This window comes from Magnolia sinica, chromosome 15 (assembly GCF_029962835.1).
Source record: "Magnolia sinica isolate HGM2019 chromosome 15, MsV1, whole genome shotgun sequence".
In the NCBI taxonomy this organism is placed as follows: domain Eukaryota; kingdom Viridiplantae; phylum Streptophyta; class Magnoliopsida; order Magnoliales; family Magnoliaceae; genus Magnolia; species Magnolia sinica.
Genome location: NC_080587.1, coordinates 40,494,647 through 40,638,825, shown reverse-complemented (window position 1 = coordinate 40,638,825; position 144,179 = coordinate 40,494,647). Strand labels below are relative to the sequence as shown.

General features: G+C 39.6%; 1 protein-coding gene and 2 long non-coding RNA genes across 11 annotated transcripts in view; 2 read left to right on the top strand and 1 right to left on the bottom strand.

Annotated features, from left to right (window-relative positions):
• The window catches only part of LOC131227550 (uncharacterized), a 7,494-nt gene extending 16 nt beyond the window's left edge, over positions 1-7,478 (bottom strand). The window contains exons 1-9 of one of the 9 annotated variants that reach the window (XR_009162358.1): positions 7,111-7,478; positions 5,461-5,556; positions 5,287-5,343; positions 3,809-5,060; positions 1,334-1,518; positions 1,108-1,175; positions 931-1,015; positions 686-839; positions 141-279 (exon numbers count right to left, since the gene is read on the bottom strand). This is a non-coding gene — a long non-coding RNA (uncharacterized LOC131227550). Of the gene's footprint in view, positions 121-140; positions 280-685; positions 840-930; positions 1,519-3,808; positions 5,061-5,286; positions 5,344-5,460; positions 5,557-7,110 lie in introns of those variants that run through there. The other 8 variants (XR_009162351.1, XR_009162353.1, XR_009162354.1 and 5 more) reach the window with 8 other exon arrangements.
• Positions 7,479-32,549: 25,071 nt separating this feature from the next.
• On the top strand, positions 32,550-106,004 carry LOC131227496 (ultraviolet-B receptor UVR8). The gene is made up of 11 exons (XM_058223282.1): positions 32,550-32,685; positions 32,827-32,971; positions 33,072-33,182; positions 33,883-33,943; positions 34,018-34,136; positions 47,510-47,595; positions 47,696-47,897; positions 85,139-85,192; positions 98,311-98,421; positions 98,852-98,908; positions 105,637-106,004. The coding sequence occupies exons 1-11, from the start codon at positions 32,642-32,644 to the stop codon at positions 105,841-105,843; spliced, it is 1,197 nt and encodes a 398-aa protein (XP_058079265.1). The 5' UTR covers positions 32,550-32,641; the 3' UTR covers positions 105,844-106,004.
• LOC131227497 (uncharacterized) lies at positions 85,203-85,846 on the top strand. The gene is made up of 2 exons (XR_009162318.1): positions 85,203-85,614; positions 85,699-85,846. It is a non-coding gene; the product is annotated as an uncharacterized LOC131227497 (long non-coding RNA).
• Positions 106,005-144,179: the final 38,175 nt, after the last annotated feature.

Sequence of the window (144,179 nt, the reverse complement as noted above, 5' to 3'; positions counted from 1 at the left end):
CAACATTTCAAAATGAAGTAACAGACACCATATCCAGTATGCACCCCATCCTTTACATGACCAGAAGGCGTTGTTGTAGTTCCACAACTATATTGCACTTGAAGACCATCTCCCAAACAACTACCCAAGAAAAAGAGTGAATTGCCAATGGTTGTGATGCCCTTATCAGAAATGGAATTCTAGATTAACAATTGAAATGGCTAGTGGGTTTCGGCACTGCAGCTAACCGATGTCAAAACTGAAGCTTTAGACTTTGAAAGTTCATATCTCTAGACAACCCTGTCGAATAAAAATGCATATTACCACCAGAACAATTATTACAAATTATATTTGCCTATATTGCTTTCTACTGAACATGTCATTATAATGCTTTCTTATGCCTAAGATTGAAATTTTTTTAGACTGAAAGTGATTTCAAATTTCAATGCTCAAGTAACATTCAAAAATTATTTTTTAATTGAATAGGTGAAAACATTCAAGTTGCTGTTAGAAATAAGTCACTAGTTGGTGAACTCAAAGAAATTCATGGACTGTTACTACATGCTTAATTGAAGGCATTAAGTAATAGAGGAATATCTTCTCAATATGTGAAAAAAACCAATCATGGACTGTTACTACATGCTTACATGTTTCTGAGTAAACAATTAGGAAGCAAAAAAAAAAGCCTTCCAAAAGAAATTCAAACCTGAAGCCATGGTGATGGGATCTCGTAGTAGGTGATTCTTGTGGAACATCCAATTTCTTTATGGTTTTTTGAAACTAAAGCAACTAGAAGGCTCATAACATATGTCAAAACCACCAGATCACGCTCATCTAGAAGTCGTGTCATGCGATATGACCTGAAAAGAAACATAGCCAAAACAGAAAGTCAGATGAGCATAAATAATCAACAGGGCCCCATTAGAGGTAGAATACAAAATCCCTACTTACCAGCCATCTGCATTAACATCCATGAGAACCAACTATTTGGAGTCAGCTCTCATCTTGTTCCAGTTACATTAGGGTATGGCATCATCTGATCCGTAGTCAATAAAAATAAAAACTCAAATTCAAAAAAAAGGGAACAGAAATAAAAGATGAGTAAATACAGTAGAACAGATGCCTCACAAACATTAATAAAAGTTGTGGTATTGTTGTGAATTATTGTTTAAACTGATGGAGTGTTTGTGGCAGTGCTAAAACAAGACCGTAAGCAATTTGATTAGCCAAAAAACAACATAAAGATTCAAAAACTAAACACGTAAAAGAGTGACTATTCAACAACTAAAACTAGTCATATGTTGGAAGTAAATGCTTAAAGTTGTGATGGGTACGGAGCTTTTGATATCATTACCTCAACCATGGGCTTTTTACCATGGAGCAACATATCAACATTCCTTTCAGTCTGCATGGAATAAAAGAATAATATAAGATGCATAAAATTATTGATGTGCATGTTTCTGGACTCCCAACAAATCCAAACTGCACAACACCATCCCTCCCAACAGGATAATTTTCCAAAATATAATTGTGTTGCAACTGCCATGGGAAAAACAAAAATTAAAACTAAGTACTGAATTTGAAACAAAGAAGATGAATCTGCTTTTACCATAGAATCTCTTCCTGTCACAAACATGACAGGAGATGAAGTATTTTTTGGTTCAACATATAAGCATGGAGAGGTTGAAGTTGTTGTGATTGTCACTGGTGTTCACTCTTTCTTTGGTAAAGCATCACATTTAGTAGACTCCATTGAAGTGGTCAGACATTTCCAGAAGGTGAATACATGAATAGATGAAGCAATTATGATTACTTCAAATATCATGTGCTTTTCAGGAAAAAAAAAAAAAAAAAAGACAAGAAAAAGTACCATTGATGTTTCATAAAATTATAATAAAATAAATAAGGAAAAAGAATTTCATTAACTGATAATGAAAATAACAAAGTACCCTTGATATTTTTCCACAAACAAGCATTGACAAATCATATGTTAGGATTTGTTCGATCTTGGGAATGAGACTTGGTAACAGTGGGCTGCACAATCTATTCAATTTTATTTGAGTTATATATTCCGCATATGCAATTTCTGAGTGCCCATGTATCAAGCATCATATGCAGCATGAGTATCATCATATAAATCAACTGGGATGCATCTGTACTGAAGACGCAAAGGTGGAGGCATATATAGTACATGTATGAGATTTTAAATTTTATGTATAGAAAGACTGCTAAGGGCCTGTTCATTTTATAATTTGTAGTGTAAATAAGCAGTAAATGAAAGCCTTTGAATCTGGATTCCAAATATCCAAACAATTTACATGATAGGTCTCACTTTGTATGGTGGTAAGACATCAAATAGAATCACTCAAATTGGATTATTTCAACCCTTTGATAATTTTGATCTTTTTCTTTAAGCATGAAAGTTCACCGTAATCTTCAGTAATAGGAAAGGGCAGTGATTAAGTATAAAGATCAAAGTTGGGACTAATTTCTAAATGTAGTGACAAATATTCATACAATTAAAATAATAGGAAGCAGAAAATAATTGGAAAACCATAAGATAATCTTAATCGCATAATGTGGAGGTTTTAGTTATTTATCCTGCGCAGCTACGAGGCGCACAGATCCATGTTAGGGGTAATTACTGATCTCCAGTATACAGAAAATTGTGAGAAAACATTAAAGAAGAAAATATTGCACTATTCTCATCATTCTCATTACAAGGTGCATCCAAACAGGCCTCAAACAAGAGAAAATAAAATTGCAGTTGATTACTATAAAGCCTTGAAATTCCATCCAAATAAATCAAATGAAAAATAGAATTCAAAAATAAAAACACCACAGCCCCACCAAATGAACAATTGATTGAATGGAGACATCATATAGAAGAAACATTCTCTATTGATTTAAACATTATATCATGAGATAGGGATAGAGGAAGAGGGGGGGAACAAAGATTTCGCACGGTATTTTTGATTAAAAAAATAAATTAAAATCTAGTTTATTTCATACCCTTTGGGTCAGATTCTACAGGATCAAATTTCCTGACTATAACAAATGCCGATACGGGTCATTGCTATTAATCATCTAGAACCGGTTAAGGACACTGCTATCTGGGGCATGACCTGGGTTGAGTCTCTGTCCAAGAGCTTGCGATGAGGTGAGGCTTTAAGGTGATGTTTGTGAATCTGCATGCTTAAGGTAATGTTTGGCCTGAAACAAGCACTGGGAGACCCTTAATGTCTCAATCCCATGTAAAAGGCAAGACCCACCATGATGAGCCTGTTGCAAAAATCAGGCTAATCCGCTCATTGGGTGGGCCCCAAAAGTAAAAATCTATAAACAGCTCTGATGGAATGAAGCATACTGGTGTTACCTACCTAAAGAGTGGAGAGGGCCACCTCTTGTTGTAAACATGATGTGGCCAAAAATGTTACACGTTGCACAGAAACAGAAATTGATGTATCAATGCGGATGCTCCATCAATCATCTTTCTAATTATCTTTCCCATTTCTGTACATTGATGCTCGATCTTCCATCAATGGATAGAGAGAGAATACAATCAAACTGAAAGTATACTATTCTCCACAAAATCACATCTATTTGTAGACAAACCAAACCAGAAAATACTTTGATAAATCAAATTTAAGTTTGTGCATGCAACAATACTGTTTTAAATCAAATTTAAGGTTGTGATTGTGTGTGCACATTTGCACGATAGCCATAATAGCCTTAAGTGAAAAACATAAACTATGTCAATATATTTTAATAAAGAAATATTAGAATATATAAAAATGAGGAAGAAAATAAAAAGGGTCAAGGGAAGAACTTGTTTTCACTAGGAACAGAAAAATTGTTCAGGTCAAGAGCACAAGATACTAACTGCCAAAGCAAGAGGAAGAAAAATATCCTAAGGTCAGTGAGACATCACGCATGTATACAAGCACTTTAACCTCAAACATAAAATAACCAAATAAACTAAGAATAGTATTTGCACAGATTATAAGAATACCACCAATTGGAGAAGGCACAGCAAGAAGCTTGTAAGCATCATAAACAATAGGGGATTCCACCTGCTGCAGTTCTGGGGCTGCACCTGCTGCAGTTCAGCTGAATATATGCTTGAACTTGCACCATAAACACAAGTCAAGCCTAAACTAAGAGAACCACAAGATGAACCACAAGAAAAACAAGAGCCCAGAAACTAAGAAATCTCTTTAACTACAGAGAAAGTGACTGATCATTACTGGAAATCACTGGAAATCAGTACAAATCATTACATCATTGAAAGAATCGATCAGAAACTTTGACGTCCCAGTCAACACACACACATAAAGGAAACATCAGGACCCTAGAAATTACAGTAACAAAAACTAAATGGATGTACACGATCTTTGTGGTTACCATGTAAGATCCATCTACTAGATGACAAGTCAAGGGTTCCATTGTTGAATCCTACTATTTTGACACTGGTTAGTCCTGCTCCTACCCATTCATAAAATGGTCCTGCATTCTAGTGGAGAAAATGACACAACAACTCATCCTGAAACATACATATTTCAAAGGGACATATTTGTTGTGAATAAAAGGACATAACTCACCTTGACGCCCTTCTCCCTCCTCCTTTACCCGGGCTTGGGACCGGCAATGCAAGAAGTTGCATTGGCGGAGTTAAAAAAGGGCTTAAGCTCCTTTTGGTTTGAGAAAAAAATTATGTTCATAAAGATTGATGTGATGACCAAATGAAGCCTAAGACTTATAACACTAGCAGTAAATGGAAACTGAAGAATCCAATGCAAATGGAGACTTCTAATATTCAACAATCCGCAGGTAAGAACCCCAGTATCAGAAAATAATTTCCTTTTTCAGATTTAGTGTGCAATGCACCCTATGAAGATTGGTTGAGTCACTGGTCAGACAATACACACTCAATACTGATATTCAGAACCTATGGTGGTACCACATTGGGTACCACCGATTAGGGACAATTCCACATTGTAGCACTCCTTTTCTCGGTAATACTGGTCACAACCACTCTCCTTTCTCTGCCGTTCACCTTCCTCTCTCGCCCTTCGAGATTCCTATACATATAGTAGCTCAAAACATTAAAAAAGATTCTTTAGTTGGATGGCTTTCCACACCCTTACCAACAGATTTAGTACTGAGGGAGGGAATGCAAACATACTACATAAATACACATACAGAAGGTAAGAGAGAAAGAGCATGGTTTTAAATCTACTTTAAAAAAAAAAAAAAAAATAGAAGTCCAAACATAAAGAAAAGGCAATGGAAGTTTCTATTAGTTACCTCTTCTTCTTGAGCTCGTCTCACTTTCTCTGCTTCCTCAAAGTCCTCTTTCTCAGCCTGAAATTCCAAACACAAATGAAGAAGGCATAAAGAAGAGAGATCATAATTTAGAATTTAGCACTTGGCAGTTGGCTGAACTTTATAAGCAATAGATATTGAAGGCTTTGGTCTCACCTCCTTATTTTTGGCCCATGTCTCCTCCACAACCTGTTTTGCATACTCTGGATCATCACAAATCAGAATATTGTTGTAAACAGAACCAGCCTTCACCTGCACATTTCATTGAATTATGAGATTAGGCCATTCCAAGCACTGGTAAGTACATTTTATGGAACAGGAGCAATCATCATACAAATATATTGCACGACCTTGATCTAATCACTTGACATCTACTAATGTGATTCTCGATGAACCAACATATGTTCATGGGGATGAACCTATACGAGGAAATAAATGGGAAACTTCAACAATAAATTTGCTAGAAAATATGTTGCACTAGGTAAACAAAGAAGAATTTCCATTTGATTAGATTACTATAAGTAGTTTTTTTTTTAAATATATTCTTATCCTATTCGGTTGTGAAAGTAAATATTATTATCTTAGTTTAGAGCCTGGCCATCCACATGCAAGCACATGTGCCAATTTCACATGTGCAAGAGATCCTATTTGGATCACTAATTATAACAACATGCTTTACTTCAACCTTGATGTTAGCAGAATTTGACCATGGAGTTACATGGAATTACGTTGTTTACATTCAGATTATAGAAGAGGGAATTGCAACCTTTTTATCCTTCACACATTTGCAACCATTTTGATCTTTCACGCATTTGGTCAAATGGTCTCCAAGTGATATTACGCCACCTGCATTTACCTCAAACAGAACGACTAGCATTTGACTAATTCAGAGGGATTTTGACTGATACCAGTCAAATGGTCTAGATGTCTGAACCCCATCTCAGGGCCTACATACTATTAGAAAAGTTTCAATGGGCAGGCATCTACTATCAATGGATTGGCCAACCTTTTAGGCCCATGGCCCACCATTGGATGGTGCATCTGATTAACCGAGTTGATGTCTGACACACATCATGGTGGGCCCACAGAGCTCCACCTGGTGGGAACTGCCCACGAGGTTAACCTCATAGTACCTTTTCCCAATTAATTTCGAAAGTTTAAAATGCAAGCGTTTGAAAATGTCAGGCAACTCACATCACACCAACATCTGAACAATTCAGTTGGTGTGGCCCACCATAGATCGCCCACAGTGCAAAAGTCCCACTGATCAAACAATCTGGTGGGCTCCACTTCTAATTGGGTTCAGGTTTTACGAGGGTTATTCCATTTAGGGAAATGATCACATACCTTCAAGCTGTTAGGGCCCACCATGGTGTGTGAGTTACATCCTACTTGTCCATTAGATGCATTCCCATTTGGTAGGTCTCGAGCCCGAAAATCATTATGATCCACTACTCATGTGGACCACACCGAGGTTTGGATTCCACATCAGCGGTGGGCCCCACAAAGCTCTAACTACCATAGTCCAAACGAACGACATCATCACCCTTCATCAGGGGTGGGCCCCCCAAAAAGTCAAACCAACGACTAAGAAAATATCCCACACATTACCTACAACCCTAAAAACCCTACTAGTACTAACCCAAATTACAAGTCGAATGGCCGTTTTTGCTGAAACAGACAGTCAATCATTCTGCTATGATTAGTGCAGATTTTGAGAACCACAACAATTTTAAGTAATTGATATGGGCCAGAGAAAGGTCAGCAAAATGAAAAGCATCTGGCCGTAGCACCATCAATACTCACCTTCTTCCAGGCTCAGACGCCCCTGATCAGCTCTCAAGAACAGTGGTAGCTAGAAGATCACCGACAGCAAGATGGCGACACCGAGGATGAGCGCGGCCACACCCCGGAACCCGATGAATCTCCAGATCCGGCACCGTGGCTGCCCAGCATTTCCTTCGGAGAGTGGGAGGGAGATCGAGGGAGAGGGAGAGGGAGAGGGAGAGGGAGAGGGAGAGAGAGAGAGAGCGGGTCGAGATCGGAAGAGGGAGAGGGAAATCGAGGGAGAAGGAGATCGAGGGAGAGGGAGAGTGAGATGGAGATCGAGGGAGGGTTGAGATCGGGGGAGGGAGATTGAGAGAGGGAGATGGAGACGCGGTCTGTGAAACGAAGCTTTTATGGCTCTAGCATAAGAAAATAGGTTAAATGAATCAGTAGTCTGTGGTACATATAGAGCAGTGTACCTCTTGGGCCTTGTGGGGTCCACTGAGAGGTACCTAACTGAATCCATTCTGTCCATCTGTTTTAAAATAAAAAATAAAACAACATAATAAAACTAAGAAGATCCAACACTCAATTGGGACATACCGATAAAACAATGGAAATAATAAAGTAGCAATGAATTGCAGTACGGCGGAGAACCGTTTTAAAGCCGTTTCTGAGCCAAAGTTTCCACTGTTCCAGAATAGTGATTTTGTGCAGTGTGTTGATGATTGGTTTAACATAATTATCTTCCAATTGGATGTGATAGGACTTCGATTCCAATTGAGTTATATATTGAATCATGAGTAAGATATTGTGATTTTTATGAGTGAATTATTGGATCCATAGTCTTTTATTTTTATTAGTTTAAAACCCTTTAACATATTCGTTGGATTAAAAACCCACACAACCATTACATTTAGATCAGTTATAGGTTGTGTTCCCCATTCCTTGAGGATTCGACCTCAGTCTTACTGAATTATTATTGCATCGTAACCTTGCACTTGAGGTTGTCAACTCTTGGGTTCGATCAAGTTTTTGGTGTTGTTACCAGGGAGTGGCATTGAATATAATTTAGTTTAGGTTTTCTAGGTTTAATCTTTATTTTAAGTTAGGTTTTTTTTCTAATCTAGGTTTTCATATTTCTCGAATTTCTCAATTTTTGTTATCAAGGTTTCTTTTGTTTCAAATTTTCTATCATTACTAACATCGTATGTTATTCAACAACCCCAAGTATAGGGCTGCGATGTAGTAATAACTTGGTGAGACCAAGGTCGTACCCACGAGGACTTGCAATTTGTGCGGTTTCTGAAATACATTAAAACTAGAACTAGAATCTAAAATAATTACTAAATTCTGGTTTAAGAAGTAATTGCGGAAGAAACTATCACAAATAAAACACTAGAGTGCCAAGGATCCACTAATAGCTTTCTTTATATAATTTACTTAATTCAATTAGATCATACAACTTGAATCAAAGTCCTATTCTATCTAGTTAGATAATAAAGTAGTTAAATCATCATTCATCAATCAAAAACAGATTTGAACTTTCATTGAATTCGTTGTTTCATAAAACATCAATGATATGATCGTAGTATATTCAAAGCATCTATCGTGCCCAAAGTCAACGATAAATCAATGAAATCTATATATTAATCCCTTACAAGAAAATGTAAGAAACTATTCTTAGTTTTTCCAAGCATCTAATATGGCCGAGGTCGACAATGAATCAAAATAAACTAGAAAATACTTCTTCATACAAACCAATTATATATGAGTTGTTTAAAATATAATCAAATAACTTAAATTAAAGTAAACTAAACATTAAGAAGAACTACAAGCTTCACCTCTTAGCTCTAGCTAATAGATTATCCAACCATAAATATGATTGAACTAAAACTCAAATAGAAAAATATAAAAACTAATTAGAACCGAAGGTTTGGAGAAGAGAGAGGATTCCTTGAGCTCCACAACTCTTTGATATACTCCTACCCTAATTTATGTTTAAATGATCCTAAAACATCCCTTTATATAGCCTTGTTCCGACTTCAAACTAACCTTAAATTTATATACTTGATTGCACCTTCGAAGTCACTTTGATGGCACCGAACTCCCATTGAAGGTATCAAGTAAAAATAGAAAACTGTCTAGCAATAAACTTTCAAATTCTAGGCTTTTCTCGATGTTGTCTAATACTCCTTCGATGGCATTAAATGATGCATGAATATGTCCACCAACAAAATAAGAAATTCATGATTTTTGCGATGGGATCAAGGGTGGCTTTAATGGCATCGACACTTACTTTGAAATGTGTCAACGATGACATTGAAGTGTCGATTTCTGTTGCACTAATTTTCTGCACTCTGAATCTTCAATTTTTGTCCTTCCTCACTTATTTTTCTTGGACTTTTGGCTCTTGGATTCTTCAATCTTGACCTCCATAAATTAATCCTTCATTTGGTAATTCTTTGATCATTAAATCCTTACTTTAAGCATCCTTTTCATCTTAACTCTCCAAATCATCTCAAAAGAGAAAACATGTATAATTGGATTAATTAAGCACATCTATGTTCATAAAATCAATGCATAACAATGGAAAAACATATAATATTTCACACTCAACAAACTCTATTATTAACATTTTGATAGTCTCGAGAAAAACATGCGGAAACTAATATTTCAAAATCCCAATTTCAAACATTTCTTAGAAAACAATATTCTGTGTAATCCTATACATATGAGTTATTCAACAATATAGAACCTAATATCATTAATAAACATCTAAACCAACTTCTCCTTCATCAATCCATACATAGAATGTATTCAAACATCAAGTTCCTAGTATGCTTAGTGGATTCTAACTTATAATCCATAAGATTTAACATTCTTTCCATAATATTAACCATAATTATTATATTAAAGGATTGTTAAAAAAATACCTTAATACACACTTTTAAATCATAACATCTTCAAAAAGAAGTGCACATAATAGGTTTCCTTTGTATAGGGTCCTAAGTTATGCACTATCTTACTGAATTAATGCAACTATATTCAAATTGAATGCATAATATTTTGAGTGTATGTGATGATCATTTCATCAAAGTCCTAAATACTTCAAAATTAGTCATAATTAACAGTTGGTTGAAGGAAAATTTTAAATATATATATTTTTAATACTTATATATATATATATATATATATATATATATATATATATATTATTTTAAAAAATTTGACAAGGACTCAACAAATGAGTAGATTAGCTCTCATATATTCTTGATTTCATTTTTGGAGTGCAACATTACAAGGGAGAAATTAGGAAAATTTTGAATTTTCTCTAAATTAGACCACCTATACTCGAAGTTTGAAATTAGAGTGTATGTGATGATCATTTTATCAAATACTTCGAAATTAGTCTCAATTGATAGCTGGTTGAAGGAAAAATTTTGAAAAAACCATGGAGAACATGAAGAACCAATGGATATCGAAATTAAAGCTCTAACTCCATGATTTTTTTCATGCAAAACATGAAGAATCAATGGATTTATAACCATTTAACACTGATTTAACATAATTTCAACAATGAAAAGGATTAGAAATTGAAAATGTTGATTGGATCGAGCATGTGTGATATATCGACATTACCCATGCATTTCATATCGCACAGGTGGAATACGAGATATATCGTGGGATATATCGTCTGATATCATCAAAATTAAAACATTGGTTGTAATCCAAGTCTACATTCATATGCTGAATTTGTTCCTTATCCAACATCAAGCAGTTCTTACAAGAGACGCATTCTTATAGCTTCTCCTATTAATCAATTGTTAGTTTTTCCATTTGTTTGATTTGCACTGATATTTTGAAAGTAATTTTTTATGGAAGGCACAAAGTAACCCATCTTCGTAGGAAGAACCCCACCATTTGATTATCACTTGATCATTATAAACTTCTGCAAATGCCTGAGTAAGTGACTGATTTTCATAAAATCTAGTCACATGCATTCATATTGAACGTCTCTGCTTATATTGGGGCTTGGGGGTCAAAGTTGATCAATTTGAATTGAGCTGTTGTATCAATTTTGGCACGCCTGCATAATTAAAAGCAAATCGAGTAGCCAATAGAAACAACACCTTTAACAAATTTGAAGGGATTTTTTTCCTCGAAGAAAGGGAGAGATTTGGGGGAAAATGTAATGCCCCGAAAATCAGGGGTCGAGCAAAGCTCAACTCCCGAGTTCCGACGCATCACTTATGCAACATAGATAATGATGTTTATATGTTGTCCATATTAGTGCATTAAACATGAGTGGGATTACACTAAAACGGCGTATTATACTCTAGAGATAATTAAATTAAGCGAGCGAAAGACTGAGATAGGTATATAAAGTATGTAAGTGTTTCTCAACCCCCAGAGTATGAGTATAATATCAGGCTAAATATATACATGTATTGTTCTAAAATTTACAAAATCTCAGAGTGTAAATATTCAACTAATCCAAAACCCTGTAATCCCGGTGACACAGCTCTAAGTCTACATAGACCCGCCTGAGAGCTGAACATAAGAGAACTCCTCTTCATTTAAGAAGTTCGGCTCCGTCGCGTATGCCTCATCGAAACCTGCATCTAAATCAGAGTCTGATTGGTGTTTTAAAACACCGTCCCAGAGTGAGAGTGAGTGATCAACTTAGTGGTACTATAAAGCAAATGTTAATATGTTATTAATTCAATCAAGTAGTAATGATAAAACAATACAGCAATCACTTCTTAATTACTCTTGTTAATACAGTAATGATGCATGCCCCCGCCTGCACTCCCTTAGCAAATTCTCTAAACGTGTGCTTCCTCGCCAAAGCACATATAATGCGGTGCATAGTCGTGTTAGCCAAGTATTTGATTAGGCTTATTCATAAGCAGATTTGGGAAGCTAAGGTACCTCCCTTTATATCATTAACCCAAACGAAAGATTCATCTAGGGTCGTCAATCCTAGTCAATCACATACGATAGGCAAGTTGTAGGGCATCACCCCTGATGAAAGCAATGGATAGGTAAGTTCATAAGTTTACACTCGAGGTCACTATGGAGAGGCTCGTCACCTCAGCGTAGGCCTAGTTCATACTCGAGGTCACTACGGAAAGGCTCGTCACCTTAGTGTAGGCCGACAGCTCGAATACAGTGTCCTATACCACCGTATTCGACTCACGAGTTTGGGTTACTCATTGGTCACTATGGAGAGGCTTGTCACCCTAGCGTAGGCCGACAGCTCGACCATGGTGTCCCATACCACCATGCCCAGCTCATGAGTCTTAGCGGATCGTGGTACCATTCTTGAGACGGGTTTTACATTGGTAAGCGGTACCTTAGATTCAAGCAGTAGCGTCCACACATGGTAAACACACAATAGGCCAATCGGGTTATTTAACAAGTTCGATTGGTGTGAGCGCACGCTGAGTTAATCGACATGGAGCGCATAAGCACTCCACATGGCTTAACCACTGTCGACAATCACCATATGGCTCGAATTCATCAAACGCATCCAATGTGGCGAAACTAGTTCGGCCACTCAAATGGAAACCGTTACTGATTGCCTGGACTACGTAGTAGTCCCAATCATACTCAAATGCACTAAGTAGTCATATATGTTATTCAAAACAACATTTAACAAACAATGTAAACAAAATTTTCATCTGAATATTTTATTAAACACATAGAACATGTTACTATACATACGCATTTCATCCATGAATCACATAGTAGTAATTTATATTACATGAAGGAATTTATAGATATGGATAACATAGTTGAGAATCCTATCTCAACACCGTCATTAGAAGTGATTCAACAAACACTTTCTCATTCAGACATTTTATCAAACACTTAGATTTCACATTACTACATACATGAATTAATTTAGTTATAGCATATATTATGGCAAATCCTTTCATAAAGGAGTTGTCATTCATACAACAAACATATATTCTAAATTAATATTCATAGTAAGCACAGATCATAATTTCAATTTCATTCAAACATTTCAACAAACATATGGAATGCATTATATATTCACATAGTTCACACACATGTATAATTATTAAATACATCGTAACTAAGATCATATGGCAGCAATCAAGTCAGACATAAATCATTGTTGACATTGAAAGCCTTGAAAACCATAACCTAAACGTTTATAGTCTGCACCCTTCATCGATTAACTCGTTTCGAACTCGGTTCGAATCCTACGCACCCGAGTACAGAATAGCGGTACCTAAACATCGGGATAGGTTAGCTATTTCGTTAATTCCTCCATTTGGATTCCTAAAACAAGTTAGGGTTAGGATTCCTTACCCAAATCGTAGCTAGAATCGATGGTGTAGCGATGGTAGGGAGGCGAAACGGCATGTGGAGTTGTAAGAAAGGATCCCAGCAACGAACTCCCTATCTCTCCCTCCTCTCCTCACTCTTTCCTCCTCTTTTCCCTCTTCTCTCTCCTAAGGTTAGAAAAATTAGAATGGAACAAGAGAGGGTTGGTCTTTAAGGTCTTTAAATAGGCTCAGAAGTGATGTAAATGGCCCCATGGCCATGTTATACTTAGGTTATAGCCAAAGGGTGTCCGTTTTTTACAAACAGGGCTCTTAGGAAGGTCCATTTCTCATCTAAGTCATGGAGCAAGTTCCCTGACAACGGATCTATGCCAAGACTATGTTTATGGTGCGATTTGACAAACGAATTGGCTGTGAAGGACCTGTATCAGATCAACAGTCGTCGTTCCTTGATCAATGCCACAAGTATACCAATTGGTGCAGGGAAATTTCCCTGACCCATGGGTGAAGTTTGGTCAGAATCTGACAGTTCGAAGTCTTCACTTTCACCCGCAAGCAAATGGCCCAAATCACTTAAGTTGCAAGTTAGTTTCTAAAGATATTCGTGTTCCTCACACACTTCGCTCAAGGTTCAAGTTGTGCGTTCCTGGATACTATTTGGGCTCGATTCCCGTGATGGTTGTCAAGCTCAGTAAGACGGTCATAACTTTATAGTTTTACAATCATCGGACTTCCGATGTGCGTTCCAGGTCCGATACGGAGTTTCCATGTGCTCCCGAGAGTAACTGGGTTTTGAGATTTCCCTGAGGTTTTCAAGTAATGTTGAGTTAGCGATTTTAATGGTTTTGGGTCTTGCAGTTCGCATAGATCATCGATTAATTTAGTTGAGTACTTAATTAATTTTCGTCTAATTTCCACAGTATACGGTCTTTAGGGTTTTCTGCCTGAGGTGGTACTCGGATCTTAGTACCGATTTTTTCGAGACGTTATAATCTAACCCCCTTAAAGAAAAATTTCAACCCCAAAATTAGTACCTTTTCGTACTCCTTTAGAATCTGAGGGTAGTTCTTATGGACTTCGGCTTCTTTTTTCCAAGTAGCCTTTTTCTCAGTGTGGTGAGTCCACAATACCTTCACAAGCAGGATAACCTTGCTGCTAGCACCTGAACCAAATCTGGGCCAATCAGGCTCTTCTCACTAACTTCTGCCTAACAATGTGGCGCTCACATGGGCACCCATACAATGCTTCATAGGGAGTCATGCCAATGCTCGCTTGGAAGTGTTGTTATAAGCAAACTCAGCATAGGGAAGACAATCATCCCAACTATCCTTAAAATCAAGCACACAAGCTCATAACATATCTTCTAATATCTGATTTACCCGTTCCCTCTGCCCATCGGTCTGTGGGTGGAACGCGGTACTGAACTTCAATTTCACCCCCATTACTTCTTGGATTCGAGTCCAAAAAATGGACGTGAATCGCGTGTCTCGATCCGACACAATCTGCATAGGCACTCCATTCAGTCGTACAATCTCCTTGATGTACAACCTGACTAAATCATCTTCTGAGTTTGAAACTTTAATCGGGAGGAAATGAGCCGATTTCGTCAATCAATCCACAATCACCCAAATGGAGTCATGTCCCTTCCTTGTCTTCAGTAACCCGAAAATGAAATCCATAGATATGAAATCTCACTTCCATTCAGCTATGGGCATGAATTGAAGTAAACCAGGAGGTCGGCGATGCTCTTCCTTGACCTGCTGGCATGTGAGACAACGAGATACATAGTCTGCTATGTGGGTCTTCATGTTGTCCCACTAGTACGAACGCTTCATGTCTCTGTACATCTTCGTACTGCCCAGATGCATTGCCATCCTTGAATTGTGAGCGTCGTCCAAGACTTCCTTCCTCAAGCCATGGAGATTTGAGATGCATAAGCGGCCACGGTATCTCAAACCTCCATCTAAACCAATTCTCCATTCGGACTCTTCACTGTCACTTGCTCGTTCTCTCATTTTCACCAATAGTTCGTCTTCTTTCTGAGCCACAGTGATTCGATCATCAATAAGTGGCTATAAGCATATGTGTGCGACGCTCTCGAACGGCTCCTCTACTATAAGCTTTTGTTCAAAGTCTCGCACAAACTCTACCATATTCCATTCTTCTATCATCAGCGGAGCCGCAAATTCTATTATCTTATTACGGTTAAATGCATCTGCCACAAGGTTTACCTTGCCAGGATGGTAGGAGACCTCAAACTTGAAGTCTTTTAAGGTTTCCATTTAACGTCATTGCCTCATATTCAGGTCTCTCTGTGTGAATATGTACTTGAGGCTCTTGTAGTCACAAAAGAGCTCGAACTCCTCTCCGTAGAGGTAATGTCTCCAGAGCTTTAATGCGAAGATAACTGCTGCCAATTCCAGCTCATACATGGGGTAGTTTTCTTCGTGCTTCCTCAACTGTCACGAGGCATAGGCGATCACCCTATCCTTCTACATAAGAACACATCCCAAACCAACACGAGACGCGTCGGTGTATATAGTATATTTGACCCCTTGCTTTGACAATACTAGTATGGGTGAGTACGTCAGCTTGTCCTTCAACTCCTGAAAGGCTGCTTCTACTTTCTCGTTCCAGGCAAACTTAAGATCCTTTCGAGTGAGTTGCGATAACGGTCTGGCTATCTTGAAAAAACCTTTGATGAAACGACGATAGTAGCCAGCAAGTCCAAGAAAACTCCTCACTTCTGTAACTGAACCGGGCTGTTTCCAATCTTGTAGTGCGGTCACCTTAGTGAGGTCCATGGCAATACCTTCCTTGGATACTACGTGCCCCAGAAACTTGACTTCTTTTTTCCAGAAGTCGCATTTCCAGTACTGAGTAAATAACGGATTCTCCCTGAGAGTATCGAAGACTGCTCGCAGGTACTCTTCATGATCCTTTCGGCTCTTGGAGTATATCAAAATGTCATCTATAAATACGATGACGAACCGATACAGATACGGCCAAAAACACCCAGTTCATGAGGTCCATGAACACGGCCGATGCATTTGTAAGTCCGAACGACATTACGAGAAATTCATAGTGCCCAAAACAGGTTCTGAATGTTGTTTTCTGCATGTCTTCGTTCCTAACGTGCAACTGATGATAACCTGACTGTAAGTCGATCTTAGAGAAATACTGTGCCCCTTTCAACTGGTCGAACAGATCACCTATCCTAGGCAAAGGATACTTGTTCTTCACTGTCACTTAGTTCAACATGCGATAATCAATACACAATCGCCGCGATCCATCTTTCTTCTTTACAAACAATACGGGTGCTCCCCAAAGAGATATGATAGGCCATATAAAACCTAAATCCAACAGATCATCTATCTGTCTCCTCAATTCCTCCATTTCACATGGGGGCATGCGATACGTCGGTAAGGAAATGGGTGTCGCACGAGGCATAAGGTCGATAGTAAAGTCGATCTCGCGCCGAGGAGGTAGTCCAGGTGTCGTCCTGAATATGTCTGTGAAATCTTGGACTACAGGGGTGTCCCCAATTGTTGGACCATCAAGATTCTCCAACAAGAAAGCGTAACAACTAATGCAATAGGGCCAACTGACCTACACTGGGAAAGTAAAGGCCGTGCCCTCAGGTCCATGGGCTGTCACTAATCTGATATCATAGTCGATCTCTGCCTTCATCTCAGTGAGCCAGTCCATACCGAGGATAACATCATAATGACATAGTGGGGTAATAATTAGGTCAACGAGCACTGTTCTGCTTCATAAGTCTATCGAGCAATCCTTACAAATCTTGGTAGCGTCTGAGAAGGTCCCTGTGGCAATAAGGAGTCTCACCACAATCATAAGAGTAGTTTCCAACACTAGTCGCTTGACTGCTGTGTATGATATTATTGAAATGGTGGACCTGATATCCACCAACAGAAATATAGGTGTACCTTGAATATGGGCAATGACTTCAAAGGCTAAGGGCACTGCAATTACTGTCTCAGATGCACCAGCTGCTAGTGCATGTACACGTGCCTGTTGAAGACGATTAGGTTGCGCTGCCATAGGCCGTTGAGGCGGCCTACTTCGAGGTGCAGGTGGTCGAAAAAATGGTTGTACTGGTGGTGCAGATCGCAGAGATGGAGCTGATATAACTTGGGGCGACTGGCGATTGATCTTTTGTGGCGGCGTGAAGCCATTGTCCCTCATCTTAGTAAAGCAATAGGTGTCTGTATGGCCCATCCTCTTACAGTAGGTGCACCACAGATCTGATCGCCTCAGTTAGGTCAACGGAGCCGTAAACTTGGGAGGCAAATCGGCATGTAGCCTCTTGCCGAGGAATGGTCGGTTCGGTAAATCAGGTAGAGGCTTCGAGCCCATGGGCATACTTGTATGGGACAATCTATCTCCATCCTGTTTAGCTCGCAGGGACATGTTCACTAACTCAGCATAGTTGGGGATGTTAGTGCAACAAATCTTTGTGCGAATATCAAGCCGCGGACCTTTAGAAAATCACCGCATCTTCATCAGCTCGTCTGCTAGGATCAAAGAAGCGTATCTGGATAGCTCCGCAAACCTATTTTCATACTTCGACATGGTCATTCCTCCCTATTGGAGGTGAAGAAACTCACCCTCCTTTTCATTACGGTAAGCGAGGGGAAAATACTTTCCATGAAAGCGTGTCTCAAATACATCACACGTCCACACGTGTCTTGTGGGAACTGTTTGTAGGATGCTATCCTACCATAAACTAGCCTCCTTCTCAAACATATAGGTGACTACCTCAACTTACTCTGCCTCAGTGCAGTGCAACGGCTTCAACATCTTAGAGATGCAATCTAGCCAGTATTCGGCTTCCTCAAGCCTTTGGGTGCCCGCAAAGGTGGGAGGTCGGAAGCACTGGAAGCGTTCAAATAGACTGCTGGTATTCATATTTCCAGTGGGCTGTACAGGTGGTACAGGCGGGGCCATACTCATGTTATGGGCAATGCCCCCTGCAATAGTGGCCCAAACTTGCTGTTGTTGCTGCATAAGGAGCATCATCTGCTCCAACCTATCAGGAGGAGGAGCCGACTGAGGTGTGTGTGGCGTCGATGTGGACGCACGGTTCTGTTCGGGAACCGGTGGTGCATAAGGTGTTGGCCCATTGGTGAGGCCAGTGGCCGGCTGTGAATCCGGTATTGTCTCAAAGTACGGGCCTAAGCTAGGGTCCGTATGGCTATCGCTTGGGGGAGGTGCCCCGTCAATCGATCCGCCAAGTGCGAGACGTGCAGTGCTTTGAGTGTTCTTAGGGGGCATTCCCTATATACAACATAGGGTGTAATGTGTGTGAGATTCAGAACAAGGTTACTCAATTTGCCAAAAATTTCACACATTCTATAACAAAAGAAGCTTCATGCATTTCATTTAGCCAAAATTGTCACAATACATGAGATGTAGTCTTACATGGATTATGACGGAAGATGCATGTAAGCTAATATAACAAAAGCTTTAAACACTAAGCAAACCAACACATAACTAAGCCTACCAAGGCTATTACAAAGGAAAACAAGAAACAAGGAAAACCCAAAGACGACTACAACATATGACTAGTCGTCCGACTCTGGCGAAGGCGGAGGCGCACCCTTATGCTACATACAGCATAGGAAGGTTTTCAAAGTGTGAGACATTCTCTTAAATTTCTATTTCATATAGGCCTGATTCTCTTCAAGCTTTTGCTTCAATTCGACCTGGGCCTCCTTGACCTCTTGTCTCAAGGCGACCTGGTTCTCTTCAATCTGAGCCATGCAGGCTTCTAAGGCGGCCCGATCATGGCGATCGTCATGTGTAACAGAAGGAGGCTCCCTATCTGAGTCTTGGGACCCCTCCTCTTCTTCCTTACTTCCTTCCTCTATTTCATTTTCTTCCTCTTCTTCACTACTTTCTTCCTTTTCACTTTCTATCTCGTCCCCATACTCATCGAGTTGGGCTTGACATTGTCGAGGGCCAATTTCCATATTGTTAAGCGTAGTGTCATTAATGAAGTGGATCGGCGTAAGCTCATCCATGTTAAGTCTAAAGCCAAAATTACAAGCAATCTTGCATATAAGTCGGCCGAATGGGAGTGAAGTATCTCCCCTAATAGAACGTACAGTCTGGAACATCTGTAGAGGGCGAACGTAGGCAGACACAGCTTGTCTCCCTGCCCAGCTCTATATAGGAAGTCCACCATCAGACGAGTGCATTCGGTACGGTTGCTCCACTTAGGATGCACATTGTACGTGAATATGTGGTGGAGTAGGCGGAAGTCTGCCGTCATCTTAATCGATGGGAGGCAATTGCCTTGCTTCCAGTGAACTAGTCGGCCACAAAAAAACTGCATGCGATGATCTCTTTCTCGCACACTAGTGAGACAAGATTCACTAGTATGTACCTCATCACATTCAATTCTCATAATATGGGCCATCACACCTACATCGACTATGGCTTCCAGCCTTCCTATGGGAATAGTGAACTGTAGAGGCTCCGGTAGTGGATCCCACATGTGGGCATAGAAGGCTCAGACAGTGCTTTCACATGTATGAGACTTGCTTTCAAATATGAGACCCCACCCAGATTCTAACAGGAGGTCCATCACCGGATATAGCCCAAATAGCCTTTTGTCAACATGTGCTTCAAATACAACTTTATGGCCACGAAACTTACCAAGTCCGATGCCCAGCGGTAGAGATCTTTCGAGGGAAATTTGGGGATCGAGATCTCACTTCGTCCTTCGCTCTCGCTCGACGCTAGCGCTAGCCTCGGGGCTTGTCTACTTCCTTGAACGGGTAAGGCAGCTAGGCCCGGCTTCATCCGCGGACGTCCTCTTCTTTCCCATGAGGGAAAGGAGTTCGGAGATGGAGAAAATAGTGGTAACTAGCTCAAAAAGAGCCATGGGAGTGAAGACACTTGAAGGGTGTGATGGGTTTGTAGGTTTTGGAGATTATGAGACACAAAAGAGAGCTTTTGTGCCCAAATAGGTGGGAAAAAGGAAGATGGGTTTAAGGAAAATGGTGGAGGTGGGAGTGAAATGTAGAAGAAGAAGAGGCTTGGTGTGTATGGGAGGAAGATTTAAGAGAGAAATCAGATTTTTGGAGGAGTTTGGAGGGTTTAGAAGCTTGAAGTAGGGGAAAGGAAGCAAGAGGGAGTGAAATAGGGTGGCCTCACACATGTGGGTGAGGACGACGGGCCGCCGGAACCGTGAACCCGCCGCGGCCCGCTGGAGACCCTGGACTGTGGGTCAGGGTGGTGCCGCCGTGGTCCCCTAGACTGTGGGCGGTATCGCCGCCCTGGGGCGGTGAAACACGTGGGGGACCCCCTGGGTCCCACTGTATTTTGTGATTTGGGCTCTTACGCCCGTGAGATATGTTTTCTCATCCCATTTCACACATATTCACGCCTCTTGGCATGTTTCGAGTTTGGGATTCACTAACTAATAGCTTAAACCCATCGTTTGACAGTCTAGGAAGGAATTAAGATCATTTTACATGGTCTCGGTGGCGTACGGGTTATATTTAACGGTCACTCTTGCCCGTTGGTGAAACTTGAGATCCTACGACCGTTTCTACATTTTATTGCTCCCTCTTAAGTCGAAGTATGTCAGTGTGTGTCATGTTACCATAACTCAGGTCTAGTTTAATCTAAAACATGCTTTGATACCAGCTTGTAACGCCCCAAAAATCAGGGTTAAAGCGAAGCTTAACTCCCGAGTTCCAACGCATCTATGTAACATAGATAATAATATTTAAATGTTGTCCATATTAGTACAATAAACATGAGTGGAATTATAGTAAAACAGCATATCATACTCTAGAGATAATTAAATTAAGCACGCAGAAGACTGAGATAGGTATATAAAGTATGTAAGTGTTTTTAAAACCCCCAGAGTATGAGTATGATACTAGGCTGAATATATACATGTATTGTTCCAAAATTTACAAAATCTCAAAGTGTAAATATTCAACTAATCCATAACCCTGTAATCCCGGCGACACAGCTCTAGGTCTACACAGACCCGCCTAAGAGCCAAATGTAGGAGAACTCCTCCTCATCTAAGAAGTCCGGCTCCGTCGCGTAAGCCTCGTTGAAACCTGCATCTGAATTAGAGTTTGGTTTGTATTTTAAAACACCGTCCCAGAGTGGGAGTGAGTGATCAACTCAGTGGTACTATAAGGCAAAGGTTAACATGTTATCAATTTAATCAAGTAGTAATGATAAAACAATACAGCAATCACTTCCTAATTACTCTTGTTAATGCAGAAATGATATGCAATAATGATGCATGCCCTCGCTTGCACTCCCTCAGCGACTTCATCTCACAATCGCGCATGACAAACTCCCTAAACGTACGCTTCCTTGCCAAAGCACATACAATGCGGTGCATGGCCGTGTTAGCCAAGTATTTGATTAGGCTTATTCACACAGTAGATTCAGGAAGCTAAGGTACCTCCCTTTATATCATTAATCCAAACGAAAGACCCATCTAGGGTCGTCAATCCTAGTCAATCACATACGATAGGCAAGTTGTAGGGCATCACCCCTAATGAAAGTAGTGGATAGGTAAGTTCATGAGTTTACACTCGAGGTAACTAAGGAGAGGCTTGTCAACTCAACGTAGGCCTAGTTTATACTCGAGGTCACTACGGGAAGGCTCGTCACCTTAGTGTAGGTCGATAGCTCAAATACAGTGTCTCATACCACCGTATTCTGTTCACGAGTTTGGGTTGCTCATTGGTCACTACGGAGAGGCTTGTCACCCCAACGTAGGTCGATAGCTCGACCACAGTGTCCCATACCACCTTGCTCGGCTCATGAGTCTTAGCAGATCGTGGTACCATGGTTAAAATGAGTTTTACATTGGTAAGCGGTACCTTAGATTCAAGCAGTAGCGTCCACACATGGTAAACACACAATAGGCCAATCGAGTTATTTGACAAGTTCGATTGGTATGAGTGCACGCTGAGGTAATCGACATGGAGCGCATAAGCACTCCACGTGACCTAACCACTGTCGACAATCACCGTACGACTCGGATTCGTCGAACATATCCAATGTGGCGAAACTAGTTCAACCACTCAAACGGGAACTGTTAACGATTGCCTGGACTACATATTAGTCCCAATTATACTCAAATGCACTAAGTAGTCACATATGTTCATAACAATATTTAACAAACAATTTAAATAAAATTTTCATCTGAGCATTTTTTCAAACACATAGAACATGTTACTATACATACGCATTTCATCCATGAATCGCATAGTAGCAATTTATATTATATGAAGGAAATTATAGATATGGATAAGGTAGTTGAGAATCCTATCTCAATAGCTTCATTAGAAGTGATTCAACAAACACTTTCTCATTTAAACATTTTATCAAACACTTAGATTTCACATTACTACATACATTATCTAATTTAGTTATATCATATATTATGGCAAATCCTTTCATAAAGGAGTTGTCATTCATACAACAAACATATATTCTAGATTAATATTCATAGCAGGCACAAATCATAATTTCAATTTCATTCAAACATTTCAACAAACACGTGAAATGCATTATATATTCACATAGTTCACACACATGTATAATTTATTGAATACATCGTAACTAAGATCATATGACAGCAATCAAGATAAACATAAATCATTGCAGACATTGAAAGCCTTGAAAACCATAACCTAAACGTTTATAGTCCGCACCTTTCGTCAGTTAACTCGTTTCGAACTCGGTTCGAATCCTACGCACCCGAATACAGAACAACGGTACCTAAACATCGGGATAGGTTAGCTATTTCGCTGATTCCTCTATTTGGATTCCTAAAACAAGATTAGGGTTAGGATTCCTTACCTAAATCATAGCTAGAATTGATGGTGTAGCGATGGTGGGGAGGCAAAACGGCGTGTGGAGTCGTGGGAAAGGATCCCAGCAACGATCTCCCTATCTCTCCCTCTTCTCCTCACTCTTTCCTCCTCTTTTCTCTTCTCTCTCCTAGGGTTTAACGCCCTGAAAATCGGGGGTCGAGTAGAAGCTTAACTCCCAAGTTCCAACGCATCACTTATACAATATAAATAATGATGATTAAATGTTGTCTGTATTAGTACATTAAACATGAGTGGGATTATACCAAATCAGCATATCATACTCCAGAGACAGTTAAATTATATAAGAAAGACTGATAAATATATAGAGCATATAAGTGATTGTAAGTCCCCAAAGTATGAATGTCACCAGGTTAGATAATTACATGTATAACTCATAAATTTACAAAATGATATAGTGTGATGTTCAACTAGTCTGTATTCCCGTAACCCCGGCGACGCAACTTTAGGTCTATATGGACCCGCCAAAGAGTTGCATGTAGGAGTACTCCTCGTCGTCATAAAGGGCCGGTTCCAATTCGTAAGCCTCGCCACCATCTGAAACTAAAACAGGGTCTGGTTGGTGATTTAAAACACCATCCCAAAGTGGGAGTGAGTGATCAACTCAGTAGAGCTATAAGGCAAAGGTTAACGTGTTATCAATTCAATTAAGCAGTAATGATAAAGTAATACAACAATCATATCCTAAGCACTCTTGTTAATGCAAGAATGGTATGTATTAATGATGTATGCCCTCGCCTGCACTCCCTCTGCTACATCATCTCATGGTCGCGCACGCTAAACTCTTACTGTGCTCAAAACCCACGCCAAAGGCACATGCAATGCGGTGCATGGTCGTGTTAGCCAAGTTCTTAATTAAACTTATTCATAAAAAAGATTCAAAAAGCTAAGGTACCTCCCTTTATATCATTTACCCAAACAATGATCCATCTAGGGTCGTCAATCCTAGTTAATCACATATAATAGGCAAGTTCGCGAGTTTACACTATAGGTTGCTACGGGAGGCTCCTCACCTCATCATAGGCTTAATTTACACTCGAGGTCACTGCGAGGGGCTCGTCACCCGATCATAGGCCTATTTTATACTCGAGGTCACTACAGGAAAGGCTTGTCACCTTAGCGTAGGCCAACAACTCGAATACAATGTCTCATACCACTGTATTCAGCTCACGAGTTTGGTTTGCTCACTAGACACTACGGGGAGGCTCGTCACCCCAGCGTAGGTTGACAGCTCGACCACGGTGTCCCATACCACCATGCCCGGCTCATGAGTCCTAGCGGATCGTGGTACCAAGGTTAAATGGTTTTTCAATAGTAAGTGATGCCTTAGATTCAAACAGTAGCGTCCATACATGGTGAACATACATTAGGTCAATCGGGTAACTTGACAAGCTCGACTAGTACAAGCGCACTTGAATTAATTGACATGAAGCGTATATGCACTCCTTGTGGCCTAACCACTATCGATAACCACCGTGCGACTCGGATTTATCGAATGTATCCGTTGTGGCGAAAGCAGTTCAACCACTGATAGTAAATCGTTACCGATTGCCCGAATTATGTATTAGTCTCAATCATACTTAAATACAACAGTTATTCATGTGTGATAGTCAAGACAGCATGTGACAACCAATTTAAATAGAAATCTCATTCGAGCATTTTAACAAACACATAGTGCACATGTTTAACATACATAGGCATTTCATACATGAATCACGTAGCTAAATGTAACTTACATGAAGGAGTCTATTCGTATAGATAAGGTAATTGAGAATCTCATCTCAACACCTTTAATAAATGTATTTCATCAACCAATTACTCATTCAAACATTTTATCAAACACTTAGGCTACACATTCAATATACATGTAAGAAATTAGTTATAACATATAATATGGCAAATCCTTTCACTAAGGAGTTGTCACATATACAACAATCATGAATCCTCAATTAGTAATCATGGCAAGCACAAAATATCATTTCCATATTCATTCAAACATTTCAACAAACACATGAAATGCATCATATTCAACATAATTCATATGTATATATGTAATAAGCGGAAAACATCGCATCTAAGCATATGATAGCAATCAAGTCAGTCATAAATCATTAAATGACATTGAAAGCCTTGAAAACCATAACCTAAACGTTTATAATTTGCACATTTCGTCAGTATGCCGATTACGAACTCGATTCATATACTATGCCTTTGTTTACGGCATAACGACTACCTAAACATTGAAATAGCTTAGGTATTTCACCATTTTACCTATTTGGATACCTAAAACCGATTAGGGTTAGGATTCCTTACCCAGGAATGGAGTTAAAATCATTGGTATAGCGACATAGAAGAGGAGATTCAGCACATGGAGTGGCGGGATTGAATCCCAACAACAAACCACAACTCACTCTCACTTCTCCTCACTCTCTCCTTCTCTTATCTTTCTTTTCTCTCCTAGGATTTAGGAAATTCGTATGGAATGAGAGAGGGGTGGGTTTAGGGTCTTATATAGGCCCATAAGTGAAGTCAATGGGCCCATGGCCATGGTATACTTAGGTTATTTCCAAAAGTCGCCCGTTTCGGGCCAACGGAGCTCATCTGGAGGCCTATTACCTGCATACAGTCTGAAGAAAGTTCCCTGACGATGGATATACGTCAGGCTAAGATTTCGGTCCGATTAGATTTATGGATTGACTGCGGTGGACCTGTTTCAGTTCAACAGTCGACGCCTCTCGATCAGGGCCACAAGTACATTGACATGTGTAGGGAAATTTTCCTAATTCGAGGGTGTAGTTGGGTCAGAATCTGACGGTCTGAAACCTTAAATTTGTTTCGCAAGCGAACGGCCCAAATCACTTAAGTTTGAGTTCATTTTCTAAAGATATTCGCGTTTCTCACACACTTCACTCCAGGCTCAAGTTGTGCATTTCTGGATATTATTTGGACTTGATTCCCTAGATGGTTGTCAAGCCCAGTAAGGCGGTCATAACCGTATAGTTTCGCGGTAATCGGACTTTCAACGCACGGTCCAGGTCCGATACGGAGTTTCAATGTGCTCCCATGAGCAATTGGGTTTTGAAATTGATCATAGGTTTCTAGGTAATGTAGATTTAGTGATTCTACTGGTTTTGGGTCTTACAGTTCATATAGAAAGTAGTTCAAACTAATCTATCGATTAATTCAGTTTAGTACTTAATTAATTTTCGTCTAATTTCTAAAGGATTCGGTCCTTAGTGATTTCTGCCTGAGGTGGTACTCGGATATTTGTACGGATTTTTCCAAGACGTTACATAAGGTTAGAGAAATTCGTATGGAATGAGAGGGGTGGTTTAAGGTCTTTAAATAGGCTCAGAAGTGATGTAAATGGCCCCAGGGCCATGATATACTTAGGTAAAGCCAAAGGGTGCCCGTTTTTGACAAACAGGGCCCTTATGAAGGTCCATTTCTCACCTAAGGCATGAAACAAGTTCCTTAACAATGGATCTATGCTAGGACTGTGTTTATGGTGCGATCTAACAAACAGATCGGCTGTGAAGGACCTGTATCAGATCAACGGTTGTCGTTCCTCGATCAGTGCCACAAGTATACCGATTGGTGCAGGGAAATTTCCCTGACCCATGGGTAAAGTTTGGTCAGAATCTGACGGTCCGAAGTATTCACTTTCGCCCGTAAGCGAATGGCCCAAATCACTTAAGTTTCAAGTCAATTTCTAAAGATATTCACGTTTCTCACACACTTCACTCAAGGCTCAAGTTGTGCATTCCTGGATACTATTTAGGCTCGATTCCCACGATGGTTGTCAAGCCCAGAAAAACGGTCATAACCCTATAGTTTTGCGATCATCGGACTTTCGATGTGCAGTTCAGGTCTTATACGGAGTTTCTATGTGCTCCCGAGAGCAACTGGGTTTTGAGATTTCCCCGAGGTTTTCAAGTAATGTTGAGTTAGTGATTTTAATGGTTTTGGGTCTTACAGTTCGTATAGATAGTGGTTCAAGCTAATCCACCGATTAATTTAGTTTAGTACTTAATTAATTTTCATCTAATTTCCACAGTATACGCTCTTTAGGGTTTTCTGCCTTAGGTGGTACTCGGGTCTTAGTACGGATTTTTCCGAGACGTTAGAGAAAGAGTTTTGAGTTGAAAGAGGGTGGAGAGAATACGTGAGTTTTTTTTCAACTGAGTACACACATGGCCAAATGCCATTTCTTTCCCTAATGAAGGGGTTGCATCAATGAAAAATGAGTTTGTTTAATCAACCTCATTGTTGGGCTCATGCCAAAAAATGATTGGGAAAAATAGATGGACAACATGGATAAAACACATGCATCATGGTGGACCCCACAACACCATCCAATGACAACTAGCAACTGCAAGTGTGAGGATGCAATCCGCTCACACAAATTGACACGATGTGTGACATCAGGAATGCATACGTGATTACAGGCAACATGAGCACATTACAATCAATGGATGCTCGTATGTTGAATATGTTCTTTATCCAATGTTAAGCAGTTCTTCCAAAAGACACATTCTCGCAGTTACTCCTATATATTGATTGTGAGCTTTTCATTTTGTTTAATTTGTAATGGTATTTTGAAAGTTCTTCCTTATATAAGGATGAAAGCAACCAATCTCTTGATTGTTATAAACTTCTACAAGTGGCTATGTGAGTAACCAATCTTCTTAAAATTTAGCCATATACATTCACATTGAATATATGTAACGCCCCAAAAATCGAGGGTCGAGCAAAGGCTCAACTCCCAAGATCCGTCGCATTACTTATGCAACATAAATAATGATGATTAAATGTTGTCCGTATTAGTGCATTAAACATGAATGAGATTATACTAAATCAGCATATTATACTCCAGAGAGAGAATATTAGGCAGGCGGAAGACTGTGATAGATATGTAAAGTATATATACGTGTTTCACAACCTCCAAAGCATGAGTGTGTTACTAGGCTGAATAAATACATGTTTTGTTTCAAAATATACAAAATGACAAAATATGAAAGTCTGACTAAATAATATAATCCCTGTAATCCCGTCAATCAGTACATGGTCTACATAGACCCGCCTGATAGCTTAACGTAGGAGAATTCTTCCTCATCGTCTATGAAATCCCAATCAGCAGACATCATCGCCACCTGTATCTACAACAGAGTCTAGTTGGTGTTTTAAAACACCATCCCAGAGTGAGAGTGAGTGATCAACTCAGCGGAGCTATAAGGCAAAGGTTAACATATTATCAATTCAATCAAGCAGTAATGATAAAGCAATATAACAATCATGTCCTAAGTACTCTTATTAATGCATGAATGGTATGCTGTAATGATGCATGCCCTCTCCTACACTCCCTCAGTGACACCATCTCACGGTCGCGCATGGCAACTCCCACTGTGCACTTCCTCGCCAAAGCACATGCAGTGCGATGCATGACAGTGTTAGCCAAGTACTTAGTTAGGCTTATTCATACAGCAGATTTGGAATGCTAAGGTACCTCCCTTTATATCATTTACCCAAGCGATGATCCATCTAGGGTCGTCAATCCTAGTTAATTACATATGATAGGCAAGTTATAGGGCAACATTACCCCTGATTTGAAAAGCAATGAATAGACAAGTTCATTTGATTATACTCGAGGTCACTCCACCAACGCCTTACCAACTGGAGCGCTATTTTCGAAGGGGGTCCGGATCAGACGGTACACCCTAACCCACGCTGGGACCACAACCAAGCTGTGCCGTGTAGGCCGATAGCTCGAATACAGTGTCTCATACTACCGTATTCGGTTCACGAGTTTGGGTTGCTCACAGGTTACTACGGGGAGACTCATCACCCCAGCGTAGGCCGACAGCTCGACCACGGTGTCCCATACTACCATGTCCGGCTTATGAGTCTTAGCGGATCGTGGTACCATGGTTGAACGGGCTTTATATTGGTAAGTGGTACCTTAGATTTAAGCAGCAGCGTCCATATATGGTAAACACACAATAGGCCAATTGGTTTATTAGACAAGTTCGACTGTACAAGTGTACGCTGAATTAATCGACATGGAGCGCATAAGCACTCCACGTGGCTTAACCACTGTCGACAATCATCGTACGACTCGGATTCACCGATGTGGTGAGACTAATTCGGCCACTCCAAAAGGAATTATTACCAATTGCTTAGACTACGTAGTAGTCCCAATTATACTCAAATGCAGCATGTGGTGACATGTGATAATCATATAGGCATTTAACAAACAATCTAAGTACAACACTCATTTGAGCATTTTATCAACATATTGAACATGTTATCGAACATTTCAATTCATCCATAAATTGCTTAGTTGAAATTAAAATTATATGAAGGAAATTATACATATAGATAAGGTAATTGTGAATTCTATCTCAACACCCTTTTTAAATACAATTCATCAAACAATATCTCATTCAGACATTTTATCAAACACATATAGCATGTTATTATACATATGCAGTTTATACATAAATCACGTAATTGAAATTAAGACGGCATGAAGAAAATTATACATCTAGATAAGGTAGTTAAGAATCCTATCTCAACGCCCTTAATAAATACAATTTATCGAACAATTTCTCATTCCGACATTTTATCAAACACTTAGACTACACATTATCACATATATGAACTAAATTAGTTATAAAATATATTATGGCAAATCCTTTCACAAAGGAGTTGTCATACATACAACAATCATATATTCTAGTTTAATAGTCATGGCAAGCACAAATCATGATAGCGATTTCATTCAAACATTTCAACAAACACATGAAATGCATTATATATTCACATAGTTCACACACATATATTATTTATCGAATACATCGTAACTAAGATCATTTGGTGGCAAACAAGTCAGACATAAATCATTAGTTGACATTGAAAATCTTGAAAACCATAACCTAAATGTTTATAGTCCGCACCTTTCGTCGGTTTACTCGTTACGAACTCGGTTCGTACACTACACTTCCGTCTACAGCACGACGGCTACCTAAATCACGAAATAGGTTAGCTATTTCGTCGTTTCCTCTATTTGAATTTCTAAAACGAGATTAGGGTTAAGATTTCTTACCCAAATCGAAGACAGAATCGATGGTGTAGCGACGGTGGGGTGGCGATTCAGCGTGTGGAGTCGTGGGAAAGGATCCCAACAACGATCTCCCTGTCTCACTCTCTTCTCCTCACTCTTTCCTCCTCTTTTCTCTCTCCTAGGGTTAGAGAAAATCGTATGGAATGAGAGATGGGTGGGTTAAGGGCATTATATAGACCCAGAACTGATGTTAATGGCCCCAGGGCCATGGTATACTTAGGTTATAGCCAAAAGGAGGGTATTTCGGGCCAACGGAGCTCATCTGGAGGTTCATTGCTCGCATATGGTCTAGAGAAAGCTCATTGACAATGGATCTATGCTAGGTTAAGATTTCGGTCCGATCGGATTTATGGATCGATCGTGGAGGACATGTTTCAGTTCAACGATCATCGTCACTCGATCAGGGCCACAAGTGTGCTGATATGTGTAGGAAAATTTTCCTGATCCAAGGGTGTAGTTGTGTCAAAATCTGACGGTTTGAAACTTTAAATTTGGTCTGCAAGCGAACGACCCAATTCACTTAAGTTTGAATTCATTTTTCAAGGATATCCGCGTTTCTCACACACTTCGCTCCAGGCTCAAGTTTTGTGTTTCTGGATACTATTTGGATTCGATTCCCGTGATTCTTGTCAAGCCCAGTATAGCGGTCATAACCTTATAGTTCCATGATAATCGGACTTTTGACGCGTGATGTAGACCCGATACGGAGTTTCAATGTGCTCCCGAGAGCAATTGTGTTTTGAGATTGATCCTAAGTTTCTAGGTAATGTTGGGTTAGCGATTATAATGGTTTTGGGTCTTGCAGTTCGTATAGAAAGCGGTTCGAGCTAATTCTCCGATTTATTTAGTTTAATATTTAATTAATTTTCGCCTAATTTCTACAGAATTCAATCCTTAGTGATTTCTGCCTAAGATAAGACTCGGGTCTTTGTACGGATTTTTCCGAGACGTTACAATATATCTACTTATTTTAATGCTTACGGTTAAAATCGATTATTTTAAGTTAGGCCACTGTATCAATTTTGGGACGCCCGTGTAGTTCAAATTTTTTTTTTAAAGAAACGAAGATATTATATGGGCATGTTTGATTTTCCATGATATAGGTAAATCATGATAAATAAGTAATTATTACTTTTTCACCTTGTTTGAAAATGCGAGAGTAATTCTACCTCGAAAATCAGTACAAAAGTGTTGACTTAAATCTGTGGACCCCACCGTAATGTATATGATATATCCTCACCATCCATCTATTTTATTAGAACATTTTGGGGTATGAGCCAAAAAATGAGGCAGATCCAATATTCAAATGGCCCACACGAAAGGAAATAATGTCCTTAATTCATCCACCATTGAAAGTTGTTTCCTTCACTGAGCCCACGTTGAGGTTTTTTCATCATCTAACCCGTTCATAGGGTCACACAAACATGGATAAGGGGAAAATAGGATAAGGGGAAAACAGAAATATCAGCTTGATTTTAAACTTTTAAGGGCCCCAAAAGGTTTTTAATGGTAGGTATTCGATTCCCGTTGTTTACTGTGGTATGGTCCACTTGAGTTTTGGATCTGCCTCATTTTTTTGATTATACCCTATATTCAACTGACATAACAAATGAGCGGTGTGGATAAGCCACATACATCACGATGGGCCCCACATTGATTTTGTAAATTTTTCGATTTAAGTATCCAAAAAATAAGTAGTCATATCTACATTGGGAAAGATGTGGTAGTTACCTAGGTAAATAATTATTACCCATTTACATGGTAACTACAGTTGAGACGAAATATTGACCTGTGGGTTGACAGAGAGTGCAGAGAGAATCCGTGTGATCACTCCATTTCTTTCCCTCATGGAGGGGCTGCATCAATGAAAAATGAGCTTTTGGATCAACCTCATTCTTGGGCTCATGCCTTAAAATGATTGGAAAAAATTGGATGGACAGCAGGGATAAAACACATATGTCATGGTAGACCCTACGACACCGTCGAGTGGACTACCAACTGCAAGTGTGAGAATGCAATCCGGTTACACACACGTGACACTGTGGGTGACATGCGGAATGGGTACGTCATTACGGGCAACATGAGCACAACACGATCGGGTGGTTTGATTGGATGGGAGAACCAGGAAAAGAATTCTTACTTCCATTCAGCGTCCTCCCTCGCTATATATAGCCACTCTGTCTCTCTCCTCTCTTAGCACGCAGTTAGGAAAGCAGCAGCTTCTAATGGCCGCCACTACAGACTCCACAAAACCCATCATCTTGGCATGGTTCGATCTCTCTCTGGATTTTATTTTTTATTTATTTTTTAAAGCTCTCTCTCTCTCTCTCTCTCTCTCTCTCTCTCCCTTCAATAAAAAAAAATGGAGAAAGTTTATTTACACTTCTCTTCCTTGCCTTATCTCTCACAGGGGTTCAGGCGAAGACGGGCAGTTGGGCATTGGAAACTCCGAAGAGAAAGATTGTGTCTGTAGCATCAAATCTCTCGAAAACGAGAATGTCTCTGCCGTCGTTGCTGGTAGCAGAAACTCTCTCGCCATCTGTGATGACGGAAAGGTCTTATTCTCTTTCTCGTTCTCTGTTTTTTCCTTGTGTCTTGTCTTGTCTTCTCCCTGTATCTGATAACGAAACATTTTCTGCTGCTTTGTATTACTAGCTCTTTACATGGGGATGGAACCAGAGAGGTACCTTAGGCCACCCCCCAGAGTCCAAAACCGAGAGCATCCCCAGCCAAGTTAAAGCTCTTGCCAATGTCAAGATTGTTCAGGTCTGACTCTCCCCACGAGAATTATCTTGAATTTGAATTCGATGGGGGTTTCCATGCCTACTTCTTTCTATACTTTCTGTTGCTTTTCTCTGGGCCGTTTGTAGTGAGGTGTCCTATGATTTTCTTGTAATAGTTTCGTTTATTTCATTTTTTTAGCCATTACAAACAAAATGAGGATGCTATTGTACTTTGTGCTTGATTGATTTCTATCAAGTAAAACATCTTCACCGTACATATGGTATTTGTGAGCGGTGTAATCGGGATTTTGTGAGTTGACTGGGTCTTCATGTGGATGGTCCGTGGGCATAGCATCAAGACGTTGGATGCAGTATCCATTCACTCACTGGCTGAAAACAGGCAGTTAGCTTAAAGATGAGCACTAGATGAGCAACTGTTCAAATTCAATAGGCTAACCCTCTCTTGGTACAGTGGTTAGGATTGTCCATTCACCACAAATTTTAAGCTGTTTCCTGCCCATTCAGTGGCCCACCAGATAAAGGATCCTGATCACCACAGACATTTGCCACATGTATTGGTGGGGAGTACACTAAATAAAAAGTTTTATGAGGTTCAGTTCATTATAGTGTCCTTCTTCTCATGTATATTGTTTTAATAGAAATTCTCAGCATTCATACGAAGAAGTAAATGAAAAAAAGTGGATATTTGATGTGAATTTTGATGGTTCCTTTTCCAATTTCAGGCAGCTATTGGCGGGTGGCATTGTCTGGCAGTTGACGATCAAGGCCGAGCTTATGCATGGGGTGCCCTTATATATTGTAGGCTAATGACTTCCCCTTGTGCTTCTGTTGAATGACATAGACTTGGTAATGTGCAGGTGGGAATGAGTATGGCCAATGTGGGGAGGAACCCGAGCGGAAAGATGATAATGGCAGGGCTCTGAGAAGGGATATTGTTATTCCTCAGCGTTGTGCGCCAAAGCTTTCTGTTCGCCAGGTGATTGATGAATTACTCATTTTGGCAATAGTTTTGATTCAGATAGACTTGCATGCTGCTCCTGTAGACTCGAAAGAGGAAAACTAGTATGCTCCTGAAGTGCTCAGCGATCATCTCTATTGCATGTGTGGCAATTGTTCGGTGACAAAGACATTTGATTTGGTGGCCACCCTATGGATGGGCCATAGCCCAGCCCAAAATTCAATGCGATCTCATGTGGTAGCCATCTGGTCAGTGGCCTGAAAATGGAACCATTAACTCCATGAATTAGCAATGATAGACATTCAATGGGAAAACTACAACCAGATGGCAAGAGTTTTCGAGTCACTATGATTTTTAAACAATTGTCAATCCACGAGTTTGCCCACTAGATCAATATATCCATAAATGTTTTCCATGTGTAGAATTTCTATTAAGCACACACCATAATAGCTTCTTCTACTGGAAACATAGATGTGGTTGAATTTAAGTTGTTTGCTGATAAATTACTCACCATCAGAAATGATTTAAGACGAATTGCATGAGTTATAACCTTTGCAACATCTTGAAGACCTTGTATAGCTATATTGCTTGGAAAATGATCTTGTGCAATTTTTGGACATGACAATTCATCTTTCATGCTGTACCATACCTGTTTTGTTCCTACCAACTCTATTTTCGCTGTTTCTGATTTTGTTAGTAGCTGTCCATACTCATCATGTCTGGTGCTCATTCATTTTCCTGTTGTCACTTCTATCCAGTTATTATTTCCCTCTGGTACATTTCAAAGCAAGAAAATGTTAACCTCCTCTTTGTCGAAACAGCGCTAAAAGCACATATGACTGACTTGATGATGGCTCAAGTTTGAGTTGATTCTGGAGTCAGTTGAGTTTACCTTGTCACTGTACTATTCTGTAAATTTCAAAATTTGTAAAATGAGAGCCAGGCTGAACTATGGAAGGAACTTAAATAGAGTGGAATCATGATGGATAACCTAGATATAGAAGATTCATGTAAAACCAAGTACAAAATACTTTAAAATAATTTAGAGCCTTAAACCTCTTATTTGCATAGATGGAGAATAGAAAAAGTAGTAATAAAGGTTCACAATATATGCTTCATGGATCTAGAATATGAAAAAGTATGTTTTTGTTACATTTTAAGGCTATCAAATAGTGGACTATAGCGTCTATAGAGTGATGTAAAGGAATAGATTAGAAGCATCCTATTCACAGTTAGAAACGTCATACAAACATAAATGTAAAAAATCACAGTAAATGAGGATTATCCTCGTAATAATAGCTGCTCTGCAGCTGTTGTCGAGGCCACTGAAATTGCCTAAGCTAGTCCAGCTTTTCATAATTTCATTAGCTAATTTCCCATTGTTCAGTAGTGTCTTTTTTTTTTTTCTCTTGTTGCTATAACTCTCATTAAAAGGGTATGCATACTCAAATCCTCTCAGCTTCACAAACTTTCGAGGATTTATCCTAGTTTGTTCCTTTGATGAAAAGGCTCTCGTGGACCATCCTTAGTTGCATGAGCCTTCTACTATATGATTCCTGCTTCTGCATTGAATTTCTGCCTAGAAACTGCACTTCCTAGGCTTTTAAGCTTGCTAACATTTTGAAACAGATGCTTCCAGACTCATCCGCTTCCCCTCGCGCTTTGTGCCACTATCCTCTCCTCAAGGGGAGTACTGATATCTTCCAAAGGAGAATATCTTTCCTACTTGTTAAGATGGCATATGAAGATGAACTTTGACAAATATCACAAGATGACATTTTCATCAAACGTATTGGTCAGCTGTGTTCTCGCATGTGCTTCGCTGGGTATCATATGTCTGTATGCATATGTAAACATGAATTCTGCAAACAACGAAGTTTCTAAAAAAATTTTGCATTTCTATCCAAATAAAGCAATATTATGGAATAAGTAATAGTTACGACAAATGAAGGTTGCATTTGGTAGTGCATTCAGAATATTCCAGCAGGAACATGTTGATGCCCCATGTCTTGAAAAGTTGCGGCATTTGGGAAAGCATGGAAAGCCCATTCTGCATTAAATGGAATGGGTTTATTCTTTTCAATTGCCAAAAATGCCATTCTGCTTGGTCAAATAGATTAAACAAGGAGAATTTGTTTCTTGAAGAAGTCAATTCTTCCCAACTAACATTTCAAGAATACCCAAATGCATGGGCTAACTCCACATGCTTTACTCAACAAGTTCAAAATTCGGGCCAAGCTTGGCCTGTTGACAACCCTACAAATGTTCCCTAGAGAGCTTACTTTCTGGAAATGCCTGGTGCATTGTGTTTCTTTAACTTGCACTAATTACTTCAAGTGGTACTACAAATACTTAATATTAGAGCTTTAATATTTGCAGGACCAATGATGCTGCAAGATTGAAAGAATCTTAATTAGAAATTGCTATATACCAAGTGTAAGTTTCAATTTTTGCTTTGGAAAGAAAACGCCCTTCCTAGGATGATTGCTTTCTCCTGGTCAGTGGGATGGGGTCTGGTCCTAACCTGAGACCATCTTCGTATTATAAAGAAAATAATTGTCAATGGGGGCTACATTCATTTAAGGGAAGGAGAATCTTTGGGCCATTTGTTCATTTGTTGCTCGGCTCACTGCTCCTTTGTATTGATGACATGGGGCTTTTAAAAAATTGCTCAAGACCAATGTTCCAAATATTGGCGATATTGTTGATATTATGGCCGATATTATTGGCATCGCCAAGTTGGTGATACGAAAATTGCTGGCAATTTAAAAATTTCCAAATATTGTCAATATTTTCGCGATATTATTGAAATCTTTATACATTTTCTTTCAATGTATTTATGTTTTAATGGTTGAATATGATGTGTTAATCATCTTAGAACATATTAATGTGCATTTAATAGATTATGCTAGTGATTTTATATTATTATTATTATTTTATTTTTGGATCATTTTCGGCCAATTTTTTAAAATTACGAAAAATCATTTTTTTAATGTATTTCAGTTTTAGTGGTTGAATATGATGTGTTAATCATATTAGAACATATTAATGTGCATTTAACAGATTATGGTAGTGATTTTATATATTTTTTATTTTTATTTTTATTTTCGGACTATTTTTGACCAATTTTTTAAAATTGCGAAAAATCATTTTTTTTCAATGTATTTCTGTTTTAATGGTTGAATATGATGTGTTAATCATATTAGAATATATTAATGTGCATTTAACAAATTATGCTAGTGATTTTATATATATATATATATATATATATATCAAAGCGGATTTACAAAACAGGGGGAAAGAAACTTTCGTATACACCAAGGTGAGCTTTCTTAGACAGGTGGACTGGGGTGGGCCCATTGTGATGTATTTGTGAAATCCACCCCGACCATTAGGTCTGTGAGAGAAATTAAGCTGTGAGACTCCAACATCAAGTGGATACTTGATTCATGTGGGCTACACGAAGGGAAACAGTGGGAGAGGGGGACGGCTACTGTTGACATTTTATAGGGTCCACTGCATTGTTTGTGCATGTGGTCCAGCATAAATTATGAATGTCTTATATTTGATCCCAATGGCTATGTTTTCCTCATGCACCATATGATTGGAGTTGATTTCACATACACATCACGATTGGGCCATCTCCGGGCCTCCCACCTTGGTTTTCTCACCCGTCTCATGCATGTTGACGTGATTCTTGCAAGTGGCAACCTATACTGGTTGGTGTTGAAACTGCAATGTGGGCCCACCATGATACATGCATGATCTAGATTGTCCATCCATTTTTCCATATCATTTAAGGGTATCAGACCAAACTTGAGTAAGATCCAATTCTCAGGTAGGCCTTATAAAAATCCAATGATATGCATCCTCTCTCACTTTTCCTCGGTATGGCACACTTAAATCATGAACCTGCATAGTTTATCAACTTTTTGGCTAAATTTTCATTACAGACTTAATCATCATAATGGATTTTATGAACGCATCACAATGGGACCTGACCCCAGCCCAGCGTGTAAGCAAGCCTGCCTTGGTGCGTACGAAAGTCTTCTGCGGGACGGTGCGCAGGAGACCGCCACTATACATATATATATATATATTCTATTTTCGGACTATTTTTAAAAATTACGAAAAATCATTTTTTTCCCAATGTATTTCTATTTTAATGGCTGAATATGATGTGTTAATCATATTAGAACATATTAATATGCATTTAACAGATTATGCTAGTGATTATATATATATATATATATATATATATATATATATATATATATATATATATATATATATATAGGGAAAAGGTACAATGCGCTCAACCTCAGGATAAGCTCCCGTGAGGTCGAGCTGTGTCGGCCCCACCGTGATGCGTGTCGACCATCAACACCTGCATTTGATGGGTCCCCTTTAAATTATGGGATATCCCAAAAATCAGCCGTATACGAAACTCAGGTGGGCCATACCATCTAAAATCATGTGAAGACACCGTTAAAACATATAAAAGCACTTGGTGGGGCCCACCTGAGTTTTGAATGCTGCTGAAACTTGGTCTGAACCCTCATCCAAGTGGGACACACATAATGGATGGGCTGGATTTGCAAACCACATCTCGGTGTGCCCAAAAAATGATTATGAATGTTTTAATGGTGCACGGCCCCTCCCCACTTCTGTATGTGGTGTGGCCCACACAAGTCACAGATTAACTTGATTTTTGAGACCTAGGCCCACGATGGAATGGTGCATCTGATTGATGGGGTAGATGTTTGAAACGCATCACGGTGGGGCCCACACAGCTCGACCTCATGGGACGGACTCGTGAGGTCGAGCGCATAGTACCTTTTCCCATATATATATATATTTTCTATTTTCTATTTTCGGACTATTTTCGGCTAATTTTTAAAAATTACGAAAAATCATTTTTTTTCAATGTATTTCTATTTTTATGGTTGAATATGATGTGTTAATCATATTAGAACATATTAATGTGCATTTAACATATTATGCTAGTGATTTTATATATATATATATATATATATATATATATATATATATATATATATATATATATATATATATATATATATTTCTATTTCGAACTATTTTCGGCCAATTTTTTAAAATTACGAAAAATCCTTTTTTCATTGTATTTTTATTTTAATGGTTAAATATGATGTGTTAATCATATTAGAACATATTAATGTGCATTTAACAGATTATGCTAGTGATTTTGTTTTATTTTTAATTTTTTTCTATTTTTGGACTATTTTCGGCCAATTTTTTAAAATTATGAAAAATTATTTTTTTAATGTATTTCTGTTTTAATGGTTGAAAATGATGTGTTAATCATATTAGAACATATTAATGTGCATTTAATAGATTATGCTAGTGATTAATATATATATATATATATATATATATATATATAGACTATTTTCATCCAATTTATAAAAATTACGAAAAATCAATTTGTTTTCTAATGTATTTCTGTTTTAATTGTTGAATATGATGTGTTAATCACATTAGAACATATTAATGTACATTTAACAGATTATGCTAGTGATTATATATATATTTTTATTTTTTTCTATTTTCAGAGTATTTTTGGCCAATTTATAAAAATTACGAAAAATAATCTTTTCAATGTATTTCTGTTTTAATGGTTGAATATGATGTGTTAATTATATTAGAACATATTAATGTGCATTTAATAGATTATGCTAGTGATATATATATATATATATATATATATATATATATATATATATATATATATATATATATATATATTTCTATTTTCGGCCAATTTTTAAAAATTATGAAAAATTATTTTTTTGTCAATGTATTTCTGTTTTATTTAATGGTTGAATATGATGTATTAATATTATTAGAACACATTAATGTGCATTTAATAGATTATGCTAGTGATATATATATATATATATATATATATATATAAAATTTTTGGATTAGTGACTTTAAGTTTATATTTTCTTATTTTGGACAAGTTTTGAAGCTTCTTAGGGTTTAGAACGTAAATTCATCTTTATTGATTAGATTTAGAAGTTCGAACTTTATGTTATTAATTTATTTACATTAGGTTTCGATATTTAAATTAATTAATTCATTCTCCTATAAAAAGTAAAAATTGTATATAAACATAGAGAATCGAGTGGACTCTCACATAGGTCACATCTACCTAAGGAAATGTCTGGGTCTGGCTAACAAGGAAGTGAGGATATTGGATGACAACATTGTTAGAGGGTAGGTGGTACTAGGCATCAAATGGAGTGCAACTATTGTGAAAGACTAATAACCGGTGGAATTACGTATCTCAAACAACATTTGGCATATCGCAATGGTCAAGTTGCGGGATGTACTAGAGTACCAACCAAGATAATGATCTCAATGCAAGTCAGTTTGGATGAGTCGAATGGTAAATGTGCTGCTGGACAGAAGAAGAAAAATGAGATTTTGAAGGCGGCTTGACAGGAGGTGTTTGGTCCTGAATATATGGGCGTTCGTGATGAAGATATTATTGATTTTGACGAAGATTCAAATCGGGAAATAACTATAGTTAGGAGAGAGAGCTCGCGTCTTGCTCGTGAAGAGGAAGATCGTCGGCGCTTATGTGCGCGAGGGGGTAAATACATGATTTTTTTTTTTTTTTTGGGGTTCGAGAGGCATCTTCACGTGATGCCCCTATACATTTGGACGAATAAGTAAATGAGCCCAGGAGACCCTCTATTGTTCCAATTTTGTTTAGGAAAGAATCAACTAAACAAAAGAAGATAAAACAAATGTGGACTAGAACTTTCATTGAGAAGCTAGGTAGGGCAGCAACAAAGTTATTTATATATGCCAACATACCTCCTAACGTGACCAATTCTCCATATTGGCAGGTGGTAATTTATGCAACAATAGAAGCAAGTGAAGAAATTAAAGCTTCCACGACTAGGGAGATTAGGGGGAAATGGACAAATGCAAAGTATGTGGATGTGATAGCATACGTGGCTACCTTTAAACTCATATGGTAGGCCAGAGGATGCACGATTATGTGCGATGGTTGTATTGGCCCAACTAGACGCAACATGATCAACTTCATGGTGTACTGCCACTTGGGAACTATGTACTATAAGTCAATTGATGCCTCAGCCGAAAGAAAAAATTCTAATTATATTTTTGGACTAATGGATAAAGTAGTGGATGAGATTGGAGACGAGAATGTGGTGCAAATTGTGACAGATAACGAAGCATCGTATAAGTCTGCAGGACATAAGTTGGTGATAAAGAGACCACATATATTCTGGTCACCATGTGCTGCCTATTGTATTGATCTTATATTGGAAGATATTGGGAAGAAGAAGTGTTAAGGAAATGGTTGAAAAGGCAAGACAAGTGATGACATTTATTTACAACCATAATCAAGTAGTGACAATAATGAGGAAGTTCACGAAGGGACGAGAGTTGCTGAGGCCTGCGGCGACTAGATTTGCAACAAACTTTATAGCTTTGGAGAGTTTATACCAGCATAGGGGAGAGAGTTGAGTGAGACGTTCACTTCCCAAGATTGGCTCAACACAAAACATGGGAAGAAGACTTCAGGGACACCGATTGAAGTTGTGAAAGCCATACGCGACAATAAATATTGGAAGAAGGTCAAGAGGAACCTAACGGTGATGAAGCCACTAATGAGGGTACTCTGTCTTGTTGAAACTGATGAAACACTTACCATGGGCTTCCTCTACAATGCCATGGATAAGGCGAAGTTAGCAATTCAACATGATTGTACAAGCTGGGAGTCTTATTGGAGGATGATTGACAATAGATGGACAACACAATTCCATCATGATCTTCATGCAACATGTTACTACCTAAATCCTAGGTGCGGATATTCCCAATCATTTGTTGCGGATAATGAAGTTCGTATTGGGCTAAAGATTGTGATAAAGAGATTAGAGTTTGACTTAGATATATAAATAAAGTCGTTGAATGAATTAGATACATTTGGAAATCGCGAGGGCAGCTTTGGAGATACTCTTGCACATCATGCCATATCTAGGTTACAACCGGCTGAATCGTGGATGAATTTCGGAGAGAGTATGAAGGCTCTCCAAAAAATTACAGTAAAAGTTTTAAGCCAGACAACATCTTCTTCTAGCTGCGAAAGGAATTGGAGTTATTTTGCACATATTCAAAGAATAAGAATAGATTGCAGACTACGACGTTGGATAGACTTGTCTTTATGCACTACAATATGAGGCTAAGAATGCGACGACATCATAGGAGCATTACAGGTGCCGGTAACATGGACTACTGTCCAATAAACTTGGACAATATTTTTGATGAGGACGACTTGCTTCTACCTTGGTTGGAAGCAAGGGAAAAACAGATTGAAGAGGATAGTGAAGAAGTTGATGACCCAATAATACGCACGGCGCAGCAAGAGAGTCGTGCAACTGTGTTGGACCCAGAAAGAGGGGTAACTTTCATGCAAAGTCTGGCTCAAGTTCAATGGAAGAGTACGAGTAATAGTAGCAACAAGACCGAGTCGGATGATCATGTTGGTGATGTTGATGACGCTCCTGATGCTGGTACTTCTGGTGTCACTCAACACACCATACAACCGTCTACAGATCGCGAGGCCAATAAACATCGATAAGGAGGTACACAAGGTCGGACTTATGAGTGTATTGAGTCACGATACAACCAGCAGGAGGAGGCTGAGTCTAGTGGTGCATCGGGAGGTCCGGAACATCAGCAGACCCATATTCCTGGGCATTATGATGGATATTCTTATGGCCAATGGGATTATGGTTATAATGAGCTTGTTTTGTCACATTCATGTTGGAGTAGTCCTCTTGATCCATATCTATATGATTATAGATATCCAGATCCTTCTCAATCTCAGGATTCTTAACAGCCTGAGTACGAGCACCAGTACGACTATTTGACGGGCATTGGTGGATATCCTTACTCGGGGTTCGAGTCGTTGCCTAGTTAGGATCAGTCATCCTCTGGTTTCGTCAACCTGGTCTTTCCCTCTGGCATTGGATATTATGGATATGCAGCACTTATTCCATAGCCACAGCCTGACGATGACGATGATGTAGAGGTGGAGGTCGAGCAATCACAACGAAGTAGATTTTCATTTTGGTGGTGAGTCACGGTGCGAGTGACTGAGTGATGACTCGTGATTTTTATTAAGGTAAGTATTTTTATATACCCATTAGTTCATTACCCACACATTCACTAAGCAAGCTAATGCAGGGGCATTTTCATACCGGGCTTGAGTGGGGTAGCCCGTGGGATGCGGGGACACACTCGGGGTGGGTGACCCATGTGATTTGGGGCCCACGGGGGAGGTCTTGTGTTTGAGACTCCTCACCGGGGGTGATTAATGCGCATTTCACACCGGGCTCGAGTGGGGTAGCCTGTGGGATGCGGGGACACACTTGGGGTGGGTGGCCCATGTAATTTGGGGCTCATGAAGGGGGTTTGGCCAAGGTCCTAACCCATGAGATGTGGGGCCTGGGTTATGAGATAAAATGATTAATTCGCCGTACTCTAATAGTTCGAGCTTTTAGAGCAAGTGATTGTCCTGCATCACAAGCAGAAGCAAGCACATACTTGACACTGCCAAACTTGTACTTAAAATAACTCACCTGACAACCAATCAAGTAATCCTAAATAAAGTTGCAGGGGAGTATATCAGATACTACTAATATATATATATATTCTTGACTTGAGGATGACAGGACATGAATCATATGATAAGAGGAGAAGTCTTTAATATGTTGAAGACTTTAAAATAGAATGAACGTTGTAATTTATGCAAGTCTGGACTCTGGAGACCTCACTCCTCAGGTATGTTAATAACTTAATAATAATATAGAATAAATTATGAAAAATAATTGCAAAAACCTACACGTGTAAGATATTTTGATATTAAATTCATTCTAATATATCTATCATTGATGTTAGATAGTTAGAAAATTAAATACATGAGTTTTGTAGTCAATTCCAGGTTGTCAGGTTCATAAATTCATCAGACAGCCCGATACAACTTCTCGCCAAAGAGTGGACCGTTACACTCTCAAACTTGCCCCTATACTTTATGTCTCTCTTCAAATGCCCAACTTCGGTCTTGCCCAAGCTTGAAAAACTAAGACGAGATTTTCTTTGGAATGGGAGGGAAGAGAAAAGGAAATTCCATCTTGTTCGGTGGCCATAGGTTTGCAAGCAATTTCATAAAGGTGGAGCAGGGATTAAGGATCTCAAGACCATGAACATGGCGCTTCTTGGGAAGTGGATATGGAGGCTTGGGACGGAAGACAATTATCTTTGGAACAAAATCATCAAAGGAAAATACGGCACTTCTCTTGGAGGATGGTGGTCCAAAGACTCATCTCTTTATCGGGCCTCTGCTATTTGGAAGGGAATCATTTCATTGAAAAAGGAAGTTCTCAATGGCATTGGTTTTGTCCTAGGCAATGGTGCCAAAATCCGGTTTTGGGAGGATGTTTGGGTGGGCGACGTCCCTTTGAAAGATGCTTTCCCAACTATTTTTCAGCCTCGTCCCTGACCCTTCTATTTATGTTGCAAGTTGTCTCAAGCCCTCGGCTAGCAATTTAGAGTGGAACGTTGCCTGTAGAAGAAACCTTCAAGATTGGGAAATTGAAGAGTACGTGAGGCTTCTCCAACACATCTATAGTAGCGTGCCTGACCTCCTTGCTCAAGATAAAGTTTTATGGAAGCTTGACAAGTCTAGCAAATTCACAGTTAAATCCTTTTATTCTCTCCTCGACCGTGACTCATCTTCAAATGATGCCTCCCCTCCCTTTCATTTTTGGAAGTATTCTGTCCCTCCAAAATTCTCCTCTTTTGGTTGGTTGGTTGCTAGTAAGAAAACCTTACGGTTGATAATCTGCGGAAAAGGGGAATGCCTTTAGTCAATGTGTGCCTCTGTTGTATGGAAAATGAAGAATCCATTGATCACCTCCTTCTTTTGTTGCCCTTCATTTCTCGAATTTGGGCTGAATTTCTACTCTGTTTCAATATTCAATGGTGCTTTTCAAATTCGGTGTCTCTCCTCATCAAGGCTTGGCATGGGGTGAATCTGGGCAAGCACAAGACGCGCTTGTGGAGAATGGCTTTAATCGCCATTTGGTGGGCTGTGTGGGAAGAAAGAAATGGTAGATGCTTCAGGGATTCCTCTAATTCTGTTTTGGTCATTGCTAGTAGGGCCAAGGCTTTTGCTAATAGAATGGGCGGTGTATGTTGTGGGCCTAAAAGATTGTGATTTTCTATTTCTTGGTGTCTAGCTGAGATTGCTTTCTCGGCGTTCTCTTCTAGCTCCCTCTTTGTATCTCTTTTCCTTTATATATATATATATATATTTTGTGACTTTTCAAAAAAAAGAATTTACTCTCCTTTGATTCTTGTTTGGTCTATAATTTTGATTGATCCGGCCCTAGCATGTGTAGGCCTGGATCCGCATAAGATTCCCCTTGATTGAGTGTTTGAACTTTTGTGTGGGATGTGGAATTTTGTGTAATTATTTCTGAACTAGTGTGATCTAAAGCCTGATAATCTTGTACATCATACTTGAATTTCATGTCCTGCATCACATGAGCTAATCTAGCACATGCTAGTGACAACCTAAAATCTTTTCAAGAAAAGTTTGTCTTGCCAAACAACAAACTTGAAAATAGATTCTAAATTTCTATGAAAATCTTGTTAAAAAATAAAGAAGGAAAACAATATGTCCTTTCCCACAGTTTATTGGAAGTAAGGTTTCCCAAGAAACACTATTTCCTTTTCATGAATTCAAATAGGCCCTTAAGGAATTTGCACAGCATTCTCATGTAGAAATATAGGGTAAGTTGGAAAGGAGCTCATTGTAAAGGTTTTTTTTTTTTTTTTTGTCTTCCTGCAGCGTGGTTTGCTAAATAAAGTCTTTCTTTCTGATAACAGAAGAAGAGGAAATGAAAAGCTTCAAATGCCTACAAAAAATGCTATGCTTTTGAGAGATAAACCGACAACAGGAGTTGTCTCTATGCACAAACAGCCTGCTAGCCGAAACTAGTAACTATGCACACATCCATGCTCATATCATGGAGAAGCAAGCCACACATGCTCACGGGATCAACACATGCTAAAGGCAACTAATGCTATAGAAACTCAAAATAATCATTTGAATAATTCATCAAGCCATCTTCCATTGTTCATATGTATGTCTTTCCTTCACTATCTTTACATAAAATCCCTAAATAAATGCAAACAAAACCTAGTAGTACGGTGGAGATATGGGGAGCAAGATGCATATGGGGGGGGGGGGGGGGGTGGGGGGGGGTCAATGATTTAATACTAGCATATTTTTATGGTGGATTCTAGTTTGTCGCTGGTCATGGTGACAAAATTCACTTTTGGAAGGATTGGGTGGCTCGAGGATGTTTCATTGGCTGCTTCATTCCCATCCCTTTGCCTTGTCTATTCATCCAGATGAGTTGGTTGGGGATTGTCATGAGTTCATTGGGGGACTTTAGTATGGAAGACGACTTTTTGAACAAATCTCAATGATGAAGAATCGATCTCTTTTCACTCTCTTTTGGGCAAACTTCACAAGGCTAGCATCGATTCCACAGTCAGGAATAGGAAGATTTTGTAGTCGATGGCTGATGGGATTTTCACCTCCAAATTCTTGTTAAAGGCAATTTTCCAAATGTCAATCATCCTTTTCATTGTGCCAAGATTTGGAGGACTCCAATGCTGCCCAGGGTTCAAGGATACGCATGGTTGCTCTGCCAAAGAAATTCTCTAGATTGACGACTTCAAGGAGAGGAAATTTATGATTCTGAATATGCACCTGGTAATGCAGGAATAGGTCCATCTCCCAAGTGATTTCTGGTTGGAATGCAGGACCCTTTCAGCCCATGGGTCAATTACATGTAATGTACTTCCACACGTGATCATGTGAGGGCTTTGGAGAGAGGAATTCTATCCTTCTCTCTCTCTCACTCTCTCTCTCTCTCTCTCTCTCTCTCTCTCTCTCTCTCCCTATAGGAAGCCTTTCGTTGGTACCTTGAAGCGTTTGATATCTTCATTGATTTTTGGGTGGGCTTTTCAACTGCCAGAATTCCAAGGGATTTTGTTGGTTTTTGGATGTTTCTGTATAGCTATCAAGGTCCCTCATTTCTTGGTGATTGGGACACACATGCACGCACTCACTCACGTGTATATATTGTATTTCTGATGGTGCTCTCGGGTTGTGGGCCTTTTGGTTTGCTTGCTGCTTGGGGTCTTTGCATCTCTGTCATCTTTCCCAGCTTTTGGCCTTTTAATAATATTTGTCATATTCCAAAGATTTTTTTTTTTTTGGTTAATTATTTCAGGTGGCTGCTGGAGGTACACACTCTGTGGTGCTCACACGTGATGGGCACGTATGGACTTGGGGCCAACCATGGCCTCCTGGGGATATGTATGTATACTGCCTCACTTACTAAGCCTTCCTTCCATTTTCCTGTCATGTTGAGCTGTGCTGGGTCTATACTTATATTTATAACATTCATTTGCCATAGCAAACAGATATCCACTCCTGTACGGGTTCAGGGTCTTGAAAAGGTGAGGCTTATTGCAGTTGGCGCTTTTCATAATTTGGCACTCCTAGAGGAAGGAATGTTATGGTCATGGGGCAATAATGAATATGGACAACTGGGGACTGGGGATACTCAACCGAGATCACTACCTATTCCTGTTCAAGGACTGTCAGGTCTTACCTTGGTTTGTATTCTTACCTGTTCTCTGTTTAAATTTCTACTGGCAAGTACTGATTAATGTTGAAGCTAACTTGTTTCTAGGTGGGAACTTCATTCACATTTTTTAACTGCCAAACTGCTACTGGATTAGTCAGATGCACTCTTTCTAGTTCCGAGTCATTTGTGTGATAATTGAATTATTCTCTAATTAGCAACATGAAAGTAAACTAAAAGACGATCAGTTGAAAAGAAAAACAAAACTAGAAGACTGTTTGATAAATGGGGGCAAAGGAAACAGTTGTTATCAGTCCCCTGGGAGATTGAAAACTACCTGACAACATGGGTAGGCCTTGTGAAACACTCAAAACCACTAGAGTCATTCCAGTGGTTCCATAATCTTTCTTATTAAGTAAATTTGCCACTCTATAGAATATAGGCAGAGCCAGAAGCTGCAAAATTTTGATGAAAACTGCATTCTTACTGGGAGCCTTCTCATTCAGCCTGGTATGGTGAAATGTATCCGTGTGTGAGATAATGTCACCATTTACTTCTGAGTAATTTTTTGGAATTTCATAGGACTGAATGTTTAAATATGATGTTGATGCATGATATAAAACTTGACATACATACAAAAGGATGATATACATCCTGATATTCCTTGGGCGTTAGAAATAAAATTCTGTACTTCCTACACTAGATGCTAATTATGAGAAATGGATGTGAAATATTGAAATGTAACAGATGCCTGTACCTTCAGCTTTTCTTTTTACCTCTTTTCTGGGTTCAAAAAGACAATGGAGTGTGAACGGGCATGTAGGGACGAATACCGACATGCGTATATCCATGAGTTTGAGGAAAGAAATGAGTTAAGAGATGGCATTCTTGAGCTTGCAACAGCATTTGACTCAGCAATTGTGAATGCGTATTTTATAAACAGAGAAGTGTGTGTGGTGACTTTAAGAGTGGGCCATTCTTATACTATTGATTGCTTTTCTATTTGGAAGGAAGGAACGTTCACCAAAGACTGTAAAAGTCATACAAGGGAAGCCTCTAACTACACAACATCAACTAGTAGTCTTCAATGTGTGTATTAAGGGCTAGAAATGAGGTGGAAAGTGGAATATTGAAGCAAAGGCTGAGGGAATGTGGATAGAGATGATTGACTGTATGAAAGAGTGATGCAAGATGTGCTTAGGGAATCTAATAGCAAAAAAAAAAAAACTTGGGAGTTCGGGGATGGGTGCAAAAGGTAATCAACCAAAAAGTGATCCAATTAAAAAGAGTGGCAAAGATGAGAAATTTGGAATCTTGAAATATATAAAAATGATAAAAAGGAAGCAAAAAAAGCAACAAGGGCCAAGTATAAAGAAGATGATGAATTGTACAATTGGTTAAATGCTTAATGCGAGAGAGATACTTACAAGCTAACAAAATCAAGGTCGAGGAGAAGTCGAGGCATAAACTACATTAGAGGCATTAAGCACGTGGATCAAAGGTTCTTGTTGAATGATAATTAGAACCGTGTGTAAACACCCCACCCCAGGTTGATAAGCTGATTGAGTTTGAACTGATGCATGGACAACTGAACCCCAATCTTAGACCCTAACCTACGAAGCCTAACTGTAGGAACCCTATGTTTCGATAAGAACGAATGTATTGCGATTGGAATATTTATGTTCAATAATAACAAAGGAAAGATAGAAGAACATTCATCATCATTAATTTTATTAATTCTGAATTCGTATTACATCCCCGTGTTTCCCCTGATTCCAGAACAAAGTACATTGAATTAATATAATGAAAGAAAGGAAAGTAGTTTTGTAGTGATTCCAGCAGCATTTCGGTGCTTAGAACGTCCGTCGCAATGACAGAGGAGTTGTGTGGGTTCGAGCCCCCCTTGTTCAGTGCCAATGTTCGAAAGATATGTGCATAAGAGAACAAGTTGCGGACGAATCTGAAGAATCACACAACAAATAGGTTTTCAGAACCCTATTGTGCGACCACCATGGCATTATTGCGTGGTCGCGCAAATGGAGCCTGTTGCGCGGGCACACAACAGGCTAGAATCCCCTGTAGCTTGCGTCTTCCACCTTCCTATCTCCCAAGCTACTCTTCGCGGGATACCTGGTAGCTGCCACTCTTGATTCCAAGAGCTCTCGAACGCTTTCTCGAACTTCTCCAATGATGCAAATGAGGGAGGGGGTATTTATAGACCTTTGCACGTGTGACCCCCCGAATCTGCATAACAGAACACCATTGCGCAGACACGCAATGCACCCCTGTTGTGCGGGAGCGCAACAAGCCTTCTGGTGCGCAACAGGCCTTCTGGCTGATCTGGAACATTTGCCCCCAAAACCAGCATCCTGACAGCTTTTTTCGTGTTGCACGGGCGCGCAATAAGGCAATTTCTTGTCATTTATCTCAATTTTTGTGCTCCAACAGATGCCCCCTCGATCCTCCTTTTTTTTTTTTTTTGAAAAGTGACAATATATTATATATAAAACGATGGGGATACAAAGCAAAGAAACAAAAGAGAGGGGGGGGGGGGGACACAGGCCGCTGAGCTAGCGAGCCATGCCACCTAAGAACACGGGGAAAACAATCAAATACAGCAGCTGCTAGGCAGCACTACGAAGGCGCATTCAACGACAAGGAAATGAACCCTCTTGATCAGATGGCCCACTACATGGGATTCCCCTTTGAAGCACCTCCCATTCCTTTCTTCCCAAACCGTCCACCACACAGCCACTAAAGCCATTCTCCAAAGGATGTTACCTTGCTTTCCAAAATCTGTTCCTTGCCAAGAAGAAAGCAGAGTTTCCGTAGAGAAAGGATGGACCCATGATGCATTGAACCAAGAGAAGACAGCAGGCCAAATCTGCTGGGTGAGCGGACAGTGAATGAAGAGGTGATTGATTGATTCCGCGTCTTCCATACAGCATAGACATATGTTGGGCATGCACATACCTCTTTTCCTCAGATTATCAACTGTCAACACTTTTCTGATGCTAACCAGCTAGCTGAACACCACGAACTTGAGGGGAAATCTGACCTTCCATAGATGATCCAACCTAGAGACTGAAGGAAGGACTGAATTTCTATATAAGAGGCTGTAAAGAGACTTAACTGTGAACATACCCTTCTTGTCAAGAGACCAAATAGGACTGTCATGGGCCTGCTGATCAATAGGAGGGCTGCTAATAAGGAAAAGGAGCCTCGCTAGCTGATCTATCCCACAATCGTGGAGATTTCTGCAGTAGCGAATATTCCACACTACGTTAGAGCCGGAGACCGAAGTACAATCTGCCACCGAGATGTTCCAATCAGGAGCGAGCCTAAAGATGGACTGGAAAGAATCTTTAAGGGGGGGTAATTCCGATCCAAACATGATTCCAGAACGAGATGTTCTCTCCATTGCCAACTGAGAACCGAATCCCATTTAACACCTTCATTTCAAGCACGCGCTTCCAGATTGTTGAAGCTCTATAGGCGGAAGATTTTCTAGTCCACCAACCTCCAATTGACTTACCATATTTGCATTTGACCAAATGGTTCCACAGGGAGGCAGATTCTGTCCCAAGTCTCCATGTCCATTTTCCGAGGGCCCGGTTCATTAACTTCAAATTTCTGACGCCAGTGCCGCCGTCTCTAGTATGCAAGCACATCATTCTCTAGTCCACCAAATGGAAGTTCTACTTGTCGCCCTTGCCAAACCACAGAAAGTCCCTTCTAATTCTTTCGAGCCCGTCGAGGAGTTGCGGGCATTTGAATAACGACATATTGTAGAGAGTCAAACTGGACAAAATTGCTTTAATCATTGTGAGACGGCCCCCTCGATCCTCCTTTGAGTTGCCTATGGAATCAAATGGGGGATCGATCTTTTGTTCGCATAAAAAATTCTTCTCGAACAAGGAATCAGCCGCATAGAGGAGATGGATCATGCTTGAACAGGGGACTCGACTGCACAGAGGAGAAGGATCACGCATGCCACCTGTTAAGAGTGTCTGAAGTTTTCTTCTAGAGGAACATATCGCAAAAGCAACACCAAAGCCAAATTGCGCATGTTGTCTTTTTAAATGAATTAAGGAGACCAGAAGAGCTATCTGCCAAGCGCACTTTTTCCTCTTCCCTTGATAGATGTCGAGAGAAACAAAGTTTTCTATGCCGATGGCAACAACGTCGCTTTCTCTGGACAGGACTCTATCACCATGATAGCTCTGACGAGTCTGGCTTTAAGCACCGTGATCAGGGAGTCATCTTTTAATCCAGCTCCCGCCGTGGTGATCCGGCAATCCCCGTGACAGTTCAAACAATTCCTGCTTTGAGTATTGTAGTTAGGAAATTGTCTTTTAATCCAGCTCCTATCGTGATGATCTCTACGCTGCCAAATGTCCTTTAATCAAGAACGCCCTTTCAGACATGACCCGTATATTCTAGAGCCTCAAGTAATAATGTTTCCTGCTAAGTTAACCAAGATTAGCATTTCAGGACCTCATAATTCTTTGATCCAATTCTATAAAGTATCAATGATTTTGAAATCATCGCAATGTATTGATAATTCTGAATAATCGTAATATATTGACAATTCTAAAATAATCGTAGCGTTTTGACATAATTGTAATGCATACATTGAAATAATCGTAATGCATTTTGCAATTCTCAACCAATTTCAAACATATAGGCCATGAGCAGTTTCGCTTATATTTCAGCATATAATCATAAATGATTTTCAATCTATATCAACCCATATTTCAATTGCACGATTTCCTCTAACTTGCAGTATATGATATGACAAAAATTTTAGTCATTATGATCTCGGATTGTCAACATGCTTTGCGTTGCATTCTCTACCTTGGAGTTTGGTTAGTATGATTAGCATGTTAGTATAATTAGCATGCCAGTTAATAGTTAGAGGGAACACAGTTTAGGCTCAGAAGTAATTGGAGCAAGTGGGACTTGTTGTCCAGGCTCGTAAGAGCAAACACAGTTTAAGCTCGTAAGGTGTTGGAGTGAATGGGACTTGTAGTCTAGGCTTGTAAGAGCAAACACAGTTTAAGCTCGTAAGGTATTGCAGCAAATGGGACTTGTAGTCCGGGCTCATAAGAGCAAACATGGTTTAAGCTAGTAAGGTATTGGAGCATCACAATTTATACTCATAAGTTAGAGTATCGCAGTTTATACTCATAAGTTATTGGAGTATCACAATTTATACTTGTAAGTTATTGGAGTATCACAGTTTATACTCGTAAGTTATTGAAGTATCACAATTTACACTCCTAAGTTGTTGGAGTATCTGGAGCAGGTAAGGCTTATGCAAATAGCCATTGTAACCCTCATGAGTTCGCTGAACCACTGCGGCCTGGGGAATCCACACAACGTGGTATAAGATAGGTCTTATGCGTGGTTGGCCTTCGCGGGCTTTTAGTCATTGGCTCTCATTATTGTCGTGCATGATATAAGGTGACTTCATAATACAATCAATTCAGATAACCTATGATAATATCAATATGGCGATAACTGACGATAATATCAATATGGTGATAACTGGTGATGATATCAATATGACGATAACCAACGATAATATCAATATGGCGATAACCGGCGATAATATCTGAGACTATAATGACAATAAAATTTCTCGACAACTTGTAAGAATGATTCTGCCAGCTGGCTGTTGGCCATATTAATATTCTGCCATGACAATATCTTGGTTTCGCTTCAGGTCTTGCGGTCTTGCTTTAATCGCGATTATTATCTCGTCATATTATCATTATTGCTGCTTATCTGACTATCACCTTATTGCCGATTATTGTCCCAGAAAGCCGAAGATGACCTCTCTTAGAAATGATATACTTGTATATTTGTTTCTTTATAATCATCGCCTGTTCAAGACAATATATGGAAGCTATATGACTTGTGACTTTATAGGGCTTTTTGGCGATAGTATGCTTATTGCGGTCATTCTATCATATAACTGTGCCCGTTCTGCCCACTTTTGATTGAGTGAGATTTCCCTTAATAATCTTCTCAATCAAAGCTTTTTACCTTTCGAGAGCAATATTTTTTATAAGATTACAAGCATTCCAATATCTTGCCAATTCTGATTCACGACCCGATAAGCCCTACTGGCGTAAGTCTCAATTATAATATACAAATCGTCTCATTTAGGATTGAACTTGTCCACGGTCCTGTAAGTAACCCCCAAATGGTCTTTTCAACATTGGCATTATATCACTTTTCTTGAAGGAGCTTGAAGGAGAGATTTGTTCTTCTTGCGTCATAATGGGCCTGACCGCATAGATAAATAGAGTATCACGTTTATACTCGCAAGTTATTGAAGTATATATTGTCCAAAAATCTAGAAATAATCAGCGATACTCTCATATATGCTTGGCAACAGTCCAGAAGTATAGGAGTCCGGTTATCTCACAGATAATCAATAATAGTCTGGATATAATTGGCACTCGATAATCTTACAGATAATCGGCAAGTGTCTGGAAATAATTGGAGATAATCCAGAAATATTTTGCGATAGCCTTTTCAGGGTATATGTAGTTTTGAAGGCCCTTTTTGAAGGTCACAACAATAATCCAACCACGATAATAATTCCCGCCCAAGCGTCATCATATATAATAATTCGGCCGCGACAATGATTCCGGCCCAAGCGTCGACCTAGAAAATTATTATTGACAATTATTAATTAAGAAAATCAACAATTACCTCTTCCGGGCTCAAAGGATCAAGAGTTCCATACAACTGCTTGGAGGGATATGTTTAAAGGAATATTTGGAAATCGTGTATTTCTTTGACTTCTCTATTCATATTATTGATCCTTATTAATCCTTGCTTCATCAGAGAGGGAAAGTTCATAAAGAGACATGATTGGAGATCACGTTGTTACCGGACCATCGTCTCATTATGCTATCACATAGTGATACTACCCCCATTATTGATCCTTCTTCATCCTTGCTTCATCAGAGAGGGAAAGTTCATAAAGAGACATGACTGGAGATCACGGTGCTACCAGACCATTGTCTCATTATGCTATCACATAGTGATACTGCCCCCATTATTGATCCTTCTTCATCCTTGCTTCATCAGAGAGGGAAAGTTCATAAAGAGACATGACTGTAGATCACGGTGTTACTAGACCATCATCTCATTATGCTATCACAGTGATACTACCCCCATTCTTGTGCGTAAGCATGGTGGACTGTGCCAACGCTAGAATTCTACTTCTTTTCTTGAAAGTTCTTGAGTACTTTTAACTGAAGTTGCATTAACTGCCACTTTCTTCCTTCTATTATACTTTTCCATAACGATTTCACCTTTATCGATCATCTTTTGGAGTATACCGCTAATGGCATTACAATTTTCGGTCTGATGTCCGAACGTGCGATGATAATGACAAAACCTTTCTCTTTTGTCTTCCCTGTTTCTCTAAAGCGTTTTGGCTGAGGCAACTCGATACTCCCCATAGTTAACATTTGATTCATTATACGAAGTATGTCTTCCTTTGCGAATGCATATTTCATATAGTCTTTATGTTGTCTGGACCTTCTATATGTCATCTTGATCATATAATTGTTCCTATTTTGTCCAACGCCGTATCTTCCTTTATTCTGACAATATTTCATTTTCTCTTTTCTACCAGCGGCGTTGGCTGATGTTCCATTAAAGTTTCGGTGTAGCGACTTTGTACCAGAATCGAACAACTTCTTAGCAGTTTGCTCGAGAGAATAGGCCTTTGTGATGAGGTCACGAAAAGTATGTATATCTGCACTAATCAAGCCAAACCCTACTTCTGGTTTCATAACACCCGAGCATAGTTGGACTTGCTCCGATTCTCCCGGAAGTTGCTGACACGATGCCTCTAGAGTTCTCCACCGATTGATAAATTCTTCTACTAGTTCATCTTCCCCTTAGCAGATAGAAGCCATTTCAATCAAACTGACTTCTCTATCAGTAGAGAAAAAGTTCGTCATAAAAGCATCTTGCATCAGTTCCCAAGTATGAATAGATTCCGGAGCCAAAGCTGAATACCATCTAAAGGCTTTTCCCGTCAGTGATGACCTGAATAATCGCAAGCAATATTGAGGAACTGCTGAGAAATTTCTCATCATTGTTATGAAATGCATCAGATGTTCTTTTGGCGACCTGTTTCTATCAAACTTTTGAAAATCCGGGTATTTAAAATTGATGGGGAATGGCTTCTCCTTTATTTCGCGGGGATATGGTGTTTGATATCGGAACCTTTTCTTCTGATCTCGTTCCCTTTCCAGATGAATAGTTTCAGCGACTATCTGTCGGATTTCTTCTAGTGTTATGGTTTGAGCAATAACAAGCATAGACCCTTGAAATATAACCCTTTGTGGTTGTGACCCTTGTTGTTTAGTATTGTCGACGTCAGTTACCGTCGGAAGATTAGGGGCTTCTTCAACCAAGTGCTTTTTGACAAAAATTGATCAGACTGCTTAGCGCATGCCATAAAGACTTTTACTTCTTTGTTCTTCAATTGCTCTAACCTTGAAGGATGAAGTGAATGCCTCATCATTGATGAGTTTGAAGAAGATGAACTGCTGCTCGATTCGAAGTTAGCGTGTTGTTGTCTTGAAGAACTAGTTGATTAAATCGCATCATTCTTGATGTAGGAGTTCACATTGAACTCATCGCAGGGAATGCCGTGGGCGAACGTTTGCTTGCCGCGATAGTGATGTAGGATACATATATGGATGTCATGTTTCACAGGAGATTAGTCAAAGGACAATTCAAAGCATACAGATCCTAGGACCCGTGGGTTATGGGCCAAGCCCACTAAACAATAATTTCAGCAGAATAGTTCACCAAATAGTAATTTCAGTAAGCAAAAATTCATGTCATTTCATTAGAAATCATCCCCACATGCACACAATCATATACATATTAAATCGCAGGATGTCAAGGTTGTTAGAACAACCCCTTGGCACAGAATATCAACAAAATACTCATGGGCAGATTCATACACACACAGAATTTACCATACTCATTCACCACATAAACCATGTTTAGAGGAGATGAAGATCATGTGGGATATGGGGAGGGATAAATCTGTAATTTGGGAATTGAGGGTTGTGGGAGGAAATTGGGAGAGGATCTAGGGTAGGTTTTATGTGGGAGGCAGGGACATAGGGTGTTGAGGTTTCGGGCACAATGGATTGAAGGATTTAGGCTAGATAGGATCAAAGATGTGTTTTTAAAGGAGTAGAAGGAGAAGGAAAGACCGTACCTTGCAGAAGATAAACACGTGAGTGAGTGGCACGCCCACAAAAAGATGGAATCTCACCACCTTGCTCCAAGTCTCATGGAGGGTTCTTCCAAGTCGCATGGAAGAAAGAAAGCATGGTGGGAACCGTTATGCGTTTCGGGGTCGTATCGGCCGTTACCCGATTTTGTACCCGTATCGGCCGATACGGGCCCGTTATGGGGTGTAACAGCCGTTACGGGCCCGTATCGGCCTAATAACGGTAACTTTTTTTTTTTTTTCATTTTAAGCTCTGTTTTTGCTATTTTTTTGAAACCTCTTGCTTCCAAACTGTTTCTCACTCCTTCTACTATTAATTTCGACCAACCTTGGTTAGGTATTTGAGATAAAAACACATTATATTACGGATTTTCTTGAATCAAAGCTCGGTGGGCCATTTTTCAGAAATTCGTCAAAAATAGGTATTTATATTTTTTTAATAGTTGTTTTGCTGTTTTAATCATGCCATATGATGTGTTAATCATAGTAGAACATGTTAATGTGCATTTTACAGATTTGGGGTGCCATTTAATAAATTTTTTATATTTTTTCTATTTACCCATGAATTTTGGTCCCTTTTTTTAAAATTCGAAAAATCAATTTTTAATAGTTGTTTTGCTGTTTTAATCATGCCATTTGATGTGTTAATCATAGTAGAACATGTTAATGTGCATTTTACAGATTTGGGGTGCCATTTTATATATTTTTATATTTTTTTCTATTTACGCATTTATTTTGGCCCTTTTTTTTTGAAAATTCGAAAAATCATTTTTTAATGATTCTTTTGCTGTTTTAATGATGCCATATGATGTGTTAATCATAGTAGAACATGTTAATGTGCATTTTACAGATTTGGGGTGCCATTTTATATTTTTTTCTATTTACGCATTTATTTCGGCCCTTTTTTTGAAATTCGAAAAATCATTTTTTAATGATTCTTTTGCTGTTTTAATGATGGCATATGATGTGTTAATCATAGCAGAACATGTTAATGTGCATTTTACATATTTGGGTTGCCATTTTATATTTTTTTCTATTTACGCATTTATTTCGGCCCTTTTTTTGAAAATTCGAAAAATCATTTTTTAATGATTCTTTTGTTGTTTTAATGATGCCATATGATGTGTTAATCATAGTAGAACATGTTAATGTGCATTTTACATATTTGGGGTGCCATTTTATATTTTTTTCTATTTACACATGAATTTTGGCCCTCAAAAATAATTGCAAACACCTAAATGTAAGATATTTTCATATTACATTCATTCTAATATATCTATCATTGATAGTAGATAGTTAGAAAATTAAATATATGAATTTTGGAGTCAAATTCAGGTTATCTGGTTCATAAATTCATTAGACAGTTCGATACAACTTCTCACCAAAGAGTGGACTGTTACACCACCATAAACATGTTCCAATTTATAAATGAATGCATATTTGGAATGCTTAGAATATTCTGGATTTAATCCATATTTTTTCATATTTTTTTGGGAAAAAAAATTTTGCGCCGTTATGGGCCGTTCCGCCCCCGTATCACCGTTACGCCCTCGTATCCGTATCAGTTTCGGAGGGCACCGTTACACCAACCGATACCGATACGGGACACCTTGAAAGAAGGCTTCTCTCTAGAAAACAAACATGTACTCTTCATTCACCTAGGGTTGGATGTTTTCCCCCCTTAAATAGAGTTTTTACATTTAAAAGTAAAATGACCAACATGCCCCTTTTTAAAATCTAGCAAAGTAGGGGCCCACTAAGAAATCCAAACCAACCAAAATGTGTAGAAAAGTAACAAAACATAAATGGACACTAAAAACTGAAAAAGGACTTGATCACATGGTGGGCCACCATGTGATCAGACGCGATCCAACGATTGGATCTCAACAAAAACTCTCAAAAACTATCTTGGCACTGCAAATAATGCAGCCCATATGCATCCTCCCAGTCTGGGGCCTTCACGATGCACATCCTATGCACATGGGGTCTTCAAAGTGGCCCACGGGCCAAGCCCAAGTAGTGATCACCCAAATAAAGTGTGGGTTGGGTTGGCGAGGGCCTGGGGCTCTCCTACGGCGATGCTGGTACACTCTGATGTTCGCATCAACTCTCCCCGGCTGAGAAAGTCTCGCCATTGGTGAGACAAAACTCCTGTAACGCTTTAGTAGATCGGGGTCAAGCCACTGTAGCTCTGCCTCTGTAATCCACGTGCAGTCTAATGTAGTTCGATCCTTCCACTTGACGAGAAACTTCTGGAATCCACCGTGGCGGGTAGACACTATTTGCTCATCCAGAATGTCCTCGATCTACTCTCTCATGTGTACAGATGGTATGGGGTGTGCAGGCTAAGAAGAAGGCTCAGGTATAGGCCATGGGTCAGGGGACTGATCAGTGGAAGGCTCAAGGTGTGGATCATGAGGTGGGCCTCTAAATGGCACGATATCTTCCACGTTGAATGTAGAGCTGATATTCAATGTAGGTGGAAGCTCGAGAACATACGCATTGGGACCCATACAGTTTAAAATTTTATATGGTCCTGCGCTGCGGGCATGTAATTTCTTAGTGGCACCAGGTGGTATCCGCTCTGGCCTAATATGGACCATGACCTCATCACCCACTTGAAATTCCCTGAATCGACGGTGCATGTCTGCTTGAAGTTTATAATTTATATTACTTGAATTAATCCTTTGTCTAATCTCCTTATGTAAATCATGCATGTAATGAGCAAAGTCTTCAGCAGACTCAGAAGGACGACGTGACACAGACATGGGAATCAAATCTATAGGTCTCCTAGGCTTATAACCAAGAACAATCTCAAACGGACTCTTACCCGTAGACCTATTTACTGAACTATTATATGTGAACTCTGCAGTTGGCAAGACTGCATCCCAAGTCCTAATATGATCACCAACCAGACATCTCAACAAGTCGCCTAGGCTCCTATTCACTACCTCAGTCTGGCCATCAGTCTGAGGATGGTATGCCGAAGAAAACTGCAGACGAGTTCCCATAATATGTCACAGTGTCTTCCAAAAATAGCTCACAAACTTGACATCCCGGTCAAACACTATGGTTTTTGGCAAACCATGCAATCGAACAACCTCATCAAAGAAGATCCAAGCAATGTGTTAGGCATTCGACGTCTTGGAGCACACAATGAAGTGGGCCATTTCGGAAAAACGGTCCACCACAACAAATACGGAATCGTGGTTCTTGATAGTCTTGGGAAGCCCCAACATGAAATCCATACTAAGATCGTCCCAAGGGGCATATGGCATAAACAAAGAAGTATACAATCCCGTGTTCTGTTTCTTTGGCTTTGCCAGCTGACATGTACGACATTGCCCTACAATTCTAGCCACATCTCGCTTGAGACTTGGCCAGTAAAATCGGTCCTCAACAAGGGTTATCGTTTTATCCCTTTCAAAATGACCAGCTACACCACCTGCATGTAGTTCTCATATCAGGAAATCCCGTAGGGACGTGCGAGGAATGTAGAGCCGATCTCCACAAAACAAGTAATAATCATGAATGACAAACTCACTGTCTGTCCTCGTGGGATCCTCTAGAAGTGACACATATCTCTCTCCAAAGTCCGGGCACTCAGGATATTCGTCTTTTAACTGCTCAAAACCCGTAACCTCTACTCTCAGAGAATGGAGAGTCACAACCCTACGATTAAGGGCATCCGCGGGTTTATTCTCAACTCTGGCTTTGTGCTTGAGAACAAACGAGTACTCTTAAAGAAATTCAACCCATTTGGCATGCCTAGGGTTCAACTTCTTCTGAGAGCCTAAATATCGTAAGGCCTCGTGGTCAGAGAACAAGACGAACTCATGCGGGAGTAAATAGTGGCACCAATGCATCAATGACTGCACCACCGCATAAAATTCCTTGTCATAAGTGGAGTATTTCTGTTTTGCCTCATTCAGTTTCTCACTAAAATAGGCAACTGGGTGTCCCTCCTGAATTAGTACTCCCCCTATTTCCACACCTGAGGCGTCACATGCCACTTCAAAGACTTTAGAAAAATTTGGAAGTCGCATGACAGGGGCCTCAACCATCTTGCCCTTTATGTCTTTTAAGGCCTTAGAGGCTACACTGATCCACTGGAACTCCCCTTTTTTGATACAATCGGTAATGGGAGCCATAATGAAACTAAATCCTTTAATGAACCGACGATAAAAGGTAGCTACGCCGTGGAAGCTATGCACCTCATGAATGTTCCGTGGTTCTGGTCAACTCATTAAGGCCTGAGACCTTTTCAGGATCCACACGCATACCCTCGGACAACACTATGAACCCTAAGAAGATAACTCGATCTGACATAAAAGTGCACTTCTTCAGGTTCACAAATAATTGCTCCATCCTAAGGATCTCACAGACCTGCCTCAAATGGTGGAGATGTTGTTCCTTAGTGGTACTATAAATGAGAATATCGTCAAAATAAACCACCAGGAACTTGCCCATGAAGGGCCTCAATACCTGGGTCATCACTTGCATAAAAGTACTTGGGGCATTAGTCAACCCAAAGGGCATGACTAGCCATTCGTACAACCCATCCTTCGTTTTGAAGGCTGTCTTCCATTCATCACCTGGGCGAATGCGAATTTGGTGATACCCACTCCTGAGGTCAATCTTCGAGAAAATCGTGGCATCGGCCATCATGTCGAGCATATCATCAAGCCTCGGTATAGGATACCGATACTTGACTGTGATCTTGTTAATTGTTCGGGTGTCCACGCACATGCGCCACGTGCCATCCTTCTTGTGTGTGAGGAGTGCAGGCACAACACATGGACTCAAACTCTCTCGAATGAACCCTTTTCTTAACAACGCATCGACTTACCTCTTCAACTCGGCATGCTCGGTCGGGTTCATGCGGTAGTGAGGAAGGTTCGGGAGAGTAGACCCTGGGACTAAGTCAATGACATGCTGGATGTCCCTCCTGGTGGAAGTTCATTTGGTAAGTCCTTAGGAAATACATCATTAAACTCCTCTAGAACGGGACTCACCCTAGACGGGATCTCTACCCTAACCTCTGGTGTAACCTCTCTTGCCACTAGGTCATACACCTCAAAACTCTCTGTAGCCTCTTTCTCAAATTCTTTCGCATTTATAATATGAAGAGACTTAGTTTGGTATTCCCTCACTTCTTTTCCATCACCCTTCTTGACGTCTCTCCTTTTTGCCTGGGTGTTCTTGGGAGGCAGAGGCTTTAGAATAACCTTTCTGCCTTCGTGTAAGAATGTACACGCATTTGAACTACCATATATCGTGACATCCTTATCAAAGAGCCAAGGCCGACCCAAGATTATGTGTCCCACATCAATGGGCAAAACATCATAACACAGTGTGTCTTTATAGGATCTAAACTCTAAAGGCACCAGACAACACTGGGACACTGGCATGGAAGAGTCATTAACCCAAGAGACTTTATAGGGCTGAGGGTGGGGAGTGGCCTTCAGGCCTAAATGATCCAAGGTGTTAGCGGAGACCACATTTGCACAACTTCCACTGTCGACAATGACTTTGCAACTCTTTTCCTGTAATGCCTCGTGTTTTCAGGACCCGAGTATATGACCCGTTTCCCGAAAACCCGAGTGTTAACCTTAAAGGATGGTCAAATTCGAGTACACATTTTTTTTTTCCCATTCATTCAGAGTAAGCAGATGAGTGTAGAATGGACAAATCAGCATAAAGGAAAATTTCATTTACATTTGGAATACATAAGAAGCTGCCCATAATGATTTATACAAACCAATGCCCCCATTCTTACAATTACAAATAAAATAATATTACATGTGAAATAAAGTAAATTACAACAATCTTAGGATGTGAAATCCTGTAGCAACCCTGCAAACAGCATCGACTTGCTCTACACTTGCATCAACTGTTACGGTTTGATAGCGTCAATGGCTATTGCAGTGAGGAGTACCCTTTAAGATTACGCACTCATCATTCATAATCCAATATAGATTACAAGTCATGAAATTAGATAAACTAAATAGGGCATTTCATAGTCATACTCATGTTAAGAAAGTCAAACCAATCAGCAGAATTTCATTCTAAGCAAAATCAATAGCAATCGCAATGCGAGGGAATATGTCCAGGAAATCAAATAATCAACCTTACAAGCTCCATAAAATGGTTAGAAAATCAAGCTTTAAACTTCTACTTCACCCGGAAATCAAATCGTACGTGAATACCACAAGATGGCTAGGAAATCGCTAAGTGAACACCCGCTCCACTCGGAAATCATGGTATGACTGAACACCTTAAGATGAAGAGAGCATAACATACTAACGTCTACTTCACCCGAAAATCATATCGTACGTGAACACCGCAAGATGGCTAAGAAATCGCTAAGCGAACACCCGCTCCACCCGAAAATCATGGTACGACTGAACACCGCATGATGAAGAGACAAGCCACATACAAACTCTAAACCACCCGGAAATCAAATCGTATGTGAACACCACAAGATGGCTAGGAAATCGTTAAGCGAACACCCGCTCCACCCGGAAATCATGGTACGATTGAACACCGCAAGTGAAGAGAGCACAACACACCGACGTCTACTACACCCGGAAATCATATCGTACGTGAACACCGCAAGATGGCTAGGAAATTGCTAAGCAAACACCCGCTCCACCTGGAAATCATGGTACGACTGAACACCGCAAGATGAAGAGACAAACAACACAAACTCTAGACCACCCGGAAATCATATCGTACGTGAACACCGCAAGATGGCTAGGATATCGCTAAGCGAACACCCGCTCCACCAGGAAATCATGGTACGACTGAACACCGCAAGATACTTAGTTCATGACAGGTCCCATTCTTTATATCACTCGATCACAAACGACAGACATACAGTTAATTAACAATGTAAGACTAAAGATAGCATGCTATCAAAAAATCATTTATGCATGTTATAATTAAAGAGAGATGTCTACCATCTAACACAACAAATTAGCTTATCCAGTAGTATGGTAAGTAATTCAATTAGAGGAATCATGCCATTCTCTATATCTAGATTGATGAAATTAAGTGGGAAGCTCAAAGGGTTAGTCCTTACCTTATGTTTGAACCGCCTGCACCATTGTTAAAAAGTGCGTGCTTTCTTGGAATCAATTCCTACCATCAATTGTAAAGTTGTACAAGAGATCAATGTTCTACTAAGTGTCTATGGTCAAGATTTATACGACCTAGGGTTTGGATTACTTTTAGGGTTTTAGTATAGGATTAGGACTTCATCCTAGAGTTTAGTTATAGGCTTTAGATTATAGGATTTGAATTGTTTATGTCAGGGATTAGTCTTAAATTTAGTTTCTAGGGTTTGAACTCTAGTTGGTGTATTAGTTACCATTTAACGTTAATGATATAGCTATTATTTGTGACCATGGTATTAATTAGTATTACACTTGAAATAAAATAGTACAACCTATTATTGAAGATAATATTTTCAAGTGATGGATACCATGCTAATATCACTAAAGGTAGTTTCATTCATAATAACTAATATTAGCGTAACATGTTAATCGTAATCATTATGATGATAGTTAATATTATGATCTGCTATTATGATAATGTTTAAGAGTAATGGATATAAATTTCTAATAATTGTAACTTTGTTTAATATGACTAATATTCGTGTAAGTAGTCCATTAATGACTTATCATAGTTAAGGTCTTAACCTAGGGTTCGGATTACCTAGGTTTAGGGTTTTATCCATTAATCTAAACTTAGACTTTGATTTAGAGTTTGAAATCTAACAAATATAATTAATTTATAATATCAGAATGAAGTAAAAGTAAATAATAGTTGCCTGCTAATACTAACGACACTAATCTTATAATCGATAACCTACTAATGATAGGATAAGGGTATTAGGATAAATGTTAACATCTAATATCTGTAATAACTAATACTAGCAAAATTAACCTACCAATGGTTGACCGCCTTTAATAATTGCAATAATTATAGTAACACTAATGATGAAATAAATATTAAGATCTACTATTAAGGATGATATATAAGAGAGTGAAACAAAATACTATTATTTGATAATTAAAATCTTTGTTTATAACAGCTAGTTATAGCATAAGTAGTCTACCAAGGTTCTAATTAGAATACCAATGCAATGTTTGAGAGAAAGCGCACCTATGGTTTATTCGACTTGAATCAACTCGGCTCGGCATCCGAGCTGACTTGGCTCAACTCCTCCCATCAACATTCTTCTTCTTCCAATTTCTTTTCCTTTCAAAATGAGTCATCTAGCCAGTTTGCTGGACTTAGCAAGGTCCCAAAATGGTTGGGGGTTCGGGCTAGCCCTCGACTCAGTGAGTTAACTCGGTTGGAACCAAGTTGACTCCATCTCCTCTCTTTCTTTCTTCTTTCCCTCTCATCCTCTCATACTTCCTTTTCTTCTTTCTTTTTCCTTTCTTCTCTGGTCAGCAAGAACACCAACCCAAACCGACCTCGGTCGGGTCAGTGCAGTGCGGCAGCCAGCAACTGGGTGCGGTGCAACAGCCAGCACCTACTCTCCTTCTTCTTCCTTCTCTTCATCATCTATCTCCTCTTCTCCCTCTTCGTTTTCCTTCCCTCGCTCTATTTCTTTCTTCCTTTCTTCACCTAGTCTGAACATTCCTCCTCCTACTCCTCGCTATCAGACAGTCCACAACTCCTGGACTTGGTTTGGCGCAGGTCTGTGGCTCGGGCGAGCTGCTGCTGCACATGGCAGACTCTCTCATCCATCCTCCCCTCTATTAAATAGGTCGGAAGGCATCTCGTACCTCTTCTCTTACTGATGAAAACAGATCGATGAACAGAGGTCAATAGGGGGCGCACGTTTGCTGCATTTTGATGGGGAAGACAATGGTGCTCTAATGGCGGATTACCGACCGATGGGTCTTTCTCGGCTCCACTGCTTTTGGACGGTTTGTATACGCCTATAAGAGCTCATGGAAGCTCGAGATCGAAGCTCTAGAGGTGTTTGGGTGGTGGGTTTGGAGGTTTGAGGGAAACAGCCGGATTCTCATTCCGAGCTTACTGTTAGGAATGGGGAGCCCTAGCTCGAAAACACCTCCCCTTTATGGCTTCCCTACTGCTGCTAAACCGTTGGATGGTGTTGAATGACCTGGATAAGGTTTGGTAGAAACCACGTCCTAGTATGACCGGTTTTTGCAAAACTGGCTGTGGTTTTGTTTTGCTAACGTGGAAACCCGATTTGGACGGCTGAGATCCCAACAAATAGACATATGAAATAAGAGGAGTTCTCACTCAGATCGCCGAGCTGGCAAACCGCAAGAGAGACGGAAGCTTTCTGTTTTTGGCAAGATAGCCGCACGTACGTGCCTGCCACACTAGGGATCGTGCACATGCACAGACACCTGGATGTGTACGGATGGCGTGGATAAGTTCGGGCCCACCACCCGGATCAGATGAATGGTTTGGATCTCCCATTTGGAACGACATGGTGGGCCACCCATCGATCCAACACGAGAAAGGAAACACAAATGTGTTTCCCTTTCAAGCGGCTAGAGGCGGGAAGACGTCCCTTTTTGGAAAACGTCGGGTCGGCCCGATTTGACTGGGTTCTCCAGTCCAGTGTGCGGCGAGTGCACGCACTCGACATGCACACGCGTTAAAGTTGGGACCCACAGGGATGATCCTGATTAATACACTCCATCCATGGTGCTCTGTGGGTCCAACTAGGTCGATTGGTCGGAGAAGAGACAGATCCAAAGCTTAGGTGGCCCATGCTAATGAAACTAGGGTCCTTTAGTGCCGATTGCGTTGATCCGATGGTCGGATGATTCCGAAGTTGGATGTCAACGGTTAAAAGGTCCTAAAGGGCCATTTGTAAGGCTTTCATCATTTATTACTAACCAATACTAATATTAATATAGATTTCATTATTTTTGTATATTATTTGTAGTTAAAATACTTAAAATCCCATACATATATATAAATATATATATATATATTTTTAATATATTAACATACTATTATATACATGCTATTTATCACCTATTTATTAATATAAAATTCATAATATACAACATCCCATCATATATGAATTGAAAATGGTACAATATCATATTTGAAATCACATTGTTAAATAATATACAATTTCATTAGAATATCTAATAATTTTTGTTCATATATTTATAAAAGATATTTAATACTGCACTAATATTTATAATTCAATTGTATATTGTAGAATTATCATTCATTATGTTTAGTTAACATAATATTATTTTCATAATATTTTATATACATTAGATATATACGTATCACTCCATTACAATACATTTTCATACATTCTTTATGATAGATAAATTATCGAAATACATTTATATTTTCTTTCTATCTATGTTTGTGTAAAATTTTATAGTATAATAATTAATAAAAGATAAAAAATAATATACTTATTAAATATTACTGGAGGGTTTGATTCATCTATCGAGGTGACCAAAGTCCTAACAACGGGATGATGAATGGCGAACCTCGTGATTCAGAGTTCTTAAGTCTAAGGTGGTTGGTTAGATTTGTCTATCAATTAAATTGAGAATTTTGAAAATAGATTCCTTAAGTGATATGATAGTCCATCTTGGGTAACAATGGATGGATAGCATGATCTATGGATGGGAATTGTTCGCAGCGGTTGGATTGGCTAGAATGAACGTGAATGTTCACCTAAGCCAGGCTTGTATGTATGCTAAGTTTGGTTATACGGTAACACCCGAGTACTGGAAAGTATGGGGTGTTATAATCTACCCCCTTAAAGAGAATTTTGCCCCCGAAATTCGGCACTTCCCCTATGAAGGTGGATGATGATCTATCTCACGACGCCTGTATGCATCCGCTAGTTCTCCGCACTGAGTTCATTTGTATGTGCAAATGCTCATGACTTACTACTAGGGCAAGGGTCGTTACAATCTACTCCCCTTAAAGAAGTTTTGACAATCGGGGTTCGATAATGCTCATCCTGGTTATTAGTGTAGGAGAATCGCCTTAGTGGTGTATCGTATTCTAGATTTGTCTTAGTGTGAAATCCCAACAAGTTATATACAGACCTGCCACAACCTTTAAGTCTCTAATGCGAAGTTGTGACAATCTTGTCGAACTCTTTAAGCCTAAGGTGTAGATATGGACTTTCAGAATCAAGTCCATGGAACTTGGGAAGAACTTGGATCACCCTCAGTTGTAGGTAATCACACAAAGTTCTGACCAGGGGGAACATAGTGTGCCTCGTTCTCATCACGCATTGTCCTAGCCAGCGACGTATAATGTTCAACATTCTCATCAAAGTGCGGCTCTTGCTTTGCCATGTTTGGCGCATTTGTGGCCATGGTTTCAGATGGTTCATGAGTAATTGGTATTTTCTAACTCGTTGATGGATGGAGAGCCTGTTAACTAAACCTCATTCACGTAAAACCTGCTGTGTTTGATCCCTTACCCACTTAGGCATAAGCCATGCACACAAACTAATTCTAAACCTAAACCTAACAATATTGAAATCTTGCAGAAAAAATACTTCAACTAGAAGACAATTTAAGAACTAGGAACAACTAGAAGAAGAGAGGAACGAAGTTACCAGATTAGAAGAATTAGGGTTGGAGAAATTCTATAAACCAGAAATCAAAATTCAATGTTAGTAAAAATGGAAAACCTAGAATTGGAACTTCTAGAATTAAAAACCCTAATGCTAAAAAAAGCTCAGGTTGGAACTAAAATTCAGCAAACTAAACCCTAATCTAAACCTAAAGTATTCTCAGTGCGACAATTCCCTAGCAACGACACCACAAACTTGATCGAGCCCAAGGGTTGACAACCCCAAGTGCAGGGATGCGATGTAGTCTTAACTCAGTGAGACCGAGATTGTTCCACAGGGAATTAGGTTGAGATCGCAATTAGAATTAAACGGGATTTCTGGTTTTTAATCCAGCATGGTAAAAAATGGGTTTAAACAATTAATTAAAAACATCTAAGTATTCAGGAATCCTCAATTAATAGAATATGAACTTAATTCGTCTTCTCAAGTTGATAACTCAAGTAGAATAGGATTCCAATTCATTCTAATTGGAAGGTAATTCAATATAATCAATTAACAATCATCCAACCAGATGTGAATTGAAAATGACTAATCTATCATGAGGATCTAGGTAATCAATCACAGGGAATCAAAAACATATTGTACCCGAAGTTTACAATAGATCAATCGATTTTACAGACTGATTACTTCTCTAATCTAGGAATTCAATCACACAATCACAATTCAAAATAAAAAACCAATAACTTGAATTAATAACGAATTAAATATCAAAATCCATCAAGAGGTTCATCCCTTAGCCTTAGCTAAGAGATTAGCCTAGCACGGCTAACATCTCAAACATAAAACAAAAGAAGTAAGCAGAAAATCAAACTGGAACTGAAGATTGGATGGAAGAACGATGTTGAAAATGCTTCGTCTCCACAATCTCTCTGATGAGGACATCACATCACGTACGCCTTTGTGTACATACTAGAGGAGGAGGTGGGCCCCAGTTTCTCTATGGCTAGGCGAGTATCCGTGTTGAAGACCCCAAAGCGCATGTACGAGCATATAGAAGACCCCACACTGGGAAGATGCACATGGGTTGTTTTAAGGAGTGATTTTGACTCTTGGATTTGAGGGACGCGATAATCGGATCGTTGGATCGCATGGATTACATGATCGAGCCATTGATTGTGAACCATTCTTGTCATCGTAAGATATGTATATGTTTTAGGATCTAGTTTATATTTGATTTATGCTTTGGGCATTTTATGAGTGGTTTTATATGTTTTTTTTTCTTCTTAAACTAGGGGGTTATTTTAGTTAAAAGACATAAGACAAGGACTAGTTTGTAGTTTTCTAAAGTTCTTGAGACTATATCAAGGGGGGAACCTCTCTTATATGTTTTTGCTAATTAAAAAAGAATCTTATGTGTTTTTGCTAATTAAAAAAGAAGAAGAAAATTATTTCTTTTCTCTAATTTTCATGAGATGTGAAGAAGTCTTCCATGTGATTTAGAAGAAAGATTGGTGCAAGGCCAATCTTCCATCAATGAGAGCGCAAGGTTATCATCTATTTGTTTTGAGTTTCTTATTTTCAAGGTATTTGTTACAAGTTTCGATTTATCCCATCCAGATTCCTCATAACCCCTTCCAAACTCTTCGTATTTTTCTCCTTCATAGTTCCCACATCAAACCCAACCTTGGGACCCAAAACCCTACCCTACCAAACCCACACGTGCAACCGTACGACCACAAGTGTGAGCCAGTAGGGCTGGCCGTACGGTCCCTCTTCATCCCTTTTGTTCTCCATTCCCCAATCCAAACCCAAACCCTAATACCCGATTCTAAAAATCCCCAATTTCAACAATTTTACCAAACCTTAATTTCCAAATTCCAAACTCTAATTCCCCTCTAGTTAGAACCTAAATAACCAATCCATTTACCCATTTTACCCAATTAAACCCTAATTTCAAGTTTTCCCCAATTCCCTAAACCCTAGCCTTACCCACACCCAAATCTAGATAGCCCTAGGTAGTTTTAGATTTGCCCTTTTAAGTTAGGATAATCCCTATGCTATTTGGATGTTCCTACATCCATTAGATCCTAGTTTCATGTATTTGATGTCATGCGAGACGTATGCTTGTTAATTTATGTTTGAATTTTTCATAACTTTTTCTTAGAATCATGGAATGTGAGATGGTATTTAGCATGCTTGTGATTTTTTAATTATTTAAATTAAATTGTTGATTGATCTCTCACATTACTTGAGTTCATGCATTAGTCCTGCATCACTCTCCCTTCACAACCCTAGGATGATGCTTAGGGACGTCCTAGAGACCCCTATTTATAAGATTAGCAATCCTACTTAATTTACGTAGTCACCACCTCTATCAATAGGAGCTTCGATAGGATCGAGACCTATCGAGGACCTGTTGATGAGTCAAAGGATCACTCGATTAATCGAATAACAAACAGAATTTTGTTCAGCAACGGACTCTCAAAATTCATGAGTTTCTCGATGGGATCGAAGGGTCTTTGATGGGATTGAAGAAACTGCCCAGCAAGCTTTCTAGAAAATCTAGAATTTCTCGATATGTGGCTCGATCCCATCGAGTCCCATCGATGGCTTGTCGATTGGATCGACACTCCTATCGATGGAATCTATTAGTGCTGATTTCCTTCACTTCTCTGCAACACACTTTATCTCTAATCATCCACTTTAGTACTTAGTTTCCTTGGTTCTTTGACACTTCAAATCTTCATCTTTACATTCCAAATTTTCAATTCTTCAATTGGATTCCTTTTGAGTTTTAATCCCTCCATTTTGTCACGTATTCAGCTTTGGTTTCAAAATTACCTCACACGTAGAAAACATATCTAATTTGATTGATTAAACACTTAAAGGCACGGGAAACTAATGCATATGAGAGGATAAATATGCAATATTTGAGTCTTAACACACCCCCCCCAACCAACATTTTGCTAGTCCCAAGCAAAACATGTGAAAGAGTTTCAAAATCCAAGATAAAATTTTCAGAAGAGTAAGTTCTGTAAACTCAAACAAACCTTAAAAGATAAATCTAAATCATAGAGTTCCAAGGCACACAACTTTTAAAAACTATTATCATCCTAGATCTTTAGTACTTGGTAAATGTCCACACTAGGTTCAATTCATTAATCATTCATTCGAAATTATTCTAAACATTGAATTCCATGGTGTACGGTGAAATCTAGACTTATCACAGCTAGAAGTTTAACTCACTACTTTCATGTCAACATTGATAATCAAATAGAATGGTCAGATGAACCGAAGCCTAAACCAAAACTTGCCTTATAGTTCAACAATTTACTTCCAGCTTTTGGATTTGTTTCCCATTAACAACTTTCACATTATTATCTTCTTATTTATTTATTTATTTTTTAATACCAAAATAGTCCTTTCATATATTCTAATGTTTATTTTTATTTTTATTTTTTTAAATTTATTATTATTATTATTATTATTATTATTTTTTAAAGCTTGAACATGATGGACAAATTGCCTAGGCTTGGTTCCTAGCATTCTCAATAATCATTAAGTTAATACTACAATATCAAACTCAACCTAGAAGTGTAAGCTAGATGTGAATTATGAAAATTCATTATTCAATCAATGTTTATAAAATTCCAAGTGAAGATTAACAATTTGAACTTTAATTATAAATTTTACCAAGCAATTAAACTTAAGTTTCAACAATTCTCAAAACTAGTGCCTTTCATTCTAATCATTAGACTACTTCAAAAAATCACCCAAATCCACATAATTAAACTTCCTAAAAATTTCAAAAATCTCAAGTCTAAAAAATTGTAGCAAAAAATTATTTCAAAATTATGCACTGTTGAAGAATTTTCCAAAGGAAACCCCACCCCCAACCTAAATCCGACATTGTCGTCAATGTTAAAAAGATATGTAATCAAACAACACAAGATCAACGAAATTAAAGAGGAGTGGGTGAGAAAGTACCTGAGAGGTGACAAATACGCAAATACGAGCTTCTTCAATCAATGCTTTAGCAATATAAAAACTAAAAACTAAAAACCAAACTAAGCAACCTATTCCACTAAGAAAAAGTTCCTAAGAAAGCAAGGAAAACGGATCTCCATCAGACTAGGAGATCAATCCTTATACACAAGATCGTCCAGAGGTATGGACTCATTCTCTGGAGAGAATTTCTCAACAAACGGCTTTAATCTTTGTCCATTTACTTTGAATGTGTTGTCATTTGTTGGATTTTCAATTTCCACGGCTCCATGAGGATAAACGGTTTTCACAATGAAAGGGTCGATCCATCTGGGTCTCAACTTACCCGAAAAGAGATGTAATGTGAATTGTACAAGAAAACTTTCTGGTTTGGTTCAAATTTTTTCTGAAGGATACTCCTGTCATGGATTACCTTCATCTGTTCCTTATATATTCGAGAATTCTCATATGCTTCATTCTGGATCTCCTCTAACTCATTCAGTTGGAGTTTGCGCAGTGAGCCAACTTTATCTAGATTGAAGTTTAACGTCTTGATAACCCAATACGCTTTTTGTCATATTCATTTCCTTCTGACCTAGTTGTGTGATGGGTTGTGTTTATTGTTCGAAGTATCCTTGATATTATTGAAATATCCCTGATATCATCCGTATCTCCTACTCGGTGATATTGATAACACTAGTAGCTATACTAATAACATTGGTAGTATCAGAAATTCTAGGTATTGGTGATATATTGCCAAGTATCGCCAATATTTACTATTGTGTAAATTTCAGGTTCTCTTGTATCACCATTGTATCAATATCACCAATGTATCACCATTATTTTCAACTGTGTAAATTCCAAGCGTCACTTGCATCGCTAGTGTATTGGCGATACTTTGATAATATCGCCAATGTATTGATATCGCCAAAGTATGTTCAATAAAAAAATTTTCATTTCGTTTTTTTGAATGGGCGCAAGGTTTTATGGTGAAATGCATGTTCGTATGTGTGTATATGTATGCATGCAAGGATGGATGGATGTACGTACGTATGTATGTATGGATGGATGGATGGATGGTTGGATGCTTGGATGGATTGTTGGATGGATGTGTGTGTGTGTGGATGGATGGATAGGTGGATCATGCATTTGTGTTTGTATGTATGTATGCACATGCATGGCTGGATTGATTGATCCACCATTTTCCCCATGTTTCCCCAATGTTTCCTTGAGTCAGCAATACATGCTTTTAGGCCCCATTAAGGGGAAACTTGTTATTTGATTCCTAAATATGCAAATATGCATCTTTTTTCCTATTATTTGATTTTAAATATGCAAATGTGTATTTTAGCATCTCTTGAAGTATCATTGAAAAATCCCACCATTTTCCCCATGTTTCTCTAATGTTTCCCTAAGGCAACGTTACATGCTTTTATACCCCATTAAAGAGAAACTTATTATGTGGCTTTTTTACAATTTTGATTCCTAACTATGCATGTATCTATATTTTAACACATCTTGAAGTTTCATTGAGAAATTCCATCATTTCCTCGTTTTTCCCCAATGTTTCGATTAGTCAGCGATACATTTCCTTGTGCTAAGCTAGTTCCAATGCTCCTAATAGATCATAATGGATCATTAATTCTAGTGTTCAATCATCTGACAGCTATGCATTCTCATTTTTTGTCATATTCATTTCCTTCTAACCTAGTTGCGTAAAAATTGTTGATGGGTCATGCACTCATGTTGAGATAACGTGTACCCACAATATGCCTCCTTCATTGTTTGTCTTTTGTTCTTCATGTTCCTGAATTGCCTACTAATCTATTGTTAGTTTGCAAACTTACCTGGTCACTTAATTGTAGTGTTGCTTTCTTTCAATTTGTGTATTTGAGGACTTGAAGATTGAATAAAAGATTGGGGGTGGTCATGAACGCGATGGAGCCTTCTTGTTTGATTCCTTGAATAATGTCAAATTTACTGTGTTTTAGTCTATATGTGGTGACAGTGGAAGAAGATTTGACAAGGAATCGATAGAAAAAGTAAAAGAGAAGGGGTAGAGAGAGAGAGAGAGAGAGAGAGAGAGAGAGAGAGAGAGAGAGAGAGAGACGGCCATGGCAATGGTTGTATTGAGTTACACAACCCTCATATTATTCATTTATAAGCACGTATGGTGCTCCAACAAAGTATACAAAGCATACACACACACAAGCTAATACACACACACACACACACACTCAAGTTGGAGCATGGATGTCAATGATGCTCAACTTGTTTACTAGATGATGCAAGGTGTACTAACCAAGAGATTTAGTGAACATATCAGCTAGTTGCTCCCATGAATGAATGAATGGAGTTTTAATTTCTTTAGTGACTACCTTTTCACAGACGAAGTGACAATCTATCTAATATGTTTAGTGCACTCACGAAACATAGGATTGTTAGCAATTTGATTGGCAACTTGATTTTCACGGTACAGAGGGACCAGAAAATGGATAACCAAGTTCTCTTAACAAGGTTCAGACACATCGCATGTATCATTGCCCTATATTCAACCTCTCCAGTAGATTAAGCAACCATTAATTGCTTTTTACTCATCCAGGTGATCAGATTGCCACCTACAAAGGTGCGATAGCCAGATGTAGACTACCAATCATGAAGACTACCAGAGCGATGAAGATGACCATGTAGCTGAAATCGCAAGCCTCAATTAGGAGCCAATTTTAGATAACGGAGGATCTAATACATGGAAGAAAGATGAGCATGCATAAATTGGCTAACAACGCTCATCCAATACAATAATTACAGGATAAAAGGTGATAGAACACTCTAATGTGGTGGTTATTTTACTCACGGATAGTAGGCTAAGAAGAAAGTTGGGTACATGTAAAACTAAGGATAAGGTATATGGTATTTCGTAACAGTAATGGTGATCGTAGCAGCCACCACCATTACCTTTACTCTCTCTCTCTCTTTGTTTTATTTATTTATTTTTAATTATTGAAAGAAAAAACCCCTTAAAAGTCTATATTGGCCTCATAAAGGACCGTTACGGGGCTGTTACAGTCTTTACACCTGGGGGGGGGGGGTTATGGGGGCTATAACGGCCGTTACGACCCCGTAATGTGTAACAGTTGTCACTGTGGCCTTTACATAACAACCTTTATGGTACCATAATGGGCGTTACGTCACACCACGGTAAGGTAACGTGAGCATTAGATGAGGCTACTCCCCAACTAAGGAAATTCGATAGAGATCCCTTTGCCAGAGACACTGGGGGTAAGAAATTGAGGTATTTAGAGATGCGAGGAGGGATAGTGACATAGGGATGTACGTGATGAGGTCGAGCATTGTCTTCCTCAGTGGATAATTACTCTGAATCCACGGAGCTTCTCTGGACTCCTCACAGAGATTCCTCGAATCCACAAGGAGAGATAGAAAATAGAAATAAATTCTAATAAAATCGGAAATAAATTGATTGATGATAAAAACGAATTTACAATCCTTTAAATAGTGATACAAAACCTAGGAAGACGTTTCAGAATCAAACTCCAACTCAAACTCTCTAAAATTCATGACGTACTATAAATAGTAAACTTATTATTTGGCCTTCATGGTTTTTGGCCAAAAATAGTAAGTGTCCTATTTGGCCTAACCATGTTGTTCTCCTAAGTTTTCTAAGCCTTTTTCATGTTGAACACAACTCCTAAAGGTCAGAGGATGAAGAGTTATGATCAAACTAAAACTTACTATAAATAATAAAAACGAAAATAAAATGGATTTTTGATCGTCGACCTGATGGAATCTTGCAAATTCGGTGTGGGCAACCTGGCGTAGCCGGGTTGGGTGGCTAAAGTAGCTTCTCCTACCCCAAAATCATATATGGTACGTCGAATAACTCACTCCAGTTTGCGAGATATGCCTATTCTAGTGTTATGACAGTCCTGATCACTTCCGCCTTCGATCGGGCCTTCTCTGGTCCATCTTGGACATGAAAGTGTCCGCGACCTGCTCTACATATGGATTTTCGACTGTTGATCTGATGTAATCTCGCAAATTCGGCATGGGAAACCCACGTAGCCAGGTTGGGTGGCTAAAGTAGCTTCTCCTACCCTAAAATCATATATGGTATGTTGAATAACTCACTTCGGTTTACGAGATATGCCTGTTCTAGTGTTCTGACGGTCCTGATCACTTCGATCGGGTCTTCTTTGGTCCATCTTGGACATGAAAGTGTCCGCCAGTGTTTCAAATATCGATACTATCGGCCGATATATCGGCCGATATTATCGGTATCGCACCACTGCGAGACGATATACTCGCGATAACCTCTAGAAGATACTAAAAAATCCCAAATCCAGATATCGGCCGATATTATCGGCGATATCGCACGAAATATCGACAATATCGCGCCATTTCCTCTCCATTATTGTCGGACATCAACGCACGGACAGTCACGGGTGGATTGCAGGGGACTCAGCAGTCCCACTGTAGCTAACCACCCACACACACCATAAAAATCGGATCCGAGCAATGGAGAATCAAAAAAAAAAAAAATGAATTAGAAAAAAGAGAGAAAGAAATCGAAGGGTACCTGCTGTAGCGGTGATCGGAGGTGAGCTATTCGACAGGTAAGTGCCATTTTCTTCCCATTTTCTTCATCTTCCCTCTTTCTTGGAGATTCCGGAGAGGAATCAGGCCGGATCGACTCATCGTTCCTTCTGGGCCGAGATTTGAGGGGACGAACTGGATCGGACTGTGTGGATGGAGCCATGGAGGTGAAAATGAAGAGGGAAGATGAAAAGAGCGGCGGATGGGGAAATCGGGTTGCATACTGAGTTACGTACGCTCTTATCGTACTGAGTAAACTCTGTAGGGCCCATTGTTTAGCATCTAGTTCATCCACGCCGTCCATCCGTTTTTCTAGATCATTTTAGGGGTGGAGCCCAAAAATAAAGTATATCAAAATCTCAAGTAGACCATACCAAAGGAAACAGTGGAAGTATTGATTTCCACCGTTGAAATATTTATTAGGCCCCCAATGATGTTTATTTGTCATCCAAACTGTTCGTAATATCACAAAGACATGGATGAATGGAAAAAACAAATATCATCTTGATCTAAAACTTCTGTGGGCCCCCAAGAACTTTTCAACGGTAGACTTCAATTCAAACTGTTTCAGGTGGTGTGGTCCACTTGACCTTTGGATATGATTAATTTTTCTTTCAAAAGCCATGAAATTATATGATAAAATGGATGGACGGATTTGATAAAATGCATGAATGACAGTGGGCCCCACAGAGTTTACTCCGTACACAGTGCGCAATCTGCTTCGGCGGATGGAAATAGGATTGCGTACTAGTTACTCAGTACGCTTTTATCGTACTGAGTAAACTCAGTTGTGGTCCACATTGCATGTGTGCGGTTTATCCAATCCGTCCATATGTTTTTTCACATAATTTTATACGTTGAGCCTAAAATTGAAGCATATACAAGGCCCAAGTGAACCATACCACTGGGAACAGTGGGAATAGTGATTTCAACCGTTGAAATCTTTCTAGTGCCCAAAGTGATATTTATTTCTCATCCACCATGTTCATAAGATAAAAAAGACTTGGATGAAGTGAAATAAAAAATATCAGCTTGATCCAAAACTTCGGTGGCCCCTAGAAATTTTCAATGGTAGACACTCATTTCACACTATTTCCTGTGGTGTGGTCTATTTGATATTTAGATACATACATATATATATATATATATATATATATATATATATATATATATATATTTGGTATATGAACTGAAATTAACTTTTAAAATGGATGAACGGCGTGGATCAAATAGATAAATCACAGTGGATCCCACAAAGTTTACTCAGTACGCTTAGCATACTGAGTTCCTCAGTACGCAATCCGCTTCCCCGCCGATGGGGTAAATGCTTTCCACCGTTGAAACCTTTCTCCACTGATTTCTATGGTGGGGTCCATTCGAGCTCTGGATCTGAGCCATTTTTTAGCTCATGCTATAAAATGATCTCTTCAAATGTATAGATGGTGTAGATATAAAAAATACATCATGGTGGGACCCACGTAACTTGGTGACGTATCGTGCCCCCGTCACTGACAGGCATTCACGTTGGATTGCGTACTCAGTACGCTCTTATCTTACTGAGTAAACTTTGTTAGGCCCACTGTGATTACACGTGGTTTATCCACGCCGTCCATCCGTTTTTACTGATAATTTTAGGCGTTGAGCCCTAAATTGAACCATATCCACAACTCAAGTGGACCACATTACAGGAAACAGTGTTGAATGAACGTTGACCATTAAAAATGTTGTGGGAGCCATAAAAGCTTTGGAACAACCCGATATTTATTTTTGCCCTTCATCTGGGTCTTTAGGACCCAATCAACAGATTGGATGTCAAATAAACAGTACAGTGGGCCTTAGGAGGATTTTAATGGTGAATATCCAATCATTATTGTTTTCCTTTTGTGTGGTCCACCTTCGATTTACATCCCTATGATTTATTGTATCAATCCCTAAAATGATCTGTAGAAATGGATGAACGGAATGGATGAAACAAATACATTATGGTGGGGCCCACAAAGCACTGACCACTAGCCATGAGGCCGGTGTCAAGGGGAGTAGCCAATCCGTCTCCCCGCGCACTGACGGGTTGCGTAGCTAGACTGCTGAAGTGACGCACCAAATTCTATGGGGCCCACCAAGATGTATGTGTTGTATCTACACCGTCCATACATTTATATATATCATTTTAAGGCATGAGACAAAGAATGAGTCAGATCCACTTTTTTCTGGGCTTTAGAAGATTTTAATGGTGGACGTCACTCTCTCCCGTGTTCTATGGTGGGGTCCATTTGAGCCTTGGATTTGACTCATTCTTTGGCTCCTGCCCTAAATTGATATCTTCAAATGAATGAACGGTGCGGATACAACAAATATATCATGGCGGGTCCCACAGAACTTGGTCACGTCACTTTTGCAGGGGCAGGGAGTAGCTACATCTCAACCTGTCAATAGCTAATCTGCCTCCCACACGCAACCTGTGATAAGCTAATGTACATACGTGTCGTGCAAGGACGAGCAGCGCGTACGTGCCTCGAGCTCTGGTACGCGCTGCGAGCTCTGAGCTCTGAGTTGTACGAACGGTTCAGATGAGATCATACCTTTACCCCAAAACGTCCCTGATTTTGTTCATCCATGATGTTGAATGTTTGGTACATGGTATCAATACCCTTCAAAATGTGATCCATGGGCAGGCAGATGCATGCTCCATATTGTATGTACAGATGTACAGACGGTCCTGATCTGATGGGCACCACATGTAGAGTCTAGATGGTGCATTTGGCCATATGAACGGTCCACAAGTAATGGGCAATGTAAAAAAGTACAATCCAGATTGCTTGTGCAGCTATATGGATAGTTCACATCTGATGGGCAACACATTGGCATGATCCAGATGGTGTATACAGTCACACAATGGATGGTCTAGATCTAACGGGCAGCGTACACTCAGTCTAGATGGCGTGTACAGCTATACGGATGGCCCAGATCTAATGGGCAGCACAAAAGCAGTCTAGGTACTTTTTAGTCGAGGAGATCTACGCCCTTAGTTCAAGAGCCATGGACCGTTACAGTTATCAATCAAGACTCCTCATGCCCATCTAGTTTTTAGTTCAGGAATCCTTGTCAAGAGTACAACGTGCATGATCAAAGAACAATGTGCAAATGGTCATAATCTACTCATTGTTATGATCCATGCCATCTACCCGTTAACTGTTCAAATGATGACCACTAATTAGTGTTCAAATGATGACCACTAATTGGATGGCCCCTAATTATTAACTTATTGTTGGCATCAAATCTCATTATTCCGTGTGGTGTGGCCCATCTGAGTGGTGGATCTATCTGATTTTGACTCTATCCAATCTCAATGGATGGATAAAATATTATTTTACAGGTAAAATATGTCGGGAGGAAGAGGAGGGAGACAACCTGATATAGGGTGGACATACGGTCGGCCCATTCTCGATAATCGATTTGGGAGTATTTGTGATTTATGTGGCCATGTATCGAGGAGTGGTGGGGTAACCCGCCTAAAGGAGCATTTAGCAGGAGGGTATTGCAATGTTGTGGATTGCCCTAAGTGCCCACAGGATGTGCGAGAACAGATGAAAACCATATTGAAAAAAAATGTGAAATCAAAAGATGAACGACATGCGCGGGAGAGGGAGATTAGGGAGGAGTTGGGGCAGCCACCATATGCAGGTGAGGATGATGTAGTGGATCTCGATAATGATGATGATCCCGAATACAGACGCGCAATTCAAGAGTCCATATGGGATCGGTGGGAGAGGGATCAGAATAGGAGGTGGGACACAAGTAGGCCTAGATTTGAGGGGTCTATCTATGAGCGTGGTGGGGGGAGTGGAGCAGGGGAGAGTGTTCGGGGTGGATTACGGGATGGTAGTAGGTGGGGAGGAATATGGGGCATGGGCAGGAGTAGTAGCATGCGGGTGCCGGATCTACCTTCAGATCCGAGGATGTACAAAGAGGTAGGAGGGACACAAAAGAAAATAAAGGAGATGCTTAGTGGAGGGGGTGTGAGGAAAAAAGTTGAAAAATTTATAGCAAATTTTTTTATATACGATCAAATCCTCGCAAATGCCGCAATAAGCCCGCACTTCAAAAATATGATAAGTGAAGTGCAGCGTGGGGGTGAGGGTGTGCAGCTGCCCACACCCGCACAGATCATGGGGAAATACTTGGATGATGAACATACAGAAATGAAGACATACGTTGATTTGTATCGGCAGTCATGGGAGATGTACGGCTGTACCATCATGTGTGACGGTTGGACCGGACCGACGAAGATGTCAATTATAAATTTTATGGTCTATTCCAGGGGACGGGCGGTGTTCATAAAGAGTATAGATGCGAGTAGTAAGATTAAGGATTCTAACTACATTTACAAACTAATGCACAATGTCATGCAAGATGTTGGGAGGAGAAATATTGTGCAGTTTGTTACGGATAATGGGAGTGCATTTGTTAAGGCGGGGAAGGATATTCAGAGCAAGTATCATATGTATTGGACCCCCTGCGCAGCCCATTGCATCGATCTCATGCTGGAGGGGATTGGGGATAGGCCGTCAGTGAAGACTGTAATTACTGATGCACGACTCATCACAAACTTAGTATACAACCACAGCTGGTTATTAGCCGCAATGCGCGAGAGGTGTGGTGGGGATATAGTGCACCCCGGAGCGACGTGATTCGCCACAAATTATATCGCCTTAAGTAGCCTTCTCAAACACAAACAGAGGTTACGGGAGCTTTTCGCCTCTCATGATTACGTAGAATGGAAAAAAAGGTTGACGAAAGTAACCTATAGAATTGAGGTTGCTCCGCTCGGAAGGAAGAAGAAAAGCACAAGAAGACCCACTGGACCTGATGACGGTCGGACAACATGTATATGCTGAGGATGCAGAGGATAACCTAGTTTACCAGTGGGTTAGGTCGAATGACTTAGACACCTCGGATGGGCGACCAGAGCCACATATCGCGGCAGAAGCAGAGACACAAGGGATTGATGTTGACAAACATGTGGAGCAACAGAGGTCTCTTGATGAGGCATTCGACCCATTAACGAGGAGTCCGGAGGGCAGCCCGCGGCAGTCACTATCATGCGGGACACGTGGCGGGACTGAGTCAGAGAGTGATGCGGGAAATGAGTCCGGTGATGATGATGGCGGCGATAAGGGTGACGATGACTTTAATGACAGTAAGGATAATGATAACGACGAGGATGGTGGCGACGTGGGTGGGAGTCAGGATAAGAGGCCTCTTAGCCCTTCACCGGAAAGGAGAATTTCGATCATTCCACGCAGAACCCTGACCATGGTTCTCGTCCAGGAGAACCACGACCTCGCCTTGTTTACAATAAAACATACACGGGTCAAAAATTACTGCAGAAAAAGAAGACTCATAAACTTTCAGATTTTGAGGAGGAGCTGCTAGCAAAATGCATGAGGGACACAAGCGTTCGTGGCAAGCGAGGTGGCTCTAGGTTTGGATCACGGACGAGGGAGGGGAGCTCGAGTTACAGGCCACAACATGAATCTAGATCACAAATACTGGAGAGTAGCTCGAGTTCTGTGCCACAGTATAGGCATGGATATGGACCTTGTGGATATGCGACGAGTGACTCCAGCAGTTACGACACATCATTTTTCAACCCTGGTCAGGAGTTCACTTCTGCATATGGGCAAGGATATGAGTAGTAGTATGGATATGGCCAACACTATGGATACCAAGGAGCTTCATATGTGCCCTTCCCAGATCCATATCAGTTACAGATTGTGACGATTACACAGTACCCATGAATGGGCGTTTTGATTCAGTTCGGAGAGAATGAGTACCAGCGTTATGTCAGGGCATATCTTAACTGGTACCACTCTACTATGACTTGGGCACAATATTGTTGAATTGTGGAGCAGCAGTACTATGCCCAACCTCGTCGAGATGGAGATGATGATTACGAGCCACCACGCAACTCTATGTGGGTCTAGACCACAACTAGTCCCCATCATTGATATGTATATTTATCAAATTTTACTTCTTCAGTTCTTATTTTGCTTTTCAATGAATTGGTTGTGTTTTCATACATGACTATGATATATTTATAAATATCATGCATTCAATTTAAATATAGTTGCATTAGTTCAGTTAAACACCGCATAACTTAGGACCCTATACAAAGGAAATTTATTATGTGCATCTTTTTTTTGAGATGTTATGATTTAAAAGTGTGTATTAAGGGCCTTTTTAACAATCCCCAAAGTTTCATTAAAAAATTCAACCATTTTCCCAATGTTTCCCCATGTTTCCCAAAAAGTGCGATAAACTATGCGATACAAACGATATATCCTGTGCGATAACCGATACGTATCTGTATCCTAAGGGTGCGATACATTGTGCGATACCGATATTTCAAACACTGGTGTCCGCAACCCGCTCTACATATGGATTTTCAACCGTCGATCTGATGGAATCTCGCAAATTCGGCGTGGGAAACCCACGTAGCTGGGTTGGGTGGCTAAAGTAGCTTCTCCTACCCAAAAATCATATATGGTACGTCGAATAACTCATTCCGGTTTGCGAGATATGCCTGTTTTAGTGTTCTGACGGTCCTGATCACTTCCGCCTTCGATCGGGCCTTCTCTAGTCCATCTTGGACATGAAAGTGTCCGCGACCCGCTCTACATCAGATAGTACCTGTCATATGGTCAGTAGCCCTTGAGTCAATTACCTAAGATGACAACCTTGAAGAGGCAGCAAGAGCATTACCTAAGGTGGGAAGGAAAGCCAAGAGGGTGGTCCCAATATTTCACATGGGGATTTTTCCATGTGGTTTGTTGGCTAGCCATATTGTCTAGAGCAAGGCAGTGATGATGATCCTGAGCATCATGGTACTTACTCAAATGGCAAAAATCTTACACAGTGAAGGTATAAAGCAGCAGTGTAGTTGCCCCCAACTGATTGAATTGGGCCTCTGCACACAGCATATTGTCAGCACACAGTATCCAAAATGTGTGAACTGAAGATGAACCCAGAGTCCTGCCAACGACAAGAAATACTCCAGTAATAAGAGAGGGCCCCACGCTGATCACAACAATTGCAATAACAGTTCATGGCAATGATATAAAAAAGAAAAAGAAAAAGAGGGCAGCGTGTACATACATTGATTGCAGTAGCCTAAATATAATGGCCCGCAACCCAATGGTCCAGCAATAGAAATTGTGCAAATGTGGGCCACTGATTGAGTGATCAGATGATAATCGCACCACTGATCTTGATCAAAGGGCAGTAGCAGCAACACTAAACGGTGGGGATGATCAGCAGCAATATACCAATGGCACGATGATCAGCAACAAGGGGGCCTAATGACAATGGCCCAGCAACAAACAGCAGCAACAGCAACTATTCTCTATCTGGGCCAGTAATCATGATCATAAGAAGATCAACAATGCCAAAAGATCTCAGTATAGAGGATGACGCTGATCACAGGATCTGTTCCAGAAAACGTTGCACAGATGTAATAGCAGCAGTGTGATCTGGACCCCACTGGTCACAATGCAACAGCAACAACTAATCGAAGGTCGGTGTGGATAAAACACACACATCATGGTGGGGCCCTTAGAACACTGACCAGTGGTGACTCGCTATTGGCAGTGTCAGTAGGCAATCTGCGTCCTTTTGAGACGCTAATATGCAATTTTTTCTGTTTACATTGATATGGAGTAATGTTCATTTGTTAGTTTATTTCTCTTTCATGCATCTTCTACAAAGAGTTCAGTGGTCTTTTTATATCTGATCCTTTATTACAAGGTTCTTTTACGCATATCTCCAGGTTGATATTGCTGCAGGTGGATGGCACTCCACTGCACTGACAGACGATGGGGAGGTATGCCTTTTCCTTTAACTGGTTCTGTTGGTTTTACTTGTTGCATCTATATTGCAGGTCAAGACATGCATTCTTATGTAGTAGTGTTTTAGAGTTATCAACTTCGAAATGACACCCTTTGTACCATGTGGACTGTTAAAATGACACCCTTTGGTGTTTCTTAAGGTTTTGAGGACATCCCTGGAAAATAAAATTGATATAAGAGATTAAAAAATAAAATTTTATGATACCAAAATGTTTCTTGATTTACATGAAGATTGAATAAAGATTTGGAATATTTGAGAAACAAAGAATTGAATTAGAACAATTGCATGCTATTTTTCTTCCAATTTGGAATCTTAAAATTCAAATTGCCATATATGTTTCTTTTAAAGAATCATTCTAGTACAAAATGAATCTTTGACTTCTGAAATGACACAATCGTAAAATTCAAATTGCCATATATGTTTCTTTTAAAGAATCATTCTTGTTCAAAATGAATATTTGACTATTGAAATGACATGCAGTTTCGTATTTGTTAAGGTTTCAGAACATCCATGGAGAGTAGAAATGATACAACAACTTAAAACTTAAATGTAGTCTAATACCAAAAATGTTTCTTGATTTCATGGAAAAAATGAATAAGACAATTTGAAATATGTGGGAAAAAATAAATTAGAATTAGATTTAAACAGTTGCATGTTATAATTCTTTCAATTCAGAATCTTAATAAATAACGCCTTGAAAATCGGGGGTCGAGCAGAAGCTCGGCTCCCAACTTCCAACGCATCACTTATGCAACGTAGATAATGATGATTAAATGTTGTCCGTATTAGTGCATTAAACATGAATGGGATTACACCAAATCAACATATCATACCCCAGAGACGATTTGATTACGCAAGCGGAAGACTGTGTTAAATATATAAAGCACATAAGTGGTTGTAAGTTCCCAGAGTATGAACATGATACTAGGTTAAATAATTACATGTATAGTTCCAAAATATACAAAATGACAAGTGTGATGTTCAACTAATTCGTCGTCGTAGAAGGCCGGCTCCAACTCGTAAGCCTCGCCATCATCTGAAACTACAACAGAGTCTGGTTGGTGTTTTAAAACACCGTCCCAGAGTGGGAGTGAGTGATCAACTCAGTGGAGCTATAAGGTAAAGGTTAACATGTTATCAATTCAGTCAAGTAGTAATGATAAAGCAGTACAACAATCATGTCCTAAGTACTCTTGTTAATGCAAGGATGACATGTATTAATGATGCATGCCCTCGCCTGCACTCCCTCAGCGACACCATCTCACGATCGCACATGCTACTCCCACTGTGCCTTCATCGCCAAAGCACATGAAATGCCGTGCATGATCGTCTTAGCCAAATAATTTATTAGGCATATTCATACAGTAGATTTGGGAAGCTAAGGTATCTCCCTTTATATTATTACCCAAACGATGATCCATCTAGGGTCGTCAATTCTAGTTAATCACATATGTTAGGCAATTTATAGGGCAACGTCACTCTTGATTTAAAAACAGTGGACAGGCAAGTTCAGGTCGCTACGGGAGGCTCGTCACCTCGGCGTAGGCCTAGTTTATACTCGAGGTTACTACAGAAAGGCTCATCACCTTAGCGTAGGCCGACAACTCAAATACAGTGTTCCATACCACCGTATTCGGCTCACGAGTTTGGGTTGTTCACTGGATACTACGGGGAGGCTCGTCACCCCAGCGTAGGCTGACAGCTCGACTACGGTGTCCCAAACCACCATGCTTGGCTCATGAGTCTTAGCGGATCGTGGTACCAAGGTTAAACGGGCTTTTTAATGGTAAGTGGTACCTTAGATTCAAGCAGTAACGTTCATACATGGTGAACATACATGAGGCCAATCGGGTTACTTGATAAGCTCGACTGGTATGAGCGCACGTTAAATTGATCGACATGGAGCGCATAAGCACTCCTTGTGGCCTAACCACTGTCGATAATCACCGTACGACTCGGATTCATCGAACATGTCTGTGGTGGTGAAACTGATTCAGCCAGTCGATCGGAAGTCGTTACCGATTGCCTGGACTACCTCGTAGCCCCAATCACACTCCAAAACAATAGCATTCACATATGATAGTCATAACAGTATTGAACAAACAATCCAAGCATTGCAACCATTTGAGCATTTTATATAACACATGGTGAACATGACATCATACATATACATTTCATACATGAATCACGTAATTGGATTTAGGTTATAAGAAGGAATCTATACCTGTAGCTAAGGTAGTTGAGAATCTCATCTCAACACCCTTATAAAATACATTTCAATTAACATTTTCTCATTCAGGCATTTTATCAAACACGTAGACTACACATATCAACATACATGTAATAAATTTGTTATAACATATATTGTATCATATCCTTTTACAAAGGAGTTGCCACACATACAACAATCATGTATTCTTAATCAATAATCATGGCAAGCACAAATCATGATCCCGTATTCATTCAAACATTTCAATAAACACATGAAATGCCTTATATTCAACATAGTTCATATATATGTATAATACATCACATCTAAGTACATGTGACAACAATCAAGTCAGTTATAAATCATTAACTAACATTGAAAGCCTTGAAAACTTAACCTAAACATTTATAGTCCGCAACTTTGTCGGTATGCCGATTATGAACTCGGTTCGTACACTACGCCTTTGTTTACGACACAACGGCTACCTATAACATGAAATAGGTTAGCTATTTCACCGATCTACCTATTTGGATACTTAAAACAAATTAGGGTTAGGATTCCTTACCCAAAAATAAAGTCGAAATCGCTGGTATAGCGACACGGAAGAGGGGATTCAACACGTGAAGTGGCGGGAATGAATCCCAGCAACAAACCACAACTCTCGCTCACTTCTCCTCATCTTCACCTTCTCTTTTCTCTCTTCTCCCTCCTAGGGTTTAGGAAATTCGTATGGAATGAGAGAGGGGTGGGTTAAGGCCCTTATATAGGCCCAAAGTTGATGTCAATGGCCCCAGGGCCATGGTATACTTAGGTTATAGCCAACAGTTGTCTGTTTCGGGCCAACGGAGCTCATCTGGAGGTCCATTGCTCGCATATTGTTTGAAGAAAGTTCCCTGGCAATGGATCTATGCTAGGTTAAGATTTCGGTCCGATCGGATCTGTGGATCGACCGTGGAGGACCAGTTTCAGTTCAACGGCTATCGTCACTCGATCAGGGCCACAAGTACACTGATCTATGTAGGAAAATTTCCCTGATCCAAGGGTGTAGTTGGGTCAGATTCTGACGGTTTGAGACCTTAAATTTGGCCTGCAAGCAAGGTGTCCCGTATCGGTATCGGTTGGCGTAACGGTGCCCTCCGAAACCGATATGGATATGGGGGCGTAACGGTGATACAGGGGTGTAACGGCCCGTAACGGTGCAAAATTTTTTTTTTTTGCAAAAAAAAATGAAAAAATATGGATTAAATCCGAAATATTCTAAGCATTCCAAATATGCATTCATTTATAAATTGGAACATGTTTATAGTGGTGTAACGGTCCACTCTTTGGTAAGAAGTTGTATCGGACTGTCTGATTAATTTTTTAACCAGGTAATTTGAATTTGACTACAAAATTCATATATTTAATTTTTTAAATATGTAATTTATATACTTAACAACTTGATATCATTTCTCCCAATAGTTCTTTAAAAAAATGAAATTAAATTTAGGTAGATGGCGTTGCCAATTTGGGGTTGACTTGGAGGACCAATCTATTCTCCAAATCAGCCTCAAATTCATGCCATTTATTGTCATTATCCCACTTATAAATTGGTGGACATTTATTGGATAGTGAATCATAAAAAAAAAAAATAAAATCAAAAGGTCCTATTTTAAAAAATAAAAGTTCACAAATTAACAATTAAAACTATTCAAATAATTTGATTTTGGCATTGTGAGTTAGCAATTGCAGTCCATAATTTAATTGTCAAATTTCAAGTTAATACATGTCTCGTGTACAATTTTTTAAAGCTTGAATTATGAGGGACTCGGATGTAAAGTGCAGCACACGTGTCAAAGTTTTTTGGGCCTAACCCGTGATGAATGTGTTATATCTACACCATCCATCCATTTTGCTAAATAATTTTAGGGCATGAGCCCAAAAATGAGGCACATCTAAAGCTCAGGTAGATTGCACCATAAGAAACAACAATAATTAAACGTTCACCGTTAAAAATTTATTGGGGGCTAGAAAAGTTTTAGATCAAGCTGACATGTGTGTTTTTCCTTCATCCATGTCAATGTGACCCAATTAATAGGTTAGATTGAAAATAAACATTACAGTGGACTTTAAGCAATTTTTAATGGTGGGCATTCTATAATCGTTATTTCCTATGGTGTGGTCCACCTGAGATTTGGATATTACTAATTTTTTGAATCCTAACTTAAAATGACGTGTGGCAAAATGGATGGACGATATGGGTAAAATATATACATTACGGGGCCAATAAACATTACCGTGCGCCGGCCCAATAAACATTACCGTGCGGCGTGCGCCCAACGAATTAATTGAAAATCATTATCTCTACTGCTATTTTTGGCGTGGTCCACATGATCTCTGGATATAATTTATTTTTTGGCTGGTGCTCTAAAATGATCTCTGAAAATAGATGAACGGTGTAGATGTGATAAATACATCACTGTGGAGCCCATATAAGTTTGATCTCCTTTGAACCGTTCGTACAACTCGGAGCTCGAGGAGTGTCAGCGCTCGTCTTTGCGTGACACGTACCTACAGCTGCTGGAAATAAAAAAAAAAATGGAGAGAGAGAGAAACGAAAAGAAAAAACAGAGGGAAAGAAAGAAAAGAAAAAAAGAGGGAAAGGGGGAAAGAAGAGATTGAGAGAGAGAGGGGAAGAAGAGGAAGAACAGGAAGGAGAGAGAGTGAGAGAGAGAGAGAGGAAGAAGAAGAAGAAGAACAGGAAGAAGCCGCGAGAAGCCGCAGCCGCAGCTGCTCGAGAAGAAGAAGAAGAAGAAGAAGAAGAAAGAGAAGAAGAAGAAGAGAAGAAAGGAAAAAAAGGTAAGGTTTTTTTTTTTTGTTTTTTTTGTTTTTTTTTTTCCAGACATTTACATCTGTAACGGCCGTTATGGCCCGTAACGGCCGTTACGGTCACAGAAATCCGTAACGGCCGTTTCGACCCCGTATCGCGTAACGGGTCCCACCGTTACCGTTACGTATCGGCCGTTACGGCCGATACGTAACCGATTTGGGATACCCTGCCTGCAAGCGAACGGCCCAATTCACTTAAGTTTGAGTTTATTTTTTAAAGATATTCGCGTTTCTCACACACTTCGCTCAAGGCTCAAGTTGTGTGTTTCTGGATACCATTTGAACTTGATTTCCGAGATAGTTGCTAAGCCCAGTAAGGCGGTCATAACCTTATAGTTTCGTGGTAATCGGACTTTTGACGCGCGGCTAGGTCCGATACGGAGTTTCAAGATGCTCCCGTGAGCAACTGGGTTTTGAGATTGATCCTACGTTTTTAGGTAATGTAGAGCTAGCTATTCTGCTGGTTTTGGGTCTTGCAGTTTGTATAAAAAGTGATTCGAACTAACTTGCCGATTAATTCAGTTTAGTACTTAATTAATTTTCGTCTAATTTCTAAAGGATTCGGTCCTTAGTGATTTCTGCCTGAGGTGGTACTCGGGTCATTTTACGGATTTTTCCGAGACGTTACAATTTGTTTCTTTTAAACCAGTCCATGTTCAACCTGAATCTTTGATGCTTGTAGAAGAAATGTGGAAGTAATTTCTTCATGAATAACATACAATCAATCTAACATGTTGCCTATTGCCTATAGAAGAACTATCCACGTTATCAAATTCGTAATAATTTGAATAAGAAGTTAAATACTTGTAGCAATGCATGCAAGTGTGAAGCAAGGACCCAAGGGGTAGTAGGAAGCGGGGAATGGCAAGAGAATTACAAAAGAAATATGTTGATAATTCTTGAGAGCTGGGATAACACTGCCTTTTCTGCGATATCAACTTGGAAACAGTTTGCTTGCTTTCACCCAGATGTTTCTTGCAATTCCTTTATATTACTCTCGTGTTTTCTTGCACTAATCATTTTAGGAAGTTATATCAAATGTGTCTCACATTCACATTTCAACTTCAAAACTACTTGTCCTATAGTCAGTGTTCAAAGTATCTATATCGCACTATGTATTACACACTCTAGATATGGAAATATTGTGGGAAACATCGGGAAATATCAGATTTATCACAAAATATATTGCAATTTGAGAGAAACATTGGGGAAACTTTTGGAAAATGGTGGAATTTTCTATGTAACTTTAGGAGATGTTAAAAGAGCGTGATTACATGTAAATAAAAAAAAAAAACTATGCAAAATAGTTTCCCCTATTTTGGGAACAAAATTACGAGTTATGCGACAAAACTATGCTTTGAAATTCCTCCGTTTGCAATCTTTCAAAAAAATTGGGGCATGTTTGTTTTCACGGCATTTATATAGATAGATCTGATTTACATATGTAAGTGGCATTTGCGCGTGTTTGTTTACGCTGACTTCCTATGTAAATGTTTTCACGGCTACTAATTTACTTCCCTATATAAATGTCCAAAAAAGTTGCACACCTCCTCCTATAGGAAACTCTTTCCCACATAAATTGCCCCTTTGATTTTACCACCTCAATATGGGTCATCCATTTTCCAAACCACTAATTAGATAGTTATATCATCCAATCAAAGTGATTTGGGAGGGATTGGCAATCAAAGATAGGGGCCCCACATAATAGATGTTCCACATCAATGTTAAGACCTCTCTAGTGTACTCCACATCATAATCCATTTTCCAAACCACTAATTCGATGGTGAGGCTCATCTCATCCAAGTGGTTTGAGCGTTAAACGACCACATGGTGCTAATCTTGATGGCTTATGAGAAACTACAATGAGAAGAAGAAGGAGAAGAAAGAGGGAAGAGAGAAACAATGAGAGAGATCACAAGAACATAAGATGCTTAGGGAGTATTGTAACCTTACCCTCTACTCTTATTTATTATAGTAAAAATGTGAATGGGCCCTATGGGCCTAGTTTTTACAGGGACTTGTGAATGGGCCCTATGGGCCTTGTTATTACACGGACTTGTGAATGGGCCTTATTACATGGACTTGGGCCTATTCAACTATCAACCTTTCAACACCTCCCCCCCCCCAAAAAAAAAAAAAAAAAAAAATATAATCTTGAGGTGCTTGGAAAAGACGAACTTTAGTTTGAAGAGGCACATAAAATTTTTTTTTTAAATGCAGAAAAAAAAGAGTAGCACAATTGCAGAGATAGTAGCACTAACAGTGATGAGAGGCGAGTGAGTGGATGAGAAATGGAGGTGATGAGATGACTAATAACTTTAGGCGAACAGGCACTTTTGTAACTTCAATGATATGAGCCACTAGAACAACTTTCCAGCACAAATGAGCTTGGATCAACTATCTAGCTCAACCAAGGTTGGGCCAACTGCCCAATACAGTCGCAAGTCCGGACAACTATCCAGAATAAATAAGAATTAAAAAACTGTCCAATATAAACAAATGAGTCTGGATCAACTATCTAACTCAACTAAGGTTGGGCCAACTATTCAACACAATCATAAGTCTGGACAACTATCTGGAACAAATACGAATGGACCGCCTATCTAATATAAACACCTAGTCTACTGCTCTGAGTAGACAAGCTTGGTACAATCTTAAGTCTGAGTTGAGGTTGGGACAACCACACAGTCCAAACAAGCCCGAACCAACTGGTTGGTACATTAATGGGACCGGACCAACTATTTGGTATAATATTGGTCACATCATACATCTTAGCAACGAGAGCCTAAAACGAAGAAGTTGCCAAGTTGTTGAAGGAGGTGGTAAAGTAGAGGCGAGCACGCGTCACACAATAAGAGACAATACGGTCAAATACCTCCAACCATTCAGTAAAAAACAACAAATCCCCCAGAAAATTTCTTCAAAAATGGAATAGAATTAGAATTTCCAGCAACATTGTCATCCGGATGATAGAAAAATCAACAAGGTCTTCAGCTGCATATTAAGGAGGCTACAAATCCAGCAACACAATGCAAAACCGTAAAAATAATTCCAGCTACAAGTGACCTAGTTCTCACAAATCACAATGAGTCGGTGAGGAAAAAGGCCTAACGACTCTCAAAACATAAAAAAAGAACGAAAAAGAAGAATGAAGGGTGAAGGGAAAAGGGTTAATAAGTTGTTATGTAAGGAACGAATGGAACCACCACTTGTTAAAGAATGAAAAGTGAATGGAAAATGGTTAATAAGAAACTGTTGTTGTGTAGGGAAAGAAAGAGGAAAAGAGGAAAGAAAAAAGGAAAGAAGGAAAAGAAGATTAGGAAGGGAATGGAGGAAATAAAGGGAAACGCCACTTATTGAGAAAGATTAGAAGAATAAAACTCATAGAATTAAGAGAAAGAAGAAGAAAAAGAAAAAGGAAAAGAAATGAACCACCGAGGATTAAGAAGGGAAATACAAAAAAAAAAAATACCCAAAAATCTGCCATAATAGAAAAAATTAGCAAGCTCTATGCAAAGCAACACAAAAATATGCTTCAATTGGAAAAATCCAGCAGACCTTAGCCAAGGCAACACACAAATCTATTTCAACAGGAAAAGTCCTGCAAACATAAAAATCTGCTTCAATAGAAAACATTTTAGTAGACCCTAGCTAAGGCAACACAAAAATCGTTACATCCTTAAAAAAAAATCTTCAGAAAGAGAATAAGAGGAGTAAGAAAAAAGAAAGTGAAGGGAAAAGAAGAAAAGAGAAGAAAAAGAAACCGTAGAAGAAGAAGAAGAAGAAGAAGAAGAAGGAGGAGGAAGAAGAAGAAGAAACGCTAGAGGAAGAAATCCTAGGAGCATTTAGGCTCTAATATTAAACGGCTTCATGGTACTAATCTTGACTGCCTATGAGAAGCTACTATGAGAAGAAGGAGAAGAAAGGAAGAGGGAAACAATGAGAGAGAAGAGGAGAGAGATAATCAGAACATGAGATGCTTAGGGTGCATTGAAACCCTAGCAAGTTCACGAGATCCTCTACTCTTATTTGTAATAGTAAAAATTTGAATGGGCCTTACGGGCCTTATTACATGAACTTGAGCCCAATGAGCCTTATTCAACTATCAACCTTTCAACACTCCCCCTCAAGTTGGAACATCCTAGTGTGGCCCGGCTTGGAACAAGTGTTAACATAATCAAGCCTAGAAAGAAAGAAATTCTTCTCTAACAGAGAGGATGGGCAATCAAAGGTGCCCACGTGATGGACAGTCCGCATCAATGCTTAGATCTCTCTAATGTAATCAATATGGATGGTTTGTTTCCCAAACTCCTAATCTGATTGGTAGGATCATTTTATCAATGGCGATTTGAGAGGGATGGGCGATCAAAGGTGGGGCCCACATGATTGATTGTCCACATCAATGCTTAGACCTCTCTAATATACTCAATATCGACTGTCCATTTCCACTAATCCGGTGGTTAGGCTCATCTTATCCAAGAGTTTGAGAGCGATGGGAAATCAAAGGTGAGCCCAATATGATGGACAATCCACGTCAATTCTTAGACCTCTCTAGTATCCTTAATATGAACCATCAATTTTCGAAATGGATAATCCAATGGTTAGGATCATTCAATCAAAATGATTTTGAGGTATGTGCAATCAAATGTGGGCCCTGCATGATGAATGGTCCAGATAAATGCATAGACCTCTCTATTATACTCAACAAGGATCGTTCCAAAACCACTAATCTGCAGTGTTCGAAATATCGATATCGCTACAAGTTTTGTTGGCCGACGATACGGAAACAATATTGATATCGCCAATAATATTTTCTGGTAACTAGATGAATGCCTCATGTTAAATTGAAAACCTAAATTTACATAAAGTTTACAAACATTTAAAGATCTTTAAAAGCATTCCCAATCCCATGCCCATGTGAAGTTACTGAAATATTTAAGGGTTTTTTTATTTTTATTTTTATTTTTTTTTAATTTATAAAAAGCATATACATGTACCCAATGTTTTAAATATCATTATCGCATAATATATTGCACCCTTGGTATATGGATACATATCGGTTATCGCATGGTATATATTGGTTGTATCGTGTAATGTATCGTTGTTGTTGGGAAACATGGGAACATTGAGAAATTGGTCAAATATTTCAAGGAAACTTCAAGGATCGTTGAAAAAGACATCAATACACACTTAGAAATAAAAACATTACATTAAAAAAAAGAAAAGAAAAAGTGCACATAATAAGGGTTTCCTATGTATGGGGTCCTAATACATGCATTGTCCAACTGAACTGATGCAAGTATAGTTAAAGTCTATTCATATAATTTATAAATGTAAGAAGACATGTATGGAAACACAAGAAATACATTCAAAAGCAAAAGACGAATCACTAGATCAGGTTACATGTTTGATTTTGTGTTTGGAAACTGATTTGTGAGAAATTGAGAAATTTCGATTTTTCCCAATTTTCCACAACTTGCCCCATCTCCCCCAGATCTCGAAATTGAAGCTCCAAATCCATGACTTTTCATGGAAAACATGAAGAATCATGGATTTGTAACCATTTGACATTGATTTAACGTGATTTATAGCAAAATAAAAAAGGATCCAAAATAAAAAATGCTCACCGGATCGAATATGTGGGATATATCGGCACTACCTATGCATTTCGTCTTGCATAGATGGGATACAAGATATATCATGGGATATATCGGCCGATATCGTCCATATTTAAAACACTACATGTACCTTTATCCTTTATCTACCTTAAGGTTTGCTGGCATTTGTAAGTACCCCATGCTGTGATGTGCCATTAGTGGCCATAGCAATGAAGTCGAAGGCTATGATCTTTTAAATGGGAAAAGATGATGTTGATGGACTTGATGATCTCACGTGTGGTCGTAGGTGGCCCCCTTTGCATGGGCATTCTGATTTCTAGTGTTTCACATTATTATTGGACTAAGATGTGTTATAATAAAGTTGAAGTTCATGGGCTTTGTTTTATGTAAGCACATAGTTCATGTGTTTAAGGTGTGTGAAAGAAGAGTTGTTCATATTCCAGTCTTCCCTTATTATCCTTCCAAAAATAAAAAAATAAAAAAATTTCCAGTCGTCCCAAAGGCCACCACAAATTGTGCTCCTTTGGCAAGAAGTACTAACATTGTTCCTACTAAATCTTCAAAAATTTATTAAATAAAATAATAATAAATTTTCATTTAGTTTGCCTATTTATATGGATCCATATTTAATTTTAAACCAATCTTTGGATTTCCCTATTACTATACAAAAAGCCAAAAGATAATGTACTTCTCATCCTATCAACATTTTGTTTTCTATCAATCTCCAATACACAAGTCCTTTATTTTTGGCTATGAGTGTTTTTCTTTCACCATTCTCAAAAATCTTAAGGAGGCTCTTAACTCTCCTCTATGGCATAAAGTCATGAAGGAGGAGATGCTTGTCATTTAGAAGAATCATACATGAGAGGTGATTGATTTATTTGCTGGGAAGAATCCGGTGGGTTGTTTTTTTGTGTATGCACTTAAGTTCAACCCTGATGTTAGTATAGCTTGATATAAAGCTCGTCCAGTAGCTAAAGGGTTTATACAGATATATGGGCAAGGATTATTTTCAGACTTTTGCTCCTATTGCTAAGATAAATTCAATACAGGTAATAATTTTAATTTTTGCTAATTTGAATTAGCTACTGCATAAGTTAGATGTTAATAATGCTTTTTTGAATGGTGTGTTGACTAGGGACTTCTGTTCATTTTCAATTTTCACTATTGAGTTTCAGGCCTTGGTGGGGAACTGCTAGATCAGCTCATCAGTGAGATTTTTAGACCATGAGGCATTCATCTTGAGGGCTATAGTATGCATAGTTCCAATTGTAGACCATGGCCTAAATATGACTTTGGCCATATACTCAACCCTTCTATGCATAATTTTTTTTTTGGAGTTTCTTTTATTCTAATATAGAAATTTATATAGGTATTTTTGTAGTTTTTTATTTGGGTAGTGGGGAGTGTGATGATGGAAGATGGGAAGATCTTTCTAAGATCTGATCTTTTGGTGGTTCCGTGTTGTCTTGTATTGGTAGGGAGGTGGTTTTCTTTTTGTTTGGGTAGTTCTGGTTTTTGCTGTGGTTTTGGGGTTGGGCTATTTTGGTGAGTTAGAGAAAGATGGCAGAAGTTTGAAGAAGATCGTCAGATAGGAAGATAGGACTGATGGTTCATACTCATGCACTCAAATATACACATTGCATACATGTTTTTTTATTTATTTTTATTTTTTTATTTATTTTTATTTTATTTTTAAAATTAGCATGATTAGTACACACACCCCACTTGGGAATTGATACCAAAACCTCAGTGTTGAAACGAGGTTATCTTCACTCAGTCTGCCACTTGAGCTATGGGTTAGTGTGTTCACATTGCATACATGTAACTCTAACTAAAATTGTTCAAATGGTGGGCCCTACATTAGATGGGACATGAACAAAAACCTAAATTGATCTGATCCTCGAATTTGGCAATTGGTTGTTAAACTAATTGACGATTAACGTAAACACTGGTGTCATTGGTTTGGATCTACTAATGATATACCCATATATAAAACGTGTTGTATTGAAGGAATACACCTTGAGTGTAGGTGTACTCCTTAAACAGGGTCTGCACTTAAAAACTCACCATATTAAATATTAAGGGATTAAACCCTTGTTTCTGATACCATCAATGGATGATCTCAAAGGAGTGTTGACTGTTTTAACAGGAACTTGATTATGCTGCAGGAGAGATTAACATTTTTTTTCCTCTCTTTTTTAGCAGGAACTTGATTATGCTGCAGGAGAGATTAACGTTTTTCTTTCCTCTCTTTTTTAGCAGGAACTTGATTATGATGCAGGAGTGATTAACGTTTTTTTCTTCTCTCTCTCTCTCTCTCTCTCTCTCTCTCTCTCTCTTTTCCTTCATATGCATGAGATAGAAATTATTAGGTATATGGTCTTTCCCTTTCAGGTGTATGCCTGGGGTAGGGGTGAGCATGGAAGGCTTGGATTTGGTGATGATAAGAGCAGTAAAATGGTGCCCCAAAGGGTTCAACTCCTTGTGGGGGAGGAGATAGTTCAGGTACTTCAAACTACTCATCAATGTCAACCCACTGACTAGTGGAACTGTATTTTTTTCTTTAGCAAATCAAAATAAAAATTATAACCGTATTATTTGTTGGATTGATTTATCCTTTTATGCAACTGTTGTATGTTCAAACTCCTTTTGTCTTGATTGGCCTTTCCTAAATATAAAGAATTCATTGTCTACAACTGACTGTTTGGCATGACTCATTTTTATTACTAGATTTTTGTTTCCACTTTTGCCTTTGAAAATATTGGATATTTTCGAGGAGAAAATGCTTGTTGAAATGGGTTGTATGTTAAGATCATCTGCGATCAGTTGCAGACGGCTAGTTCTCTCAAACATAATCCTTACAAATAAAATGAGTCATTCCTCGTGTTTCCAATTTGGGATCATCCTTCACTTTTTGCTTGATTCATTGTATCAGGTTTCTTGTGGAGGTACACACTCAGTTGCGTGCACACGCGATGGACGAATGTTTTCAGTAAGTATACTTGCTTGTAAAGATCCACATACCTGGAAAATAATGTGACTTGTGGACAAGATCCACACTATTCATGTTAGATGCCCTCACCATGTAGACACCAATTGGATGACCGTAATTATCTGATCAGCAGCTTGGAAGTGGATAAGTAAAAAACGAAAATGACCAACAGTACATAAGCTAATAACCATCCACAGTGTGGCCTGCAGGTTGCATATATTGGATGGATCTTCTTCACGAGTGCCATTTGCAATGTTACATTGAGAGGGAAGGAATTGTTTTATTCTAGAACCTCTATCTTTATCTAGTTTGGCTGTTCTTCTCATGATTTCATACAAAGTGAACAGTTTGATTATTTGGTTTTCAATATAAAAATATTTACATGACCTAAAAAAAGTTATTTTGCTTTTCTTGTCATCTCTACATACTAACAAAACCATGTCATCATTATAGTTGTCTATATTATTCCGAAGTAATAACAATATATTTTAGGAAATGAAAAAAATTCATGTCAGCATTTATGATAAGAGACCAGTTTGTCTTGCAAGCACACCCCAAATTGTATCTTGCCCATCACATCACCCGTACATTGTGCAATGATAAGATATTTGTGTTCATCCACTGGTCCCTGACAACCAGGATTGGTTAGTCGGTTGGACCTCAAAACCATGGCCCATCCATGGAGACCCCAAATCATTGTGTAGGTCTGGAGATTAGGTGGGGCACAATTTATATTATCTTTGTGGTACATCCTTGTAGAGAGATATATGTGTGTGCATGTGTTAGTCATGAGGAGTATTATACTTTATTATTGATTGTATAGTTTCGGGCCGGGCCGTCGGGCTGGCCCTTTTCAAAATTCCGATTTTGCAGGCCCGCATCCGGCCCATTGACACCCCTAATAGTTTTAATCACATTTGAAACATTAGTTTTTCCCTAATAATCTTCCTTTTTCCATCTCTTCTTTACTAAAACCAATCCTCTTATTCTCCTCCCATATTCTCCCTTTCCACTTGGTATCAAAGCAAGGTTGAGGTACTGATGTCATCAGGCCACCTGCTGAAGTCATCGGCCTGTATGGAGGCTGTATAGATGACGTAATCTCCATATGGCCAACGGTCATCATGAAGGAAAAGTGCACTGGCTGATAGAGTATAAATTTAGAAGTTTTATGCTGTATTTGTTATTTTTTAGTGAATCTGATTGGAGTTCTCTAAAATCTAGAGAAAATTTCAAAAAGAAATTCCAGTCCCTGATTATTGGTCCATTTGTTGTGTGGAGCTTTTGTGACATGGATCCTATCTGTATTTTCAACGTGAGCTATTGATATTCGAGATGGTGATGGTGATTTTCTAGTGTAGGTTTGTCGCTCCTACCCTATAGGTGTTTTTCTCTTTTGATTGCTTCACTCTTCCATCATTTGGGGTTAACTGCTAATCATATGTACTTTTATGATTATTGGATAATTTCCTTGTGATTTGGGGCATGGATATAGGTGTTGGCTATGAACACCCATGTCGGTTATATTTTTTGTAAGCATCCATTGGGATTTTTTGTTCATAATTATTCATCATCATCATCCAAGTCTTATCTCAATTAATTGTGTTGAGTACATGAATCCTACTCCGCCATGCCACTCCATCAAGGGCTAGACCTTTAGTTAGACCATAGGTCATCAAGGTACCTCCATCCATGTCCTTTTGAGCCTTCCCCTTGCCCTTTAAGAGCCTTCAACTTGTACTAACTCTTGCCTAACCAGCATGGTTCTTGGTTTTCATCCACTGTCTCCAGTTCTTAGGTCCTCTTTTCTTGCCCTTGAGTTTCTTCTTCCAATATTCCTAAAAATATTTAAGCGGCTTTTAGTTCTCCTCTATGGTAACATGCTCTGGAGGCAGAGATGGTTATTATTGAGAGGAATCATACATGGGAGATTACTAATTTACTAGTTAGAAAGAAGCTGATGGGTTGTCCTGGGTGTATGCTCGTAAGCAGTGTTTTAAGTATCGACGGTATTGGCCGATATATCCCATGATATATCTTGTATCCCACCTGTGCGATATGAAACTCGCAAGTAGTGCGATGTTTCTCACATGTTCGGTTTCGTGAGCATTTTCGATTTTCGATCCTTTTTTTTCCTAGTAAATCATGTTAAATCAGCGTCAAATTGTTACAAATACATGATTTTTCATGTTTTGCATGAAAAAGCATGGATTGAGAGCTTCAATTTTGAGATTTGGAGATGGGCCGAGTTGTAGAAAGTTGAAAAAATCAAAATTTCCCACTTGCTCACAAGTCGGTTGCAATCCTTGTGTCCAAACATAAAATCAAACATGTATGTAACCTAATATAATGATTCTTCTTTTGCTTTTGAATGTATTGGTTGTTTTTCCACACGTCTTCTTATATTTATAAATTATATGAATGAAATTGAATATACTTGCATCAATTCAGTTAGACAACGCATAGATTAGGACCCCATACAAAGAAAACTTATTATGTGCACTTATTTTTTGTAATGTTTTGATTTACAAGTCTGTGTTAATGTGTTTTTTAACAATCACTGAAGTTTCATTGAAAAACTTGACTAATTTTCCCATGTTTCCAACAACAACAATACATTAGGCGATACAACCGATATATCCCATGCGATAACCGATACGTATCTGTTACCCAAAGGTGCGATACTTAACGTGATACTGATATTTCGAACACTGCTCGTAAGTAATAATCATGATAGTAGTTTAGCTCAATATAAAGTTTGTCTTATAGCTAAAGGGTTCACACAGTCATGGTTAGGATTATTCTGAGACTTATGCTCCTATTGTTAAGACGAATTTGGTACGGGTGGTAATTTCTCTTATTGTTAATTTGAATCATATATGGGAGATGGTTGATTTACTAGTTGGAAAGAATCTGATGGGTTGTCTCGGGTGCATGATCTTAAGTAATAATCATGATAGTAGTTTAACTTGATATAAAGTTAGTTTTGTAGCTAAAGGATTTACACAAATATATGGTTAGGATTATTCTAAGACTTTTGCTCATGTTATTAAGACGAATTTGGTACAGGTGATAATTTCTCTTACTGTTAATTTGAATTGGTTGTTGCACTAATTAGATGTTAAGAATTTCTTTTTGAATGGTAATCTGATTGAGGAGATTTATATGCTTCTCCCTCCTGGTTTTGCTAAAAAGGAAAGGAAAGAAATGTACATCATCTTAAGAAGGCTATATGTGGTTTGAAGTTGGCTCTTTGAGCTTGGTTTGAGAAGTTTAGTGAGGCCCTAATTTGTATAAAATTTATTCTCATTCATCGTGATCATTTTGTGCTTGTTAAGTGGCGTGTATAGGGTATTATCATTGTGAATATTGTATGTGGATGATATCATTGGACCACTAAATTATTTTTTAGGAATTTGAGTCTTCGTTCTAGAAGGGCATCCTTTTGTCTCAACGAAAATATGCTCTTAATTTATTGACTTCAACTAGTAATCGTGGTGCCAAACTATTAATTTTCTATTAGAGGTAAATAAGAAACTTTGTTTTGATGATGGGAAACTTCTTGATGATCCTTTTTTTTTTGGCGGTCAAGCAAAAACTCTCTTATTAATAACCAAGGGTAAAAGTACAAGAATTACAAATGAACGAAGAGGACATGCCTTAACGCAGATCAAAGAAGGGAAAAAAGAAATGGAAAAAGCCCACACCTAGGGCTAAGTAGTGTTCAAATTATCAGTATCACTACAAGTTTCGCTGGCCAGGGATACAGAAACAATATCGATATCGCCAATAATATCGCTGATAATCGAAAGTGTGGGGAAACATGAGAAAAACAATGGAATTTTCAGCGAAACTTCAGGAGATGTTAAAATGTACATATTTGCATATTTAGAAAAAATAAAATAAAATTGCAAAAGGGGCTTTAAAAGCATATGTTGTTGTAAGAAATCAGTCCAACCTTCCCATCCGGCCTATTTAACCATCCAACCTTCCATTCAAACATCCATCGATATTGCAAAATATCAACAACACGATATTTCACCAAGAAATCATCAAAATTGGAAAGGAAATGAAAGATTGCGGTCTCAATATCGCACATGTTGCGATATCGATAATATTGAGATATTATCAATATTATCAATGACAAATTGAACACTACATACAACCATGTGCCCATGAAAAAAAATTGAAATAAATTTTTTTCCAATACACAAAAATTTGATGATATCAATATGTTGGCGATATTATTGAAATATCATTGATACACTTATGATACAAGCATTACCTAGAATTTACATAGTCAAAAATATTGGTGATACATTGGCGATATTGATGCATCGGTAATATAAGTGACGCTTAGAATTTACATAGTTGAAAATATTGGCGATTACATTAGCAATCTTGATACATTGGTGATACATTGCTAATACCTAAAATTTCTGATACTACCAATGTCATCGGTATCAGTACCATTGTTATCGGTATCATTGAGCTAGTGATAAATATAATATCAGAGATATTTCGATAATATTGGAGATAATTTGAACACTGGGGCTAAGGGAAGAAATCTATACCCTGGGTCAAGGAAAGCCCATATCTTCGGGCTAGGGAAAAAATGCCTACACCTTGGGCTAGGGAAGTACACCTACATGAGAATAGGAGTATCAGAAATGGATACAATGTGTGCAAGGCCCAAGGGATCAAGATTAGCAACGACTTTCCTAGGCGAAGAGCGAATAAGAGAGATGAGGCTTGAAGCCTGGAGAGTGATCTCTTGCATGTACTAGCCTTTGGTAGGTTGATTGATACATTTGACTATTACTTGCACAGATCTATCTCATGTAGTGAGTTTAGTAAGCCAGTTCATGCATGCTCCTCGATCCAATCACATTGTGGCAATTTGTCGCAACTTACACTACATTAGGTCTTTTCCTAGACATGTCATCTTGTTTAGTTGTTACAATAATCTTAATATTTAAGGCTATTATGATGCAGATTGGGTAGGCATTAATGCTCTATGGCAGGATATTGTACTTTTTTCCGAGGTAATCTCGTTACCTAGAAGACTAAAAAGCAACCAGTTATTGCACGATCTAGTGTTGAGGCTGAGTACCGCGCTATAGTGAATGCTTGAATGTTGCATGTAAAATTTTTTGGTTAAAGTTTTGTTGCTGGAAATAGCTTCTAATCTTGTTTTTCATAAGCGAATAAAACACATTTACGCCGATTGTCACATTTAAGCTGACATTATTTCCATGTCATTTGTTCTATCGACTGCACAATTTGCAAATATCTTCACAAAGGCTTTTATTGTTGAAGTTGTATGACACATTCTTGGCAAGCCAGCCATGATTGATATATATGCCTTAGCTTCACGGGGAACATAGAAACATATATTTCTAAACCGCGAGCCCTCTTATCTTTGGACCATGGGTTCTCTTATTTTCCTCTTATTTCTCTTATTATTTTCCTTCTTTGCCCATGATTCCAAGGGTATTTTATTCAATTTCGGGCATTTTTTTTAGTACAAGAGGCTAGACTCTAGCTCCAGTTAGAGTTTTTTTTTTCTCTCCCAAAGGCTTTCTTTCTCTTAGACAATTTACAGCCATTCATTTGATGGCCACATTTTTTGTGTCTAGGATCATTCAATTAGCATAGTTTTTAGCTCTGTTCCACCCCAGAATAAACCCCATAATGCAGACATCCTCGATTAACTTTTGTTTTTTTGTTTTTGTTTTTCCAAATGCACGTTGATGAACAACAACAACGTTAAAACTACACATTGTGATCAATGTGAAAAACTATATGCTAGTCCCGAACATCATAGTTGAACATGGGGATTATTCTTCGTCTTTGGTTAATAGAGTACTATACATTTTATAAAGGGGTTTTTGCTAATAACTGCCTAAATAATGAGGTATTTGCAAATACCCACATAGAAATAATTCATTTGAAAATAACCACATCATTAATTTGTGGTTATTGCAAATACTGACTTTCTGTTAGTTTTTCATAACAGTTAACATTTTTGACATATTTTGAGAAAATGAAGAAACTACCCCTACCCTAAAACCTCCCAATTAAAATGATTTTCTTGTATATTCCACATGGAGGAAAATTTAAGGATTTATGTTTTTATGGAAGATAATTTTGTGGTATCCTCCATATGGGTTATTTTGTAACGGTTGCTAACGGAAGTTATAAAAAACCAATGGAATGTGGGTATTGCAATAACTGCAAATTAACCATGGTGTGCCGTAAAGGCCGTTACGTAAAGGTAACGGTGGCAACCGTTACACGTTATGAGGTTGTAAAGGTCGTAAAGGCCGTTACGGATAAAATGACCTGTAAAGGCCGTTACAGCCCCTGTAATGGCCCGTTACGTCCCCCGTAAAGGCTATAATGGACCCGTAACTGCCCGTTACGGGGCTGATACAAGTTTTTCGGGTTTTTTTCAATAGGAAAAAAAGAGACCGTAACAGCCGTTACAACCCGTATCGTAAAGGTAACAAAAGTGGCTGTTACGGCCACCGCTACTGTTACGGAAAACCTTGAAATTAACAGTGTCATTATTTGCAAATCATATATTTTTATGCAGGTATTTGCAAATACCCTATTGTTGATGTGGGAGTCTGCAAAAACCCCTTTTTTGTAAGACCAACCTTCGGCCAGACTGGTTTTAAAAACTGGCTGACAAATTTTTTATTTTTTATTTTTTACTTTGGCAGTTTGGGCGTGGAGATCATGGACGTCTTGGATATGGGAGGAAAGTGACAACCGGTCATCCAATGGAAGTGCCGATAAACCTGCCACCACCAAGAAACCTCAACCATGCTGAAGGACGGTGGTGTGCCAAACTTGTTGCCTGTGGCGGACGCCATACTTTGGCGATCGGTTCATGGAAGGAAGAACCAGAACAGTTGATATCAAGCTAATATATAAATGTCTCAAAAAATGGACAGCGATGGGCACGTATCATGGAGGGACTAGCTTCCTTGGGGCATCCATCTGTTCACTTTGCGTACATCTCAGACCATGTCTTTTGTATTTAAATAGAAGGTTATTTATATAAATAAATTATAATGGAATTGCATAATATCCATGTACTTAACACTAAGAGGATTTGCTGGGTCTTACTCATCAGCCAACGTGCCATTTGCTGACCTTCATGGTTCCATTGGGACCATAGTTTGTCAATACAAACTGTTATCTGATTCATCGCATTGTGGATGGAGATGCTCCAAAAACAATCTAGGTTGGAACGTCATTACACTTTTATCAGTGGCTTATTAACTGTTCAATACTCCAATCAGTTGGGTGATCCACAACATGACGGTGAAACAGACATTGATCTGATTCAACCCACTGGATGGGAGATGCCCCAACAAATCTTCTAAGAACGATCCTACTAGTTGGATCAGTGGCCTATAAATAGATGGTTAAGGGATAAATAGAGCAACTGTCTACATTTAATATAAAATATATGGGATCTTCCAAACCGGGTGTTACTGAGCATATCTGCGACAGTCTGACCCGCAATTTGGATTACCAAAGATAAGGTAAATTCTTCTTTCTCTAGGTGGAAAAATATGTAAGATTCAGATTCCTACAGGGGTGGCCGGTTTGCACATGTGACAGTGTAAAGGTTTGTTGGAAGAGGCTTGTACGTGTATTAAATTTGCCTGCGGGGTTAGGGCTTTAAGATTTTTTCCATTTTAAACCAACTTGGCCTTGTCATGGTACACCTTTTCTATCCAACAAATGTGCAGATACGCATGTTCAGCTCATTAGTTCAATGGTGGGTCAGGAACATTCACATCGGAAATAGAAATAGAAATTTGATTCTTGAGCCGAAGAGACTCAGGTCAAGACCTAGCCTTGCCAGGCCCCAAGCCAGTCCATTGCAGATGGTGTTTTTAAAACACCGTGAAATTTACATCGCAGGTGCAGCTACAGGAAGAGAAGCAAACCAAAGTAGTAGAGGCATATTCCTCTGGGAGTGCCTAAATGCTCTATTGTGGGTAATGGTATGCATTGTCTGCAGTTTCATCCCAATAATATGTGTTTATCAGTGGACCTGATAGGAAGCTTCTAAAAATCCTGTATCATATGAGAATTGGAGTGCCACCTGTGGTAACCATGTGTGGGGCTGTCATACTAACTAGCGCACTATGTGAATCAATATCATTCCTATAAATTCAGCTTTTGTTGATGAATGTTTTCTCAATTAGTTACGAAAAACAGCCAGGTCATCATGAACAGCTGGGGGTCTAAATGTCTCTCTCATGTATTGCACTTCACTCTTCTTCCATGGGATAGCTGTTTTTAACATGGTAAATCGCAAGCTCAACTGAAATGATTTTAGACAGTCAAACAGCTTTCGCTTGATTGTTTCTGGACCTTCAAATTCGGAGGTCAAAGTTGGAATTTGGATCTCAGGTATCTGAGATTAGTGTGAGAGCTTTGATACCACTTATAGGCCCCTTAGATCAGATGGTTACTTACACTTGATGGATCTTTTACATGGACCTCCTCACATGTCCAATTTGATGAATAAATCAATCACTATTTACGAGTTTTAAGATATAAAACTTCTATTAAGAAAAGATAGAGCAACACTCCTCACTTGTATTTCTTTGATTACATGCCTAGCATAGCTATATATTATACCAAGAAAAGAACTCTTCCACCTACTTATGAGAGACACCTAATTTAACTCAAAATAAAATACCAAGACTCTCAATAAAATCCAACTCTATTAATCTATACTTGGTTTCCACATTGTGATCCATAAGGGGTTGTATAACTTGTAAGTTATTCTACATAATCTACTTGTGCCGCCGCAAGTAACTTATCTTTGTTTCTACTTATTCAATAGATAAACATATTTAATAAACAACATGCTTATTAGCCAAAAGTAGAAAAACTATGTTTGGTTTCCATCATCACGTTAAGTACTTATCCCTCAGGTTTGTTTAGTTCACCCTTAATATCCACCGTCCATCTTGTGGGCTAGGCCTGGGGTTGGTGTTGACCTGGATTTAAAAGGCATAATTGCTACTTGGGATGAATCATTGAAATCTGAAACTAATTCAGAAACTGACGAATCAGACTAGGAAACTGTAAAAGATCTGAAAGCCTTTATGACTATGCCAGAATCACTTCTTCAGACGATTATGAAAATCTGATTATGAAACTCATATAAATGACTCTGAAAATGAAGACGATCTTTTAAGTGGCACATGATGCCCTGTATAGAGAAAGTTGCAAGATTGTGGCTAAATTGAAAATTCAAAAAGAAAAATGTGCCAAATTACAATTGGAACTTGAAAAGATTGTTTTGGAAAAATCTTATTTTTCTGATTTTTTTGAAAAAGTCAAATTGGGTTTAAGTTTAAAATTTTTTGAATCGTAAAATCTTAAATTTGAAAATGATATATTAAAAATTGAAGTTTCCTCACTTCAGAGTTCAAAGGATACTTTGAAATATACCTAAGAAGATTAGAAACTTAAAAATAGTTAGCCTCGTCTCGCCGATGTGGTGACAAATCTGGATTGGGTTATATTAAAGATAACATTTTAAAATCTAAGGATTCTACTCCTACTTTTGTAAAAGGAGAATCCTCGAACTCTAAAACAAAAACTCTAAAAGAGTTAAACTGTAAAAAGAATAACTTCAAAAATACAAAACCCTTTCAAGAAGCATCTAATGTAAAAATTTGTACCAACTGTCACAAATATCAAATGAGAGATAATAGAAATCATCTTCTAGCTGATAAAATTATGGACTTGCTCAAAGAACTATTGAAATCCAACTCTGGTAAGAACGGAGTAAACAGAAATAGGAGAAATTCTAACTCCTAAACACAACAAAAGGTAAGAGACCCTCTTAAACTTAGAATCGTAATGAAATGGGTTCCAAAGGTTAAGTGTCGTGTTATCCACACAGCTTTCAAAACTAGTAGCCATTCAAGATGGTACCCGGATAGTGGATGTTCTAGACATATGACAAGTGATAAGGCCATTCCATCAAACATCAACCAAATCGATGGCAGCTCAGTTACATTCGGAGATGTTAACAATTGTTAGATCATCGAAAAAGGTAATGTAAAACTTCCTAATTTACGTATCTTTGAGAATGTTTTATATGTTGAAGGTTTGAAATATAATCTCTTGAGCATATCTCAAATCTGTGACAACAATCATAGTGTAAAATTTTTGGATCACGGATGTGATAGAATGAATAATAAAGGACATGTGATATTAAATGGTTGTAGAACGTCTGAAAATTGCTATATAATTAATGACTTCTGCTCAACAAATTAGTTATGCTACACGATCTAATTAGATGAGACTGAATTATGGCATCAACATCTTGGACATGTTAACTATAGAGATCTATATAATCTGAGCAAAAGAGATCCCTTACGAGGTTTACCTAAATTGAAAATAAAAGAAAACAAAGTATGTGGTGCCGGTCAGATAGGCAAGAAAATTAGGAATAGTCACAAGAAAGTGAACTCCTTAGCCTTAACAAGACCTCTTGAACTTTTCCATAGAGGCGCAATAAGCGGGGCTCAATCAAATGAGTTGTCATTTTTAGAGTCCATTATTGTGCTTCTTCCTTGTGTAGGTTGGAGTACAAGAGTTTATGTTCAAACTCACCTAGGTTCTTTTGTAGGACCTTTACCTATTAGCATAAATCCGTGGTTCTTGTGTAGGACCTAGGTTGTTGGTTAGTCGAAGGAAAAATCTATGCAAGTCCTTGTGTAGGCCTCTGGTAGGAGAATACGTGTCGCGTTCGGAAGTAGGACCCTTGCTCTTTTGTAGGGCATAAATCTTTGGTTCAGGATTAGGACCTTGGCCTATGTAACTTAAATTATTAGGTTCGAGATTAAGACCCTTATCCTAATATAGGACATAAAGTCTAGGTTCTTGTGTAGGACCTTTGCTCTTGTGTAAGCCATTAATTGTAGAGTCCTTGTGTAAGGCTATAAAGGTTTGGGGTAAACCTACTTTAAAAACTCCCATAGTGAAATTCGATACACTCTAGGAGAGTGCATCCGCTGGGAGTGGAGTAGGTACATATCCGAACCACTATACATGATTGTGTTGGGGATTTTCATTTGAGCATTTGTTTAATTATGTAATGTGGTTGAATGTTTAATTATATGCTTGTATGATTAGATGAATGATAGGATTGATAGGTAGCATATCCCATACTCACATGTTTACTATGCTATAAGCTAGTTGCTTAATTTACATATCTTAAGTAGCCTATGTGATTGGACCCTCTATTGGCTTGGAAGCCTTAGAGTTATAACGCTTAGTTTAGTTTTAACTAGGCAATTGTTGTTTTTAATAAACATATTTTTAAATAGGTCCTAATCACTCCCTCTAGGCCTTAGTCTACATTATATAGCTCCGTCATACTTTCGCACTTAGACACATTGCGGCCCATTACCGCAATTTCAATTTTGATTAAGAAATGAAGCATATATGTCATGCCCTAAATTTGAAAACCGGGTTCACAAAATTCCCGATCGTCAAATTTGGTGTCGACAGCCTCCATAGTACCCCATTCTCGGCTCCCAGCGCTCATACGGCAGATGCCGATCCTGGGATCCTACAAGGAGGATTTTCAACATGAATTTATCTCATAAGAAGCATAACCACAAGTATACCCAAATCACAAGAACAACATCATCATCACATATCCACTAATATAAACATTTGAATATAATGCTGAAAGGGAAATACATATATAAAAAATCAAAGATCTAGAAGATGGCTGCACGCTTCATGCTTAACGCTGCTGCAACTTAACGCCACCTGCAGCATCTATCGTGCATAAGCTTATAGAAAGCTTAGAGGGTGGTGTAAGTGTGTGAACAGTATATGCGTGCTAAGAATGTAATATTAGAGTTAATGAAAGTACTGATAAGTTCACAAACCATACAATATTAGAGTAAGCAGAAATACTGACAAGTCTATAAAAATATCATCAACCTTATCCAGGATATGCGATGAAAAGACATTGCAATCCAATGTCATATACTGAGAAAGTAATGTAAATCGGCTATGTAATGCGGAAACATAACGAACCAGATATCAGATATTGAGGATGCAATACAATATGCAATTCAGAAGAGCTACAAATACCATCAGCCTCATCTAGGTCATATAAATGCAGAAACATAGCAACCTAAAATGTCATATGCCGAGGATGTAATGTAATATGCAAATGTGGTGTGAATGAAATGACCAAGCTGTAGTGTGAAGTCAGGATGATAGTACGTGGTATCACAGGCTATGAGGCCTATCACAAAGGACTTCTATCCAAACCAGTCCCATACCTAAATTTGGATAGACTCAATGTGGTAAGCTCTTGATCTTAGGTTAGTCTCGCGCCTCAACCAAAATTCTGGCCATTGCGAACGTACACATAACAATTAGTTGTGCATCACCAGTCTGAGTGGATAGTGAATGAATGAATATAATGCTAAGTATACAACTCCTACTCTACAAATCAATAATGTACATCTCTGGGATCATCATCGGGGTCTAGTATACTCTACGCCAGTTGCTGCCCCATCAAGCGCACAACTGGGTAAGTGGAAGAGACTTCACTATCCGCCTGCCAATATCGGGCCCGGCTTGTCGATAACGGACACATTCCTCAAGCTGGTCGGACTCAGCCTAACATTGCCTACTCCTTCAGGCGGGTAAGGCCACATCCCCTCCAACCGACCACGACATAGTGGGAGACGCAACCTACTGGTATACGGCCCTCATACACTCATATATATCCACTTGGTCTAGACATTGGGGCGTCCTTTGGTACCAAGAGGGTTTAGAAATTTTCACCTAAGGCTAGCTATGGTAGCCCGATGCTAGTACAGATCTCCGGTGTCCTATCTGGCCATCCACGATATGCCTATGGAGGCTATGACCCTGATGTCACTAGGGCGTACAGTAATCACAACACACAATGCAAGATACATGAGTCATATCATCCAGTCATACATCAATGGACAACTCCTATCATGGATTCTCATAATAATCTACCCAATAGCATGTGCTATGATCAATCACTTCTCATATCAAGCATACATATGATGCGCATGGACATGGATCGTGAAGTTATATTAAGCATGTTATAAGATGATGGTGTACTCCCCTCATATAAAGGATGGTCCTAGACAGCTTACTCATAACAAGAATGGGCCTCACAATGGGCCCAAGGGAAGGTCACAATGTGGACATTTAACCATCATTGCCCATCAATATAGATATTTAATCAACATCGCTCCCAAGCAGTGGCCCACATAGAGCCAAACTTAAAGTGGGCCCATGGCCTCACACAAAGGCTTAATATACATCGCAATGGGCCTCATACAAGGGCTACATACATATCACTATGGGCCACATCACATGAGCCTCGAATACATCACAATGGGCCTCACTCGTGGGCCTTATATACACAATAGGTGGGCCCTGCACATGGGCCTTAGATACATCGCACGGGCCACAACCCATGGGCCTAATGCACATCATAATGGGCCTCATTAATGGATTATGAAAACATCACAATGGCCACGCCATATGGGCCGAAAATACATCTCAATGGGTCACGATCCATGGGCCTTAGTACATCATAATGGGTCGCAACTCATGGGCCTCAAATACATAACATGTGGGCCTTACACATGGGTCTCATATGCATTAAATGGGTTACGTATTTGGGCCTCAAATACATCAAAAGGGCCACGCGTCATGGGCCTAATACATATCACAATGGGCCTTGCTCAAAGGCCACGAATACATCACAATGGGCCTTGTCCATAGGCCTTGAATACATCACAATGGGCCTTGCCCATGGACCTCAGATTCAAGCAGGTGGACCCCATCATATGGGCCTTAAATACAAGGCAGGTGGGCCCTATCACATGACCCTTAAATACAAGGCAAGTGGGCCCTATCACATGGGCCTTAATAAAAGGTAGGTGGGCCCTATCACATGGGCCTTAAATACAAGGCAAGTGGGCCCTATCACATGGGCCTTAAATATACATCATGATGGGCCGCACCAATGGGCCTCAAGTGGGCTTGGATTACATCTAAAATCATTTCAATAGTTGCAGGCGCAACATGTGAATCACTGTACACTATCATTCTATGGAGCACATGGCACCCTAATGAAGATCAACACCACCCAAACATTGTCTATGTAAATCAGCTATGTCCAAACATTGGACAGTACCGTCCAAACACTGTCTATGTAAATCAGCACTGTCCAAACATTGTCCAGCACCTTCCAGCATAATCTGGATGGTGTGGATGAAATAAATACATCATGGGGGTCCCATGCTGGTGAAATAGATGGACGACTTGGAGAAATACATGCATCACGGTGGACCCTTGAGATGGACGATTGGAATGAAGCACAAGCATCAAGGTGGGGTCCACATCCCCTTATTGGACAGACAGTGGATATAAAGTAATTACATCTAGGTGGGTCCCACCTACTTGCTGACGTCAATACATTAGCTATATAGCTGGCGTATAGACGTCCAGCCGATCCACTCACTCAGCAGTGGGTCCCATGTGGGGCCCACCAGATATACATGGCATATATATATATATATCATATAATATATATTATATTGTATTATGTATTTATTATTGTTATTATTATTTTATTTTTTGTAAAATCAGTCAGCGACCAGGCCCATAGCCTTCTCAATCTGGACAGATGGTGTGGATTCAACACATCTAACACGCTGGCCCACATAGCACCGTCCTGATCAATGGACGGTGCAAATAATCCACACATCAAGGTGGGTCCCATCCCACATGTGCAACACGTGTGGGGTGGGCCCCACATGTCAGCCAAAATGGTTGGACGGTAAGGATATAAAACACATACATTAAAGTGGTGGGATCCCACAAAGCTTGGTGACGTCACTTTCGGCAGCAGCGTCCAGCTGTTGGATTGCTGGGCTGCTAGCCCAGCGTCCAACAGATGGATGGGTGGATGTACATGTACTTCGACATGGGTCCACGCGGTGGACGGTGTAGATAAAACCCATACATCATGATGTGGCCCACCATCCAACTACCTGGACGGTGTGGATGCTACACATACATCACAGTGGGGTCCATCATCCCAGCTGGACGGCTGGATAAAACACATAAATCAAGTGGGCCACACAATTAACACAAAGGAAAAAGGGAGAGAGAGAGAGAGAGAGAGAGAGAGAGAGAGAGAGAGAGAGAGAGAGAGTGATGGAGGGGAGGGACCCTGCCACTATGGGTTCTCCCTAAATAATGCATACATCAAGATGGGTCTCACATATGTGGGCCCTCGAATCACAAAATCAAATAATAAAATCACCCACCGATTGTCTTCTTGGACTTCTTCTCGCACTGATGCATCCTAGAGCTCCATGGAATGCATTTCAATAGTCGAGATGAAGCTTGGATGGTGGAGATGGGAGGTAGGAAGGTGGGCCACACCAAGCTCTCTCATGGAGGTTGGGACGTGGGTTGCTTAGAGAATGAGAGAGAGAGATGAGAGAGAGAAAGAGGTTGTAAGAGAGAGAGGGATGGGGTGTGATGGGTGAGTGAGTGATGGGTGTACTTTGTTGTAAGAGAGTTGACTTTGGGGAGGGTGGTTGTACTTGGGGATGGGTGTGAGTGATGGGAGTGATGTGTACTTGATTGATGTGATTGATGGGATTGATGTGATGTTCTCTTGGATTTTGCAATGTGCGGTGTTTTCCTCAAACTGAATGTGGGCCCACATCTCCTGGCCCGGGCATCGCCTCAATGCGCGAGACGCGGCGTCGGAACAGCGGCGACGGCGCGGTCGCAAGGATACAAGTCTCGGGTCGAGCCGACTCTGGAATATAGGGTACGACTCAGGGTTGCATACAAATGCTGATTACAGGTCGCGGGTTGTGAAATTCGATTGCGAGGACCGCGGAAGCCTAAGGAACAGTACGGGCTAGGATACGGGCCTCACAATATAAGTGAAGACGAGATGACTTGTGCAGGACCCAAGTTGCGAGGGTCCGCGCAACTCATTGAAGTTACGCCGGGCCGCGCTATCTTTCGTAGGATATATAGAGTCAGTGATTGGAAGTGGGGTCCACGACAAGGGATTCGAGGGCTTACATGTGCGGGGGCCTATAAATACCCCCTACCACCCTCATTTGAAGGATCAGATGCTTAGAAGACCAGTGCCTCTGACAGGTATTGGAGAGAAAGAGAAGGAGAGGGAGTGCAGAGTGCAGAAGGCTGGGCCATGCTACTCCTTGTGAGTTGCGCTCAGCCCGCGCAACTCGTGGGGGAGTTGCGCGGGTACTCTTTTGAGGTAGCATTATGTTGTATTTTCTTAGGTCTTAGGGCTAGTTCAGATGTTTTGAAAGGATCTTAGCACTCCTTTATCATGTCAATGGGGGACGAAGTGCATGGAAAGCCCACACAACTCATCTCCCCCAGAGATATGACTAACATGAGCCGGAATGCTACCGAAATTTATATTTGAATCTATTCAGTACTTGTACTTCTGCATTTTCTAAAAAAAAATTCTATTATGGAATCAGAGGATCAAAAGGATGTAATGAACTCAGAATGAATAAATTTGATGATTAATCTCTTAGTCCTTTCTCTTTGTCATTATTTGAGTGAGATAATCCCCAAATCAAATACTTTTTGTAAGACTCGTACCTTAGCCCGTACTGTTCTGTAGGCTTCCGCGGTCATCCCGGTCGAATTCGCAGGCATTGTCCCTATCTCTTAGGTGTTTGATTATGATGACATGTTGTGTTCGGATAGGATTTCCCTACCTTGGTGAGCTCCGTATTGGTCTTGTAGTGGTTTAAATTTCAAGAAAATTTTTTTATTAGGTGAGGAGAGCTGTAAGACCCCTACCCTAGCCCGTACTGTTCTGTAGGCTTCCGCAGTCATCCCGGTCAAATTCCAGCGACCCGTGATCAGTTATCGACGTTTGCGCCGACCCTAAGATGTGTCCCGTATATCTAAGTCGGCTCGACTCGAGACCTATACCAGTGCGACCGCGCCGTCGCCGCGGTTCCGATGCAGCCGCTTGTACACTGATGCGATACACTGCCCAGGAGATGTGGACCCGCGTTCAGTTTGAGAAAAATACCACGCGTTGCAATTTTCGAGAGAATCTCTATCCTAAACGTCACATCAATCCATCAATCAAAGTCTAAGTACACAACCTTACCTAGCCATCTCTTTTTCACCAACAAGGCATGACACTCAAAAGTCAACAAGCACCACGCTCCCTCATCCCATCACCCCATCCATCACACTCTCTCTCTTCTCTCTCATCTCTCCCATTCTCCCCAAGCAACTTCAACGTCCATGATTTTCAAGGAGAGGAGAGCTAGTGTGGCCCACCTTCCTATCTCCCACCTCCACCATCCAAGCCTCATCTCAACCATTGGATCACATTCTTTGGAGCTATAGAACGCATTGATGGAAGAAGGAAGAAGAGCTCTTGAGGTGGGTGATCTTGTATTTGTCTTTTGTGATTTAAGGGCCCACATTGGTGGGACCCATCTTGATGAATGCTTTGTATTTAGGGAGGGCCCATAGTGGCGGGGTCCCTCCCCTTCATACCGATCTTCTCTCTCTCTCTCTCTCTCTCTTTCTCTCTCTCCCCTTTATTTTGTGGCCCACCTACATGGACCCACCTTGATGCAACCGTCCATTGTCTGGATGTGTACCCATATGCTGTATTGACAGCAGCAGGTTTTGTGGGTCTGTATCATGAGGTATGTGTTTGGGACCCACCCCACTTGTGGGGCTACACCATGATGTAAGGGTTTTATAGCCACACCATCCACCAGAAGTGGGACCCACGTGAGGAACGTGTGGTGTCCACCTAGTCCATCTTGGATGGTGGGACTCACCGTGAGATGTGTGTTTCCACCCATGCCGTCCTAAGCTCCTGGACGCTGGGCTTTAAAAAAAAAAGAAGAGAAAACATCGCTTGATTTAATATTTTTGGTGGGCCACTCATGTAGGCCCCACCTTACTATATGTGTCTAATCCACGCCGTCCATTTCATTTCCCAGCTCATTTTAGGCATTGAGCTGAAAAATGAAGTGAATCCGATTTTCTGGTGGGCCATAGCATGGAAAATAGTATTCTTTTACCGTTGAAAATCCACCTGATGTTTTCATCCACTAAAATACCTCGAATATTGGGCTCATTCAGACTATCTTAAGCCATAAAATCCAATGGCTGGGTCGGATTCACCCGATGCGGGTCCTACCACAGAAAAACCGTGAAAAAACTCTATGTTTCAAAAAAAAAATATATATATTCAAATCAGCTGATTTGTGTGTATATATATATATATTTGAAAAATAGAGTTTTTTCACAGTTTTTTTGTGGTAGGACCCGCATCGGGTGAATCCGACCCAGCCATTGGATTGCAGCAGCAGCAGGACGCTACGTGGGCGGAAACGGCCAGGGACGTGGGTCCCACGCTTAGGCCCCATCGTGATGTGTGTGGAACATCCACACCATGCATTTGTTGGGTCCCCTTTGGACAGTGGGCCACCCCAGAAATCAGCCATGTACGTAATTCAGGTGGCCCACATTAGAGGAAACAGTGTGATTAAACGTTTGCCATTGAAACCCTTTTTGGGTGTCATGGGAGTTTTAGATCCATATGAAATTTGTTTTTCCTATTCACCTTGGTCCATGTGACCTTATCAACAGATTGGATGGCATACAAACATTATGGTGGGCCCCACATGGGACCATGTATAACTTGTGTTCCACACGTGTGGAACCCACCATGCGGTGTGTGTTTTATCTATGCCTGGCCCCCTGACACGGGTGCTGCGCTGGTCAAGCCCCACGGTGATGTATGTGCTGGTGCACACCGTCCAGAGGGCTGGACGGTGGGCCACCCCATGAAGTATGTGTTATATCCTAACCGTCCATCACTGGACGTGACCCGCACCATGTGGACAGTGTGTAACGCCCTGAAATTCGGGGGTCGAGCATAACTCAACTCCCGAGTTTCAAAACATCACTTATGCAACATATTTAATGATGGATGTATGTTGTCCGTAAGAGTGCATAAAACATGGAATAGATTAAGCCAAACTGCAAACATAAGTCAAGGATAAGTGAAAGACGTAAGCGGAAGACTTAAAGAAACATATGTGTACCTATGCAAGTCCCTGAAATACGTATACATGCCAGGTCATACTTACAAGTGTTTATATTTAAATTACAAGTATCAAAATGAAATTATCTATTCCAAAAGAAAACTCAGAATCCCGGCAAATCAGGACATGGCTTACAGGAACCCGCCTGAGAACTGCATAAAAGAAAACACGGCCTCATCATCCTCGAACTCCTGCTCTGCCTCAGGGGTCGCATCAACATCTGCATCTAAGATAGAGTCTAGTTGGTGTTTAAACACCGCCCCAGAACGTGGGAGTGAGTGATCAACCCAGTGGAACAATAAAGTAAAGGTTAACATGTTATCAATTCAATCAAGCAGTAATGATAAAACAGAACAATCAAACATGTCCTAATTACTCTTGTTAGTACAAAGATGTATGTATAAATGATGCATGCCCTCGCCTTACTCCCTCAGCGTCTTCATCTTACGTTACGCATAATATCCTCCCGCAGTGCCAACGACTTTCACGCACATGCAAATGTGGTGCATGAACATGATTACCAAGTTGTTATTAGTCCTTTTCATACAGCAGGATTGGGAAGCTAAGGTACCTTCCTCATATCAATTTCCACATAGTGATCCATTTTAGGGTCGTCAGTCCTAGGCCATCTCATACGATCATATGGTTTTAGGTCGCTGCAAAGGGCTCATCACCAATCAATGCATGCCTATCATACCTTCGTTACTACTCTAAGGCTCGTCGCCTTAATGCAGTATCCAGGTATGCTCGAGGTCACTACAAAGGGCTCGTCACCAATCAATGTAGGCCGACAGCACGAATATAGTGTCCCATACCACCATAATCGGCTCACGAGTCTGGTGTGCTCACTGGTCACTACAGGGAGGCTCGTCACCCCAGCGTAGGACGACAGCTCGACCATGGTGTCCCATAACACCATGTCCGGCTTATGAGTCTTAGCAGATCAAGGTACAATGGTTAACGGAATTTCATCGGTAAGTTTGGTACCCTAGATTCAAGCAATAGCGTCCATACATGGTGAACATACATCGGAGAATTGGGTTACTTGATGAACTCGACTAGCACGAGCGCACATTGGGTTGAACGACATAAAGTGCGCAAACACTCCGTGTGGCCAAACTACTGCCGATAACTCTAATACGACTCGGGTTCGTCAAATCACATCCTTCGTGGCGAAAGCAACCTCAACCACGAACTCAAGGCCGATTACCGATTTCCTGGACTACTTCATAGTCCCAAACACATTCCATTATAACAGATATGTATATACCATTTAGAACAGTAATGGAACAACAATTCAAATTATGTAGTATGTGAGCATTTGAAGAATATCAACTTAACATGAATTTAAACATAAGTAATACTTGAAGTTAAACAACAAAGAATGTGACTTGCATGTAGGAAATCATATACACCAATAGGAGAGTTGAGAATCGCTTCTCAACGCCCGCAAATAGGATAATATATTACACTTTAGACCATTCAGACATTTCTACAAACACTTAGACTACATAGTTCAACATACATGACGTATGCTGGAATACACGCATTTGGACAATTCCTTTTGCCAAGGAGTTGACACACATACAATTAGCACAAGTACACAACAAATAATCATGGCAAACACATGTTCATATTTTATACGTATACAATACTTCCTACATATACATAGAATACACAAATCTCAATATAACACATACATATCAGGAACGCAATATAAACATAGCATTTGGCATGTGAAATTGCATCCATAACAATAATAAACCATTATCTGACATTGAAAGCCTTGAAAACCATAACCTATACGAATATAGTCTGCACCTTAAACCAGAAAAAGCACATCGAACTGATTTGGACGATATGTCTTCGTCAACGGCGACTAGATAACCTAAGGCAAGAATAGAAATGAGCTACATCAACACATACACTATTTGAAGCTCTAAACAGATTAGGGTTAGATTAACTTACCCAAGGATGAACTTAGAATCGCCGGAATAACGATTCAAAAGTGATGGTTTAAGGATGTAGAGTAACAAGAAAGAATCCCAAATGATTCACCAACTTCTCTCTCACTTACTCTCTCTGTTCCTCTCTCTTTCTTAGCTAGGGTTAGGAAATTCGTATGGAAAAGAGAGTGAGGGTTTTAAGGTCTTTATATAGGCCTAACATTGATGAAAATAGCCCCAGGGCTAAGGTATACTTAGGTTATAACCAAATCAAGCTTCTCTCGATCCAACAGAGCACTTTCGGTGGTCCTTTCTCCACGTGCGGTCGGACTCAAGCTCACTGACCATGGATCTAGGTCAGGCTGAGTTTTCGTACCGATCAGATTTACAGATCAGCCGTGGCGGACCACTCTCAATTTAACAGTCACCGAAATTCGATCAGGTCCACAAGCACTATGACATGCCTAGGCCATCTTCCCTGATCCGAGGGTGAAATTGGGTTAGAATCCAACGGTCAGATTGCTTAAAATCGTCGTGCAAGCGACACGACTCAGATTTCATAAAATCATATTTAATTTCTCACCGTTCTCACACTCTTTACTCCGGACTCAATCAAATCGACCCAGGACATCATCTGGACTTGATTTTTGAGGTGATGGTCAAGTCCAACATGGTGACCATAACTGTCTAAGATCATCGCTATCGGACTTTCGACGCGCGGTTCAGGTCCGATCCAAAGCTTCTAAAAATTTTCAAGAGCAACTGGATTTAGTGTTGAATCCCAGATTTTAGAGTAACATAACGCTAACGATTCTACAGGTTTTGAGTCCTGCAGATCAAATTTAAAGTGATTGATGCTAATTTCACAAGCAATCGAGTTTAACGCTAATTAACCCATAAATAACTTCTAAGGAAAATAGAGGTAGTACTCGGGTCTTAGCACGAAATTTTTTGGGTCATTACAATCTACCCCCCTTAAAGAAAAATTTCATCCTCGAAATTCGTACCTTCTCATATTCCTCAAGGATCTGAGGGTAGCTCTTTCTGACCTCAGCTTCAGTCTCCCAAGTAGCCTCTTCTTCACTATGATGCGTGCATAGTACTTTTACGAATGACGGCATAAAAAGCTCGAACAGTGCTCACATTGGCACGATATTCGCCCTCAAACGAGGGACACCAACCGGCCCCTTCCAGGCGCTCCAATAAGAGAAACTCGCCAAATAGCCGTGGATCTACATGAGCCTCAAAAAGGACCCTACGGCCTTCATAAACTCCATGAGATAGCTCTGCCAACAAGGTTCTTCCAATGAGAGCTTGAGGATCAAGGTCCCGCTTGGTCTGAAACTCACGGGTGACGGTCATGCTTGCAGCGGCACCTCTCGGCCTTCGTGCATGGGTTGGGCGGCTAGGCCCGGCTTCATCCATGGGTGCTCTCTTCTTCCCCATTAAAGAGAGAAAGGTGGAGATGAAAAATATGGCCGTGACAAACTCAAATAGGGCCATGAAAAATGAGAGAAATGGGAAGAATGGTGAGGCTTCCACACACTTAAGATCCCAAAGAAGGATTTGATAGCTCAAATGAGAAGAAAAGGGAGTGAAAACAACAATAGAGATGAGGTTTTGAGATGGGTTGAATGGGTGTGCACGAAAATGGAAGAAGAAGGAGATTGGGGAGGGATTTTGAGGAGTTTGAGAGAGACTTGAAGAAAAGGAAAGCTTGGGAGGGTATTTTATGAAGGAGAGAGGGTTTGGGAGGTGCTTTAATCGACCAACCATGGAGGAATGGGCCACACTAGGCCCTAACGGCGTCGGCCCGAGCCGGCCCGCTGGGCGGCGAGGGCTCGCCGAACCGGCGAGGTCATCGCCGGTCTCTGGACACTCCAGCGATGACTCATCATTTGGGCGAGGTCCTCCTGGCCCCCTAAGTCTAAAATGGTGTGGGTCCCCCCTGGGTCCCCCTAGAATTACCCTGATCGGCTCCTTAGTCCGATTTGACGCATATCGGGCCACTCGGGTTAAAATCTGATACAAACACAGGTTTACAGACATTTTAAGGGCTGAGATGGGAAGATAAACCATCTAAACTCATCAATGGATGGTCTAGAAGAGATTTTGGGTCGCTGTGTGTGATCAGGAGTGCGCACAGACTCGATCTCGGCGATCGTTTTCAGTAAACTTTCGCCAATAGAAGCAATGGAAACACATACACAAATTCTACAATAACTCGCACCCTCCTACACTAAGGTGGCGACAGCGTGCGGTGTGTGACTATAACCCAGGTCCGGTTTAATCTAATTCATGCTCTGATACCAACTTGTGACGCCCTGAAATTCGGGGGTCGAGCATAACTCAGCTCTCAAGTTTCAAAACATCACTTATGCAACATATTTAATGATGGATGTATGTTGTCTGTAAGAGTACATAAAACATGGAATAGATTAAGCCAAACTGCAAACATAATTCAGGGATAAGTGAAAGATGCAAGCGAAAGACTTAAAGAAACATATGTGTACCTATGCAAGTTCCTGAAATACGTATACATGCCAGGTCATACTTATAAGTGTTTATATTCAAATTACAAGTATCAAAATGAAATTATCTATTCCAAAGAAAACCCAGAGTCCCGGCATATCAGGACATGACTCACAAGAACCTGCCTGAGAACTGCATAAAAGAAAACACGGCCTCATCATCCTCGAACTCCTGCTCTGCCTCAGGGGTCGCATCAACATCTGCATCTAAGACAGAGTCTGGTTGGTGTTTAAACACCGCCCCAGAACGTGGGAGTGAGTGATCAACTCAGTGGAACAATAAAGCAAAGGTTAATAACATGTTATCAATTCAATCAAGCAGTAATGATAAAGCAGAACAATCAAACATGTCCTAATTACTCTTGTTAGTGTAAGGATGTATGTATAAATGATGCATGCCCTCGCCTTACTCCCTCAGCGTCTTCATCTTACGTTACACATGACATCCTCCTGCAGTGCCAACGACTTCCACGCACATGCAAATGCGGTGCATGAACATGATTACCAAGTTGTTATTAGTCCTTTTCATACAACAGGATTGGGAAGCTAAGGTACCTTCCTCATATCAATTTCCACACAGTGATCCATTCTAGGGTCGTCAGTCCTAGGCCATCTCATACGATCATATGGTTTTAGGTCGCTGCAAAGGGCTCGTCACCAATCAATGCACGCCTATCATACCTTTGTTACTACTCTAAGGCTCGTCGCCCTAATGCAGTATCCAGGTATGCTCGAGGTCACTACAAAGGGCTCGTCACCAATCAATTTAGGCTGACAGCACGAATATAGTGTCCCATACCACCATAATCGGCTCACGAGTCTAGTGTGCTCACTGGTCACTACGGGGAGGCTCGTCACCCCAGCGTAGGCCGACAGCTCGACCACGGTGTCCTATACCACCATGTCCGGCTCATGAGTCTTAGTAGATCAATGTACAATGGTTAACGGGATTTCATCGGTAAGTTTGGTACCCTAGATTCAAGCAATAGCGTCCATACATGGTGAACATACATCGGACAATCGGGTTACTTGATGAACTTGACTAGTACGAGCGCACGTTGGGTTGAACGACATAAAGTGCGCAAACACTCCGTGTGGCCAAACCACTGCCGATAACTCTAATACGACTCAGGTTCGCCAAATCACATCCTTCGTGGCGAAAGCAACCTCAACCACGAACTCAAGGCTGATTACCGATTTCCTGGACTACTTCATAGTCCCAAACACATTCCATTATAACAGATATGCATATACCATTTAGAACAGTAATGGAACAACAATTCAAATCATGTAGTATGTGAGCATTTGAAGAATATCAACTTAACATGAATTTAAACATAAGTAATACTTGAAGTTAAACAATAAAGAATGTGACTTGCATGTAGGAAATCATATACACCAATAGGAGAGTTGAGAATCGCTTCTCAACGCCCGCAAAGAGGATAATATATTACACTTTAGACCATTCAGACATTTCTATAAACACTTAGACTACATAGTTCAACATACATGACGTATGTTGGAATACACGCATTTGGACAATTCCTTTTGCCAAGGAGTTGACACACATACAATTAGCACAAGTACACGACAAATAATCATGGCAAACACATGTTCATATTTTATACGTATACGATACTTCCTACATATACATAGAATACACAAATCTCAATATAACACATACATATCAGGAACGCAATATAAACATAGCAATTGGCATGTGAAATTGCATCCATAACAATAATAAACCATTGTCTGACATTGAAAGCCTTGAAAACCATAACCTATACGAATATAGTCCGCACCTTAAACCAGAAAAAGCACACCGAACTGATTCGGACGATATGTCTTCGTCAACAGCGACTAGATAACCTAAGGCAAGAATAGAAATGAGCTACATCAACACATAGACTATTCGAAGCTCTAAACAGATTAGGGTTAGATTAACTTACCCAAGGATGAACTTAGAATCGCCGGAATAACGATTCAAAAGTGATAGTTTAAGGATGTAGAGTAAAAAGAAAGAATCCCAAATGATTCACCAACTTCTCTCTCACTTACTCTCTCTGTTCCTCTCTCTTTCTTAGCTAGGGTTAGGAAATTCGTATGGAAAAGAGAGTGAGGGTTTTAAGGTCTTTATATAGGCCTAACATTGATGAAAATAGCCCCAGGGCTAAGGTATACTTAGGTTATAACCAAATCAGGCCTCTCTCGATCCAACGGAGCACTGCCGGTGGTTCTTTCTCCACGTGCAGTCGGACATAAGCTCACTGACCATGGATCTAGGTCAGGCTGAGTTTTCGTACCGATCGGATTTATAGATCAGTCGTGGCGGACCATTCTCAATTCAATGGTCACCGAAACTCAATCAGGTCCACAAGCACTATGACATGCCTGGGCCATCTTCCCTGATCCGAGGGTGAAATTGGGTCAGAATCCAACGGTCAGATTGCTTAAAATTATCGCGCAAGCGACACGACTTAGATTTCATAAAATCATATTTAATTTCTCACCGTTCTCACAATCTTCGCTCCAGACTCAATCAAATTGACCCAGGACATCATCTGGACTTGATTTTTGAGGTGATGGTCAAGTCCAACATGGTGACTATAACTGTCTAAGATCATCACTATCGGACTTTCGACGCGCGGTCCAGGTCCGATCCAAAGCTTCTAAAAATTCCCAAGAGTAACTGGATTTAGCATTGAATCCCAGATTTCAGAGTAATATAGCGCTAACGATTCTACAAGTTTTGAGTCCTGCAGATCAAATTTAAAGTGACTGATGCTAATTTCAAAAGCAATCGAGTTTAGCGCTAATTAACCCACAAATAACTTCTAAGGAAAATAGAAGTAGTACTCGGGTCTTAGCACAAAATTTTCCGGGTCATTACACAGTGACATCCACCATTCAAATTTCTTAGGGGCTACAGAAGTTGCTAATCAAGCTTATATTTTTGTTTTCACTTCATCTATCTCCACGTTAACTTATGAATAGGTTGGATCTCAAATACACCACGGCAGACCACTCCATGATGTGACCAACCCTTTGACCAGCTGGGTTACATCGTAAAGAAATAGTGAGATTTGTACATCTATCATTGAAACCCACTTAGGTCATGGAAGTTCTGGATCAATGGGGAATGTGTTTTCCCCTTTTGATCTAGGTCTTTATGACCTTATGATTGGATTGGTTGGCAAATAAACTTTATAGTGGGCCCTGTGGTTTATTTAACCGTGAAAATTATTATCTCCGTTGCCATTTGTGGTATGGTCCAAATGATCCTCCAATATGATTTTTGGGATGTATAATTAGGCCCATCTTGATTTATTTGTGGCCCGTCCGTTGATGCCCACCTTGATATATATAAGGCCCAATATTGAGGCCCATCTCTGATGTATTTGTGGCCGTCCGTTGATGCCCACCCTGATATGTATGAGGCCCATATGATATGACCCATTTGATGTATCTAGGGCCCATGGGTTGAGGCCCATTGTGATGTATTAGGGCCCGTGGGATGAGGCCCATTGTGATGTATTCAAGGCCCATGGTTGAGGCCCAGTGTGATGTATGTATGGCCTGTAAAGTTATGTATGAATTCCTTATATGGGCCACTCCTTGGGAGCAATGTTGGTTAAATAGCCACATTTTTGGGCAATGATGGTTTAATGTCCACATTGTGACCTTCCCTTAGGCCTTGTTCGGGCGATTCCGATTATCATAGCCGATTGCCTATTATGATTATCATGGCCGATTGACCGATTATTGTGGCCGATTACCAATTATGATTATCATGGCTGATTGACCGATTATTGATCGAGGCTGATTATTGTGGCCGATTACCGATTACGATTGTCGTGGCTGATTGACTGATTATCGATCAAGGCCGATTATCGTGGCCGATTACCGATTACGATTGTCGTGGCCTATTGACCGATTATCGATCAAGGCCGATTATCATGGCCGATTGCCTATTATGATTGTCATGGCCGATTGACTGATTATCGTGGCCGATTGACGGATTATCAATCGAGGCTGATTATTGTGGTCGATTGCCTATTATGATTGTCATGGTCGATTGACCGATTATCGATCGAGGCCGATTATCATGGCCGATTACCGATTATCGATCGAGGCCGATTATCGTGGCTGATTGCCGATTATGATTGTCGTGGCCAATTGGCCGATTATCGATCGAGGCCAATCATCGTGACCGATTGTGGATTTCGATTGTGATGTGTATTCTGCCTGTGTTTGAGGCCCAAGGTGATGTATATGCGGCTCGTATTTGAGGCCTGTTATGATGTGTGTTTTGCCTGTGTTTAAGGCTCAATGTGATGTATATGAGGCCTATGTGATGAGGCCCATTTTGATGCATTTGAGGGGCAGGTGATGAAGCCCATTGTGATGTATGTTAAGCCCACGTGAGAGGCCCATTGTGTCGTATATTAAACTCTTGAGTGAGGCCCATAGTGCTGTATATTTGGCCCTTGTGTGAGGTGATGGGTCCACCATATGTTAGGATCTATGAGGGCCATTCCTTGGGGGCAATGTTGGTTAAATGTCCACATTGTCGAGGTCGATTGTCAATGTCGGTTGTTGATACCGATTATGAGTATGTGACAGCATAGCATCATGATACATGCCCATACGCATCATCTGCAGGTTTGTTATGAGTTGTGGTCGATCATTGCATATGTCATTAAGTATGTTATTATGAGACTCCCGGATAGGTGGAGGTTATCTCACATGAGCACACGGTATGCGCAGGATTGATGCATGACTAGATTGTATGATTCATGCATCTTGCATTATGATTACTGTACACCCTAGCGACATTAGGGTTGTATCCTCCATAGACATATCGTGGATGGCTAGACGGGATACTGAAAATTTGTTCTAGCATCGGGCTGCTATAGATGGCCCTGGGTGGAAATTTGAAAATCCTCTTGGTACTAGAGGACGCCCCAACGTCGAGACCGAGTGGATACATGAGCGTCCGAGTGCAGAATACCAGGAGGCCACATCTCCCACTGTGTCATGGTCAGTTGGGAGGGGGTGTGGCCTTACCCGCTCGAGAGCAGGGGGCATTGCTAGGCTGAGTTTGACCAGCTCATGAATGGGTCCTCTATCGACGTGCCAGATAGGTATTGATAGACTATTGGCCAAATGGATAGTGAGGTTTCTTAAGCTCACTTGGACTGTGTGGCTAGGAGAGCGGCAGTGTCATTTGGAGTGTACTAAACCCTGGTGATGATCTCAGAGAGGAACCGTACTGATATGTGGACTTATTGAGTAGGAGTTGTATACTCATACATTCATTTCATTCACTATCCACTTGGGTTGGTGGTGCGCAACTAATTGCTATGTACCTTCGCATGGCCAAGATTTCGGTTGGGCGCGCGACTAACTTGAGATTAGGAGTCTACCATATTGGGTCTGACTATCTAAATTTAGGTATGAGACTGGTTTAGATATAAGTCCTTTGTGATAGACCCCATAGCCTGCGATACTACGTACGATCATCCCGACTTCACACTCCAGTATGGTCATTCCATTCACACTGCATATTGCATCGCATCCTTGACATCTGATATTTGGCTCTCTATGACTCCCCATTTGCATAGTTGTCCTATATTGCGTATTCTGATATTGATTGACTCATGAACTTGTCCGTATTTTCGCTTACTCTGTTATCATATGATTTATGATCTTGTCAGTATATCTGTTTATTCTGATATTGTACGATTTATGAATTACCAGTATTTTCGGTACTGTATGATGATGGCATTGTATTGAATACTTGGCACTTATCTTGTGCACACACTTACATCACCCTCTGAGCTTTCTATAAGCTTATGCACGATGGATGCATGCAGGAAATGTTAGGTTGCAGCATTGTTGAGCTTGGAGAGTGCAGCGGTCTTCTGGAGCTTGATTTTCGATATATGTATTTCCCTTTCAGCATTGTATTCAAATGATTATATTAGTGGATATGTGATGATGATGTTGCCTTTATGATTTGGGTATACTTGTGGTTATGCTTATTACGAGATAAATGCACAAAAGAAAAAAAAATCCTCCTTGTAGGACCCAGGATCGGAATCTGGCGTATAAACGCTAGGAGCCGAGAATGGGGTACTACGGAGGCTGTTGGCACCGGATCGGCGATCGGGATTCCTGTGAATCCGACCACCGGGTTTGGGGCGTGACACTTTTCGTTTCTAGTCGAAACAAAATGGTGGCTCTGCTGGGGGCTTTATCTTTCTTAATATTGACTTAAGAATGACCTAGAGAATTTCATTGTTGTTTGGCGTCCTATAAGGTGCCAAAATGGTGACTCTCAGAAGGAACATCCTTCCTTTCATCTCTGGGATAGAATTTGTTTGTAAACAAGTACTAATCAACATTGCATATGCCCTTTGACAGAGAAAATTACAAAGATGTACATATTCAAGCGAAATGGCAACCTTAGCAAGAGAAACCATCTTCTACTTCATACCGACCGAATTTGTAGTTAAGTATGCCCTTAACCAGCCTCTGGCCCAACAAAAGCAGTTGGTACCAAATAGGAAAGACAAGTTCCAAGCTATTGTCAGGGTCTTAACGGTCTCCCCAATAGCACAAGAAAACGAGAACGATTGGATCGTGGTTACACGTCAGAAATCAAAATGTGCCACCAAAATGAATCCGTCAATACTGAGAACTAGAGGGCCTGTGACACGAAACGCGGCAAAGAAAAATCCTGAACTTGCTCCTCTGACAATATATCCTACAAGGTCTTTATCCTCATCATCACAGCAAGATTTTCCAGCCCTACCTGCTGCGAGCCGATGGACTAAAAAGCAAAAGGGTAAATCACATATGGAGTCACCAATTTATATGTCACCTTAAAGTCTATCGCCTCACATCATATCACAATCAGCTGAATCCTATGAAAGTACTGAAGGTTCAAACAAAACCCCCTTTTCGATAAGCCCTGTCACACCGACCAATTCTTGTTCCATCCCAATGATCGCTTCGTCAGGAAATGAAGAAGCTGCAGTTTGCATGGCTGGAACAGGTAAAGACCCCCTGCCTACTACTGAGGATAGACTAATGGAAATGGTCCAAGGGCAGAAGACGTTAATGGATGAGTGTAGAAATCTTCAGGAAGCTCTAGCTACTCTCGCGCACAATGTAGGCCAAACAATATCACCTCCAATGATGACTACCAGGAATGAATGGGAATGACAGCTTAAAGGTTCTCAACCGCCCAGGGCAGGATCACACAGATCTGTTCTTGTGACAAGAATTATAACTCAGGAGGAGGTGCGAATGGTGGTTGTCACGCCCCAAACCTAGGGATGGACAGCTTCTGTGATGCTTCGAATCTGGCACTCGACTTCCATTCACCGAGTCCCGAGTTTGGTGCACCACAAGGAAGATTTTTTTTTTTACTGAATTTTTTATATATATATAGTAATACCTGAGCATGAAGATCCATGATCAAATACCAAGCAATACTCTCCAATAGAAATCCTGATTGTTACAAGTACAATGCTTTTCAAAGGTACACAACGTCAACATTGCCAAATCGAAAAATAGATGCAATGCATTGAGAACGCAAAGTCTTCCAAGCTACTCCAGCCTTGAAAAGAATGGGAAATAGGAGGTTTAGGCAAAAATCCTAGTGAGTACACACATGTGTGCAGTGTGTCCTACATGTAAGCAAGATAAATGTGCTACAAGGAAATCATACCACAGCCATAACCATATTACATGCATCCGTAATCACATCATCATCATCATATTGTTATGCCATAATTATACAATATCGAAAATACTGACAAGTCCATGAGTCATACAATATTAGAGTACGCAATATAAATCAGCTATGCAAATGAGTTATAAAGAGCTAAATATCAGATGTCGAGGATGCAATGCAATATACAGTTCCGGATGAGTTCACGAATACCGTCAGTCGTATCTAAATACTGAAACATAGTAACTTGAAATGCTACATGTTACTAATGCAATGCAATATGTGGTGCGAATGAAATGACTATGCTGGAGTGAAGTCGGGATGATAGTACGTAGTATCGCAGACTATGGGGTCTATCACAAAGGACTTCTATCCAAACTAGTCCCATACCTAATTTAGATAGTCAGACTCAATGTGGTAAACTACTAATCTCAGGTTAGTCGCGCGCCCCAACCGAAATCCTAGCCATTGCAAAGGTACACATAACAAATAGTTGCGCACCACCAGCCCGAGTGGATGGTGAATGAATGAATGAATGAGTATGCAACTCCTGCTCAATAAGTCCACATATCAGTACAGTTCATCTCTGGGATCATCACCAGGGTTTAGTACACTCCAAATGGCACCGTCTCTCTCCTAGCAGCACAGTCCAAGTGAGCGTAAGAAACCTCACTATCCGCTTGGCCAATAGTCTATCAATACCTATCCGGCACGTCGATAGCGGACCCATTCATGAGCTAATCAAACTCAGCCTAGTAATGCCCCCTACCCTCAGGCGGGTAAGGCCACACCCCCTCTCAACCGACCACGACACAGTGGGAGACGCGGCCTCCTAGTATTTGGCACTCGAGCACTCATGTATCCACTCAGTCTCGATGTTGGGGCGTCTCCTGGCCTTGGAGGTTTAGAGATTTTCACTCAAGGACATTTATGGCGCCCGTATGCTAGAACCAAATATTTTTGGTGTCCTATCTGGCCATCCACGATATGCCTGTGGAGGCTACGGCCCTGGTGTCGCTAAGGCACGCAATGTAAGATGCATGAGTCATACAATCCAGTCATGCATCAATCCTGCGTATACCGTGTACTCATGTGAGATAACCTCCGCCTATTAGGGAGTCTCATAGCAACATGCTCAATGACATATGCAATGATCAACCACATCTCATAACAAACATGCAGATGATGCTTATGGGCATGTATCATGATGTTATGCTATCATGTACTCGTAATCGGCATCGTCAATTAGAATTGGTGAGAATGGGCCTAACAAGGCCTAAGGGAAGGTCACAATGTGGACATTTAACCATCATTGCCCGTCAATGTGGACATTTAACCAACATTACTCCCAAGGAGTGACCCACATAAACATCAATACATATATCATGGCAAAATCACACATCACATCGGTCCTCATATATATCGCTTTGGGTCTCTCGCAAGGGCCACACATTCATCACATTGGGCCTCACTCGTGGGTGGCATATACATCACATTGGGCCGTATCATATGGGCCTTACACATCGCTATGGGGCTCGGCACATGAGCCATGAATACACCACATCAGGCTTCACAACCCATGGGCTTCAAATATACAACAGGTGGGCCCTACACATGGGCCTCAAATACATCACAATGAGCCTCATCATATGGGCCAGAAATATATCTCAATGGGCCTTGCCCATAGGCTATAAATACATGGCTACACCAATTATGATAAGTCTTATACTACAACCACTTCACATGTCACAGAGTTAATGGCTCATATTTGGTGCTGCATAGTTAAGGGCCAAGAGCCACATTTCATCGTACCATTTACGGTTTAGCGATCACAGCGTATAGAATCCAGGACCTTAATAGCATTAGCTTGGGTAATATAACTCTACATCACATTCGGTTAGTATACAACTTAGTTATATGTGATTCAAGTGGTGGTATCTATATCGATAAGCACAAACCTACTCGTTGAATGGCCATCAATGCCACTTGATTTCATACGGTTAGATGGCCTTGTACGATTTCACATTCATACAATTAGATGACTACATATACTACATATACTCCACCATTGCCTATGATTAGGTGGCTATATATACATCAAATACCTACATGATTAATGGACCAAACAGGTATATCACACCCTTGCACCACTAGAATCTACATATTTATTATAATTAAACATGTTTAAGGGTTTAAACACAAGTCACATGATCCTATTACTTAGGGCCGTACTCTGATCAAGGGCTGTCCACGATCAGCCCATTTAAGGGATTAATCATCATTACTTCAAAAATTATAATACCAGTTCGTCAAATGTTTAACACATGGAGATTAAAAACTCTTGTCAAAGAGGTCTAATGGTTGGACCAAGGCTACCATTGATGGGCCCACATGGCATTCACTTAAAATGGGCCTTAACATTCTTGGACCTACAAATAAATGGAATTTACAATGAGTTCTATCTGGTGGAGCTCATGGGGCTTTCCCATGAGGTTAAGTCGTATGTGACCCACTTAAGACTTAAGTCTACTTTGATTTTAGTACAAATCCTAAAATGATATGAGGAAGTGGATGGTCCGCATGGATTAAATAGATACCCCATGGTGGCCTTAGGTTGGATTCAATAGTTAGGTCCTTATTCTCACAACCTTGTATTGTATGGTCCAATTCAGGTTGGATTGACTGATCTTTGGGACAATGCTCTAAAGGAGACCTGGTACATGGGTTAGATGGGTTGAATATCTAATACATCATCAGGATGACGCATAATAATTTTTTTTTGTGATGAGAGTTCAATTTACATTATTTCATAATGTACGACTATCTAATCATTGGATGGGCCTGACTCTTGGCAACATACCGTCAAAAGTGTTAATAAAATAGATAAACAGTGAGGATCTTAAATATATATAATGTCATAGCCATGGTGGATTAAGTGACATAACACTTAAATCAAAGTGGGCCATACCATACACAAGTTGAGAGGGTTACCCTCCATTAAATATTCATAATCATTTGTTGGGCCTATAGAGAAGTGGTTTGTATATCCGGCCCATCCATTATGTGTGACCCACTTGGTTGAGGGGTCAGACTAAGTTTTAGATACATCCAAATTTCAGGTGGACCTAACAAGTGATTTTATATGCTCGAGCTTTGAGTTGTACGAATGGTTCAAGGAGATTAAAGTTACATTGGCCTTAAAGTGATGTATTTATTATATCTACACCTTTCATTTATTTTTAGAGATCATTTTAGAAAATTATCTAAAAATGAATCATAAAGATTATCTGGACCTCACCTCAATTAGCAGTGAGGATAATGATTTCGCTGTTAAACCATTCACAGGGCCCTCCATAATGTTTATTTTCCATTCAATCTGTTCATAAGGTTACAAAGACCTGAATTAAGGGGAAATACAAATTTCATTTTGGTCCATAACTTCTCACCCAAAAGGGTTCCAATGGTAGATGTTTAATCCTTGCTGCTTTTGTAGTGTGGCCCACTTGATAGTTAGATCTATCTTATTTTTCTTCTCAAACCTTAAGACAAGCTCACCAAATAGATGGATGGTTTAGATATAACATATACCACATGATCAGACTCATGGAAATTGCTGATTTATTCAGCTTCAAAAATTTATTTTTATTTTTATTTTTTTGATGGTGTGGGCCACCTGAGTTCCGTGTACGGCTGAATTTTGAGGGTGACCTATTTTTAAAGGGGACCCATCAAATGCACGGTGCTGATGTTTGACATACATCAAGGTAGGGCCTGTGCTGGGGCCCACTTTCTTCCAGCGTTAGAGTAGACGCTGCTTGCTGCAGCGTCAGATGCTGGTAGCAGTGCTATTTTTTTTGTTTTGTTTTTTTTTTGTTTTTCATATATGGGGCCCACAACAGGACGATCCAGTCCATCTGTTGTGTGTGTCCCACGTGGTGGAGCATACAGTCCAAGTTTCAAATGCATAAAAATTTCAATTGGGCCCCAGCAAGTACTTTTATATGTTTTAGCATGTCTTCACATGATTTTTGATGGTGTGGCCTACCAGAGAACTGGGTTGGCTTCATTTTTTGGCTCAATGCCTAAAATGATCTGAAAAATTGAATGGACGGCGTGGATTTAATACATACATCATGGGTGGGGCCTACTGTGGACCCACACCTCTTCCCTTCTTTTTCTTTCAAATGGCGGTAGCGTCTGGACGCCTGCCTTCTTTTCTTCTTCTTCTTTTTTTTTTCCTGTGGTGTGCATGCATGTGTGCATGTGTGAGTGTGTGGCTAACCAAATTGCCATACTTGGACAGTTTGGATGGCCACAAAATTCTTGTGGGGCCCACTATCAATGGGTCCCACATAAAGCCTATCATAAATTATTATTTATTATTATTATTGTTTTTTTCCATGCATCCATACCATTAATCACATCATTATCATCATATCATCACAAGTATTAATTTTATTTATTTATTTATTTTTTATATGTACCTCTTATGTATCCACACCATTAATCACATCATTATCCTCAAATCATTTCCACTAATAATCATACAAATAATTAAAAAAATAAACAAACCAAGAGTGGAGTGGGTGTACTCAGCTTAATGAATTAGATGGATGGTTGAGATGTAATTAATGGTTGAGATAGATGGAAGGGATGGGATTGATGGCCCACCAAGATCACTCCTCTCTCTCTTATGGAAAATGGTGAAATGCTAAGGGATGGAGGGGTATTTATAAAGAAATGGATAAAATTTTAGTTAAGTTAAGCTAATGTGATTAATATTAGCTTAGGCTAGGATTATGGTAATTAATTCATGCTTTGTTTGGATTAAAGGAGTATGGGATGGCATGGTGTGATGATGTCATACATGAGGTGTGGCATGGAAGAGAGTTGACTTTTCATGCACATGAGAGAGAAGAGGTATGGGTGTGTGACATCACACACATGGGTATGGGTGTGTGACATCACACACATGGGTAGAGATTCTCTCACCCATGCGTGGCATGTACATGTGTGCATGACATGTGTTGTGCATATGTGTGGAATGAAATACATGGTGCCATGCGCACATGATACACTTATTATTCGTCACGGTGTATCTCACTAACGGAGTATCATACCGACGCACGGGTGGTACCTCCACGATCGCGGTGACGGGGCGGTCAATATGAGATAGGTTTTGAGGTCTTGGGGTTCCGGTCAGTTGGGATGTACTATGAACGGTCAATCCAGGTCTAGCTAAGGACATCGATCATCATGCACATATGCATGAAAAATAGTACCAAATGGACCAGGTGTTACAGTGGCTGTAGAGGCTGTCAGAATGGAAAGGGAACATGACAATACGGGAAGATTCTAGTACCGAACGCCGTACTCGAGAGAGGTAGAAGATGTACCTTTCCCCGCTAATTTCAAACACCATGAGTTCTAGAAATTTAGTAGAGATGGATCCCCCGATGAACATTTGATGCACTTCATCACATCTATGGGGAATTTCTCTGCTATTCCCCAATACTGCTTACGTCTATTTGGGTCCTCCTTGACAGGAAAAGCCTTCTGATGGTATTCTAGCCTGGCCCCAGAATCAATACGGACCTGGGAACATATGTAGGATGCATTTATGTCAAATTTCTTCTCGTTGGACCGTGACGTTAGCATTGCGGAGTTAACATCTGTAAGACAAAGTGAAAATGAGTCTATGGAGAATTTCATTAGCAGGTGGAAGACCTTGGGAGCATCATGCCAGCAATTACTTCGGCAGAGAGAACAAGTGAAAATGTGTCTAGGTTCTATGGAAACAAGGATTGCATTTGGACTTACTAGCGCCAATATAAGGACTTTTCGAAACTTGGCGACCAAGGTGCATGCACTTGAGCTGATAACTAAAAAGATGCCAACCTTCTAAGTCATAACCGAAAAAAGAGGGTCAAACAGGGCAGTAGTGAATGTTGTTGACCAAGAGAAAAAGAAAAACACCTTCCATGACAAGAAAGAAACGAAGGGAAGAGAAGATTCAGACTGGCATCGGGATTATAAGAATGACAAGCGACCGTGACCGTATGAGTCACATAGAGAGTATGCATTCGATAGAGAGGATGTGTTGCCAATGATGGAGCAGATACTGGCTGCTAGAACCATCAGGTTACCTTCACCAAGATATCCAGAAGAGGTTGAAATGACTAAAGAAAGAAATTATTATCATTACCATCGCTGCTTAGGGCAGCAGATAGAAGATTGCTTCACGTTGACAAATATATTGCAAAGAATGATAAGGCAAGGAGAAATAGTCTTGAAAAAAGATGATGAATAACGTCGAAAGGCAGTCGTAAATATGATGTCTGTAAGAGGATTGTCAATGACATCTGTTAGAAGAGTCGATTTGCAAGATCTGTCTTCTGTCGATCACCAAAACAGTGAACTGGTAAAGCAGTTCATCGATCAAAAGAAAATTCTAGGGGCATCTGCATTTGAAGATGATGACAGGCTTTGCTTGATGAGCCGATGCCCAGTAATAGAGCCTAAATGCCCCGATAAAAGAAGCTAATGAGACGAAAGCTATGAAATTGTAATAAAAAGCACTCTTCATTAGAGGTATAAATGGGCGTTGTCGGCACACCCATATCCATTTTGCCGACAATAAGCCAATTCATGGAGCGGCGGTGATTTTGGCTTCAAAAGGTATCGGCACAATACCTTCAAAACCAAAAGGGTGCAAGGCAGGTAATAAAAAACAATAGAATGTATTTCTTTTTCTATATGAATAAAATGCAAGTTTTCAGGTACGCCAATGATTATCGCCAAATGATTATTATCGAAGTGCCAGTGACTATCGTCAAATTGCTAAAAGCTGTCATTACTATTATCATGATACTGATGCGAAGCCATTTTATTATTTAAATTTATCAAAATTAATAACATCGCCAAGCTAATATACCATTTTAACCATAAGATTTTGTTGACTATCATCAGCAAGCGCAATATATTGATTTCAATTCATTATCCCAGCGAGGCCAGTTCATCATTTGCTACAGCAGAATGAGCTTATAAAGCCAAATACAAGGGTCACAATATTAATGATGATCTATCACATATGACAGCGTGAAAGACGCCACTATGAAGCCGAGTACGCATAAGGCTTATCATTATTGGCAATGGTGATATGGTAAAACTATAAGGGTAGCAGTGTCGCCTGTGGCCTTAAAAAGCCCGGAAAGAGCATCACGCGCACCCATGCGGGTAGTGACCTATGCCATCTGTACAGCTTCAGGCAACATCACGTGGGTGGCTAGAGAGCGCCCCCTCGTGAATGGATCAGACCTTGCAGAAAAAGGAAAAGTGAGTCTCTAAAGCAAGATGACTCCCCAGAACCCTGGTTTGAATTCAGTAGTAACGCGTGAGAACAAGTTTCTAAAACAAGGACACTCATTGATGGACTAATGGCCTTGGATTTGGTACCCAATAGTAGCCTTGTGCACCCCGTGAACTCTATAGAGTTACTGTGTCCAACCTGTAAGTGCTATGATTTCTAGCTCCTATATTTGTCAAATTTTGTAATGCCAAAATATCTTGGAATCTGTGTCTTGTATAACGAATCGATATATTCAAGACAGTGCAAGAATAATGGTCTTTAATTCAAGAACTTCAAATGCAAGATTATATGTTCATGTTCGAGTACAACATCAAGTGTGAATTCAATGTTTCAAGATTCATAGTTTAAGCTTCAAGTCAAGACAAAGTTCCTATACTTTGAACCTCAAGCTCAAGCTTCAATGATTAGTCAAATTCAAGCTTCAAAAGGTCTCAAGTTCAAGCTTCTATACATGTCATGATCTCAAGCTTCGTGAACTTCAAAGATCATCTATCAACGGAAGGAAAAGAAGTTTCAATGTTCATACATTATGTATAAGGTATGAATGACCCTAGATTGACCATAGGGTAAGTCATTTTGAATACATAATTTAAATTGGATCATTTTATAAGTGCATAGACTATTTCTTGACTAGTCTTGGACTATGTTCAACTAGTCCTAGCACTGGCTTGACCAGTCTTAAGTTTGTTACTGATTTTTGAGAATTTTTGTTAAATCCTTGACCAGTCCCGGAGACTGTTCGACCGGTCGTATGAACAGTGCTTGACCTGTGCTCGACTAGTCCTGTAGGCTCGACTCAAAGTACAACAACTAAATTGGGTTCTACACGACTAGTCGTGGACAGGACTCGACCAGTCTGGAGGCCACTTGACCGGTCGAGCAGACACTACGACCAATCGTGGAACGGCCTTATCTTATCGCGCCTAAATTTTAAAAGTTTGTTGATCCTACGACCAGTCGTACCGACCTCAGGACCAGTCGAGAGTGCAATTTCTGCAACTATAAATAGAGCACGAATTTTAGAGTTTTATATTCAATTCAAGCTAAATCAATATGCCACTCTGCGATATAAGTTAGTGATATTCTTAAGCTATTTAGTGCTAATTATATATTCTCTTTAATTAGCTTTCTTTGTATTTAATTTTGTATTCTGTATTCCAATTTTATTTGAAAGTGGAATTGAAGTATTCCCATTTCTTAGAATCAAAATCAAATCAAGCTAGCCCAATGTGATTTAATTTAAAATCAATCTAGAACCTAGAACCATTTCATAAGTGAGTGTGGGCATTGAACTTCTACTCAGATTTGGTTCTTCCGGGCTGCATCAAAAGGAGAATATCCAGGTATTTTATAGCTTTGTAAATTCTTTATTTTGGTTTCATAGAGATTGTGCCAGAAAAATCTCTTTGTTTTGGTTTGTTTGAGGTGATCCAGAAAACTCAGAGTGTGGGTTTTTTGAATTGTGTAAGCCCACTTGAAAGACACAAATGTGAGGGTTTTAGGTGAACCTAGAAAAACCTATTTTCATAGTGAACGCTAATATCCACTGTGTGAGGATATTAGGAGTGGGTAGTTGTGTGGCTGTTGTTTAACAGTTGGTGTACACACAAGCGAACCACTATAATTCTTTGTGTTTGGTGGATGTGTATTTTATTTGCTTTATCTTTTGTGATTTAAGATTGTGGGATGTATTTGTGGATGTGAATGTTGTAATCTTTACATTTCAGCATTGTGGTGAATGTTGTAATAGCTTAGTTATTTCTTTTGGTATTCATTTCTTCCATATCCTCTTTGGTTTGAGTTTTTGATACTCACCCATGTTTTAGTAAGGTTGTCCTGCCATAAACCTTTGGTTTTTGGTGTCAGGTTGTCCTTAGAACCAAGTTTGTGTCAACCTCTCAATACTAGATTTTTGAGGTTGTTTTACATTTCCGCAGTGTGGATTGTTTAAGTGCTATCTTTATTTTAATTGTTTAAATTGGGCTGTTATTTTTTTTAAAATTTGGTATAGTACTATTCACCCCCCGCTCTAGGACTTAATAGCTTGACCTTTTCAAGTAGTATCAAAGCCTAATAGCTCATTTTAATTGTTATTTCTTTTGGATTAATTTCATGAGCTGATCGATCTGAGCTTTGTAAGATGTCAAATTTTGATAGCCTTTCAGTCACTAAGCCTCCACCATTTGATGGCTCCAATTATGCCTATTGGAAAGCCAGGATGAGGATTTTCTTAAAATCCATGGATGAGAGCGTGTGGCAAGCCACATTGATTGAATGGACCCTTCTTACCATTAAAGTAACTGGTATCGATGGATCTAAATCTATGAAAGTCACACCTTATTTTTCTTAGACCACTCTTTAGAAAAATGAGAGTAGTGCCAATGCAAAGGCTTTAAATGCCATAACTTGCGCACTATCACCAGATGAATTCAAAAGAATTATATCCTGTGATACTGCAAAGTAAGCCCGAGATATTTTAGAAATGACACACGAGGAAACAACAATCGTCAAGAAATCTAAAGTCCAAACCTCACAACCAAATTTAAGGAAATACGTATGGAAGAAAGTGAAACTTTCATGGACTTTTATACTTATCAACTCTATGTGGGGTCTCGGTGATAAAATCCCAGAAAGTAAAGTCTGTGCAAAGATACTACGCTCACTACCTGAACGGTTCAATTCAATGGTGACCGCGATCCAAGAACTTCGTGATACGGATAATATGAGGGTAGAAGAATTAGTTGTTTCTTTACAAACCTATGAGTTAACTTTTAAAGCTCCTAAAGGTAAATCTATCACTCTTAAATCTTCAAAATGTATTTTTCAAGAAAATAGTAATTCTGATTTAGAAAATTCTGAAGATGATATGACCCTTTTGGCCAAAAAATTTTATAAGATTTTCAAAAGTAAAAAGAGGGTTGATTTTCAATAACCTAATGAAAAGAAAAGATCTAAATCTAAAACCTGAAAATCTTTAAAAGATAGTCAATGTTACAAGTGCCATGAATATGGGCATTTAGCAAACAAGTGTCCTAAAAAGGACAAACCTAAAAAGAAAGCTATGTTGGCTACCTGGGATGAATCTTCTGGCTCTGAAGCCTCTTCTAAATCAGAAGATTCAGAAACTGAGTCGGGTAATGAAGTCAAAGCCCTTATGACTCTAGCCAAGTTCACTTTTTCTGATCAGGATGATTCAACTAGTGAAGAAAATCTAAATAGTGATCATGAAATTGAAGAAGATCTTCAAGATGCGTATAATGTCCTATATAAGAAAAGTTGTAAAATTGTTGTAAAACTAAAACTTTAAAAAGAAAAGTTTTCGAAACTGAAAGAAAATTTTGATAATCTTGTTTTAGAAATATCTCATATTTCAGACTGTTTTGAAAAAAACTAAGTGCGACTTAGATTTCAAAACCTCCCAAGTTGAAAACTTAAAATCTGAAAACCAAAAACTAAAACTTGAAGTCTCTTCACTTTTGAGTTTAAAGGACACATGAAAGTATGCCCAAGGTGATCCTAAGTTAGAAAAACTATTATATGGATCTAGAAAATGTGGCGACCGATATGGATTAGGCTACGACAAAAGTATTCCTCCCAAACATAAGAGTACTCCTCCTAAGTTTGTGAAAGGAGAGTCTTCAAACTCAAAAGGAAAAAGCCTAAATCAAAATTATCCTAAAAATGCTAAAAGTTTTCAATCCTTAAAACCTAAAAGCAACCATATTAACTATAAAAATTAGAATTGTAATCCTTTAGCTGAGAAAATTATTGATTTACTTAAGGAGCTCTTAAAATCTAACTCAGTAGGTTAGTCTTATAACAACTACAAACATAAGAAGACCAACTATACTCCTAAACCCAAGACTGTAATGAAATGGGTTCCTAAGTTTACCTACTTGGTTGCCCACACCGCTTTCAAAGCTTCAAGCCATTTAAAATGGTACCTAGATAGTGGTTGCTCCAGACACATGACAGGTGACAAAGGTCTGCTTACCAATCTTAAAGATATGATTGATGGTTCAGTCACATTCGGTGATGGTAACAACTGCAAGATTGTTGGCCAAGGTACGGTCCAACTTTTTAACCTCCATTTATTTCAGAATGTTTTATATGTAAAAGGGTTAAAACACAACTTATTAAGCATTTCTCAAATATGTGATAAGAATCATAGCGTAAAATTTACCAACCTAGGGTGCGAAATTTTAAATAAAAATGGTTCTGTAATATTAACTGGTTGCAAAACTTCTGAAAACTGCTACATAGTAAGTGATTCTAGCTCATCTAATCTATCATGTTACATGGTCCATACCGATGAGACCAAGTTATGACATAAATACCTCGGACATGTACACTACCGTAACTTGTATAGATTGAGCAAAAGAGAGTTAGTAAGAGGCTTACCCAAAATACAGAAAAAATTAAAATATGTGGGGAATGCCACATTGGGAAACAAACTAGGAGTTCTCACAAAAAAGTGGACTCCAATGCCACATCTAAACCGCTCGAACTCCTCCATATGGATCTTATTGGACCAACTAGAACGGAGAGTCGAGGTGGTAAAAAGTACATTTTAGTAATTGTTGATGACTTTACCAAATATATTTGGATAGTCTTCTTAAGAGATAAATCAGAAACTCTTAATGAAAAGGGTACTTAGACATATCCGAACATAAAAAGAGTCTCAAGTCTGTAAGATCCGTAGCGATCATGGATCATAATTTGAGAATAGCGGTTTTGAGAAGTTTTGCAGTGATAAGGGAATATCACATGAATTCTCTATGCCCAAAACACTACAACAAAATGTTATTGTAGAAAGAAAAATAGAGTGCTTTAAGAAATGACAACTGTAATATTAAACAGTATGAAGCTCTCTAAAAATCTTTGGGCCAAAGCTGTAAATATTGCGTATTATATAATTAACCGCGTTTATACTAGAAAAATAAATAGTAAAACAGCTTACGAAATGTGGTTTGATAAGAAGCCTACTGTCAAATACTTTTGAGTTTTTGGCAGCAAGTGCTACATTTTACGTGACCGAGAAAATCTGGGTAAGTTTGACACCAAAAGTGATGAAGGGATATTTTTAGGGTATGCTCTGAATAGTCGAGTATATCGGGTTCTTAATAAGAGGACCAATGTTATTCAAGAGTCTATTAATGTGGTTATTGACGATCACTTGAATACACCTATCTCAAGTTCAGAAAATGATGGAGTACTTCTAATTGACAAACCAGATACTTCATCAAGTCAAAATAACTCTGAACTGAGGTCTGTTAAAGATCATCCAACTAATCAGATTCTTGAAAACCCTTTCACTGGTGTCCGCATTCATAGAAAACTAGAAGATATATGTAATTACGTGTGCTTTACATCTCAGATAGAACTGACTAACGTAAAAGAAGCTCTTACTGACGAAAATTGGATAGTTGCGATGCAAGAAGAGCTTAATCAATTTGTTAGAAATGATGTTTGGTACTTAGTTTCAAGATCTAAAGAAAAACATATTATCGGAACTAAATGGATTTTTAAAAATAAGTCTGATGAACTTGGTAATATCATGAGAAACAAGGCTAGGCTGGTTGTACAAGGGTACACTCAAATTGAAGGCATCGATTATGATGAGACCTTTGCCCCAATAGCTCGTCTTGAATCAATCAGACTATTTATATCCATTGCATGCTTTAAAAAGTTCAAAATATACCAAATGGATGTAAAAAGTGCTTTCTTAAATGGCGATTTGCATGAAGAAGTGTATGTTGAACAACCAACGGGTTTTGCATGAAGAAGTGTATGTTGAACAACCAACGGGTTTTGAAGACCTTAAGAATATTGATCATGTCTACGCCCAAAAAAGACTCTCTACGATTTGAAACAAGCTCCCAGGGCATGGTATGAAAAGTTGACTAAGTTTTTACTAAGTCATAATTTTCTAATGGGAAGTGTTGATAAGACTCTGTTTGTTAAAAAAAATAATGATCACATTTTAATTGTGCAAATTTATGTTGATGATATTATTTATGAATCTACCTGTGTTAAGATGACTGTTGAGTTTGCAGATTTTATGAAATCTAAGTTCAAAATGAGCATGTTTGGGGAATTGAATTATTTCCTAGGGTTGCAAGTTAAATAGCAACCTGATGGTTTCTTTATTTCTCAAACCAAATATGCTCTGAACTTAGTTAAAAAGTTCAGATTTGAGAATGGAAAAACTTTTGATACTCCTATGAGGACTACTTTGAAACTCTCAAAGGACTCTATAGGTAAGAGTGTTGATCCTAAAATATATCGCAATATGATTGGAAGTTTGTTTTATTTAACTACAAGTAGACCTGATATTGCATTTAGCGTAGGAATTTGCGCTAGATATCAATCTGACTCTAAAGAGTCTCATTTAATTGTTGTTAAGCGCATTTTACGATATGTCGCTAGTTCAGCTAATCTGGGTCTTTGGTATCCAC

Bases quoted from the DNA above. Each gene is read 5' to 3' on its own strand.
- LOC131227496 (XM_058223282.1), top strand. From the start codon at position 32,642: ATGGCCGCCACTACAGACTCCACAAAACCCATCATCTTGGCATG. The intron at 33,944-34,017 runs GTGCCCTTATAT...GGTAATGTGCAG, and splicing joins AGGCCGAGCTTATGCATGGG to GTGGGAATGAGTATGGCCAA. The intron at 34,137-47,509 runs GTGATTGATGAA...TAATTATTTCAG, and splicing joins CAAAGCTTTCTGTTCGCCAG to GTGGCTGCTGGAGGTACACA.